General features: G+C 47.1%; 2 protein-coding genes, 1 long non-coding RNA gene and 1 pseudogene across 4 annotated transcripts; 2 read left to right on the forward strand and 2 right to left on the reverse strand.

Moving 5' to 3' along the window:
• Positions 1-6,229: 6,229 nt before the first annotated feature.
• GAN (gigaxonin) lies at positions 6,230-58,138 on the reverse strand. 2 transcript variants are annotated; one of them, XM_086688826.1, is made up of 11 exons: positions 57,869-58,138; positions 29,883-29,997; positions 27,155-27,505; positions 24,259-24,476; positions 23,919-24,040; positions 20,626-20,738; positions 19,554-19,703; positions 18,082-18,218; positions 17,265-17,393; positions 7,930-8,039; positions 6,230-7,840 (listed from the first exon to the last, which is right to left on the reverse strand). In XM_086688826.1, the coding sequence occupies exons 1-11, from the start codon at positions 58,033-58,035 to the stop codon at positions 7,659-7,661; spliced, it is 1,794 nt and encodes a 597-aa protein (XP_086544952.1). In that variant the 5' UTR covers positions 58,036-58,138; the 3' UTR covers positions 6,230-7,658. The 2 variants fall into 2 exon arrangements, with proteins under 2 accessions (XP_086544952.1, XP_086544953.1); XM_086688827.1 differs by lacking the exon at positions 29,883-29,997 and having other exon boundaries at positions 57,869-57,996.
• Positions 53,112-53,506, forward strand: LOC112857563 (small ribosomal subunit protein eS21 pseudogene; annotated as a pseudogene).
• Positions 58,139-58,165: 27 nt separating the features above from the next.
• On the forward strand, positions 58,166-73,483 carry LOC147573346 (uncharacterized). Its single transcript, XR_015244645.1, has 3 exons — positions 58,166-58,802; positions 71,862-71,978; positions 72,254-73,483. It is a non-coding gene; the product is annotated as an uncharacterized LOC147573346 (long non-coding RNA).
• A 5,027-nt stretch (positions 73,484-78,510) lies between these two features.
• On the reverse strand, positions 78,511-121,476 carry BCO1 (beta-carotene oxygenase 1). The gene is given in 12 exon segments (XM_086688828.1): positions 78,511-80,597; positions 82,796-82,907; positions 85,251-85,398; positions 86,552-86,579; positions 88,589-88,637; positions 96,792-97,049; positions 99,792-100,012; positions 102,351-102,498; positions 104,102-104,249; positions 105,807-105,936; positions 116,528-116,656; positions 121,131-121,476. Coding segments are annotated over 12 exon segments (1,797 nt in total). The 5' UTR covers positions 121,327-121,476; the 3' UTR covers positions 78,511-80,367.
• Positions 121,477-121,896: the final 420 nt, after the last annotated feature.

A 121,896-nucleotide genomic window follows, 5' to 3' on the forward strand; every position in this document is an offset into this window, starting at 1 on the left:
CTTAGAGGGCTTCATTACGCAAATTCGGAACGGAGGGTTATTTAAAACAACTCTAAGTGGTCTAAACACGCATTAGGGGATGCTTCAGCTCTACAGAACCATCCTGAATCTAGATATTAGAGCAGTGGAAGGAGAGCAGCGGCCTGGGTCCAGGAAGTAAATCATTTTATCGACACATACATCCATTTACTTGTAGGTCCCACGGTGGCAGACGTCCGAACGCGGAAGTGCCGAGGTCAGGACGCGCAGCGAGGGCACCGATGACTGGAGGCCGGGCCGGGTTCAGAGCAGCCCGAAGACGTCATCCTACGTCTCCAGGTAAGGAACTGGGCTTCAGGGTTAAAGGGCTCCCAGAGGTCACAAAACAGCCTTCGGTGCAAGCCCTCAAACCCACCTGTGCCTGGCTCCGGGGCCCGTGCACGCTCACAGCCACTAGGTTTGCTTGCGCAAGTCCATAAAGTGTTTACACAGGTTTTCCTCAAGATAATCGAAAGGAAAAGGCTGGGGCCCTGACGCGGGAAGTGTCGGTTCTCTTGGAAACCACTTAGGAAAATGTCTCACGCCTGCTGCCAGACCCGCTGGTGCTGACGTCCTGTCATCTGGGGAGAAACTCTGCCTTTCACCCTCAAAAGCACAAGCTTAAAAACCAGATCATGTCGGAGGATAATGGCAGTTCTGTCGCTAGCTTTTATCTGGTCTCTACGTTATTCCCGGGACGCTAGGTTTTTAGGAACGGGCAGAAGTCTTTTGGGCACCAGGGATGCTGGGTAATTCCTGTAAGAAACCGCTCTGGGAGGAGGAAGGTCTGACTGGAGGAATCGATGGGCCTCGGGGCGGCTCGCTCCTCTAACTTACCGACCAGGGAAGGTGACAGGCACTGGCGAGGACAGAGCCCACCGTGCGGAGAAGGCGCGTTCCACTGATGCTCAGAAAAAAATCCAATCGCCCGTGATTTTAAGCATCCTGCAATTCTAAGTTGTTTGGTCAACCTCAACCTTGTCCTTTGGAAACACTTTCAGATTTCATTTTAAAACTCTAGACTGTCAGAATGAAACGAGAAGAGGAATCTACTAATGAGCCTCTACTGTCATCAAAATTAAAAGATTCTTGGGAAACAAATTCATGGAAATACACTTACTAGCTCCTTAAACCAACCACAGTAGCACCTTAAGACAAAGAAAAACAGTAGCCCCAAGCATCTGAATTCCCACCGCTGGGTCAGATTACAGGTAGACACCTTCTCGGGTCTGATCCTAACAAGGATGGAGAGTAAGCCCTCTGTTTTACACAGCAGTGGTGTTTAAATATACTACTTTTCTACGTTATGAAAACACAGCCTTTTCAAGACTCTTTAAAGTTCAAGTTGAGTTTCAAGTAATCACTTTGCAGCAGCTCTAGGAGAATGACTGTTCCTCCTGATTAAAAGTGCCTATTTAAAAAAAAAATAGTAAAATGGAAAATAAGCCTTAGAGAATTGTATTCCTCAAGGCCGCCTGCTGCTGGCTTCCAGGCTTTTGTTAAAGGACAGAATGTGTTGTATTCTCCTAAATTGGCAGGGGGTCAAGCACAACACCACATAATGAGGTAGCGGAGAACAGAGTTTTTCCTATAAACACAAAGAACAAGGGAATAGGTGCATGTAATTCTCATCCAATTAAACAGGAAACATGATAAAGCGAGCTACGTATAGTCATATTCATACCAAGTTCACGGGTTTAACTGGAAAAAGTTTTACCCAAGGTTCTAAAGTATGCCTTATTTGTAATTGATAAGCAGGAACAATAAAAATAAAGTTTTAAAACCTATGAATTTTACTTAAATGCTAAAAAGAAAGGTCTAATAAATATAATTCGCTGACCAGAAAGATGAGCCTGTGTCTACTTGGGATCTGAATCATCCAAAGTGGCCACGTATTTATACGGGTCGTAGGAACGGGCGATCTTTCCCTGTGTGATCTTATGCAGCATGTATGGGCTACGCCTGTGTAATTGCTACACCCAACCAACGTGGGGCTTGAACTCACAACCCCAAGACCAAGGGTCACCCGTTCCACCAAGTGAGCCAGCCAGGCTGTTTAACTTATCAGATATCTGATGTGATGAGGAAGGGAAGAAGTCTAAAGACCCAGTCACTGACAGAACTTCGGGGACAGAACTGAACACGAGCAAACCTTCCTTGACCGCATGCATTTAGACCGAAGAGCACAGAATCTTAACTGAGCTCCTCAGATGTCACGTAAATGCACTGTAAAGGCGAGATGTATTTAAAATTAAAAATAGAATCACTTGAGAAACATGCAAAAGTTTTAAAAGTTTTACCAGTTGGCTTGCAAACAAATAATAGCAAACGTAAGAGTTCAACGCCACTGAGACTTTCCCACCAGCAGCCAGCAAAGCCTTGACCTGATTTCATGTCCTTCTCCAACGTGGGTCAGCAAGTCACAACTCACCTTTATACCATGCATCTCCATCATTTCTGAACCGGCTAGAAAGAGTACCTCAGGGGTTATTAGAGAGCTAGCAAAATACTTCCTTCTACCTTTGAAGACACACTCTCTTCTCCCTTACTGTACACGTGGTAAGAAAAGAAATATAAACGAAGTTTCTGCTCTTTAAGAATAAAAACTGCTTTTCTGTCCAACACACTTAGTACTTCCGTTCTTACAACTTTAGTCAATTCTTAAATTTCCTATGGCTAACTGACAAAGAAAACCAAAGATCTTTCAGCTTATGTCTGTATAACTTTAAAGGACATGTTTGAGGGCTTACGTTATACCACAAATGATTATTTTAGGACTGAAAATACTTGCACGCCTAGAAAATTAAGCGATCTTCTCAGAGGCTGAACGGTGAAATGATAATACAAAGACCTGGCTTCTGCTTTGGGTTTCTACTTGCATGTGAGGTGGGAAATGAAGCCATATCTCCTGGGCCTCAGAGACTGCTCTCTGTCCAGTGGGGCCACTGCACCCATCACGGAGAAGTGAGGATCACAGCAGTATGTTCTGGAAAACACCCAGAGGCACGTGTAAAAAGCAATCAATCCCAACACTAAATGTGATCAGTGGTATGAGGTGTGCTGAGTATAGTAGGGTCCTCCAAATCCTAAAGAACATATGGAAACCACAGAAGTGTGCGTCTGTACGTCAGGCACTTTGTGTTTTTTATCCGTACTAGTTTCTCACTCTAGAATATGAGGCCAGCACATGTGCATACAAAGCCTCTCATTTAAAATCCAACAAAATAAATCGCTCTTGGAGAGGGCTTCTCAATCCCACAAAGAACATCACTTTGATCACAAGGGTACTGTACTCACTGGCCAACCATTTCCTGACTACCTGCTGTGTGCCAGGCACTGGGGTTAGCAGACGGCCAAGACAGGGTCACTGCCCACGAGGAGTTTACGGTCTAGAGGGAGAGCAGCATGACAGCCCCCCAGAAATCCAAGCAGAATGCCTAGGGGGTCCTCCATAAGCATTTGCTGATTAAACCCAGGGCAGCTTTTCTGTCCAAATCCGTCTCCTCCCTTCCTGGCTCCCCCAAGGCTCTCACAGACGTGAGGGGCAGCCACGGAACGAGAGCAAGCTCACGCTTCCCTTCCACCAGGTGCTTTTGAAGGGGGTCCCAGCACCTTTTAAATCCACGCAGGGGTGCCTGGGTGGCTCAGCTGGCCGAGTGTCTGACCTCGGCTCGGGCCATTATCTCAGGGCTCGTGCGTTCAAGCCCCGCGTCGGGCTCTCTGTGGTCATTGCAGAGTCTGCTTCTGGTTCTCTGTCCCCTTCCCCTGCTCAAGCTCTCTCAAAAAACAAACAAACAAAAACAAAAAACAAAAACCAAAACCCAAACATTAAAGAATAAATAAATAAATCCATGCAAAGTGCCACCTCATTCTTGCCCCAGATATTCAAATGTCTCCATCTGACCACAGGAGGCATCCTCTAGAATCAGAAAGGCCAACAAGAAGGTAATGCTGTAGCATTTTTAGCACTCCTTGGGAAACTTTTTGGTCTGGTACACGGGAGGAGGAACGTACCAAATGGAACCCCAACGGACCAAGGCAGCTGACGAATTTCTCTAAAAACCTATCTTACTACCATGAGTAACTGAGGCGACACAGCAAAGACAGCCCTATCTCTACCAGGTCAATGTAAGGATGTGCTTCCTGCATAGTGCAGGGAACCCCCTCCCACCCACGAATTATAAAAATGGCACCCCAAAGCATCATGAAAGTGGTAGTACAATATAACAGGGCACTTTAGCACAGGGAATACACCATCCATCATCGCCCAAATATTCTTTTCTGGTTGCTGCGGTTTGAAAACAGCCTACTGTTACCTATCAACTCCTCAAAGCAATGAAATAAAGAACAAACGAAAGGAACAATGAGTTCAAAGATTTCCAAGGCCAAATCTTTATAGCCATATCGACTATACTAGTTGGTAAGCACTGTTTTAGTCCCACTGACGGAATGCGAACACCAGGTAAAACTTACTATACAGACTACGACTCTATGAATATTTACACCCAACGTGAGTTGAACATAGTAGTATAAACTGAAGGGCCACAGGCTCAAGGATTTATCGGAAGCACCAGGAGACAGTAATATATGTAGTTTGGAACTACAATTTCAAAAGTAAACATGTATAAACAGACTTACCGAGTCACATAACACACACACACACACACACACACTCTGTCCCTCACACTTTTCCCTCTCACAGGATAGAAGCACTAACACACACTCACACACACACACAAAATGAAAAACAAAAAACAAACCCCCAAAACAGCACTTCATTTTAAATTAAACACTTATATCTTTGAAAAATCTATATTTGGATGTGTTAAACAAACAAACAAACAAACAAGCCTACTTTAGACTGTAGCCTACGAGAGATCCTTTAAATATTCACTGACTCTAACCCCGAAACAAGTTTCCTTCTGTTGGCGGGATAATGAAAATAAATTGCACTTCCCCCAATGATATTTATTTAAAATTTTAACATCTATCCTCAACTGCCTATTCCAACCTATGCCTGGTAAAAGTGCCTTACGGAAAAAGAAGTATTAAAAATTTATCGAGAAAAAGATGTTTCAAGGCATAAGTGGAATGTTAAAACAAACCTGCATGAAATGACTTAAAATTTATTTCACAATACTGAAGTAACTGTCATTTACAAAAAAGTCACGATTAATTTTGGAGCCTAATAAAATTAAATATATTCCTACCCTTCAGCAGAATATTTTTATATTTATATATAGGAAAATAACAGTTTGGCACTTAGCAGTTCTTGTTGGTTATTGCATCCCGTATTATGTGGCAAATTTATTTTAAAAAACATTATCTAATTTCTGCAGCTACCGTGTCAATGAACTGAATAAAAAACTAAAAAAGAACTGTTTTTATAAAATGAATTGACTAAGTCATGCAGGCACTGATAATATTGCAATAATATTGCAATAACCCATTCACTCCTAAACGATGAATTGTCTCCTTGGAGAGGCCTGGTGTGCACTGGGAAGAATTATAAACTTCAGAAATTAAGAGAATGGCTTATTAAGAGAATTAAGAATTAAGAGAAAGCCTGCCTTGGCTTTCACAGGACATCAGTTACTGCTTTAATGTATGTCAGATGCAACTTCTGAAGGCCAAGGTTCTGTTCTGTTCAGGAGATTTTACCAAAGAAAATTCACTTCTTCAGCAATTTGTTTCCTCTAAAAAACGAGTATCTAGCTGTAAAAAAAGAAAGTCTGCTTTCTTTGCAGTGGCCGCGTAGCTTGCTTTGATGAGAAGATATCCCAGGTATCACTGGGACGGTGTGCGGACGACAGCTGACTGGTACACAATTCAGAGGAAAAAGGCCGGCTTTGCTTTACGTATCGAATTCGACTGTGTTACGTGAATGTGTGGCAAATCTGGCCCGGGGCCTCTGATACAGAAGATAGACACCTCACGCCTTCTTTCAGCAGTAACTTCTCCACACACAACATTCTTTAGAACCCCCCCACCCCACCCCGACAAGTCTTCCTTCAGCAACGTTTATAGCATCGTACTGACTCCTAACAGGTGTAAGAAAAAAAAAAAAAACTGCAGATAGGAGGTTACCCTTTTTTCTGTTCACGGTTGGGGAAACACAAGCGAGGTTTCCTATGCATGTTAACAGCGTATAAGCATTCCATCTAGGAAGTTTCTAGAAGAAACTCCTATTCTCAAATGTATAAGCAAAGGATACATTTACACATTTATTAATCATTAAGACAAAATACTGCTTCTTACAGCCATTTACTGAGGGCGGTGGAAACTGTAGAAAACAATTAAAATTGAAGAGCTCTGTATTAAATCGATTAGAAACCTGCTGTTACATAAAATTCAAATTATGACGTGATCAAGCACTTAGAAGTCCCTGATCTCACACTAAGGTGGCATAACTTGAATGGAAAACAAAGTATCTTACAAGGTAAGTGCTACTAATGACAGATTTTCTCCCCGCGGTGGTAAGTGCGGCCGCATGGGGAGACAAGGGAAGGTGGGACAGTGGAGAAGCAGAGAAGAGATGAATTCGCTCTACTATGAACAGAATGAAATTCAGTTGAGGTAGTTTTATTCTACCAGCCAAACTTTACTTATAACGTAATTTGTCTAAAACTCTTGCTAGTGAACGGCATCGAGAAAACTCTGCTACGAAGACTAGATTCTTAATGCAGGTTCGCGCGCTAAGACAGGTTTTCAATCCGAAACAGTAGTAAACGAGACTCTGTGTGCTTTCAGACAGATTAAAGTTTTTTTGATCCCTATATATTTTGTCTGGACAGCTTTTGTAGCCACAGCAGACCTTGGTCACTTGTCTGACTCGGGTCTTTCTCTGCTAATCTCCTCGTGTTTACAAAATGGTTCTGGTTAATTGAACAGGAAGAACGAACGGCACGGCACGAGACCCTTCACAGCTCCGAGAGAACTACCCCAGAAATTATGGCATGACGTTATCTAAGTCAACACAGAAGCTGGCAACTGCCTTTAAACTCGCACGAGGGCTGCAACCTGACTCATTAATTTATCGAGCCTTTAGATTACTAAGATAGAACGTCATGAGAGAGAAATTTTATCTTAGTTTCAATTCATGATAATATAGTTTAAAAAAGATTCTTAGGACACAGTACTAGTAGTAAGTGGAGACTACCTGGCCCAATCTAACATCTTAGGCACAAACCTGAATCTGTCGGGCAGGGTTAGGCATGATATTTCCTTCCAAGTGCAGCAGGAACGCAGTCTCGGTGTGTTTGGATATGTTGATTTGCATATAGGATTTCTGTTGTTTCCCAAAGCCAGGTACTGGAACACAGCAGTCGCTCGGAAAGGAGTCCCCTTCCGGGAGAATGCACCTTAGTACGCTAACTTCGATATTTTACATGACCCCGATTCCCACTTCCCTTTGCCTCTACCGGATAGTTACTCCGTTTGTCTGCAGACACATCTACCTGGAGGAACGGATTCCTCCAAGGGAGCTTTTTCGACAGTTACGGGTTCTCCCCGAGAGGAGCTGAAGCGCGGGCTTCTAAGCGTTACAGTAAAACCACCGGAGATACGCTGCCACCTCTGGTCCCCTCGCAGAAAGCCATGTTATGGTGCGCTGGGAGCTCTGCCTCCGCTCTGCCGCCTCTTCAGGGTGAATGAACACGGATACGGAATAGGCCTTGCTGGAGCTGCAGGCGGAAAAGCTTGCAATTTGCAATACGTAAGGCTGCACAGCCGGTGCGGCGGAGGTCGGACGGGAGGAGCGGTTTGGTATGGTGCCACGTCCCTGTGCTTCTTTTAAACTCACGCACGTAGTCGTAATTGGTACCTGAACCACGAGAAGCAGCACAGGTGATACAAGAACACGTCTTGGAATCGCCAGAAACCGCTCCAGCAAAATCGCCGTAACGTGCTTACCTGTATCGAGATCTCCGATAACGTAAATGCTGGCTCCTATGGGGACAGCTCCATACACAAAAGAAGAACTGGCGGGGATGCATAAATTCTGGTCGTTAAGGTAGATCCACCTGAAAACGAACAGACAGACAAAACGAAGGAAGTCAAGAGGATGAGGTCTAGGAAGACGACAAAGGTGGGTGACCCGTCCAGAGGACAAGGCCCCGCACCAGTTCAGCTCAACCTGCTTCCCCATTTCCTTCCTGTCACTATGGACGATACCTCATTTTGTCCGTTCTAGAACGGCACCCACTTTGAAACACAAAGCGCACGCACTTTTCAATCTGCTTCTTTTGCTCAGCAAAACGTTCCCGAGACTCAGTACCCCGTGGCTTATATCCATACTTTGTTTCTTACAATTTTAAGTGGTTTTCCATTGTATGGATGTACCAGAATTTGTTTATGCGTTCCCTCGCCCATGTTCCTCTGGGTGCTTTCCGGCGTTCGGCTCCTGTGAATAAAGCTGTTTTGGACACTGGAGTGTAAATCTTCTTTGTGGATGTTATGTCACAGAACTGGTTATACAGCTAAAGGTGTATTCCACCGGGTAAGGAAATGCCGCACCGTCTTCCAAAGTGTTGTGCCATTCTCCATCCCAATGAGCAACATCTGAGGCTTCCTATCGCCGGGGATTACTGCCAGCTCTCGGGAATGTTGGTCTTTCTGATTTCGGCCACGTTCGTGGCGTGGGCTTGCGGGCTTCCCGGAAAAGAAGGATGCTGGGTGTCTCTGTGTGTGCTCGCTGGCCATTTTATCAGTCTTCTTTTGTGAAATGTCTGCTCAAAGATTTGCTCATTCTTGAAACTGGGTTTTCTATTTTCTTCTTGAATCGTAAGATTCTTTGTGCTTTCGGGATACAAGTCCTTTGTTAGATACGCAGATCATGAATATTTTCCCCGGCTTGTAGATTATCTTTTCATGTTCTTAATGGAGACTTTTGAAGAAGAGTTTTTAATTTTGATGAATCACAATTTATTCTTTTCTTCCTTTCTTTTTCCTCTCTCTCTCTCCCTCCCTCTCTCTCTCTCCCTCTTTCTTTCTTTCTTAAAGGTCACGCTTTCTATGTCCTTCTAGGAAATCCCTGCCTATTCCAAGGCTACAGAGGTTTTCCTCTTATGCTTTCTTCTGGAGACTTCACAGTTTCAGCTGTTACACTCATGTCTTACGACACATTTCAAGTTGAATTTTCGGAACGGAATTAGGTAGATGTTCACTTTCCTTCCGTGCAGACCTCTAACTGCTCTAGTCCCATTTGCTGAAGAGACGTTTCTTTCCCCACTAAATTGTCTTGGCCCTTCTGTTGAACATCAATTTAATAGCCACTAAAAGGACCCAGGCCTCTAAAAAGATATGGCTGATTCCCCAGGCGAGACAGAAAACACAAGATGAGCCTGGAGTGCCTTGTGCGCCTGACAGGAAGTGCTTAAAGGACGGGGTGTGTCCGAAGGACACAGAGCTGACAGGAAGGCGTTCCCAGTGGCCAAAGCTGGAATGGTTGATAACAAAATAAAAAACGATAGCACCGCATTTATAACTCACAGAGTTGCGCGGTGTCCCAGCCAAAAATGCGTAACCAAACCTCAGCTTAATCGTGAGAAATCCTCAGACACACCCAAATTAAAAGACATCCTATAAAAACACGGACCAATTATCTTCAAGAATACCATGATCATCAAAGGCAGGGAAAGACCAAGGAACCATCGCAGATGAAAAAAGACTAAAGAAACACACCTGAGTATGTTGTCGGATCCCGCATGGGATCCCAGAGCAAAGGGAAAAGAGATTAGTGGATGAGCTGGTGAAATTCGAATGAAGACTGTATTTACTTAACAGTACTATACCGACATAAATATCCTGATTTTGATATCTGTACTATGGTTACGTAAGATGTTAACATGAGGAGAAGCTGGGTGCATGGCTTAATGCAGACTCTATTTTTGCAACTTTCCTATCAGTGTAAAACTATTCCAAAATAAAAGCGTTTTTTTTGTTTGTTGGTCGGTTTGAACACCACCACCACCAACCATAGATTCTGCTATATAATGGCGTTCACTTAAAGTAATTGGACCAAACAATTTCCCTTTAAGAGCTAAAGACATAGCTGCGGGTGTAGCAGACCTCATCAGACCCCGGGATTGTATCTAAGCCCTTAAGAACTACCACGCCCAGGCCTACACTCGTTATTGGAGCGCAGGGCGTATGGACGTTATTCCTGTATCTCCAACTCTGTGCTATCGAGTGTCCGGGGAGACGGCGGCTGAGACCCAGCGCATCTCCGTGTTAAATACAAATGTGAAACTGTTTCTCTAAGAACAGCACTTTCCTTTCAAAGAACTCTTCCCAGATTGTTACAAAGCAGCAGCTTCCGTATTTGGAATTCTAAGAAGCACGGACCTTCCGAGATCACATAACCACTGCAAAGCAAGGCTAATGTAAGGCTGCCAGAGTCTTAAGCCCTTCGTGCAACATTTGATTCATCTTACATCTGAATGGTGACTGGTACCCAGCAGTTTGCTGGGACTAGGAATGGTTTGGTCCCTGCTCCCAAAATGTCTCTAGGAAATAGGGAAACGGAAACATCCAAGAGCTCTCCCTGAAAAGTCAAAATGGGGACCTGAACAGGCCTTTGAAAGAAAGTGTCTGAAAACGTCAAACTACAGTAACTGGCTTATTCACATCTTATGTCTTTAGGGATAAACATCAATATTGAAGCCCTGACATTTCAATTCTTCCCAGGTTCTGAATCAAATGAAGCCAGTGAGTGTCCCCAGGCCTTGTTTCCAGCTGCACCCTACATCCAGGACCAAGGCCAGTGGGGAGGCACATGACCCCTCCAGGCGAATCCATGACGGGGCCATGTGTATCCGCACGAGGGTAACCGGCACTGCTGACTGAACATCTGTGACTAGATTATTTACTGAAAAGCACATCAGAACACAACAATATTTTGGCATAATTTTGTAGAGTTGAGAATCTCACATTATTCCTCCCTGGAATAATTAAACAAAGCTGAGGCAATCGGTCTATGTAGATGATCTACCAAATTTGGTCCAAAGCGGATCAATGACTCAGAGTTCCTGGGTTTCAGACAAATAATCCTAGGTGATCTATTTCATATGTTTCAGATGAAAGAAAACTGATACAAAAACTTAAGTGCATCATGTATTTACTTGCTGCTTGTAAAACGGATATAAAACAGGCACCTGGGTGGCTCAGTCGGTTACGTGTCCGACTTCAGCTCAGGTCATGATCTCACAGTTCGTGGGTTGGAGCCTTGCATCAGGCTCGGCGCTGGCAGCAGGGAGGCTGCTTTGGATCCTCTGTCTCCCTCTCTCTCTGCCCCTTTCCCCCCAAAAAGACACATTAAAAAAAACAAAACAGGAATAAAAGGCATACGGTTTTGCCTTTCTTTCTCTGCCATCTAGCACCTCGTCGACCTTGGACAATTTAGCTGTCATGTGTCAAATGCAGAGACCAAACACCCCCACTGACATCGAATGACCTGTGGGCATGAGCTCAAGTGGCCAGTGTAAAGTGCTTTGCACAGCGGCTAGCACCTAGCGGCCGTCCCAGAGTGATAGTCATTTTTGTAACGGACAGGGCAGTGGTATGCCTTTAGTTACAATGTTTTCAAACACGGTCTTATGACGACTTGAGGCTGCAAGGACAGTCCTCTGCTAACTTAGAATGAGCAATGTCCCCTGTGAAGGAGACTTCAGAATATAGCCTGGCTTGTGTCAGTGAGCTTTAGAGAGAGCAGGACAGGAGGGAAGGTCGGGGGAGGAGGGACAGTGAAGAGGGGAGAGGGACGGGCGATCAACTGGAGAGGAGAAAGACAGAGGGAGCTTTAGTGAGGTTCTGCTTCCAGGAGGGAGAAGGAAGCTCTTAACAAGCTGATCCCCCTGGGAGAAAGCAGGTGCCATAAACTCCAGGCAAGAGACCAAAGACCACTGCCCGACGGCTCTGGAGACTAAGCCAAAGTAGGCAGATTTGTGGAAAGAAGGTGAGAGTCGAGCACACAACCCCAGGGAGGGAGCCTGCCAGTGGTCTGGTAGTGTGGGCCAAAGGCAGACTTGAGTCCGTGAGCCTGGAACCGTGAGAACTTGAACCTGAGGTGGGCCTCCGGAACTGAAGACGGGCTCGAGCGGCTGTGTGCAGCAGGTGTTACAGCCTCCAAGGAATCCCACCAGGTGCGTGGCTGCTAAAACTGTCAGCGCAATGCTCTGACAGCACCAGAAAGGACCTCGGGGCCCCGACAACGTACCATTCACGATGTCCGGGACGCAGCCCAGAATTACTCAACCGACAAAGAGCCAGGGAAAGGAGGACCCATTCTCAAGGGAACAAACCATAAACAGACACCAACTCTGACGTGCCCGGGGTGTCGGGATGATCTATCAGGTGGGGACTTGAACATGGCCAGAGGAACTACGCTCCAGAGAGAAAGGGAAACATGCTTCCGAGAAGATAGGAGATTTCGGCAAAGAAAGGAAGAAATCTAAAATTCTACCTGAAGAATCTGGCAAGGGAAGAGCACAACCCAAAGTAAGTCAAAAGAAGGAAACAGTACATGAGAGCAAAACACAGTGGAGAAAATGAAGGGCCTTGAAAAGATGAACTCCGTGTTAGGCTTTGCCAATAGGGGGCGCCGGAGGGACCGCGAGGCCAGGTAGGGGAAAGGGCTTCTTTCCCGGGCTTGGTGTGCCTCTTTCCTTCCTCCCGCGGGCTGCAGGCAGGAGGCCCAGAGGTGCTTGCCCTCAGCAAGGTCCTCTGCCACCCAGCAGGCCGCTTCCTGCACACCAGCTCTGCCCCCAGCTCCCCGGCGCCCTGCACACGGTGGCCACGGCGCACCCTTGCAGGGTGGGGAGGCCTCTCTCTTCCCAACATGCTCCTTCTTAGGCTACTTCCCTCAGCCCTAAAGGTAGCAGTGGCTGCACTGCCCAAATTAGCTATTTCTGCACTCCTCAGAGCTCTCTTTCACCCATCGGCAGTTAACCACCTCTTACTAGTGAGTGATCATGTGAATTACGTCTTCCCTGTTCAGATGACTGGTGTGGTTTCTGCCCCTTGACTGGGCCACGGCTGAAACAGATCTGGTCAGGAGTGCGGTTCACCTCCCAGTGTCTTACAAAGGCTACTTCCTAACCATCAGATTCAAACAGCATAACGCCAAGGGGCAGACCGATAGGATGTCTTAATGGAACACCAAGATGATCAAAATTCCCCCGGACTAACAGAGGGCAGACAGCAGGGCTGACGTGGCTCTGAGGCCAGGCAGTGCAGGGGTACCACTGGCCCTGCCGGGCAAACTGCTTCTGGGAGTCCTTGCATATCGGTATGAAGAAAAAGCAGGAGCTAGGTCAACAGCAGCATACCAAGGCCGGGGACCGCGTTGCATAAGGACACAACATCCGCATAAAGATATTACATCTGGGACTAAGTCTGTGATCCGTGTAACCATCTGATTACGTTTATGAAAGCACACGGCTGTTGTCCAAAATCCACCTGCCTTTTCTACCTTTTAGGCGAATTAAGTGGGGACGTAGAGGTAGCCCCACTCTTGCATTTTCAAGTCTTTGATGGCGGAACCAATTTCTGTCAATTGCTCAATGGGGCAGAACTGCTTCCGGTCTTCCGTCGTGGTAGGGAAGGAAAGTTACAGAGAACTTCCCTTAGCCCTTCTTACCACAATGGCCCCCGACCCCGCGGGTCAGAGAACCAACACGGGACTCCACCGGCTGTCAAGTAAGTCTGCTCAACTACACGTTCAGGGATCAAAACGTGAAACCGACAGGCCTTGACTTCAACAGTCACTATGACTGGTCTATAGAAACCAAAGGGGGGCATCTGGGCTGAACGCACGTGGGGAGGCCGTCAAACACGGGATGCGTATAGAAGGGGGCTAGAGTGCAGGACACGGAAGGAAGGGGCTGGAAAAGGCTGAGCATTTCTCTTAACCTCAGAGAGCAGGGAGCCCCAGCAGGGGGGAACACACTACCATCTCTGTTCGGTAAGCAGTGGGGAAATACCACGAATTTCCAGCGGGAGAGTGCAACGACCAAAGTCCGATTCATCTTTCAAAAACACAAACAGGGAACAAGTACAGGAAACCTGGTTAGAAGGCTAATGATGCTGCACACAGGACGGCACGGACACAGTGGGGCGGAAGCAGAGAAATGAAGGCGGGTGATGTGGAAAATATGCCAGAGTCTAAAAAAAGGGGACAAGACTGGGCGACGGATGAGATGTGAAGCACAAGACAGAATCGAAGATGAGCTTTTTGGGGTGTGGGTAACTGGGAGGGTGGCAGGACTAGTGAGGGAGCCGTGACACCAGGCGCAGTAGTAGGGGATGCCTGTCATTCTGGATTCACAAAGTGGCTACTACGACATGGCATGAGTTAGGGCAATTTCTTTGCTCTCCTTCAAACAGTTTTGTTTTTAGTCAGAAACACAGAAAATACGATATGGCATTTTTCCAGGAAAGTTTTAACCTAAAAATAGGGAACAAAGACAGGAAAGACAAGAGATTACTTAAAAACAATAAATGTTCTCCAATCTAACGCAGATTGCTCATCTGGCAACAGTTTCCATGGTATGCAAATATAACATACTTGGAAACATCTGCTCTGTTGAGAAATAAACTACTGCTATATGTAACTTTCTTCCTGTAGAGATTTACGGGAAAGCCTGTGTTTTAAGGCCATACGGTGCGGTGGCTGGAAAGGTGACTGTGCGGCCAGAGTGCCTGAGTTCAAATTCCAGCCCCACCACTTGTGAGACCTGTGTGTCTTCGGGCACATTACGTAACCTCTCTGTGCTTCGGTGTAAAATTGGAAGAAAAGGAGCACCGATACTCAGAGGGTTGCTTTTTGAAGACCGAATGAGTTATGAACGAGTTAATCCACGGCACTTAGTGTTATGTATATATCTAGTGTCACCTAAACAAGTAAGAATCGTAGATGTCATACTGACAAGAGAAATTCAGCTTTCCCCATTCTATTATTTAAAAAAGAACACTGGCGGGCGCCTGGCTGGCTCGGTGGGTAGAGCATTGACTCTGGATCTCGGGGTCTTGAGTTCAAGCCCCACATGGGGCCTTGAGCTTACTTTAAAAACTAACAGGGGCGCCTGGGTGGCGTAGTCGGTTAAGCGTCCGACTTCAGCCAGGTCACGATCTCGCGGTCTGTGAGTTCGAGCCCCGCGTCAGGCTCTGGGCTGATGGCTTGGAGCCTGGAGCCTGTTTCTGATTCTGTGTCTCCCTCTCTCTCTGCCCCTTGCCCGTTCATGCTCTGTCTCTCTCTGTCCCAAAAATAAATAAACGTTGAAAAAAAAAAATTTAAAAAAAAAAACAAAAAAAAACAACTAACAATGCACAGGGGTGCCTGGGTGGCTCAGTCAGTTAAGTATCTGACTCTTGATTTCCCCTCAGGTCATGATCTTACAGTTTGTGAGTTTGAGCCCTGTGTTGGGTTCTATGGTGACAGAATCCCTACTTGGGATTCTCTCTCTCCCTCTCTCTGTGTCCCTCCTCTGCTTGTACATGCATGTTCTCTGTCTCTCTCTCAAAATAAGTAAATAAACATTAGAAAACAAAAAACTAACATTGGACAGCTTAGATAGAAGGAAACTAACAATCCCTGAATTTATTTGGAAGTGCTTTTAAGTAGCAAGGAAGGAGCCATACTCTTATGTCTAATACTTACGAACTGAAAGCAACTAATACACTTACATTCAAGCTTATTAACTACAAATATGAAACAGCCTGAAAGAAATATAAAGGTTCTAGTGATTTACAGCATATCAAGGACAGACTGAGAAACTGTGTAGCCAGATTTAAGTCCTATAAACCAACAGGGACAGGGAAGAGTGAGGCATCAGCAGCCTTAATTACTCCAGCAGACAAGCGGCATCCTATAGCTCACGCTGCCTAAATAGTAACTCGGTCATCACGAAAAAGGTGCGTGTCAGTATTTTACCAGAAATCAAACGCACTGACCAGTGCTTGTAAGTCAAGTTGAGCAGACGGTCTCAAGATTCAGTCGGGCAGGAATTAACACAGTACTTTATACCTTGGACAGTCAGCCCTCACAGTAATGTATCAAGAGAAATGTAGAAAGTCTTTGAAATTCTGCCCCCCACCCCCCACCTTAACCCCACAGCAGACATTCTCTCCATTGCTCTCAAACTTTGTCTAATAAATTTTCCTAACACTGTCTATTCCTATAATTGAAGGAGGGAAAAAGGCTACACAAATATCCTGAATATAAAATACGTTAAAAGTTAGGTGACATTTATTTCTATCTCTAAAGTCTTGGAAACTGCACCTTGTTTGCCCTAATCGAAAACGGTAAGAAATTAAACGTTGCATGATAGCACCCCCTTCTGGTAACACGGTTGAAATCCCGTAACAAGACGAATTTTCCCATGACCTCTAGGATTTGAAGGGAATAGTCCTGTTTAGTGGCTATCACAGTAAGATGTGTGAGAGGCGAGAAGGGGAGGGGGCGGGTGGGAGGGTGCCCACTCTACAAGACAGGTATGGCAACCTATCAGACGCTTGAAGACTGATACCACACTTCCATCCACAGAACCAACCTTCCATTGAGCAGCTGACACAGGTAAGGTGTGCTGCTGAAGCTAAGATCCAGAGCTGGTCAGCTGAATCTTGCCCCTAAGAACCTTAGGGTTAACGAATGCAATCCACGAGACATGAATTGAATGTCCCGGCATCACAGACTGAGGAACCTAAATCGGACCGAGAGGTGTGAGAAGGCTTTCTCCGGGCAGCAGACCATCAAGCACAGTCTCGGAAAAGGCCATATTAATTGGATAAATATTGGAAGGGAAATTTTAGGCAAAAGGAATAGTACAACAGCACAGAGCTGAGATCATCATAACGTGTTTGGGGCGAAAATGCTGCTCGGCAGGACTCAAGCAAAGCATCTGTGTGGAAGAGTAGCAGAGAGAATAGACAAAGGCCGTATCATGCTAGGTCATACATGCTAGGTTAATGAGTTTAAACTTTAAAAGGTATAGCTTTTTTTATAGCCAAAAATGATTTTAAGTAACCAAGGATCGAGGTCTGATACAGATTTCGGAAACACTTTTCAATGGTTTTAGGTTAGAAATACTTCTGAAGTCAGAGTAAATATCTAGTGGGCATTAGGCATATGTCCTAAATGGATGAGATAATTCAGTAAAGTAACTTGAAAACCAAACGAAACAAATCTAAGACATGACTTTGAAAGCGTAAAGGAAAAGTTGCAGAAGTTAGGTGAAACCGCTCATAATTACCTTTTAAACTCATCGTGGTAGAATTCAGACTTGCAAGTGACCATCTCACTGCCCTGGATGTCTTCACGACTTCTGACTCCCCCAAAAACATACAGTTCCATGGCAACTCCACAGGCCACAGCTCCAAATCTGAAAGACCACACAGAGCATATCAGCTATTGGATTTATAACCCATGGTTGTAAATGGATTGATTCCCTAACTCCTCTTATGTTTGTTGTAACCCCATGACATACAGGGTTTCATGAATATGTCGGTCTTCCTTTTTAGGAAATGGATTCTTCATTTACTTTTTTAAAAATCTATTTATTTATTTATTTATTTATTTATTTAATATGAAATTTATTGTCAAATTGGTTTCCATACAACACCCAGTGCTCATCCCAACAGGTGCCCTCCTCATTGCCCATCACCCACTTTCCCCTCTCCCCCAACCCCCATCTACCCTTAGTTTATTCTCAGGCCTTAAGAGTCTCTTATGGTTTGCCTCCTTCCCTCTCTGTAACTTCCCTCCCTTCCCCTCCCCCTTTATTTATTTTTGAGAGAGAGAGACAGAGACAGAGAGAGTGGGCGGGGGAGGGGAGAGGCAGAGAGAGACGGAGACAGGATCCAAAGCAGGCTCCGCACGGTCAACGCAGAGCCTGACGTGGGGCTGAAACTCATGAACCATAAGATCGTGACCTGAGCGGAAATCAGACGCTTAACTGACTGAGCCATCCAGGTGCCCCTCATTTACTTTTAGAGAAACCAAATGCCAAGACAAAGGTTCATTTGAAAGAAAGGGGGGGATCTACAAAGTCCACGTCCACGCTCTCCTACCTTCTCTCTTTTAGCGGACAAATAGCAGTCCACTGCTGGGTCCTTGGGTCGTAACATTCCACAGATTCGAAGAGTTTTCCATATGATCCTCCGCCCATGGCATAGATTTTCTTTTTCATAGCTGCATAGCAGCCAATCTGAAAGGAGAAAGCAACAGAGGGGAGGCAAGACTGATTATTCAAGTTAGACAAAGGCTACCTTTAGTCTAGAGGGTACCCAAGGGTATCTGTGAAAGGATCTGATTTTTAATTTTTTTTTTTAAAGACAAGCTGATTTTTTTTTTTTTTAACGTTTATTTATCTTTGAGACAGAGACAGAGCATGAACGGGGGAGGGTCAGAGAGAGGGAGACACAGAATCCGAAACAGGCTCCAGGCTCTGAGCTGTCAGCACAGAGCCCGACGCGGGGCTTGAACTCACGGACCGTGAGATCATGACCCGAGCCAAAGTCGGCCGCTTAACGAACTGAGCCACCCAGGCGCCCCAAGGATCTGATTTTTAATAGTCAAACTATGGTGTTTTCCAACCTGACAAACACAGGATTTTAAAAACGAGAAGAGGAGGAAGCACACATAGTGTTTGTTAAACTCCATCTAATACTATTACACTGAGATAGACAAATACCCTAAGTTTTTAAAGTTTATTTATTTATTTACTTATTGAGAGAGAGAGAGAGAGAGAGAGAGAGAGAGAGAGAGAGAGGGGAAGGGAGAGAGAGAGAGAGAGCACATAAGTAGAGGAGAGGTAGAGAGAGAAAGAATCCCAAGCAGGCTCCACACTGTCCATGCAGAGCCTGATGCGGGGCTTGATCTCACAAACCGTGTGACCATAACCTGAGCCGAAATCAAGAGCCGGACACTTAACAGACTGAGCCACCTGAACCACCCGGGCGCCCAAAGCCTAGTTGTTAAGGGGGCTTTCCAGGCTCTCCATTCTTGCACCACTCTTTGAAGATTCCAAGATTTAGATTCCATCTTGAATGGATGTCACTTAGTTCCCGCTCCAAAGTGAGCAGGCACCAATAGTGGGAACCCAGCACTTGAGCTGTAAATACCCACGGGACTGCCCGAAGGTCTGGCGTGATCAAGAGCCCCTCCGTCCCACACCAGGGAACGGGGGCCGTGTCTTCACTCTACTCAGTATGCAACGGCGGTTCTTGCCTGCAGACTGCGTCTCTTCGGGCCTGAACAATGATTGAGAAAACAGGTCTGGAAGACCTGCTCGCTTCCTAGGACAGCGCCCTCAGGACACACCTGGCAAGCATGGGTGTGGACACCGCAGGGCCCACCATCAGGGTGAGCACTCACACGCTATCCTGGCGGACGGCTGGTAACAGAGGCGAGCCACCGACAGCGACAGAAGTTCGCGACACTCATTCTTCTAATGCTGTTGATCCTACTAAAGGGCGTGTGTGGGAAACGAGCCAATGTTAACTTTAAAACCCAACGAGTAATCCCAAGATGTGGTTCTCACCTTTCTAACCATGGTCAGGTCAGGTTGCTTTGTCCAGGTTTTAGAATAAATGTCATAGCGCTCCATGGAGATCAGCTCTTTCTCACCGTCTTCTCCTCCTAAAATGTACAGCATTCCATCTATCTCCACAATTCCAAAATTATGCCGCGGCTGAAAAGACAGCAAAGGTCTCTGCATACGGAAGGCCAACTGCCAGACTGAAAGCAGGTAGCCACACGCTATTACAAATTACAGATACCATGATCTTCCAGAATTCCAGGCTCAAAGCCTTCTCTCTCAGATATCTGTGATTTCCCTGGCAGCTCACCCTTCTGCCACAACAGACAAAGAACCCCCATCCCGGAGCGATTCCGAATAAGGGAATCACCCATGTGATAAATTCACTGGCAGAATCATTATTTCTCACTCGTCATGGCTCACAACAATAGTACCTTCTGGGTCAATAAAATTATCTGTGTTTAGTTAAGTGTTTCCAGGTTGGTGTGAAAGCCAAGTAAGAGCCACAGCAACAGCGCTGCCTGAGGCTGGGAGAGGCATGGGGAGGCCAGGCTCACGCTAAGGCCATCTGGAATGACAGAGGCCTGAGGTAGCTCACACTCGTTTGCCAGCAAATACTTCCTTAGCGTCCCCGCTGTCCCCGCTGTGCCCGGCATCGTCGCAGCACTCAAGATAGAGCCCTCAGCACACAGACAAAATCCCCGGCCACCAAGGAGTTCGTGTGAACACTAAAAATGCCCAGCACGTGAGAAGGTGCTGTGCCTCACGAAGAGAAAGAAAACAGGAAGTGTGGTGGGAGCTGAAGGGCCGACGGAAGGCCTCCTGGAGAGTGCTGTGCGGACACTGTGGGAAACAAGGAGCGAGGTGCAAGGGCATCTGGGAAAGGTCCCAAAGCAAGAGCGTGCGTAGGCTGGAGAAAGGCACAGGGAGGAGCGGGAAGGTGGGCACTAGCATAGTGGGGGTGGGGGGCGTGTGGCAGGCTCCCTGCTTCTCCTCTTACATCTCTGCAAATGCAAAACAAAAGCGCTAAAGGGAAGAAAGACACCCTATCAAAGCAAATGAAAAAGCTTTTTACCTCATTCATTGGCGGCAATGCAGTCCACGTATTTGCATCTGGGTCGTATTTTTCTCCTGAGCTCAGGGTCTGCTTATTTTCATCTTGGCCCCCAAATACAAACAAGAATCCCTCTGCAAAAATCAAATGAGACACACAAGGAAGTTGAAACTTTGGTCTCCACCCCCCTCCTGCCGAATATAAATGCCCCAGCTGTAGAGACAGTATGTGGAGACAACTTCTCTAAGTACAACAGCAGTGGGTGTGAGGTCTTGATCACAATTCACTGGATGCTTCGTGAGGGAGCCTAATCACATCTGAGAGTCACTATGACTATTGTAGCTCCCTCAGCACCCGAGTGCGTTCCCACTGCCCTACAGCATACAATCAAGACTGACACCGCCCATGCAGACACTGGGCAGCTGCATCAATTCTATTTCCCCTCTGTGACTCTCAAACGGCTTCTCATCTACAGCCCACGTCAGCTCGTTCAAGACCCAGGAGCACTCAGATCCAGGGCACCGTGAGCACTTCGTATTCAAGACAGGATCTAAGAGTCACTGTTCAACTTCCTGTTTCAGGTAATGGTGGATCCGGTTATTTATACCAATTCTTGTGCAACACAGCTAACCTCCTAGACCAAACAGTTTTGAAATGAAATAATCTTCTGAAAAGAGAAGAAGCCAACAGGACAGTATGGCAAAGCTTGAGATAAAGTGGGAGCTGGAGAGGTTACCAACCATGGAAACCATTTTGCTCTGAGGGCATTTACCAATCTGGGAAATTTCCAACCTATCCTATAACGCTTTGAGGGCATGAAAAAGACAGAAATCAAAACCCCAGGCCCATAGAAAGTGTGGCTTCTGGCAGGGGAGCCTCTCCCAAGTTCAACCAGAACCAGAACCGAGATTTAAATCTCCTTGCTTGTCTGGAAAACCTCAGGGTTTGCATCTGGTTTCCAGTAATTCCAAATTTGTAGTGTTTACAGGCAACTGGAAGAAACAAACGTAAAACTTGTGTGGAAGAAAGTACCTTTATCTAATCTTTAGATTAGGATATTCTAAGATTCTAGAGCACCAAGTTATTTCTATGAACACTTTTTAATAAAATGATCAGCACCCACCCAAAGATACTAGGACATAGAAAGCAGACTATGAAGAAGAACCGGCAATAGAAGACAATAGGAAGCAGCTTTGCAGAGACTTCAAATTTCAAATACTGGACTAATCAGAAAGCCAACAAAATGACAAAGCTTACTATGTTTAAAAACTGAAAGACAAATTTTAATATAACTCTTGGGAAAAGGGGACTACAGAAGTGACATGGCAGATTTAAAAAAGATCTAAAGAGAATTTCTAGGAATAAAAAAGAAAAAAAAACTAGATTACAAAAAAAATCCAGTAGGTTGGTTTAATGGCAGATCTGTCAGTGTTAAAGAGAGAACTCATTAAATGGAGGGTACATCAAAAGAAATCACAAAGAGGGCAACACATGGAAAGACAAAAACATGGAAAACAAAACAAAATGACAGCAGGAGGCTGAGGACAGAGCAAAAAGGAGTAGCCATGTTTAATCAGACTTCCAAAACGCAGGAGGAGAGAGCACAATGGAAGAGAGGCGATATTTAAAGACATGAACATGAATAAGAATTTTCCACATTTGAGGAAAGGCCAAGCCACAGAGTTAAGATGCCCTAAATTCTATACCCAGCACAAGTATCCATTAGGAATGAAGTCAAAATAATGACATTTTTAGACATACAAATCCAAGTGTTTGCTACCCGTAGACCCACATTAAGGGAAATTCAAAAGGATGAACTTCAGGGAGAAGGAAAATAATCCTAGATGGAAGGTCTGAAGAAGAAGAAAGAAAAACAAAGAAAGTGGTGGATAGGCCAGTAAACAGACACTCCATAGATACATATATAAAACATAGATGAATAAAACATGTTTATATGTAAATATTTATTCATAAAGTCCTATTTTAATACTGCAAGACTGTGGAACATGAAAAACAGCAGAAATGCACTTAGGCTTTGATAACTTAAGAATATAGGCTATGGTTTCTATGATGACTTTCAAAGGAATATAGACAAAGACTATAACTTCTAACCTGGAAGAGAGGGAAAAAAGTAAACGACAAAAAAAAAAAAAAAGCCCATCAGTTAAAGCAAAAAAGAGGGGGTGCGGGCAGGAATAGGAACCACTCGGTCACCTCACAGCCACACTCACTACAGCTGGACACAACCCCATCCTCACTGTTCAATGTTTCTGAAGCACCAACCCCTCCAGGAAATCTTGGAAAATCCATGACACTGGAACCACAGTGGTGGGTGTGCGTGTGTGAAAATCACGAATATATGTACATACTATGGGAAGAAAATGTGAGGAAGCTAATTCTGAGAAGACAGAACAGGGAAGTCAGACCCACATCCTGTTGGCTACACTGCTGCCTCCCGCTGCTTATTCCTAACAATTAACTTCAATAATCTTGGAACCCACAAAATGATTCCACTTCTGTCCTCTGGTTTAGCTTTAGCCAGCTCTATAATCTGGTACAGCTTTCAAAATCTTGAAAGCAATGGTAGCGGGCAAGCAGAGACTATATAAGAAGAGGGGTTCCAGGAAGACGATTGACAGTAATTAGAATTTAGTGAAATGGCACCTGCGGGTGAACCCAAGCGGGCAGGTCCAAGTGCAGAGAAAAGCAGCCAACAGTCAGAAGGCAGCAAGTACAACCTTTCCCATCACCTCGAGGGAGGGCTTTGAATGGTGTGGAGCTGTTTTCAAACTTGCAAAGGTCAGTGAAAGATACTTTCTATTGTAATGTAATTTGAAGCCTTTGAAGGAAAGTAATATTTTCTGAAGTCTCACACGAAATGCCGGCTTTCACATAACAGCTTTACTTTTGATACAGTTACTATAATTCTGAATGGCATGAATTTCAAAAATGGGGCTGGCGTGGCTCAAAGGAATTCTGTATTCAGGGTGTGGCCACACAGGTAACTGACGGGAAGAGTCACTGAGTCCTGCTTTTCCATCAGTTACATCATCAGGTAAAATGCTCCTCTACTAAAATTCTCAAAAATAGCTCGGTATGAGAGATTCAGGAGCAATAAAGACTGACAGAAGACACTCTCCTCCTTACAGAGTCTCGAAGGCTAGAGCTAGACAGAAGATGTCACCATAGAGATAATACAATTATCTCTTAAAATTCAAATTAAATCTCTACAAGGTTTTGCGTCATTCTGTACAACCCTGAAATTACATATTACTTGATCTTGTGTTTAAGTAAAATTGACCACAGAATGGTACCTGCTGAGAGAACTCCGTGGTTAATTCTTGGCATGCTTAAAGGGGCCAGTTCAATCCAAAGCTGCCTATTAGGGTCATAAAGAGGGCACATACATCGCATCGCTGCTGTTGGTTTCCGGGAACTAAGGAAATAAATAATTGATTAGCAGTTAAAGTGCTTTATATAGTTCTGCTTACAATAACTATGACTAGTTTCATTGCTCTAGAGAACGCTTAAAACATTTTTAAAACTCTATTGCTATGATGCTTAGATACCAAAAACAACACTATGAATCCCTGCTCGCGTGGAAATAGCTCTCCCCTTACACGACTGTTGAAACGATTCACGTCCAATACTCACACTCTCTCTTCTCCACCCACAGTCACAATGCACTCGGAGTAACCCCGCGGCTTGAAGTTCGCCAGCATGGCCTCCCCCTGCTGCGGCTGACTCAGCGGTATGTTGCTGCACTCCTTGACGATTTCTCGCACCAACGGTTCGTTCAGCATCTGTTCCCGTAAGTAGCTGGAGTCTAACCCTGAAACCCAGAGCGCTGACATCACATCCTTCATGTGGACCTGCACGACAGGGTAGAAAGAATGGGGAGAAAAACAATGAAGGATGTAGGACACGGTGTTTAGAACATCCCTCTTCTGGCTCACGGAGACCTGAAATGATTAACAGCTCATCGGCGGGCAAGTCACAAGCGCGGGCGCCGCGTGAATATGCTTTACCGGCCCTTTTCCTTTCTACTTCCCACGGCCTTAAAAAATAATACAAGTTTAACTTGAAAAATAATCAGTTCAGATTTATATCTGATACGGCACCGAGAAGTTTCAAGTGGCTTTCTTTACACCCTGAAGGGTCACCTTACCAACGGGAAACCTTGGAGCTCGGCTGGAGTGGCCTTATTTCACACGGCTGGATGTGCTGGGAGTTCAATCACATTTACGGAAACGTTACACACAGTAATAGCTTGATTCGATATGGTGCAACAGGCAATGAAAATGGACCAACATTAATATTACAAGATTGGGACGCCTGGGTGGCTCAGTCAGTTGAGCGTCTGACTTCAGTTCAGGCATGATCTCGCGGTCCATGAGTTCGAGCCCCACATCGGGCTCTGTGCTGACAGCTCAGAGCCTGAAGCCTGTTCCAGATTCTGTGTCTCCCTCTCTCTCTGCTCCTCCCCCACTCATGCTCTGTCTCTCAAAAATAAATAAATAAATGGTAAAATAAAAAAATAAATAAAAAAGTATTACAAGAAAAATATAGAAAAGCAAAAGTTCAGAAGAATCCTGAGTACTCTGTATTTCTTCAATTATTATTGTTAAAAAATATCTAACATGTATAGTATGAATTATATACTTTTCACGATGGATCATTAAACTTGAGCTGACGGCAGCATTCTACACATGAGGCGAAACTCCTTAATGAAGAGTCTTTCTTGATTTGGCAACAGTCGTTTTAGAGTATACTCTTCTGTATCCTGAGTCATACATAACAGCCTTTAAGATATGAAGTCTGTAAGTCTTCGAACCAAAGGAGGAAGAAATGCCTCTTGTTTCCCTGGCAACCTCATCACTTGAAGAAGAAAGGAAGGGGCAGCTAGTGACGGTGGTCTCCATGAGCAGCAGCGAACTGAGAACACTCCTATCTCCTTTCCTCATCCACCTGCCTAATGTGAAAAAGAGAGCGCTAACTACCGCACTGAGACCATAACCATAAAGCAGCGTGTATTTCTGTATCATACCATGTAAGAGTTTCTATCTATAATATAGTAGTCCATCATTTCTAAACAGCCCTACAGAATTAAAAGGTTTTTTTTTTATTTATTTTGAGAGAGAGAGAAAGAGAGGGAGAGAACGTGAGTGGGGAAGGGCAGAGAGAGAATTCCAAGCAGGCTCCGCGCTGTCAGAGCAGAGCCTGATGTGGGGCTTGAACCCACAAACCGTGAGATCATGACCTGAGCCAAAATCAAGATTCAGATGCTCCACTGACTGAGCCACCCAGGTGCCCCAACAGCCCTACAGAATTTTCACTAGAACCTCAGTCAACAGTTACGGAGAACAATTAACAATGCAATGATACATTCTGAAAACTACTTTAAAACCTGACACAGTTCTTTTTTCGCATACAGTAATCGATGCTGGAGTCTATAAATATTGGACTCAAAGCTCTGTGATTTCCTCCGGCCCCCAGTGTAGAAACAGGGTGGATCTAAAGCCTGATATTCTCTGAGACCCTTCCTCTGCAGCTGTCGCTCCCAGACTCATCCCATCTAGAACTGCATCACCATGAAGACGGCAGAGAGCTCTCCTGCCTTCTGCTGAATGGTGTCCATCACCCAGGGAGAGCCCCCTCCCCTCACCCATCTGCCAGAGCCTGTGTGCCCCCTCTCGCTCCATGGCCTCTGTCAGAGTCCCGCTCGGGTTAGCCCAGTAATGGTGGACGGAAGGATGCTGAACAAAAGAGTGGGGACGCTGAATTTCTATAATCTCCAGCCTAAGCCTGAAATGCATTTTCCCATTAAAAACACTGTACAAGAGAGATCACGTTCCTTACAAGTACTAAAGGTTTCATTGCTATATTACGAGTTATGTGAGCTTTTGTAGTGTGGTCTGACAAAACAATGGCTCCAATGATCCTATGCAAAGATGTACCACAGACACCTTTTATTTTTTTAAAATTTTTTTTTTTTCAACGTTTATTTATTTTTGGGACAGAGAGAGACAGAGCATGAACGGGGGAGGGGCAGAGAGAGAGGGAGACACAGAATCGGAAACAGGCTCCAGGCTCTGAGCCATCAGCCCAGAGCCTGACGCGGGGCTCGAACTCACGGACCGCGAGATCGTGACCTGGCTGAAGTCGGACGCTTAACCGACTGCGTCACCCAGGCGCACCTATTTTTTTAAATGTTTTACTTATTTTTGAGAGAGAGAGAGAGCAAGAGTGAGCAGGGGAGGGGAAGACGGAGAGGAAGACAGAGGATCTGAAGTGGGCTCTACAATGAGAGTGGAGAGCCCGATGTGGGGCTCGAACTCACGAACCATTCGATCATGACCTGAACCAAAGTCCAACGCTTAACCGACTGAGCCACCCAGGAGCCCCCCACAGACATCTTTTAGATCACAACTTTGTAAGTTCGTCAGGCTGAAGGGGAAAGACAACACATCTATTCTGTGGATTAAATAAACAAATGAATGACACAGGTAAGTAAGAAGGCAAATTAGACCATGTTATACCCCACAGGTACCTTCCTTAGCTCTGTATCGTGTGCTATCCATCGGATCACTGCTTCAAACACGTATCTTTCATTGCCAACATTTAACTTCTCCAGAGAAATCACTTCTTTAAGCTTCTGTGGACTGAGTTCTAGGAACTCTTCTGTGCTGCTGACGTCTCGGAAATGAGTCTCCAGGTACTCCGTGGCCAGGTAATGGACGTGGTGCAGGCAGTAATGAAGTGCAAAGTCGCGGATACCGATGCAGTTCTCTGCGGCAATGCAGCCTTCTAAAAACTCACAGCACAGAGTTTTCAGATCCGTCAGCAGGAGCAGGTCCGCTGCCTGCACAACATCTTGGATTGTGTCTTCGCTCAGCCGGATCTGCAAGAGTACCATCAATATTTTACATTTGAATGTACAGATTGAAAACCCAAACCGCTAACCTATTAGGCTGAACCACACGAAAGCTCCACTTTTGTAGGTCAAAGATGATCGAATGAATATTGGCAACGTCACATGGTCCAGCCTAGGGCTTCTTCGTCAAGAGGAGTTCGAGGGCACCCGGTGAACCCTCACAAAACATGAGCAGCACGTGGCTGGCTGACTTTTCCCAGGGCTTCCCTTGCTTTACCGACATGAACCACCATGAACCCTCCTCAGGCGAACCGTCCACCCTGCTCACTTCCAGGCCTATGTGCTGGGAGTGTACAGGTCCGCATTCTGTGGTCAACTGAAGGAGGTTTCTTTAAATGCCAGCCCCGAAACTGTGGCACATCTTGCCTCCAGATGTATCACATTCCATCTTTTGCCAGATGGCACGTCAGACACGCCACTCTAGCCCCTTGGCGAGGGGAGGGCCACGCTGCCCGAGAACCTCATTCCCAATGCCAAACATCGCACTCGGTGCGACTTGTGCACTCTGGTCTCAAAGGTACTCTCTGGCAGAAATCCCTAAGGTAGTATTTCTTGTTTATCGTTATGAATTTCGCTTTTCCTTAATCTTCTGATTCTTCTTCCTCCACCCACTTGACAGTTTCTGCACGCAACATGGAGGCGACGTAAAGAAACAAGTCTCTACAAGACTGCCACCATCACAACAGTCCAGATTCTCCTCTCCCCAAGAATGGATGCTTCTCCCACCCTCGGAAGTGACAGGGAGGGATTCCAGGTTACAGGACCACAGGGAACATTTTACACATTCTGTACCACAGATGCAGAAAAAGAATGTACGACTGCCAATCACCTTAGAAAGCGAGCAACACAACTGTGGAAAGAAGTGTGTCGAGTAGGTCACAAGTAAGGAAACGTTTCCCTTTTACTTGAGGGATTCAATTCAGCCACAAAACAGCGGCTAGTGGTACACCAGTCAGATACAGGCATGTGAAAACACCAGTAAATTCCATCTCAATTAAGACTAGACTGTCAAATCAAGAGTTTGTTACAACTTATGCTGCAACTATGGTTTTAAACCATAATTAATTTAAATTGGGAACAAAAAACACAGAAGTCAATCTATAAATAAGGTTTCAAGATTCAAATCCAAGCCTGAAAAGGAATATGCTCTTATTGGCTTATAACTTATAATAGCTGCTGCTGAGCTGATTTTAAAAGTGAGATGAGAGGCTGGTCCTCAGCCTGGTTTTGTGATGCTCCCAATTTTGTGACGCTTTGGTATTTTAAGGACCATCCCAAAATTAATCTAAATTCATTTATTTTTAACAATCACCCACAAAACCTTACATGCCCACACCCCCCCCACACACACACACCTAGCGCTCAGAGAAAAGAGAAGAGTGTTCAGAGAAAAGAGAAGGGGAGGACATCATGAAATTAACCCAAAACCTTCAAAAGGAATGACAATCACCGAGGTTGACCAAATGAGTATATTCAGAGAAGGTAAGCAGTGCGTCCAGAATGCTTAGAAAACATGGAGGCGATGGCTCTTACAAATGAGAAAGGTAAAACAAGATGAGGAAGGAATAAGGGAGAGAGTAGGAGAGAAGCTCTCAAAAAGAGTCAAGATAAAATGCATTCTCACATAACTAAACGTAAGATATGCTACGTTCCTCCTGTCATAAGCCAGCCCTGGTGCACACCTGCGGTCATCCTTAGGAGCCCTCGTGCTACACTTCAAACCACGTAATCAGGGATTAGGGGCTCGACGATGGCGAAGAAAAAGAAAGAAGTCTAATCACTCACTTTCTTCGCTGGGCTTCATTAAATCCCCCAGAAATGTAAGTGGGCACAGAGGGCAAAGGGACACGGGCAAGAACGGGGTACAGCAGGGATATTGGTCCTACTGAGGCAACAGGAGCCAGGAATCATGAATACAATACAGGTGCCTGCCATTAGAGTAAATCTCGAACTCTTTATTTCTACCAAATAGACTCCCACCGCCCAACGAAGTTCCCATCTCCAGGCTATGGGTACAGAGTAAGATGGAAATTAAGATTTAAAAACAAACAAACAAACAAAGACAGCTGTGGAAGGAGCACCCAGTGTCTTCCTCTCTCACGATGGAAGGTGGAGGTCGGAATGGTGAATACAAAAACCGGTACGGGGTGAAGATTCTAACCGGTCTGCTCTTAAGAACAGAGCCCGGCAAGAACAGAGTTGGGTACTACGCCCGGCAGGAGAGGCGCGCCACACGGACAATGACAGATGAAGAGGGTGGGGCTGCTCCGTCACAGAATGATGAAGGAGACCCTGACCTTGAGAGGCTTCTCCTTAGTCTTCCTCCCTGTGTGTCTCATCATACCTGCCCACTGAAGATGTAATCCAGGATCTCTCTCATAACCATTACCGATATCCCTTCAAGTTCAATCTTATAGGTTGATCCATCATCTTTTGGAGGGTTATAGTTTAACTTTGTCCTAAGAAAGGGAAAAAAATGTAAAATTTCTATGAAAGAACAGACATAGCTGTAAATATTTATGCAGTAAAACTCTATAAAGTAGATTATTTATCAACATATGAACCCCAGCTGGGAAATGTAGCTTCTTAACTTTAGGTTAATATACAGATATTTTTATAACTTTCAACTACAAAACACTTGTTGCAGGGTTCAGAACGACTTCTTAAAAACCAAAACAGACAACCACAGAACTGAGATCCACCTGAGCAAGGATCTCTGTCTACTTCACCTCGGGAGACCCACCCCATTAGGCTTATTTTTTTCATGTATTTAATTACCTAATTATTTTCAATAATGTAACAAGGACCCCACGAGCCTACCACCCAAAACAAAAGCTGGGACCTTGACTTCCACCTGCTCCTGCCCACACATTCCTTCTCCCCATTCACCCCTCTGCAGTGACTATCCACCCTAAACCCTGGGTTCGATCTTCCTTTGCTTCGTTGTTATTCCTGTACCCACGGAACCGCTCTCCTGGGGGTTGCAGCCGCAGCACCCTCGCCACACAGGTGCTGAATATCTCCTCTTGTTTGTGGCCACGTGCGTTTCCTCTTCTGCAAAACACGCGCTACGTTCAAGTTTCTTGTTCATTTTTTTAAATTGGGCTCATTGTCTTTGTATTGAGGTGGGGGAGTTCTGTATTATATTCTTGATACTAATCCTTCGGCAGGCTTCGCACTTTTGTTAAAGGTGATGAAGAACGTGAAGAATTTTTTCACAGTGAATGCTTTTTAGGTCTTGTTTAAGAGCTGGGACCTTACTTGACATCTGAAAGATGTTTGTAACTTAGCAGTGAACCTAAATTTGACTTAAGATCCCAACCCCACCCCTGGAGGCTGAGAACTGGTCGTAAGGGGCAGCTGTGAAAGGAGGGTGAGTCATGAGCAGAAAACACACGCAGGGTGACGGTAGTGATAAGGAGTCGAGTTGCCAGGTCCTGCCTCCACGTACCTATGCGACTCCCCGTGAGGCCCTCCCCAGCGCCAGGGGAAGATAAGTGATTTACACCCTGAAGGGTGTAAGACTGAGGCTAGGTCTGGACAGAGGGGAATATCAGGCACGTTTGAGGGTGGGTATGTACTGCACCAGAAACAGAGAGAGCAAAGAGTTGTTTACATACTGAATGCTGCGACCATCAATCTTTTCCCCCTCAATTCTGCTCTTAAAATGTTGAAAACCAGACCTATATTCTCCAGATAAAAATACCTGGAGGATTTGATCAGCCCTGAAAGCAAAGGCCCAAAGATAAGGACATAGGTCTACCCCAAGAGCACATGACTTCAAAATTCTGAAGGAAAATTATTTCCAACCTACATTTTTATAACCAGCCAAATGTCAGGATAGGGCAGATATTTTCAGCTGTACGTGGTCTCAAAACAAATGATCTCCCATGCGGCCTTCTCAGTGTGCTGCTGGAAAACGTGCCCCAACAAACAAGTGAGTACATCAAGAAAAAGGAAGATTTCAGTCATGGAAAGACATGACCCAACTCTGGGAAGAAGTGCAGTGAATGCAGGGAATGGTGCAGAATGGTCTTAGGGCAACAGCTGTATACAAGCAGAAGGAAGCCAGTCCATCCTGGTGCCAGCAGGAAGCCTCGGGAAGCCTTGGGAGCCCCTGGAGACCCCGAGAAGATGAAAGTGATGGGCCAGATAATATATCTGGAGGTGCGAAGAAGATACGTAGACATCCTTGTTTCCTTCCTGTATTTCAGGTCTGCTGTTGCCCCTACAGTTCCTATTGAAATAAATTGTTTTACTCAAAAGGTATTTCAGGGGCACCTCGGAGGCTCAGTCGGTTAAGCGTCCGACTTTGGCTCAAGTCATGATCACAGTAAATGAGTTTGAGCCCCGCATCGGGCTTGTTGCTGTCAGCTTGGAGCCTGCTTCTGATCCTGTCTCCCTCTCTTTCTCAAAAAGAAAAAAGAAAAAAAACATTAAAAAATAAAAGATAAGAGGCGCCTGGGTGGCTCACTCGGTTGAGCGGCCAACTTCGGCTCAGGTCATGATCTTGCGGTCCGTGAGTTTGAGCCCCGCGTCAGGCCATGTGCTGACAGCAAGCTCACAGCCAGGGGCCTGCTTCAGATTCTGTGTTTCCCTCTCTCTCTAGCCCTCCCCCGTTTGCGCTCTGTCTCTCTCTCACAAGTAAATAAACATTAAAAAAAAAAAAAAAGTTAACTATACTTTAAGAAAAAAAAGGCCGGGGGCGGGGGGGGGGGGCGGGGGTGGTGGTGGTGGTGGTGGGTGCCTGGGTGGGTCAGTCAGTTGAGCGTCCCACTTTGGCTCAGGTCAAGATCTCGCGGTTCATGAGTTCAAGCTCCACATCAGGCACACTGCTGTCAGTGCGGAGCCCACATTGGATCCTCTGCTCCCCTGTTTCTCTTCCCCTTTCCTGCTCACGCTCTCTCTCTCTCTCTCTCTCTCTCTCTCTCTCTCTCTCTCAAAAAATAAACATAAAAAAAAAGTTGACTATAGTGTCATGTGTTTTCACAATGAAGGATCCCTTTTAACAAGCACAGTTTTCTCTCAGCAGGTGGAAGTGAGAAATGGCTAAGAAAGAGTCCTGTAGATAGGAGCACTATTTCAGACCTCTCTAAAAGCAGATCCTTTCAAAGCCCACGAAAAACAAACCACTGTACTATCGAAGTCTCTAAACATCTGAAGGCTAAATCACAAAGCTTTATAATGGTTTAAGTTCCGATCCCTACACCTGCCCCACGTCTCCCTACCCTGCTTCTGATCTCTCCTGGTACCGTCTGTGCACATTCAGTTCCTGCCCGTCTCGTAAAGATTGGTTTAAATGCCAGTTCTACAAAAAGTGCTTCTCGGTCACTCCATCCTCCACAGGCTGCACCTCTGCCCTCACCTCCATGCAGGTAAAAATAATTTCTCCTGCTATAAATTTCCCAAGCACTTTATCTTATGGGTTCATCAAGTTCTGTTTTTATTGCAATATGTAAGTACATACCCCATTTCCTATCTATTTAACTGGAAGTTCCTTGAGGCCAGAGTCCTCTTTATCACCATAACTCTACAATGTAGCCCAGCAGTTTGCAAAGAATAGACCTTCAACAATTATTTGTAAAATACATGTTTGAATTGATAGTGGTTTTTCAAGTGCTATCACAGGAGATCTCCTTCCTGCGTGATGTCAGGTACGGTGAAGCGGAACCAGAAGCAGCACGAGGAAGAACTTCTAATTATTTCACCCACCCGACACTGAAAGGACTGAAGCACGGGGCTCCTCAAACTTCAGCGTTCATAAGAGCCATCCAGGGGCCTTGATTCAGAAGGTCTGTGCGGGGCCTGAGTTTCTGCATTTGTAACAAGGTCTCAGGCAGAGCGGATGCTGCTGGTCTCCAGACCCCTCTGAGTGGCCAACTGATGCTTTTCAAATTCCCCATGGTGGGTTTGGTACATCCCAGATGAATATCTTGTGAAATATGTATATAATGAGGAGGGGCACCGGGGTGGCTCAATCGGTTAAGGGTCCAACTTCGGCTCAAGTCATGATCTCGCGGTTCATGAGTTTGAGCCCCGCATCGGGCTCTGTGCTGACAGCTCAGAGCCTACCTCAGATCCTGTCTCCCTCTGCCCTTTCCCTGTTTGTGCTCTCTCTCTCTCTTAAAAGTAAACATTAAATAAACAAACATGAAAAAGAAATATAATGGGGATATGATGTACCACATGGCGACTACAGTTCATTGTACAGCGTATTTGAAAGTTGCTAAGAGAGACCACCTTAAAATTCTCATCACAAGAAAAAAAAATTGAAATTATGTAAGGTGACAGCTGTTAACTAGACTTACTGTGGCTATCATTTTACAATGTATACAAGTATCAAATCATTATGTTGTACACCAGAAGCTAACATAATGTCACTTATACCTCAATGAAAAAATGAATTATTAAAAAAAATGAAATAAAAGACACATAATAAAATGCAGGCTCCAATGATCTTATCATCAGATTCAAAAGACATACAATTACTCTGTCAAATTGTGACAAGTTTCTAAATTCTTGACCTCCATGCGTGCACCTGCATTATGGCAGGTAACCGTTCACAGCCCATCACCGGTGTGCAGGTGATGTCCTAGTAGACTGGGTGGCCACCCATCCATCAAGAACACAGTGAAAGCTGCTCTTGAGTCCCTTCCAGTCCTAGCTGGTAAGAGTCACTCAAATCTATTTTGAAACAGTCTTGCTTCAGAGCCTACCATCATTCTGTTCTTCTCTCATTTCTTGGAGAGCTGCCATCCCTTTCCAACTTAGTAACCTCAAACGTGTCTCATTCTCCCTTTTTTAAAAAATTTATTTATTTATTTTGAGAGAGACAGAGACACTGTAGGTGGAGGAGGGGCAGAGAGAGAGAGAGAGGGAGAGAGAGAATCCCAAGCAGGCTTTGCTGTCAGCGTGGAGCCGGATGGGGGCTCAAACCCACGAAACTGTGAGATCACGACAGGAACCGAAACCAAGAGTCAGATGCTTAACTGACTGAGCCACCCAGGGGCCCCCTCCCCCTTTTTTGTCTTCATTTTTTTCTGACTCCCCAACTAAGTCTCTTAATCCTGTTAGTTTTTGTTCCATTCTGTCTGACATCTATTTCCTTCAGCAAATACCTTAATTTATACAAGACCCACCAATTAACTACCCTTCTCACTCTCCAGACCAACACATTTTCTCCATAGCTTTCCCTTTTTTATCTAGAATTTTCTTGTCTTGTACACACCACTTCTCTCTCTTCTGCCACAGACAACTGAGAAGTCAGTGAACTGAACTCAGTGTGTTAATGACTTAAAAAAAAAACAAAAAAAAAAAACTAACCCAATGCGTTAGTAACTGAGTTTTGCTCTGAAAGCCCATCAAAAAAAAAAAAAAAGGTGGCAAATCAACTGTTCTTTTCTCTGTCCTTCATCTGTGCTCTAGGAAGCTATGGGGTCAGATGTAAATTTACTGGAAGTCACAATACCCTTGGGTTTTATTGTGATGTGATGTCGATTTATAAACTCCCTCCTGGAAAATGCGGTAGCCTTAACATATCACTTTGGAGAATTTCATCACGCTCTGAAAAAAGTAGAAATAATTGAGAGTAGTACAAAATTGGGCCTCAGGTGTTCAGATATAAATATCCACGCTCGTCACATTCTTCCCCAGTTTTGTTTCTAGGGCAAGACATTTCCCCTCTCTGCCCCTGTTTTCTCATTTGTAAAAAGAAGAGGTTAGATAAGGTGATCTGGGAGCTCTCCAGCCCCCATACGTTTCTGGACAAAGCTGCTGAAACAGGCCATCAAGTTAGCGCAGAGACTCAGCTCTGGAGGCGTCCTGTGGAGTCCCACAAGCCAACCGGTGAGGTACGATTTATGACATGCCTTCTGTGGGTTGTGCCGTGCAAGTTTATTTTTCCTCTGGGTGAACATTTATTTTCCATCCTATTGAAGTTGAACAGGTGTGAAACAAAATCAATTTTTGTTTTTTTTTTGTTTTTTTCTTGGCAACACTGAAGAGTGATTTTGTAAGAAAAAAAGTTGTTGGCTACTAGCTAAGAAGCTGCTGTAGTAATTCTATTCTCACTGGCTGCCAAGTGCTGAGAAAGTTCAAGGTGTCTAAATGCCCAGGTAACCGGGCCTGGTCCTCCTTCTTCCAAGAACCACTTTAGACATCAGTGAATGGGCTCTGATGTAACAGGGACAGAGAATAAGTCTAAAAGCAAGAAAATGTACTCAAATAGAATGCAAGAGAATGTAATGTTTAAGTCAAGATTTACAGAAATTCTGGGGTGATTCACGGGCATTACTCACAGAGTTTTAAGTGATTCATGTCACCTCAAATTGGGCCGCTACAAGTATCAGGCTCTTTGAGGTACGTGCAGAGGGGCTTAGGCTCCCCACTTCCATGCCCGACTAAGAATTTACGTTCCTGGGGGGGAACCTGTTTTATATATGCTCCCCCCTCCTTTTTGATCTTCATGAGCTCCTAAAAACCACATCCAAAATGGATGTTTAGGGCAGTGAAACTCTTCCGTGTGAGGCAATAATGACGGATCGCCGTCATCGTACATCTGCCTGAACCCCCAAATGTACACCACCCAAAGTGACCACTAACACAAGCCATGGCTCTGGGTGACAGCGATAGGTCAGGGCAGACCCATCAACTGTAACAGACGTACCACTCTGGTGGGGGCACTGACCATGGGAGAGGTTGTGCACGCAGGGGGAAACAGGGGTACGTGGGACACATCTGTACCTTCCTTTCAATTCGGCCGTGAACCTTACTGCTCTAAAAAAAAATCAACTCTGTTTTAAAAATGTATTGTTTTAGTCCCCATTCAACTTAATGAAATACTAATTTGCAGGTCAGATTTCCATCAACAGATGGCATCCTCTCATGACAAGGCCTTTTATGGCCTGCTTTCCTACGGGTGGGAAAGCAGGAACCCGTCTTTCTCAGCGCCCTGCCACCCAAGAACACCGTCTCCATGAAAGAAAAGCATTTACGTGGGTACCTGAGACAGGAGCAAGGGTCCCGGGTGGGCGGCCCAACGAAGCCCCCAGGCCCCCCCCCCCCCCCCACGGTGGGAGAGGAAGCAGGTGCCCCGGGCCTCTAGGTGAGCGCCCTCCCACGGCACCGGCACTGGTGCAGGCTAACGAGCCAGTCACCAGTCACTCAGCGCTCTTCCCACAGGGCCTAAGTCAGGGAGCAGCGGGCAGGGGAAGCAGGGCCGGGCGCGATGCCACAGGACCTGGCCGGGAAGCGCCCCCAGCCTAACCCTGCACAGCTAGGGCACAGATCCCAAGTGGGAGGTGGGAAAGGGAGGAGAACAGGGCCGGGCCGCACTGCTCCCTTAGGATAGCGGGACAGCAGTGGGGCGCATGCCGTTGGAGGCTCTGAAGTGTTTCTTCCCCTTCACTCTTTCCATGAGTCTCCCTCCACTCCCTTCTCTTCGCCTCCAGCTCTTTTTACCTAGACGGATTACAGTGTTCACTTGCTTACCACCCAACACCTCCCTCCTCACACAGATCCTGCAATGACTCATAATTTGAATGGGGTTAAGAGGAGCTCCTGAACCTGGCTTCCCAGAATCTTCTGGCAAGCTCTTATAGAAAAACAGATCCCTGGGTCCCATCCCAGACCAACTGAGTCAGGTCCAAGACTGTACATTTAAAGGGTTCCTCAGCTGACTGTGACACATCCCCTGCTGCCTGGAATGTTCCCTCCGCCCCCCGACTCCCCAGCCACATGGTTTCGTACCTCACTCACTTCAGGTCTCTGCTCCAAAGAGTAGCCCAGGTACCACACTGCCGAAAATGACACCACTCCTCCCTTCCCTGCTTTATTTTTCTGCAGAGACTTTATCATCGTCTCATAAACCGCATCAGTGACTCTGTCTTGTTGACCGCTCTACCCCCTTTACCTCGTGAAGTGGCTGGTTCTGAACGGGCACCTGACAAGTACGTATGAGCTTAAAGTAACAGCAGCGCAGGGGCAGCCCGTGTAGACACAGCATTACTGACCGGCCGAACGGTTGTGAGCTTTTCCGCACAGCATCCCGCTGGCTCGGCCACACTGAGGGGAGCATCCTACAGACGTGTGCCGGAGTCGGCAATTCCAGAAGCCCGTGTTCCGCTACGGCAGAGCGACCCGAATGTCCACAGTGCCACCACCTGCCTGTGTGCTCCAGCCCGTGTATGCTGGACTCTGAGGTGGCCGTACGGGAGGTCTGTGGCCTGCGAATGGACCCAACTAACTGGACGCTCCCTCACCTCACTCTGCTCACCACCCCCGGTGCGCTGCACGGAAAAATGCAAAGATTGGGAAAGGTTTCCGGAAAACGAAGGGTTTGCTGTTCAGGCGTCACCCCACCAACCAGGCCTATGGTACGGAAGCCGGAACAGAACCACTTCACTACAGAAGACGCAGGAACGAGTCCGGAGAGGTCCTGGCCACAGTGCTCTCCATCCCTGACCACCTCCCTGCCCCTCCCTCCCTGCACACAAGGGGTCACAAACACGTCTTCTGTTTTCTGTCTGATAGCGCATCATCTGCTCTGCAGATGAAATACAGTGTTCCTATTTAGATCTGCTCTGAGGAACCAATTACATCAATATCTGGAAGAGATACGAGCACAGAAAGTGTATGCCTTTGAGTCATGGGATCTGAACAAAGGAAAAACGAATCTGAAGGAAGATAATGCTTTTGGAAACGAGAACACACAAAGCGGGAACCACCTTCGGCAGCAGGACGGTGTGTGCGCTTAGGTGCCAGGGTCGGGTGGGGCCATCACAGGGACTGTGCACAAGCACAGCTACGAGTGACATCACTTACACCTGCACAGGCACGACGACCCTTGGTGGGAGAGACACGAAGTGTGACCAACCCAGTAAAAACTGTAGTGCGAGGCCAGCGACTTTGCTATAAGGTATGGATTCAGAAATCAGACCTCAGCCCAGGGGGTGGGCCCCAATCTCGAGGAACTCACAAACCATTACCTCTAACCACGGGCTTCAGTCAGTAAAGTGAAACGTTACGGTTATTTATTTCTAGGAGTGTGAAGCCTCTAGCATTATACCCCCCAATAAATCTCTTTCCAGCCTGCCGGACGGCTGTTCTTCCCCAGGTTGACCCCGCCTTAGGATGTGGGGCTATTCTCTACACAGCTGCGTAAGCCAGGAAGTCAAGAGTCTAACTAATAAATAACAGAAGGAGTGACTAAGTTACAAGGCACAAGTGGACACGAAAGTGAGCGAGTGAAAGTTGGTGAGGCATGGGATACTTCCATGATCTCAAAGTATCGCCCCCTAACTGACTTATTAATTACACAGAAACAGTGGATTAAACCAGGGGACGCCATCTTTAACCACATGATGAAACCAACATTAGCAATGTTAGGACAAACCAACGTTAGGGGGCCCTCACTGGGTGCACGGAGAAGGACGCCACATCGCTCCTGTGGTACTCCTGTCACAAATGCAATGCCCTGAATCTAACTGTAAGAAATCAAACAAACCTAAGGGGAGGAACAGTCTACCAAATAACTGAAGAGCACCCACCCAAAGTGCCAAGGCCAAGAAAGCTGAGGGAAGACTGAGGAACTGTCACAGGAGTGATGCAGGAGGAGACCAAGGGGACGCTGTAATACTACATTGTAAATACCGTGGAGCAGGCGCCGTGCTAAGTACAAGGGAGGCAAAAAGTCAGCTCTCTGGGGAGAGAGGTCAGAAAAGGCTTCACGGAGGTGACACCTGCACTGGGCCTCAGCTGGGTGTTTTACACTGAGAAGGGGGGCCGTGAAACGCGATGACGTATGCATGTTCAACAAGGCCGGAGCAAGAAAAACACAGCATGGGTGGAGCAAGCCAGCTCCTGGAGGACCTGTACATACATACACACACACACACACACACACACACACACACACACACACACACACACACAGTGGACTTCACCTCGAGGGAAATGGAGCTGCACGTGAGTTGTCGGGTTTTTGTAAACCTTTTATTAATTTTTATTAAAAGCACTTTTAGATGTACGTTTTTAATGTTTGTTTATTTTGACGGTGGGGAGGGGCAGAGAGAGAGAGAATCCCAAGCAGGCTCCACGCTCAGTGAGGAGCCCGACGTGGGACTTGATTTCACGAGCCTGGGATCATGACCTGAGCCGAAACCAAGAGTTGGATGCTCAACCAACTGAGCCACCCAGGGGCCCCAAGTCTTTTTATTTTAAAATAAATAGTGACCGACTTCGGCTCAGGTCACGATCTCCCGGTTTGTGAGTTCGAGCCCCGCATTGGGCTCTGTGCTGACAGCTCAGAGACTGGAGCCTACTTCTGATTCTGTGTCTCCCTCTCTCTCGGTCCCTCCCCCACTCATGCTCTGTCTCTCTCTGTCTCAGAAATAAATAAACATTAAAAAAAATAAAAAAATAAAAAAAATAATTTTAGACTTACATAAAAGTTAATCATAGAGTTCCTGTATACCCTTCATCTAGCTTCTGTTAATATTAATAGTTTCAATAATCTTACTACAATTATCAACACTAAGAACTAAAGATTGGTACAATACTGTTACATAAACTATGGACTCTATTCGGATTTCACCAGTTTTCCCTGTAATGTCCTCTCTCTGGGTGCAATCTAGGGTTCCAAACGTCAGTTTATGATTGTGTCTCCAAACTGTACCAGTCCATCTTTCAAGGCCCTCTTTGGTGACTACTTGTCAATTATTTTGTACAATGTCCCTCGACTTGGGTTTAATTTCTTATGATTAGATTGAGGCTATGTGTTTTGCACAGGAACCCTACAGATGTGATGTGATGTCCTTCTGCACATCGTATAAGGATGTCGATCTGTATGATATTAACCTTGGCCACTCGCCCAAGATGGTGTCTACTGGGTTTCAAGTTAAAGTCTCTATTTATCCCTTTGTTATTATTCCAACTAATAGAGGGATAATTGAGAACATACGAATATCCTTTTCTCCTCAAACTCTTGCCCACTAATTTTAATATCTACTGGTGGATCTTGCCTGTAACAATTATTAGTATGGTGTTCAAATGATGATTTTCTATTTTTTTTTTTACATTTTTAATGTTTATTTATTTTTGAGAGAGAGAGAGAGAGAGAGGGAGAGAGAGAGAGAGAGAGAGAGAGAATGAGCGGGGGGGAGGGGCAGAGAGAGAGAGAGAGACAGAATCCAAAGCAGGCTCCAGGCTCTGAGCTGTCCGCACAGAGCGTGATGTGGGGCTCAAACCGTGAGATGATGACCTGAGCAGAAGTCAGACGCTTAACCGACTGAGCCACCCAAGTGCTCCATGATTTTCAATTCTCTTATTCTGCCCACATTTCTTAATGTAAATTCTTCTGTAAGAGCTATTTCCTCTCTCCATTTATTTGCTTATCCACTCATTCATTCACTCATGCCTACACACATGGATGTTTCTTCTATTCTGTGGCTTTTATTCCAGTGTTACTGATATTCATTTCCTTGCTCAAAATGCCACAGCTTTGGCCACTCAGAGTTCTTTCACGTTGGCTCTATGGTCTTTAGAGCACCTCCTTATTTTCTGGCACAAATACTCTAGGCTCACGGAGTATTTTTCCTGCTCCAGTACCTGAATCAACCACGTCTCAGAAGACATTGGTTTTAAGTGTTATGTAATTAATTACATTCTAGAAGCATCACTGTGGTAGCAGCAGTATGGAAGATTGATGGGGACCGAGCACAGAGGCAGACAGACCAGTTCTGTCACCATTCGGAATTAGTAACAGCTGGAACATGAGCAGCAGTGATGGTGAAGGCGAGGCAGGTTGCAGAGATCTGAGAGGTCAAAATGATGGGTCATGGCATCACTAGGTGCAGAGGGAGAGGGAGGTGCATCCCCAAGGACCCGCAGTTTCTCCCAGTGAAGGGAGGACCACCCACCTGGGGGAGGGGAGCTAGCCTGCCAGGGTTGGGGGGCAGGGTGGCCCTGCAGCAGGCCGTCAAGGCCTGGTGCTCAGGAGAGAGGCCAAGGAGCAGGCGACGTCTCTGGAGTAGATGATGTCATGAGAGGGCAGACGGGCGGACAGAAACCTGGGCCGCATCACCTTATCACGTATGGGGCAGACAGGGAGGGGAGCCAGCAAAGCCAACTGCAGGTGAAAAGGGACAAGAGGCATCACAGAAGCCTGGAGAGACCAGGTGTCAAGAGAATGGCCAGGAGTGATACATACAGCAGACAGGTCAAGTCAGATAAACACTTCCAGGTTTTCGCTAGATTTGGCAATTCTATTTTAGCAATTTTATTTGTTTTAATTTGTTTACGTTTATTTATTTTTGAGAGAGAGAGAGAAAAAATGAGTGGGGGAGGGACAAAGAGAAGGAGACACAGAATCTGAAGCAGGCTCCAGGCTCTGAGCTGTTAGGGCAGAGCCCAAGGTGGGGCTTGAACCCATGACCCGCGAGATCATGACCTGAGACGAAGTTGGACGCTTAACCAACTGAGCCACCCAGGTACCCCTTAGCAATTTTAAAAGAACAGTTTTATGGAGTGGTAAGATAGGAACAGAGGGAAGGAAAAAGAGGAGAGGAGACCACGGACAAGATAAAGAGAGACTCTTGTGTGAAGGACCAGGTGGTTGTAGCAGAGGATGCAGAGACGCATCCACAGGACATGTGCACGTCTCCTGTGTGTCAGTAGTGGCGGTGACGCGAGCACGTCTCTGTGCTGGGGCAAAGGAGCCAGAATAGAAGGGAAAAAATACGAACTGCAGAAGGAAGAGCTATGCAACACAACAATCTCCTGGAAGAAAGAGAAGACGGGACAGCGGGCCAGGGAGAATCAGCCTGGACTGTGCATCTCTGTTCAGTGTGAGGCTGGCTTGCAAATCATCATTACCTGATCTAAACAGCTTTAGAGATGATCATCAGAGTTAGGGTTTCCATGTCCAAAGTCTAAAAAATTTAATACTCTACGATCAATGGTCAACAAAAACTACAACCTACAGCCTGTTTCTGTACGCCCTTTGAGTTACAAGTGGTTTTTATATTTTTCAAAGGTTGTTAAAACAAAAACAAAGAAGAGTATGTGACAGGGGTGGACCAAAAAGCCTGAAATACCTCTTTTTTAAAAAAATTTTTACTTTATTTTTGAGAGAGCATGAGTAGGGAAGGGGCAGAGAGAGAGGGAGACAGAGGATCCGAAGTGGGCTCTGTGCTGACAGCAGGGTGTCCGATGCAGGACTCAAACTCACAAACCACGAGATCATAACCCGAGCCAAAGTCAGCCGCTCAGCTGACTGAGCCACCCAGGCGCCCCCTAAAAAGTTTCTGATTCTTTACAGAAAAACTTACCAACCCCTGCTCTAAATATTTTTTAAAAAATTGTTTTTTACTAAGTTTATCCATTTATTTTGAGAGAAACAGAGATAGTGTGAGTGGGGGAGGGGTAAAAAGGGAGAGGGAGAGGGAGGGAAAGAGGGAGAGGAAGGGAGAGAGAGAGAATCACAAGCAGGCTCTGCAGAGCCCAGTGTGGGGCTCGAACTCACGAAACCGCAAGACAATGACCTGAGCCAAAACTGAGAGTCGGATGCTTAACCAACTGAGCCACCCAGGCGCCCCTAAATATTTTTTTACAGGGGTAAGCACACAACAGTTGAAACTCCAGTCTAACAGATATGCAAAATAGCAGTAACTTTGAGAAAACTCTTGCGAAAGTGACAAGGCCATCGTGATGGACCTGAGGGGGAAAAAAACCCATCAGATACGCCAGGGCCTTTACGTGATAATCCAATCTTCCTGGGTGGTTTCTATCTTCAGAAACAGATATCCTGGGGTCACAGCCCCCAAAGTGGGTTTATATGCACCTACAAAAAGTACAAAGAAGAAAGAACACCAAAGCTTTTTTTTTTTTTTCTAATTTGTTTATAGAGTCACTATTCAGAAGAAAAAAGAACTGGGAATTAAAATGTCAAAGGGGAATGATGAAGCAAATTGCATCACGCAGCAGTATGATGTAGTAACAGCTGGCCATTTACAAGGATGATTACGGGCGTTATACTGAGCTGTGAGACAGGAGGGCTATAAAATGACTTCCAGGGAAAGATGAACTGTAAGTGATAGGCCCACTTGGCTTACGACTACAACAATTAACTACCCTGTTCACAACCAGAATTCAGGGTGACACAAGTAATTCTCATGTGATTTTCCATGATTTGTGTGTGTGTGTGTGTGTGTGTGTGTGTGTGTAAAAAAAAAAAAAGATTCTTAAAATTTAAATCTGGTTCTTGTAATTTTACAAGGAAAGCAGTCAATAAAAGTCACCTCTTAGAAGACAAGGTTTGAAAACGCACGTTAAAATTTTAAGACGAGTTCAAAGGCAGGATCATGATGCAGCAACTTGTGAAGCAAAAAATTCCTCTAGAATGAAACAAGTCGGAGCCCTCGTCCTGGTCACACCCTGACCTTTCGGAAACGCGCATAAAACAAAGACATTCATGCCACGACCTGTCAGACAGTTCCAGATTTTCTACCCGGGATGCATTTTCAGAGGCTATTTGAGAGAGGCGCCTTCTGTGCCCGTGAGGACCCCACGCACGTGGTCACGTCCAGCGCCAGCCCTGTCATTTGGGGGCGCTTCTCACAGCGCTGACTGAGAACTGGCTCCTCTGGGTCTCTTCTGCCGCGGGGTACAAACGGACCTTCCCTTCCAAGTGTCTACCCACCTTCCGTTCTCTTTCCCAACGCGCAGAGTTAGAAGGACGCTGTATGCCATTTCAAAGGCAGAGGAGCTAGAACTGAAAACGTTCAAAGGAAAAGTAAGAATTGATATGCATTGATTATTGTCTCTGTATTCATCCTTTTAAGGCAGTTCAAACCAAAGCATTAAGTGAAGGCTAGGAAATGGGTTTTTTTTTGTTTCTGTTTTTTGTTTTTTTTTTTGTTTTTTTTCTTTTTAAAAAAGGAGATGGTGGCGGTAGGGAAAAACAAAAACAAAAACACAGCCTCCAACACAGTCCCTTTAAGAAAGGCTGGGCTGCACTTCTCTCCAGCAGCTTCGAGCTGCCCTCTCGCTTCTGGCGCCTCTGTAATTTACAATTTACTGTTACAGACTTCTCGAAACAACTTAGAGCTGAAAGTGCCTTCCAAAATGTTGTCAAGGGAATGAATGCTTCTCGATTAATTCTTTGGTCCTGCCGTAACAAAAGCTCTCTCACTGGAGCTGCTCCTCTGGAAGAAAGAATCTGGTCCCTTCTTCTCCCAGGCTTCTTGGCACCAGAAATGGCCTGTTGGGTTGACTGTGCATCTCAAACAGGGCAAATTAAAGACTCTTTTGTAGTAACCTCTGCTGCAGGACAGTTTATTCTGCCCCTCTCCCCCATCTCCAGTACACAGTCAGCTATTCAGTAAAATGTTACGGCAAAAAGTGGAACCCTGTCCAGAAGCAGTGTGTCCAGCGTCCTGACCTCTCATCTTCCACGTCTTCGGCGGTACTTACAGACAGCAGTCAACTCAACTCTCCCGTGGACGAGGTTTCAGTAACGGACTTAGTGCCTCTGGCCCGAGAGACAAAGACGAGGGCTTTGAAAGTACCCAGCCCACCTGTCTGTTCTCTTTCTCCCCACGGAATGAAAGACAGACAACGCTGAAGGCACATGCAACACAGTAAGGGAGCCTGGAGGAGGGAGTGATTATTTGGCAGAGTCGGGAAAACGTTACAACGGAAGGGATACTGGAAACAGGCCCTGAAGGATGAATACAAATGTATGTGCCGGAGAAGAGGAGGTCGAGAAAGGCAGAGACGAGAAACGCGTGCAAGCCGAGACACACATACGCACGGATCTGTGAGGCACTTGTAGAATTTCCCAGACCCAGGACAGTGTAATTGAGATGTGTACTCAGCACCGTTATTCCACATTCAACACAAAAACAGAATGCCGCGTTCCCCACTTTGTTGAAGCAGCCAGGCTCAAAAAACCTACTATCTCCTCCGCCACCCTCGTCCTTGGTTCCCACATCCCGGGAGCGACGGGCTGCTTTCTTCCCGAATTCTGGACACCGGCCACTGCCCAGTGCCCAGGACGCTGCCGTGGTGGGCTACCCACATCAGCCGGCAACACCAGTCCCTTCCCGGTCCCGTGGACACACAACAACCAAGGCACCTTCTTAAAGGGGAGCGCATTCAGAGCACAGCTACTCGTACGGCTAAAATAGCTTCCGTCCTGTAACTAAGGACACAACGGTGTACAACTGAGCTGTAAACTTTGACAACAGGTTCTGCGCTTTACGGAATCCTTTAAAACTACCCCTCACTGAACGCTGGCAGTAAGTGATAAGCAGGGTTTACTGGTATCTCCTTGCCCTTTCCATTTTCTCACCGACAAGTCCTACTGCTACCACCTCTAACCCAGGCACGTCATCCCGACTCACCGACGAACCCCAGCCCAGGGCCTCCTTATTTCCCGTCCCCACAACTGCAGCACCCTCCTAAATAAGACTTCATCTTCTCCTTCTTAACGTCTCCTTCTTAATGCCCCTCAACGTCTGCCCACAACCCTTAAAATAAAACCTCGACTCTCACGTGGACTACACTGCGTGGGATGATTATGCGGGGTCCCTCTCCTGCACCCGACCCCGTCCCCAGTCAGCTCTTCAGGACATACTCGGTAACTCCGGGAAACGCTACAGGGGAAGTTTAATCGTACTGGAGCGCAGGGCGAGCGCCAACCCAGAACGACAGGGCCCTGCCCGCTCCCTGAATCTTGTTTCGAGCCATTCTACCCACCACTCACCGTCTTGGCACGATGGTGTCCTTTTGCTCCCCAGTCTCGGGTGCCAGCCTGTTCTTGTCCCTGGACCACAGCATTGCCGTTTCTGTGCCCCCCGCATTATCCCTGCCCTACTCCCCAGCCCAACCGTGCTCCCATCAGATCCTCCCCCTCCTCCTGCACCTTCAGACCCGCAGAGCAGGGGTCCTTCCATCCACACGGTAGCAGCGACCACATCCAGACTTCTTGTCTGCCTCCTCTGACGGGCTCCATGGGCCCTGGAGCCCTATGTGCCCAGGACACAGCTGTGCTGCACAAAAATGCTCAGGAGGTTTAGTGAATGAACAAGCATATTAGGGAAACTTGACCAAGAATCCAAGTTCTCTACTTAAAGATAGTTGTTAGGGTGCCTGGGTAGTTCAGCAGGTTGAGCATCCGACTTCGGCTCAGGTCATGATCTCATAGTTCGTGGGTTCGAGCCCCACGTCGGGCTCTGTGCTGACAGCTCGGAGCCTGGAGCCTGCTTCATATCTGTGTCTCCCTCTCTCTCCAACCCTCCCCGACTCACGCTCTGTCTCTCAAAAATAAACAGTAAAGAAAAAAAAAGATAAGTGTTTCTGTAAATAAGATTAATTGGGGTCTCTTAATTGCAGTAGTGAACGATCAGATGGGCCATTTTAAATATTCTTTTGGAAGGGCACCTCGGGTGGCTCAGTCAGTTAAGCGTCCAACTTCAGCTCAGGTCAAGATCTCACAGTTCGTGGGTTCAAGCCCCACGGCGGGCTCTGTGCCGACAGCTCAGAGCCTGGAGCCTGCTTCAGATTCGGTGTCTCCCTCTCTCTCTGCCCCTCCCCTGCTCACACTCTGTCTCTCTCTCTCTCTCAAATAAACACACACAAAAATAAAACCAGAAGTTCTTTGAAATAATAAATGAATCTACTTTTGGAGCAGACTTTCAGAATGATCTACTCTAAAAATAAAGACAGTCTATTCTGTCCCCGTTCCTGAAATTGCTACTACTGCACAACATTTGGATACGCAGCACTGAAAATTTAAGTGAACGTCAAAAATAAGTTGAAAAGTCTTTGGCTCTATGTTCATTTCCTTTACTAGCCCCAGAGAGGTAGCAAAAATCAGTTGAGTGACTTAGGTGTCCACATAAGGTGTCTCAGTTTTGACGCCATTGATGGGGGATGCACTCAAATAGCAGCCAGCATGCAAGAAAGAAAACAAAGCCCCGGGAGGTGCAGGACTCTGTCCACTAGTGAAACGTGAGCTCCCTTGTCTATCGCCTGGCCCCAGAGTCCCCCCAGCACCTAGCTGTCACTGAGTCTCTTCTTGTGTGTTTGGGGACAAATGGCTAAACCCATAATCAAGTCTCTGAACAGTTAACACTAATGATATAAGGCCCCTTTACTGCCAACTCTGGCTGGGATGAGCTAATAAACCGTACATTTCAATACTTTGAGACAAATGCTGACTTTTTGAAAATGGAATTTCTTTTCTTTTTTAGTCGCGTACAGTGGTCATTCAATGTGACATCAGTTTCAGGTGTACAACACAGCGATTCAACAGATTTGTACACAACGCTATGCTCACCACAGGCATGGCTCCCTTCTGTCCCCATACGTCGCGGTTACAATATCACTGCCTATATTCCTAGTGCTGTGCCTTTTATACCCGTGACTTCCTCGTTCCATAACTAAAGACCTGTATCCTCTTAACTCATTTTGCCCAACCTCCTATCCCCCTGCCCTTCCGGCCACCATCAGGATTTTTCTCTGTATTTATACGTATGCTATTTTGCTTTTTGGGTTTTATTTTTTCTTTTGTTTTCAGATTTCACTTAGGAGTGAAACCACATGGTATTTGCCTTTCTCAGTCTGACTTATTTCACTGGGCACAATACCTTCTAGGTCCATCCATGTTGTCTCAAATGGCAGGATCTCATCCTTTTTTTGGCTGCATAATGCTCTGTTGTGTATGCACACCACATCTTCCTTATCTAGTCATCTACTGATGGACACTTAGGCTGCTTCCATACCTTTGCTATTGTAAACAATGCCGCCATAGATGTAGGGGTGCATGTATCTTTCAAATTTGTGTTTTCGTTTTCTTTGGATAAACATTCGATAGTGTAATTATTGGATCACGTGGTCTTTGTATTTTTAATTGTTTTGAGGAACCTCCATACCGTCTTCCACAGTGACCTACCAGTTTACGTTCCCAGCGACAGTGTACAAGGGCTCCTTCTCCACATCCTTGCCAACACCTGTTCTTTCTTGTCTCTTTGGTTTGACCCCTTCTAACAGGTATGAGGTGATAGCTCACTGTGGTTTTGATTTGCATTTCCCTTATTAGTGATGTTGAGCATCTTTTCATGTGTCTGTTGGCCATATATATGTGTTCTTTGGAAAAAAGGGCAGTGTTAAATATTTTTAGTGTTTTATTTATTTATTTTGAGAGGGAGAGCGAGAGAGAGAGAAAACGAATCCCAAGCAGACTCTGCGATGTCAGCGCAAAGCCCAATGTGGGGCTTGATCCCACGAACCATGAGATCATGACCTGAGCCAAAATCAAGAGTCGGACACTCAACTGACTGAGCCACCCAGGTGCTCCAGGACAGAGTTCATTCTTGAACTGTAGTTTACTACGGGTCAGCACAATCGTACAAGCGTATGGGTTAAGGCAGTGATGACATTTCTAAATAATGTAACAACAGCTGTGACAGTGGTGCATATTTTCATAATTCACGTTCCTACCAACAGCAGAGACGACGGAAGAGAAAGGAAATAAAAAGCATCTACTTTGCTCCTGCTCCCTCCATCCCCCCACCTCCAACTTCAGGAGGTGATAAAAACTAGAATTTTATTCCCTCCCTGCCAACCACAGGTATTTACATTTACACGCAGGTAACAAAGCTGGTCGCTCTGTTCACACAAGGCAGTGCTACCAGTACGTAAAAGGGGCCAGGCAGGTAAACAAGCAAGCAAACAAACAAACAGCCAATTAACCAACCAACCACACCCAAAGTGTCCCATATCTGCGTGGGTGGGTCTAAACTGCACACACTAGCTGCGGTGTAGGAAGAAAACCGGGCGTTGGCGGGAAACTCTTCCTTTCACTAAGGAAATGGAAGACTGGACAGACACGGAGCCTGCTGGCCTCTAATTCCATCCCAAAGTAGAACTGGGCTATGGCAGGGGCGCCTGGGTGTCTCGGTCGGTTGAGCGTCCGACTTCGGCTCAGGTCATGATTTCACGGCTCGTGAGTTCGAGCCCCGCGTCGGGCTCTGTGCCGGCAGCTCAGAGCTGGAGCCTGCTTGGGATTCTGTGTCTCCCTCTCCCTCTGCTCCTCCCCCACTCACGTTCTGTCTCTTTCCCTCTCTCTCTCAAAAATAAATAAACATTAAAAAAAAAAAAAAAAAAGAAGAAGCGGGCGATGGCAAGGAGAGAAGGGAAACCCAGGATCTAAGGACTCTCTTGGCTCTGCACAGGGCCACTTTCCTCAAACTTCTGGCTACGCCCAGTGAATGTGCTCCACTGTGTCAGAAGAGGCTCACACTCACCTCACCTTCCTAAAAGGGAGGTTTCCTCCAAGTCAAGGACTGACAGGTACAATTTAAGTGACAAAAGTCTAAAGATATTTTGAGCTTAGTATTACTAAACAACTTACAATTATTCAGAGGCCCAGGCAATTGGTTACCGGTATGTTAATGTGCCTACAAAACCATGTCCCGTGACATTTCTATGGGCTAATATAAAAATCACAAACATAGGGGCGCCTGGGGGCTCAGTCGGTTAAGCAGCCGACTTCGGCTCAGGTCGTGATCTCGCGGTCCGTGAGTTCGAGCCCCGCGTCAGGCTCTATGCTGATAGCTCCGCGCCTGGAGCCTGCTTCTGTTTCTGTGTCTCCCTCTCTTTCTGCCCGCCCCCCGCCCCCCCCCCCCCGTCCGCGCTCTGTCTCTCTCTGCCTTTCAAAAATGAATGTTAAAAAAATTAAAAAAAAAAATCACAAGCATAAAATGGTCTTTCAAATTGTTCCTAAAAAAGATACAGAAATACTCAATAGTTGAAAGAATCACAAAATACCTGTGAGCAAAGTATACATTTAAGGTTCTATATCCATTAGCACATTAACTCTACAAAGGAAAACGAGGGGCATTTTTTTTTTTTTCCCACATCCCATTACTCAACAGTCTATTTTTTAAAACCGGCCCTTCCTTCTTCCATTTCTGATATACGCTACCTCTCAAAGCTTTATTGCTCGAAGGCTGTTTCATCCAACAACATTACACCCAGATCTTATTTTCCCTAAGTGTTCTACTTTTCTAGTATCTCTGAATGAGGGAAAAATATTATAATTTATTCTCACAGAGAAATGAAATCAGCAAACATGAGACCATCATTTTATAGCTAAGTCACTCTTTGGCAATAAACACCAAGAGAGGAGACTTCACTCTCTGCTCTTTTGAGCACGGGCATCAAGAGCTCTGGCTGAGCATTGGAGGCCATTTAGATGGACACATGACCTTGACCCTCCAAAGAGCTACAGATGCCACGTTCACCTGAGCCTTTGATGTCCTTCCTTCTTTGGACTCACTGCGTCTTAGGCAACAGAGAACTCACAGGAGGATCTCGAACTGTAACCACAGTCTGCCACTTGTCACACCCCACACCTCCACATCTCCACCCTTAACCTAGAATTCCCACTTACAAATTATTCATTTATATTACAGCTTCAGTACACAAAATGATAGACTTGTCTCCTGCCGAAGGCTCATGCGGCTCCCCCAGGGACTAACCTACAGTACGCATAAGCCAAATGACTCTTATTTGTCCTAATTATGTTTTCTTGATGGATTATAAATAGATTTTAAGCCTCACTTTGATATCATAAGACAAACTGATGAACAGTTTAAACAATGGATAGAGTGGCTTTGTAATCTGGACGCTTAGGCTGTATTATCGAAATCTACATCCTAAGAAACAGAGTTGATGGAAAAGCACTTTGCTTGACTCTCTTAACTATTTAACAGAAAGTACTGTAAGAACACTGAAGAAGACTAATACAAACTCTAAGAGGTAGAAGTCAAAGGGCAAAGGTAAAAGAATGAGGACTTATCCATCAGTGTTCATTAGAGCTACGTTTTATTTCTATCACATGTACTGTTACTCAAGATAACAATCCTCAGGAAAGTTCCACAATAAGCCTAAACATTCAACACTTCACTTTATGTCAGGCTCACTAGTCTAACAAGAATTGTATTGATTTGCTTCTTCATTCGAAACCTTCCAAAACCCTCTCCAGAATTAGAGCATTCGTGGCTACTAACAGTGGCGACCGCCATCTCGTATAAATAAATAAATACCTTTAAGCTGAAATAAGTCATCTGTGTTGAACTTAGAGCTCCAATTTCAAGGGCTTAGTTTCCTTAGAAGCCAGAGAAAAGGCTCCTTTGGTCTTCTGAAACAGAACATACTTTAATATCAGATCTGAAAAACCCACATAAGAAAAGGATTTAATCAAACACAGTTGCAAATACTAAACAGGAGGAGGAGGAAGGGGAAGAAGAAGGAGGGGAAGAGGGAGGAAGAGGAGGAGAAGAAATCATTTTGCAGCATGTGACTGTAAGCCCTCTGGGGCAGATTTCATCTTCTTTGGGATGCGGCTGTTTGGGACGCGTATAGCAGGTGGATGAAAACAAACAAGGTGCAGATCCATTAAAGATATTCAGGCCCAGCTCAGCTCCCATTGCCATGAAGGTGCAGCAAGGGGCAGGTGTCGTCACTGAGCTGAAGACTGCTCCAGAACCGGGAGCTTCTAGCTGAACCCTTAGGCACTAAGAAACTTAACAGACGACAGTCACCGAGGAGCAGCTGCAGACAGGTGACTACAAACTCAAAGCACAAGTGAAAGAAAAGGGAAAAGGGACGTGGGCACGAACAGCGTGCTCTGCACACAGTGGACAAAACGAACGGACGTTAGTGCCTCTCAAGTACAGGGTGGGTACCAGATGCCCAAAGACAGGATGGTGACAATCTCCATGCTGCCATGAAACTTGCACTTCCTACAGAGATCGTACTGGTCTCCTTAAGTAGTTCATCAGCATCATCTATGAGTCAAAGTTTGGATTTAAATGGAGAAACAGGCTCATCGATAATCAGGCCTTGGAACACGTCCAGAGGGAACGGCAGAAAATAAATGCTTGTTACAAAACAGCTCTACGGGGCTGGGTTTACACAGCAGAACACCCAACCAAATCCTGTATGACTGGGCAGAAGAAATGCTTTAATGTCAACACGCACAAAAAAACTTTAAATGATACAATAAAGCTCTAAGAACAGAAGCAGACCCCCTCCCCACAACATATACACACAAAGCCAAAAACAAAAATACAACAAACCAAAAAAAAAAGCTGTCCAAGATGACCTAGAATGGGGGCACCTGGGGGGCTAGGCCGGTAAGAGTCTGACTCTCGATTTCGGCTCAGGTCACCCATCATCTCAAGGTTCACGAGTTTGAGCCCTGCAAAGGGCTCTGTGCTGACAGTGCAGATCCTGCTTGAGATTCTCTCCTCTCCCTCTCTCTCTCTGCCCCTGCCCAGCTCACAGGCTCTCTCCTTTCTCTCTCTCAAAATAAACAAATAAACTTGGGAAAAAAAAAAAAAAAAAGATGATCTAGACTGGATTCTGGGCCCAGTGTCTCCACTGCACCCTCCCAAGACCAGCTTTCCCTGAAAACACAAGGGAGAAATACTGCTGTTCTCACTGTTGGCTGACTCATCGAGGGATCCACAAACCTTGAGACTCTTTCTTTCCTTTACTCTCCAGGATGAATGCTAAACAAAGTAAGGTTCCAACAGATCCCCAGGAAAAAAACCAAACCAAAACAAAATGAATTCTCAAAAGTGAATAGAGGCTTTTCTGCACCCACGCTCCCGGGGGTTCCTGGTGCTGGAAGCAGGCGCCCTGGACGTGCAGAACAAGGTGGGCGAGTTCGTGCACCTGTCCGTGCTGTGGAAGTGCTCTGCCAGCAACTGCATCATCGGGGCCAGGGACCACGCGTCCGTCCAGGTGAATGTGGCCCAGGTGGACAAGGTGACAGGCAAGCTCAACGGCCAGTTTAAAACCTACGCTATCTGTGGGGCCATTCACGGGATGGGGGAGTCAGATGACTCCATCCTCTGACTGGCCAAAGCCAATGGCATCGTTTCAAAGAACTTCTGACTCTAAAGGATCACGGATGTGGAATATTTTTCATTAATAAACAGCACCTCCCCTGCCAAAAAAGTGAACAGAGGACAGGAACCTGCATGTGTCCCTGCAGAACCACCCAGCAGTTCATCTTCAAATCCTTTTCACGTACATCACTCCCAAAGCACCACAGCTCACAAGGGAAAAGAGTCTGAACTTCATATCAGATCGATGGGACTGTGCCAGAGCCAGAAGAGCCTCAGACATGAAGCAAAGCAAACTTTGCAATATTCAAGAGAAAGGGAAATTTCCTATAAGCCTCAGGGAACCTTTCCCAGAAGGTCTCGGGGTTGCTGAGAAAGGAAAGATTCTGTGGGTCGTTATACCAACGAATTCAATGTTGCCATCCTTAAAGGTCGTCAGCTACATTTAGGTTTAGTTTTCCAACAAACCAAAGGGAAAATGTCATTCAGGGATCAGAATGAGGAAGAGCTGGGAAGAGGGCATTCTGGGAAAGCAGCATCCCACTTACTGAGCTTAACGATGGACCATGGAAAGTCCTGCCTGCCTTCCAGTAGCATCTGTATCCTAACACTGCATGATACACACATGCTCTACCCAACTTTTTTTCAGGTTAACATTAGGGTTCTATTGCTAAAGCTGAGTTTTATGTTTTTTTCCCTCTTATACTGAAAGTCCTTCTAGTGTATGATAGCTAAGATTATCAGAGGAAAAATAAATGCTAAGCCAAAGAAGGAGCACAGGAAAAGATTAAACCAGTAGGTTAGGTTAAAAGACTTTTCTATATTAAGTAGAAAGTATGCCAAATGAGCTGCTTTAATTCCTACTCTGACAAAATTGAACTGGTTCCCTCTGTTGGGAGTGCAGAAAATATATAACATTGTTTCCAAATCATACAACTTTATACTGCTTAAGACAGTTACTTAAACTAGGCTACCTAAGGATATTATATAAACAAAACTCAAATATTTATAGTTTCTCAGACTACTAAACTTTTCAACACCCAATCCACATGTTAATGACATCACAGACCTAAATGCTCAAGCTTCAACAAAAGGGAAAGTCAGAAACATCAAGTACCAGAACATGCAAACTTATTTTGTTTCAACGTGATTCTTTAAAGTTCCTTCCAAACATGGGGCGCCTGGCTGCCTCAGTTGGCTAAGCCACTGACTTTGGCTTAGGTCATGATCTTGCAGTTCATGAGTTCAAGTCCAGCTCTGGGCTGACAGCTCAGGGCCTGGAGCCTGCTTCAGATTCATATTCTCCCTCTCTCTCAAAAATAAATACACATTAAAAAAACACTTAGAGTTCCTTCCAAACAAAACAGATATATGATAGTGGCATCAGGGTGGCTCAGCTGGTTAAGCAGAGGACTCTTGATTTCAGCTCAGGTCATGATCTCACAGTTCATGAGGTCTAGCCCCACGTAGGGCTCTGTGTTGTCAGCATGGAGCCTACTCGGGATCCTCTCTCTCCTTTCTCTGCCCCTCACCTACTCATTCTCTCTCACTCTCCCTCAAAATACATACACTTTAAAAAAAAAAAACAGATATGTTATGAAAGCTGGATATCACTGATGTCAAAAATTATTAAATAGTTCATTTGTAAGTAGTAATACAGATAAATCAAATTACTTGTAAGTAGTTTTGAGATTGATCATTTTTTAAATGTTTTTTATTTATTTTTGAGAGAGAGAGAGTGCACAAGCAGGGAAGGGGCAGAGAGAGAAGGTGACAGAGGATCCGAAGCAGGCTCCACGTTGGCAGCAACGAGCCCGATGTGGGGCTTGAACTCACGAACCCTGAAATCATGACCTGAGCCAAAGTCGGAAGCTCAACTCACTGAGCCACCCAGGCGCCCTGAGACTGGTCATTTTAAAATACTCCCAAGAACACCACTTCAACAGCCAAGTAAACTTAAAAGAGTCACTGACAAAAACATACACTGACTGATTCAGGTTCATCTATAAAATGTCAAAAATATCTGTCCTATCCATTGAACAAGATGGTTAAAAATGAAAATCAGAATGAGATAGTGTGTAAAAGTACATTTAAATGATAACATATCGTGAATTGATAAGTAGTACAGGTTGCATAAAGAAGAGTTAAATACGAGTAATGTTGTAACTTGGTATCATAAATGGGTAGGAGACAAGGTGTCATTAACCAGGAGTCTAATCTGACTTCACCCACTAAGAACGAGCAACTTCATCATAATACAAACCACTAAGGCCCACTGAACCCCATTTCCTTATTTGGAAAGTAGCAGAATTCGAGCAGCGAAGATCTGAAGTCCCTTTCACTTGGCCACTTTGATTAGCAATATTTAACAAGGAAATTACTGCTTTTATTAATGAGTACCATTTCACATTACTAAATATTTGCCACCACGTGACAAGTCAATCCCCCACGTTTTCTAATGCAGCAGACACAGCAGCGATCTACCTTTGTGGATCCGCGTGCAGACCTGGAGGGTTCAAACACTATTACATACTCCTGCACAGGTCAAAGATTAAATGAGACGAAGACACATTTTATCCCTCATTTATCAGACTAGTGAGCTGAAGCCGAGATTAAGTCATCTGCCAACAGCTCCCAGCTATAAGAGTAGCCGGATTGGGAAAGCAGGCACAGGGCTCTTCCCAGTTACGGATAACTGGGCATCTGAAATGAAATATAACCGAGCCAGTCATGTAATGGCCCACCTGCTGGGGAAGAAAGGCAGGTAATCACTCATTCAACACATGTGCCGTTCTCTCTGGCTGCCAGGGACACAGAAACGGACAAAAGAAAACTCCCTGGCCTCATGGAGCTTACAGCGTGGTTGGGGAAGGCGGGCAAAGTGAGTATACTAACAGTGGTAAGTGGTGTGGAGAAAGCTCAGGCACTGAAAGGGATACACAGCATGTGTCTGGCAATTTGCAATTTTCTTAAAAGCCTGCTGGACGCCTCTTAGAGAACTACAACAATAATGCATCTAAAGTAACCGTCCTTAGCATTTCCCCAAACAGGGAATCCTTTGGGTACAGGGAACACTCTGACCTCCTGATTCCAGTTTGATACGGATTGCTCAAACCTCTCAGCTGCCGGCTAGGCGCTGACCATCCCACTGACCACCCAAATTCCATACTAACAAAGACTCCCCCCTACCCCCATCCCACCTTTACATCCACAAAGAGTGCAGGGAGATTTACAAAACACGGCCAGAAGTTAGGAGAGCGCTTGGACTGCTTCTGAATTAGCACAGGTTATCTCCTAATGCAAAGGTTAAAATGGAGTTTGGGGGCTGAGTTCTGCTGGGACAAAGCAGTAAGAACACCTTACACTTCATTTTGCTTTTTCTGACCTGTCAATTCTAGTGACATTCTCTACTATGAGTCTATATTTAACCAGCTTACTGGACAGTTTCTTCAGCTTGTAGCGTTTCCCCCCCTCCCTTTTATTAAAAGAGCAACCCAGTTTGCAAGAAAGTTGCCCTACGAAACGACAGTCCCCTGCAAGATCCGGTATACCTGGTTAAGCACTATCTTTATCAACCTTTAATTAATTAACCTGGTTATTGAGCTGGCATATCAGGTTAAGCTTTGTTTCACTCAAGTTTTAGGATGCCCTCTGAGTCTCTCAAAATCTCACGATCCTCCGTTGTGACCGCATCCTGAGAATTACAGTAAGAGCTCTAAAATTAGCTGCAGCTTATTTTAACGTGTGTCCATAACGCACAGCCCTCCTTTTTACATGCAGCGCCCACTGGGAGTGTAAGAAGGCACGTCTGACAAGAACTTCGGCCTTGGGGGGTCGATCGCTGATCCTAGGGACACGATCCCGCGGGGCTTCCCCTCCGCCCACAGCCGGCGAGGAAGTGTTGTTTGGCTTCTCCTCGGGAGAGACGCGCCCGGCTCGCTTCGCCGCGCCGGCCCGGCCCACTGCGCGATCCGGAGGCGAGCGGCGGGCAAACTTCAGCCGGGCTCCGCCGGCCGGGCCCCGGCGAGGCCCCGCCCTGCTCGCGGGTGCGGGTGCGGGTCCCGGGCCGGCCCAGGACGGCGTCCGGGGGCGTCGGCGGCCCGGAGGCCCGGGCGAGCGCCGGGCGGTGGGCAACGGAGCAGGGAGGGCGGGAGGGCAGCTGCCCGGCTCCGCGGGGGTCGCCAGGGAGCACTGCCCCGGCTCGAGGGCGGCCGAAGCTAAGGGACCGTCCCGGGGGGCCCGGCAGGGTGTCCGCCGGCAGGGACAGCGCGCCGGGCGGTGGCCGGCCTGGGGGTGGGGGGGACCTGGGCGGCTGGCGGGGACCAGGGGCTCCGGGGACACGCCCGGCCCGGCCCGCCCCCGGGCTCCGGGCAGCGCGGCCCCGCCCGGCCCGCCGCGGCCCGGTCCTCACCTGATGTACGGGCTGGCCGCCGCCAGGATGTTCTTCTGCACCGGGATCTCCTCCCCGTCGAGGACCAGGTGCGCGTCGCAGAAGCGGGACTCCTCGCGGAAAGAGCTGAGCGCTCGCAGCAGACGCGCGGCATGCTGAGGATCGGACACGGCGCTGCCCTCTGCCATCGCGGCGCCCGCTCGTCAGCCGTCCGGTCCAGCTGCCCCAGCCGCCCCGCGGGACCCCTCGAGCTGCCCGCGTCCGGCGCGCGCCCTGCCTGCACAGTCCGCGCGCGCGCGCGCCCGCCCGGCCCGGCTCTCAGCGCTCGGAGAAGAAGCGGGAGCCCCCGGAACGCGCCTGCGCCATCCGCGGCGCTAGGGGCTGGCGCCTTTAAGGAGCCGCGGCGTTGCGTCATTTCTCCGCGACGCCCCCGCGCCCTCGGTCCCTCCCTCTCGCCAGTAGTCGCCGGAGGCAGCCAATCAGAAGCCTCGTTCCTCCGCTGGCCCAGCTGGTAGCGGTCCCCGCGCAGCCAGGGGCTGTCGTTCGCCGGGAGCTGTAGCTGCTGCGGTGGAGGGTGTGCGGGCAGGCTGGGACTCTGTGGTTAAGCCCCGGGCCTCTAGCGCCGCGAGTCTGAATCCGAGCCTCGGCTTCCCACTCAGTGGCTGTGTGGCCATGGGTAAGGCGTCCATCCTCACTTTCTCCATCTGCAAAAGGAAGGTGATGGCTTCTCAGTGGTGTCGTGGACTCTTGTGAGCTCTCGCGTGTAAGCAAGGGAGCAGTAGGTGTAGCTTTTATTATTCCTGAAAGAAAGGGCGCTTCCCAGGTAAGAGCGCAGACCCCAGAAAGCAGACCCTCAAAAAGAGCATTTGGTTGCAGGCTAGGGAAGGAGATGAAGCAGACGAAGCTGGAGAAGCACGCAAGAAACCTTATATTTTGCAGGGCCTCCCTGTCGACGGTAAGGAGCATGGTCTTGATTCTGTAGGGGTTAGGAACTATGAAAGCGTTTGAAACGGGGTGTTTTATAAAGATGACCCAGCTGCTGCGTGGAGAATGAGGAGGGTGGTGCTAAAGCAGAAAGATGCTTAAATAATTGCAGTACTTGAAGGAAGGGTCTGGGGACCTAAATCGAAGGATCTTGGTGTATGTAAGTGGATATTAATGGATGCTTTTAAAGGAACAGGCAGAATTGTGAGGGAGAGGGAGTCCTGGACAACGTTCTGGGTTGAGTAACTGCGTGGATGTTGGTACCCATCAGACAGACAGGAGACGCTGAAGGGTTGGAGGGCATAGAGATCAGATGTCCACATAGGACTAGGTTCCCAACCCTGTGAAGATCAAGGATGTGACAGGAAGCAACTTTGAGTCAGCTCCGTCCCCAGGGCAAGCCCATATGGTCTGAGGTCCACCCCCCCCCCCCGGGGAGTTTAAGGGCACATGGGAATGTAGAATGTAGCCACCGTTTTGTACAAACACTATGTTGTTTGTACAACCTAATTGTACAAACATTAGGTCATTTGTACAACCCTCAATAAGCTTCTAAAGAATTAAGCAATTTTTCTGAAGGATTGTTAATTAGGACCAAGCACCTGAAGAATGAACAGCATTTCAAATAAGGCAGGATGGGGTTTTCACTGGATCCGTTCAGTCTTTTCTTTCAACCAGCTCAAAAGGTCCAATGCAGCCATGGGTCTTTACCCTGAACTAGCGAAGGCTTTGGAGTCGCTGGCAGAAGAGTAATTGGGGAAAAGGAAGTTATTAGTGGAAGGTCTAGACTTTTCCAGTTCCTTCTTCAAACTCAGCTTAGTATTTATGGGTGAAATAAAAATGTCTAGGGCTGGCTTCAAAACCAAATGAAGGGATGGAGGGAAGCGGGTGAGGGTACAGATGAATCGAGTGTCTATGAGTTACTAATTGTTAAAGCAGGTTGTGGATATGTGGAGTTTCGTTGTACTAGTCTCCGTATTTCTGTGTATGTTGTAAAATGTCACAATAAAAATAAAAAACAAGATAAGCAGCTCAGACTTCTCCATGATACCTGCCCCATATCCCTGGGAGTGGTCGACACTGCTTTCCCCCAGTTGTTGTTGTACTTTGAAACTGCTCTGGCAGGTAACTTACTATAAATGGGTTTCTTTATCCATGTCACCTGCCAGCTTATATGTTTCAGTGGCTCGATTTCCAGGTGCTAAGCACAGTGCTTGGCCCTAGCAGTACTCAGTGTCATTCACTGAGCACTACTAGGAGGGATGCATGGAGGGATTAACAAAATTGTGAATAACGAGCACTTAATAAATGTTTTCTGAATTTTATCTTTTCTGTTTTTAGTTTATTTGTCTTTGTCTTCATTCTCAACTGGGTTGCTGTTGGGATCAAAAATGATGTGTGTGACAGAGAGAGTTCTCTACAATATAGATATTTGATAAATACGTATTAATTGCTTGGAATGCTGGTTTACTCTCCCAACTATCAGAAGGTTCCAAAACAAAGAGTTCAAATAACAGAATCACCCTCAGGTAACCAGTTTCCCCAGAATGGGGGTGTTGTGTTAGTTGAAATAACTGGAAGTGAGTGGGGATTAGTCAGGTAGGCTCTTCCTGGTAGAGGTGAACATTCTCTGGCATTTTGACAGAAGGAAGGAAGGAAGGGGTGGAGGGGTAAAACACCTGGGCAGAGGGTTGTAGACAGACCCGCATCAACCAGGGAAAAGTTGCTGGCTTGAGACGGTCAGATCAGCAAAAGACCTCATAGATGCTTTCAAAAGCACCCCCGCTGTTTGCAATATTTACCACCATCCCACCCGCCTGAATAACTCATCTTTCAAAACCAAGCACAAACATGACCTTCAAGGAACCTCCAAACAGCCTCGCAGGGCAGAGTCCCCGTGCTGTGCCATGTTCCTGCTTTCTGGGCTGCGCTTTATCCCCTTACCACACTGTAATTAACCGGTTTCTTTGTTGGTCTGCGAGCTCCCCCAAGGTCGGAGCTGTGTTGAATTCACTCGTGTTCCAAGGGACTTGCACAGTGCCTGATACTTCATAGATGCCCCTCGAGCGCTTTTGCATAATTAGTTAGAGGTAGCAAGTTGGGTCAATGAGCACAGTAGGCAGGATGGAACACAGCAGGATGGCAGGGAGCTGAACACCCCGTCTAGAGCAAGAGGCTGCCCCTCAGCCCTAGCTGACTGCCCCATGGGATAAGGACCCCGTGGTGCCAAATGCAGGGGTTTTTCAAGAGATCTGAAATTCACATGTCAAATGTCCCAGTTTTTCAACATCAGCCACCACTTCCATTTGGGAGAAAAAGATAAAGCATGTGTCTACAGACACCTCCTGGCTTTCATTCATTTCCTGAAGTAATCAGAAAACCATCTTGGTTTACCAAGAGGGGAGTTAACAATCAAAAGAATGCTAGGTTTTCAATCAAGTGTTGAGTTCAGCTCAGGTGCCACGAGAAACCCCTGCCTTGTGTAGGAAAGCAAGAGCACCCACACGTGGGAGGAAGGCTTGTGGGGCACAGTCTGCAGGAGCCACTCCCGGTTAGACCTTGGACTGTTGTGTAGCCTTTCTTGTTATTGCTCAAACTGTGCCGCCCGTGATACTGTTTACGGCCATCAGAATGGTGTCTTTGGTGTGATTGTTTCCCTGCATTCCATAGATTTCCGACCTCAGCTGTTGTGAAACGAGTCATTTGAGATCCGGCATGGTCCCAGCCATGTCAGTCTCTGGGACTAAGTGGCCCCTCCTGCTTTAGTGGCTAAACAACCCCCAGAGAAAGAATTTTCTCCTCCCCCTCCTCCTGTCGGGAGACTAAAAAGGGTGTTCCCAAGATATCAGCAGAAGTCATTCATTCAACAAATATCTATTAAGTAACTGCCATGTGATACATTGCAGATACAATGATGGTGAAAACAGACATGGTTGCCTCAGTGGATCACTGCAGAGACTTTTTACTGTCTTTGTGATTGAAGCACATGTATCATTTCTACAATCAGAAAAAAACATTTTCTTTCCATTTGCAAAAAGCTGGGTGGGAGGAGGGGAACTCTAGGTTTATCTTGCTTTGAACAAAGAGCCCTTGAAGAAGAGAAGAATCACCTTGGAGTTTGAGGTTTTGGTTTTTAGTAAGTGTTGGAAAGAGGAGGGAGAGTCCAGTAAAAAAAAAAAAATAATAATGCAAAGAAAACAACAATAGTTAGGAGGCTCTTGAGAAAACACTGGTTCTCAGATTCAATTTATTGGAGAGGACACCGAAGCAAGATGAGCCAAGGACTCAGCCAAGGTCATACATGCGACCTAGTCGGAGAAGAACACAGGCCTCGAGCTCCTGCCTTCCAGCCCTGTAAGCTTTTCCATTACACCAAGTTAACTCTTCGTAAACATGAATTTGGTTGAGACAGTCCCTTCTGATTCATTTGAAGGCGGTCTTCACATATTTTATGGGTAAGTCTGTCATTTGTCCAAATCTATTTATAGCTCCTTTCTTTCGGAAAATCTAAGCTCTTCCAAATTGCTGAGTCAGAGAACATCTCAGTATTTATAACTCTAGAGAGTCGATTCCACGTATTTACACAATATTTAGAGAGGTGTCTCAGAAACCAGTGAACTAATTAAGTTGTAATGAAGACAGTGAGTGTTTCTGACCAAATCTGTGCTATACTCCTCAGCACCCAGTGCAGTGCCTGATACACAGTAGGGGCTCAGTAAATATTTGCTGAAGGAATAAATGTTAGTAACTAGGGAGAACTGAGATTTTTCTGTCCGTAAGGGATTACTTCGGTAGCTTTCGAAGATTCCCCCACCGAACACCAAGCGACAGCCTGCTAACATCTCCAAGTGAGTATCTAATAGGCATCCACAACTATGAATTTAACTCTTGGTTTTACCGCTTCAACCTGCTCATTCCCAAAATCAGTGGCAGCATCATTCGTTTAAGGACAGAGGGCAGAAACTTAGGGACATCCTTGACCTCTGTCTCTCACACCCTTCATCCAATTCCCCAGCAAACCCTGCAGCTCTTTGTGCAGACTGTGTCCTGAATGCAGCCTTAGCCTCACAACCCCTGCCAGTACTGCTCTGGGGGAGCCACTGATCAACTCCCCCTGGACTCCTGCGGCGGCCTCCCAGTGCTCCCCTTGCTTTTCTCTTGCCTCCTTATGAGTCCTTTCTCCCCATACGCTAATCAGATCAAGTTGCTTCCAAGTGCAAACTTTCCAATGGCTTCCCCGTGGCTTACGAAAGCCCTATGTGAGCTCTTCCTTCCTCTGTGACCTCATTTCCTATGACTTTCCTCTTCCTCAGTGTGCACTAACCAAACCAGCCTTTTTTTTTTTTCCTGAGTTTATTTTGAGAGAGCGTGAGAGTGAGTGAGCAGGGGAGGAGAAGAGAGAGAGAGAGGGAGAGAGAGAATCCCAAGCAGTCTCCATGCTGTCAGCACAGAGCCAAAGAGGGGCTGGATCCCACAAACTTCGAGATCATGACATGAGCTGAGATCAAGAGTCAGTCGCTTAACCAACTGAGCCACTCACGTGCCCCTCAAACCGGCCTTCTCGCTCTTGCCTGACCAAGCTTCACATACGCCCACCTCCGGGCCTTTGCACTGGCTGCTTTCTGAGCCTGGAAGTCTCCTCACATTCTCATAACTTGTTCTTTCATTCTACTTAGATCAGAGCTTAAATGTCAACTCCTCAGAAAGGCCTCCACCTAGCTGACTTCATTTTTCCTTGCTGCATAAAACTGTGTATGTTTATTTGCATATTGTGTATCTCCTCTGACTATAATACAAGCTTCATGAGGCCTGGTAGGAACTTCCTGTTTTATTTATCACTGTATCCTCAGCCTCTAAAACAATGCGTGTTAAATAATATATGTAATAAGTATATACTTCTTGAAAGAAAGAAACGGAAGGAAGGTGGGGGAGGAGGAGAGGAAAGCTGGATCTTTTCAACCCTTTCTGCCTCACCTGACATTGCCAAGGTGGAGGAAGGTGAATTATTAAGAGTGACTCAAAGGACATGAAAGGAAAGTTACAAATCTTGGGACGTCACAATATAACAGCTCTGGGCACAGGCCAGCCCAATAGCTACTTTCAAACCAAGTTCCATGCAACAACCTTTACTGTCCCCCTTCCAGGCACACCCTCTTGGCACACTGTGCCCTTTACATTTACTTTGGTCACTGTATGTTGTTGATCTACCCGAAAGCATACAAAAAGTACTCCGTCTCTGTTCTTCTCCTCAGATTCTGGTCACTACACTGCTGGGTGTACCACGAGCTGGTTTATCCTGCACACTTTGTATCTCATGATTAATTTGCTCCTCAGACCTGTTCAAATGTCTGAAGTCCTCTCAGTTCCTTAAATTCACTGGATTTCCTGACTGCCTGCCTGGAGTCTCTTTCTCTTGCCCTTGGAGACCCCAAGGAAGTGACTTCACCCTGTCAACTGGGGGCAACCAGAGTCACTTCACAGAGTGGTCGTGAGGAGTAAACATGAGAAGACTGCAGTGAGGCACTGACCACTGACCACGGGGCGTGGCACGTAGTAGGCGCTCAGTACATGCTGAGCCTCATGTCTCTTGTCGCTGTCGCCACCTGGTTTTCAGTGGCATCCTTGCCCACCGCAGGGATGATCAGCTTTGAGCCGACTTGCACATCAGAATCTAGGCTCTTCCCCTCTGCAGTCAGGGCCCCAGCCACCATGTCCACACGGGTCTGGGTTGATGGTTTCTCCCTGATGTCAGTGCTCACCTCGACGTGGCCCTGGTCTGTCTTCTGACTCCCTCGGACACTTCCTTTTCCTGCTCCGGCTCTTGAACCGACCCCCTCCCCCCCATTCCAGTCCTTTTATTTCATGCTGCATGTCTTTAGTTTTATTGTTTTAACATTTAAATTCACTCTTACGTTTTTCAAAATATGGCAGACCTCTTCTTCAGCACTTTTCTAACACTTTAATATATTTATTATGTTTCAACACCTCTTTATTGAGGTATAACATAAAGTGCACTGATCTTGAGGGTACGGCTCAGTGAAGTGTCGCGTATGAGTACTCCTGTGCAATCAACACCCGGATCAAGAGAAAGAACTTCTCCGGTGACCCAGACGCGTCTCCCCAAGGAAAGCACGGTCTCCTGTCTATCCCTATTGATTGGCTTTTCCCGTTCTTGAACCTCAGTGTCTGGCTTTTTTCACCCAATACAACATCTTTGAAATTCTTTCGTTTTGTTGCCTATAGCAAGGTGGGTTTTTGTTTTGTTTTGTTTATAACTGTGACTATACCACCATGTGAATATGCCACAATATATTTATCCATTTTCCCGTTGATGGCTGTTTGCATTGTTTCCAGTTTGGGGCTATTACCATAGAGCTGTTATGGACGTTCCTAAACAGGTCTCGGGGTGGGCTGTGGGCACTTGCCTCTCGTGTGGACATGCGCAGGCGTTGAATTGCTGAGTCATAGAGCCAGCTCATGTTCAGCTTCAGTAAATACTGGCAGACGGTTTTCCAAAGTGGTCGCACCAAATGATACTCGCACCAGGCGTGCGTGAGCGTTCCAGCTGTTCTACATCCTTCTGTAATTGGTGGTGTTGGTCGTTTAATTACACCCATTCCGGTGGGTGTGTAGTGGTATGTGTAGGTTACGTATGTATGTTAATATATGCATATATGTATGTGTGTATTTATTAAATGCATGTGTGTAAAAACACTATTTAAGTGCTTATTCAAGTAGTGCCTCATTTTTAAAAATTCACTTCTCAAAGTGATTTTTAGGAGTTCTTTATCATATATATGGAAATGCACATTTCTTCTTATCCGCAGCTTGGCTTTCACTCTCTAAATGTCATCTCTGATGAACAGATCTTAATTTTAATGAAGTGGAGTTTATTATTACCTCCTTTTATGGCTAGTGCTTTTCTTTCTTTTTTTTTTTTTTCCAACTTTTTTTATTTTTTTGGGACAGAGAGAGACCAAGCATGAACGGGGGAGGGGCAGAGAGAGAGGTAGACACAGAATCGGAAACAGGCTCCAGGCTCTGAGCCATCAGCCCAGAGCCTGACGCGGGGCTCGAACTCACGGACCGCGAGATCGTGACCTGAGCTGAAGTCGGACGCCTAACCGACTGCGCCACCCAGGCGCCCCATTTTCTTTCATGGTCTGTTGGACACTCTTTGCGACCACCGTGATACTTTCCTGTGCTTTCTTCTGGAAGCTTTTCTTGTTTTTTGTTTTTTTTTTTTAATTTTTTGATGTTTATTTCTTGAGAGAAAGAACATGAGTGGGGGAGGTGCAGAGAGAGGGGGAAACACAGAATCCAAAGCAGGCTCCAGGTTTTGAGCTGTCAGCACAGAGCCCAACACGGGGCTCAAACTCATGAACCACGAGATCAGGACCTGAGCTGAAGTCAGACGCTCAACCAGCTGAGCCACCTAGGTGCCCCTTCTGGAAACTTTTCTGTTTCCCTTTCACATTTAGGTCTGTGATCCACCTTGGCCATATGCATTTTCTTAAATCCAGCTCACAATTCAGTTCTTCAGAGACTCATTTATTCATTCATGCTTTTTTTAAAAAATAATTTTTTAGGGGCGCCTGGGTGGCGCAGTCGGTTAAGCGTCCGACTTCAGCCAGGTCACGATCTCGCGGTCTGTGAGTTCGAGCCCCGCGTCAGGCTCTGGGCTGATGGCTCGGAGCCTGGAGCCTGTTTCCGATTCTGTGTCTGCCTCTCTCTCTGCCCCTCCCCCGTTCATGCTCTGTCTCTCTCTGTCCCAAAAATAAATAAAAAACGTTGAAAAAAAAATTTTTTTAATAAAAAATAAAAAATAATTTTTTAAAGGTTATTTATTTATCTTGGGAGAGAGACAGCAGGGGAGGTTCAGAGTGACAGAAAGAGAGAAGATCCCAAGCAGGCTCCACGCTGCCAGCGCAGAGCCCGGTGTGGGGCTCGAACTTACAAACCATGAGATCATGATCTGAACTGAAACCAAGAGTCAGACGCTCAACCACATGAGCCTCCCAGGACCCCCATTCATGCTCTTGATCACTCAATCACTCATTCATTTAACAGATTCTTTTAGTACCCACATTTGCCGGGCACTTGCGGGAGAAGGAAAGCAGTCAGGGTCAACATTTAAGGAACTGAGTGGCCAGGAGAGGAGAGGGGAAACTCGCACACATATAATAGCTAGAAAGTTAGTCATTCAGTTGGAAAATGTGACTATTCAAATAGACCAGCCAGAGTCATGTCTCTCTGAGCCTAGCAGATAGGCACATTCCCTACCTGCCAGCGACCCTGTCTTCCTCATCCTTCATCGGCCCCTTATTTCCTCCAGGTAAAAGGCCAAGTCCCCATGCCTGGCATCTGAGGTGTCACGCTGTCTGCCCCTGCTTCCCCACCTTCATCTTCCAGACCCCCACCACCCTCATCCCAACCCCCCTGCACGCACCCACCTGGTTTCCTGGACAGAACAAGCTGTTCGTCCTGCCAGCTCTTTGCCTCTGCTTCTCCCTCCTGCCTGGGCGCCTTCTCACATGACTCTGGTGCCCGAAAAACTGCTCGCCGTTTTAGCATCACCTCTGTGAAGCCTCTCTGGGCTTCCCTTCTCTCTCGTTGTTGTGCCTTGAAATCTCCTTCTGGAGCCAGACCTCTGGGTTCAAACCCTGCTTCTGACCGCTTTCCAGCCCCGTGACCCTGGGCATGTTACTTAACCTGCCTACGCCTCACGTTCCCCACCGGGAACAATTGTGGTTCCTGCCTCATAGAGTTTTGTGCAGAAGAAATGGGATTATCCAGCTACAGTTGTTTAACACACTATCTGGCACATAGTAAGTGCTCAGTAAATGTTCACTTAAAACAGTCACACCCATCACAGTAATGCCCTTTATCTGTTAGCATACTAGTCTTTTCACTAGACCTAAGGTTTCTGGACATCAGAGATCACTTCCTTAATTTTGCCACAATTGCCCCTTCTACTTGTGCCCATTTGTGGAGGTCTTAGTACAGTTCCCTGTGCAGGGAGCTTTTTGTCTGTCACCCCAATGAACCTTTACAACAACCTACGAGGTAAGTATTAGGATCCCATGCTGCGGTTTAAAAAACCAAGGCTCAGAGAGGTAGAAACCCTGTCCCACATCCCCCAGCTGATTCACGGAAGAGCCAGGATTCTGACTCCCTGTGTGAGCCCTCATCACGCACCCCTGCCTCTCACTGCATGGCCGGTACTGACACAGTCAGTTCAGTGAACATCTGATGAATAGAATTCACTCTGATAAACCCAGAACCTACCCACGTCTGTCAGAAAGGGACGTGGGTTTACGTGTGCTGCCCGAGTTCTGAACGTGGCCCTCACAGGCCAAGAAATCAGAGGCTCAGACCCTTGTGGCGAAACAGATAGCATCTAGAGCAGGCGACTTGGCTCTCAGCCTTTCCCTCTTGGGAAACAGGCATATTTCATCATTGATAATTTGTACTTTGTGACTGCAAGTTGTGCTAACTTGACACAATGCTGCCTTTCCAGAGGAACAGGTTGTCACTTTTCATGAAATTTGTCCTATTTAATGACACTTTTTGTTTGGTGTCTAATTACCTCCCATCTCTTCTATTGCTCTGTTATAGTCCCAAGCTTTTAAAAATGTTGTGCCAAGAGTCTCAGAAAGATCCTTTTCAAGCAGATTCTGGAAGCTTGGCCTCTCCAGCTCAGTTGTAATTGTCTCGAGAGCAGGGAGCACGTCCTATCTGTCTCTATCTCCCATAGCACCTGGCTTGGTGCATGCCGGGCATTCAATAAGTATTTGCCAGATTCGTGATCTGTGTACTTATTTCACGCTGGATACTGGACAAGGTCTCGGGAGGCAGCAAGAAGGAATCAGGTTCAGCTCTTGTCCTCCTCCAGTCCCACGCAGGAGGTAAATCTCAAAAATAAACAGCAAACATCCGATGTGCAAAGTGGTGTTTGTGGTGCGGAATGTAGCAGAACTACCCTGGGGTATACCCCCTTCCCAGAGCATCACTTGTACGCAAAGATTGCTGGGAAATTCTTTGATATTAAAAAAAGCAGGGGCATAATACAAAGTACACTGTAACACATGTAAGCATGTTAAGGTAAAACATAGATTTCGAGGTGCTCTGTCCTCCCATCTTCCTTCCGGGGGGGTATCTCCCCTCCCCTCTCGCCTTCAGGAGTATTTTGTTAGGTGATCATGGTGAACATTGCCATTGCATCAATAAGTTTCCAATCAGGCTCTGCTCCATCACTTTCTAGACTTGGAGCAAGTAACCTGAGCTCTCTGAACCTCAGTTTTTTCACGATTTTCTAAAATGAGGCTTAGTGTTTTATATAAAGCTTTTGTTACATACACAGTAGCTTTTGTGAATGTTGTGAGGAAGTGAATACTTATTGGATGGATGGATGGATGGACAGATAAACAGAGTAGGGAGCAAGCCAGTCTGTTGCCACATAACAAAAAAAAAAGGCACATATTTTCTTTATCGTTAATACTATGCGATTCGACAGCATTCTGTACCCTTGAAGAACCTTCATATTCACACAAAATCAGAGAAAGTAGAGCAGTCCCAAGTCTACCAAGGAGAACTACTGAGGCCTCAAGAAACACCCAGAGTCTTACAAAAAATGAGACTGGTCAACTTGAGATCTGAACCAGTGCCTGGTTCAGCACCTTTAACATAGTAGCTTGGGGACCTGTTAAGGGTTAGGAGTGGGGGGAAGGGGTCATGCCTCTCATCCCTGATCTGTGTACAGCCTGTTCATTTGAGCTGTGTGTTGTGAGTCCCAGGATCGCAGAGCCCTCCCAGCTGGGGCAGTGCAGAAGTTCTCCACTCTCCCTCCTAAGAAGCTGATAGAAGCAATGGGCTCTACTCTCCTTAAGAACATACAGACACATTGGGGCGCCTGGGTGGCGCAGTCGGTTAAGCGTCCGACTTCAGCCAGGTCACGATCTCGCGGTCTGGGAGTTCGAGCCCCGCGTCAGGCTCTGGGCTGATGGCTCGGAGCCTGGAGCCTGTTTCCGATTCTGTGTCTGCCTCTCTCTCTGCCCCTCCCCCATTCATGCTCTGTCTCTCTCTGTCCCAAAAATAAATAAACGTTGAAAAAAAAAATTAAAAAAAAAAAAAAAAAAAAGAACATACAGACACACAGACGTTCACATGCAGTTTCAGGAAGCTCATGGGCACCCCGAAGCCCCTCCACCATGCCCCCCGCCCCCCAGTCAGTGCTCAAGACCTTTCTACAGCCAACCTCTTGAGGCCAGCCAACCGCAGAAGTCGCAAACTCATTACCTCCAGGCCAGCTAGTAGAAACAGTATAACTCAATACAACAAACCTTGGTGACTTCAGCCAGGGTCAACTTACCCTTCCATCTCTACACCATCTGAATTCTCAAAAGTTTATCTTCCAGTAAAATCCAAAGCCAAACCATTCACTTCCCTCCCAGACTTTCGCAAGTGTTGGCAGAGATAAGAATTGAGGTTATGTGTGTTTTAGAGATCAAAATTGCCAGTGCGTTAATGGAATGGGGTGGGGACCGTGAACAGGATAATACCTAGGTTGCCTGGAATCGATTGGCCTCACCACAGGCAATGCCTTCATTGTTATGAAAGCCATGATCAACCCTAAAAGATAAAGAACCAGACTCACAGCTGAGAGAAACTCGGTCAGGCCATCCAGGTCGTATGTTCACTCAACACTCAGGTACTGAACACCTGTGTGTGCCTAATACAGTTCTAGACCCCTAGGAGACGTGTGAGGCTACAACAGAAAAGTCCATGGGGCGCCTGGCTGGCTCAGTTGGTTAAGCATCTGACTCTCGATTTTGGCTCTGGTCATGATCTCAAGGTTCGTGAATTCGATCCCCACATTGGGCTCTGCTTGGGATTCTCTCTCTCTCTCCCTCGCTCTCTGCCCCTCCCCAGCTCACACTCATGCTCACACACACGCTCACACACACACTCTCTCTAAATAAATAAATAAACTTAACAAGAAAAACAAGGGCCGCCTGGGTGGCTCAGTTGGTTAAACATCCGACTTCAGCTCAGGTTGTGATCTCGCAGTTCGTGAGCTCAAGCCCCGCATTGGGCTCTTTGCTGACAGCTCAGAAACTGGAGCCTGCTTCAGATTCTGTGTCTCCCTCTCTCTCTGCCCCTACCCCACTTGTGCTCTGTCTTTCTCTCTCTCAAAAATAAGTAAACATTACAAAAATATAAACAAAAACCCAAAAAAGTCCTTGCCCTGAAGTAATCCTTGAGCTTACATTCCAGTGAGGAGGATGGACAAATACCAATAACCCTAGTAAACACATAAATTTTACAGTATGCTAGAAGGCCAAACGTGCTTCGGGGAAAACTACGTTAAACCATGTGATAAAGGGATGACGAGTGTGTGTGATGGAGGAGTTAACTGGCAGTTAACTTGGGGCCAGGAAAGCCACACTGAAGGTGAAATGTGAGTAGGACCTGAAGGCAAGGAGGCCAGATGTGCTGCTGTGGTCATTCCTGAAAGGACCCAGCCGAGGTGATGCCGATGGCACCACTGAGCGTCTGATGTTCACGTGGCCGGGATTTACTGAGTGCATTATGAGCCAGGTGCTTGGGGTGGGCTGGATAATGGTCCCCAAAGATATCCAGGTCCGAATGCCTGGAACCTGTGAATGTCACCTAGATGGCAAAGGGACTTGGCAGATGTCATGAAGTTAAGGATTTTACATAGCAAGGGTATCCTGAGTTATCTGCTGCAGTGTCATCATATGGGTCCTTATAAGAGGGAGGTCCTTATAACAGGGAGACTTTGACTACAGAAGGAGGAAAGCAGTGGGATGCTAAACCAGGGGGACAAAAGCGTGAGTCCCCGAGCCAGGGGATGAGGAAGCTGAAAGAGGCAAGGAAACAGACTCTCCCCTGCAGCTTCCAGAGGGGAGCTGTCCTTCTGCATGTTGATTTTATTCCTGTAAGACTCATTTTGGACTTCTGACCTCCAGAACTGTAGCAATAAGTCTGCGTTGTTTTACACCACCAGGTCTGTGGTGATATGTTCCAGCAGCCGTAGAAAACAGTGCTATTTCCGACAAGGATATGGTGATGAACCAAACCGACGAAAATGCCTGCCACGCGGACCACTGCCATTCTGTGCCAGGTGCTGTCCTGTGCCCGTGATGCGTAGTATCCCTTTAGTTGTCGCATAGATCCTAGGAGACGGCTGCTATTCGAACCCAAACCAAGTAACTCAGAGACCCTTTCTCTAAGCATCATAACCGTGTCCTGCCCGTGACCAATTAGGCTGTCAGTGTGCAGCAGCTATTGGGGGTGTGCCAGTGATCTGCTCATGTCATTTCTGATGCCACTGGCCAGCCGGGTGGATTGGATGACTCTGGGTGCCTGGGAGGCTGACCCCTTCTGTTCTCACCACAGCAGGAGAAGGTCTTGCCCAGAGAGAGGAGGAACATCCTTCGTTCAAGGGTTTATGAGTGGCATCCTCTGCCTGAATGGCCTGCATCAGCTCAGCTAATTCAGATAGTGGTGACCAAGGGGCAGGCACTTCTTCTGAGGACTTTAAGAACCTGGATTTATTTCATCCTCACGGTACCCTTATGAGGTACATACGTTCTGTTCTCCTCCTCATGTCACAGATGAGGAAACAGAGGCACAGAGAAGTTAAATAACTTATCAAAGGTCCCGAGACTTATCAGGAGCCAAGATTCAACCTCTCGACTGTTACATTAATACAACGGCTACAGTTTATTGAGCAGCTACTATGTGTCTGGCACTCTTCGTGTACGTGTCACAACAACCCTTCGAATGAGGGACAAGTACTATCTCTATTTTATGGATGGTGAAACAGAGAGGATCAAAAGCCAGGCAGTGAGCCTGGAGCCCCTGTGCTCATCCTTGTCCTAGCACTTGTATCTTCTTTGTCCCAGGCACTGTGCTAAGCCCCGAAGGTGGAGAAGTGAGTAAGATTCAGGCAATAAAAGTAGTGGTCAAGAAGTCGGACTTCGGAGTCTCCGGAACCATCTGGGTGATCTTAGGCAAGTCACTTAACTCTTCTGAGACTCAGTTTTCTCATCCATAAAATGGGAATGGTACCAGGATCTACCTCCGGGGCATTATGAGGACTATATGAGACCCAGCACACGCAGCGCTTAGGCTCAGTGCTTGGCACAGCATGAGTTGTCAGTACGTGTCAGCTGTTGTTATACAGTTGTTGCTGTAATAAGAAAGCTCAGTTCCTGCCCTTACCGGAGAAGACCCATGAGTGATGTAGCCATCACTGTTCCTCCCATGTTCATCCCGACGGTAATTTAACAAACTCTGAACTAGGCTAAGTCTCTAGCTTGCTCAACCCAATGGCAGACTGAAGACAAAATGAGGGAACTCCTGCTTCTCACTAGCTTCAAAGCCGCCCACCATCTCTTTTTCCTCCTGGGATGGGCTAGGACCTCTAGGAAGACCAGTCACCCTCCGCCCTCCTGGAACACAGTGGATGTACTTAAAGAAAGAAAATACTGGAAAATCCCACCAGAGCATATGACTGTGAATTGAACACACATATGCTAGACTTACCTGGAAGTTTGCCAAGACCCAGTGATGAAGACAGAGGGAGGATATTAAGCCTCCAACACAGAGGAGCCATGGGAACCACCACTGACTGAGCCCTTCCATCTTGGCTTCCCTGTTTTTGAACCAAGGCCTCGCTGGGGTCACCGGAGAGCTGCCCTACAGCTCCTTCTTGCTGGCTGAAGGAAACATCTTCTACAGAATGATGGAAGAAAAGGAGACACATTTTTATTTCCTGCCTGTAAGATTTAACAACCCTAAAAAGTGACTTTGATGCTGGCACAACCAGATATCCATACACATCACACTGTCTGCGAAAATTAACTCAAAATGGATCATAGACCTGAACGTAAGTGCTAAAGCCATCAAATTCATAAAAGCAAACAGTAACATATCTTTGGGACCATGGGTTAAGTAATGATTTCTTGGATATGACAGAAGAAACAGAAGAAAAATTACATAAAGTAGACTTCACCAAAATCTTAAAACTTTTGTACTTCAAATGGCACCATGAAGAAAATAAAGATCACCCACAAAATGGGAGAAAACATTGCAAATCACATACTTGATAAGGGATTTACATCTATAACATATAAAGAACCCTCACAACTCAACAATAAAAAGACAAATACCCCAGTCTAAAAACAGGAAAAGATTTGAGTAGGTAGTTCACCAAAGAAGATATACAGATGGCCAATAAGCACATGGAAGGCTGTCTAACATCATTAGTTATTAGGGAAATGCAAATCAAAATCACAAGACACCACATCATTGTATCCAGGAGGGCTAACATAAAAACATCAGACCATAACAAATTAGGAAGGATGTGGATATACTGAAATGCTCATATATTTCTGGTGGAAAGTAAAACGGGGCAGTCACTTTGAAAAGCAGCTTGGCAGTTTCTCTAAATGTCAAATATACAGTTATCATATGACACGGCAGTTTTGCTCCTAGGAATATACATAAGAGGAATGAAAACATAGGTCCACATAGAAACTGGTCCATGAATGTTCGTTCACAGCAGCATTATTCATGACAACCAAAGAGAGTAAACAACCCAGATGTCTATCACCTGATGCATGGATAGACAAAATGTGGTCTATTCATAGAAGGGAACATTATTCGGCCACAAAAGAAACGAAGTGTTGATTCATGCAATACAAACAAACGTGAAAACATTATGCTGAGTGAAAGAAGTCTGTCACAAAACCCTCATACACTGTGTGATGCAATTTATATGAAATGTCTGGAACAGGGAGATCCATGGAAATAGAAAGTAGACTTGTGGTTGCCTAGAATTTGGGGTAGGGGTGTGGAAGAAGGAGTGATAGCTAATGGGGACAGGGTTCCTTTCATGGGGCAGTGAAAATGTTCTAAAATTAGTGGTGATTGTTACACAGCACTGAATATACTAAAAACCATTGAGTTGTATATTTTCAATGAGTGAATTTTATGGTATATGGATTAGATCTCAAAAAAGTATTATTAAGAAGAATGACTCTCAGTCCCTGATTGTCCTTGAAGAGGCTACTGTAGATTTCTCCATTTCTTACCTCAGTACAGATGAATTGGGGATCTGGCTGAAAACTTGTCTTTTCTGCCCACTTTCTACTCCAAAGTTCAAGTTTTTTTCTAAATTCTCCAACTTCTCTTCTGATTCCAGGCCTAAGCACAGGGCTATTTCTTTATCTGGATTGCCCATTTCCCCTAGTTCCCTGCTGCCATCCTTCATATATCAGCCAAACCAGGGGTGGGTAGGGATTTCAAGGTAGCATTGGGTGTCCCCGGGGGTGTTCTATTTTCTTACCACCATTCCACTGAAGTGTGTTGGTATGTTCCCCGAGGACAGTTCCCTGAGGACAGTTGCCAACATAGGCTTGGTTATCACTGAATGAATAAATAAATAAACGAATGAGTGAAGTGAATACATACCGGAAAAAGAACAAGTGTCTATACAGAATGGGAAGATATGGAGAAGACAGAACAGGGAAAAGGAAGAAGGGAGGATTTGGATGAAAGGTATATTACCATGTACCCCTTTTTTTCCTATTTGTTGAGAAATGTGGATTTCCCTACAGCCACTTTGACCATGCGAACCTCTCACATTCTATAATGGCTTCTCATTTTCCTGTGAATCAAACCAAAACCTTAGGCCTGTCAAAGAACACCCAAAACCTTGTTTTTCTACTCTTTGGCTCAAGAAATACCAAGTTGGGAACCTAGCCAAAGAAAATATCATTAACAAGCATTTGAATCCAGAGCGGGGAGAGGGGTGAACTCTGGAAACATGTGCACAAAGTTACCGATCTGGCATGATTTCTAATAGTCAGAAATTGGAAACAACCTAAATGTCCAGTGGTAGGATAGCATACATCATGCCATGTCCCAAAGATGAAATAATGTGCTCCCACTAGAAGAATTTAGTAGTTTGGGGCGCCTGGCTGGCTCAGTAGGTTAAGCATCTGACACTAGATTTCAGCTCAGGCCATCATGGTTCTGAGCCACCAGGGGGGAGCCTGCTTGGGATTCTCTCTTTCCCTCTCTGTTCCTCCCCCGCTTGCAAGCACATGATCTCTCTCTCTCTCTCTCTCTCTCTCTCTCTCTCAAATAAATGAACTTAAAAAAACCAGAATTTAGTAGTCTGAGAAAATACTTGTATCATATGTTAAATGAAAGAAGCAGGTTATAAGCTGGTAGGTAGGTTATAAACTAACTGCTACTATATAATTTGTGTACAAAACTATTTTAACTTTTTTTAATGTTTATTTATTTTTGAGGGACAGAGAGAGCCAGAGTGCGAGCAGGGGAGGGGCAGAGAGAGACAGGGGGACACAGAATCAGAAGCAGGCTCCAGGCTCCGAGCTGTCAGCACAGAGCCTGATGTGGGGCTCGAACTCACGAACGGCGAGATCATGACCTGAGTCGAAGTTGGAAGCTTAACTGACTGGGCCACCCAGGCACCCCTGTACCAAAATATTTTATTTAATTAATTATTTTTTTTTAATGTTTATTTTTGAGACAGAGCATGAGTAGGGGAGGGGCAGAGAGAGAGAGGGAGACATAGAATCCGAAGCAGGCTCCAGGCTCTGAGCTGTCAGCACAGAGCCTGGCATGGGTGTCGAACTCACAAACCATGAGATCGTGACCTGAGCCGAAGTCAGATGCTTGATCGACTGAGCCACTCAGGCGCCCCATGCACAAAAATATTTTAAGTATTGAAAAACAAAACCACAGCAGAATGATTTCAGGGGTTTTCCTTTGACAGTGGGACTACGGGTGTCTTTCTCATTCCTTCTTCAATGTAACCAGGTGTTCCACGATGGACACATATTGACTTTTATAACCAGAGAAAAATATTCACCTAATTCTCTCACTCTTTCAACTGCTCTTTTTTGGGGAATTCACTCTCCGAGTGCTTTGTTCACCCATCTCCAACTCTTTTCCTGCGCACACCCTCCGCCTGCAAGGACAGCTGTCTGCCATGAGCTCCCTCCAAACACTCCGCTCCTGGAGGCGCCCGGCTCCGGGAAGCCTTGCCTGAGCACGAAGAGGAAAGAAGGCTGGCCCATCCCCACCTTGCCCAAACATGGTGCCTCCACGTCTCTCTCTGCTCGCCTTGTCCAAGAAAATCCTCAGCCTCTTTGCTGGTGCTTTTGCCCTCAACAGACTGTTTCCCGTTGTGCCCCAACAGCTGGTACAGCCGACTGTTTGCGCGTCTGCACCTGGCGGCTGAGCCAAACGCCTAGAAGGAAGTTGAGGTAGAGGCCACAGGCCTCATGAGCGTTGGACGATGAGGAAGGTGGTAATGACTCTTCTGCATGTCCTGATTTGCCAAGGGGAAGACTTCTCTTGGCCATTTAAAAACCACCCAAACAGTCTTTGAACAACTTAAGAAGTGATCAAAGGTGTTTGTGCTCAACCTGGACCAGCAACCCTTCCTAATGGCGTCAGCCCCACGCTGGGGAACTTTGGTTGGGAGGAAATGAGTGTGAACCAGTAACGCGGATGTAGCACGAAAGCGCGAAGATTTCTCAGGAGTTGATTCGTCCAAGTATACACCCAGCTTATTCCTGAATCGGAATCAAAGTAGAAAAACCTTTGAAGGAAAAAGTCAGCGGGTCTGCAAACATCTGAGGGCTTACCCAGTACCCGACAAATCTCAGGGCACTTGTGAAATGCTGTGGCTTTATCAAAGCAACAAACAAATCTGAGTGATTGATTGTTCCTGTAAAACTTCCTGGTCATGCGTTACACCCACACGAAGCATAACAAGGAAGGCTCAGAGGATAAGACGGACCGCCTTGTGGCGCCTTCAAGAAAGGCGCGTGCATCTTAGCTCCTGTGACATTTTGAGCTAATTACCCTGGCCTGTGTATGAAACACAATGGAGTTAAGGGTCAAGATAAATCGGGTATCCTGCCACTGACCTGTGATGTTTTTGAAACTGGGGGAAAAAAGATTTGGTGCGCCAGCCTTCCTCATCAGTCTGGTATCTCACCTGTCATCTTGAACAAGGTAAACAAACCACGGACATATTTTTCTTCCCCGCAGAACTGCACCCTTTTTCGTGAGTAGGTCTGGATACTGTTTGGCAATTGGCATTGAGCAGAGTGGGGGTGGGGAAGCGCTTTTTAATTCCACCCTCTTCTCAAATATCTGAAGTAGAATAATGAGTAGGTGAGTGTCACATCTGTCGACTCTTTTCCGTTTGTGCCATCTGAATGCAGACCTCAGTCGTACTGGTCTCAGGCCACCATGGCTGGCATTTCCTCCCAGCCCATCTCATGAAGGCTGGAGGTGCTGGGATCTCCAAAGGAAGCGTAGATGGTCTTCATTCTGCCATCTCCAGGGGTCACGTTTCTGTTGAATGGGATCCATGAGCTGAGGGTGAAATGGAAAGACTGGGGTGGTGGAGGGGATCTGAGGAACCAACAGGGAAAGAGAGAGAGGAGGGGGTCAGGGATGGCAGGGCAGGAACCTGTGTGTCGTCATTGGGGTCCATGTGAACTGTCTTCCTCGTCTTCCCAGGAGAACATTAGTAAAATATCCGTTTCTTGTTGGTACATTATCGACCAACAATCTGTGTGTTGAAGGAATTCACTCGTGCAATCACTCAACAAATATTTATTATTGAGAGCCTGTGAGGCACCAGGCAGTGTTCTAGGTGCCGAAGATACAGTAGTGAACAAAACACACCCAACATAGAGCAATGTGGATGAGTCTGCAAGCAATTCTGTGGAGAAGAGTCAATCCCCAACAGTTAATACTGGTGATTCCATTGATATAGCAGTTTTCAAATGATAAAATTTTAGAAATGGTGGTTGCCATGGGTTAGGGATGGGGGAAGGTCATGGTGGGAGACAGGTAGGTATAGTGATAAGAAAGCACCCCACAGAATCTTTGTGTTGATGTGCCATTTGGTATCTTGATCATGGTGGTGGAATAAGGAATCTACACGCATGATAAAATTGTGTAGAACTAAGCATGCACACCAACGAATACAAATAAAACTGGGGGGGATCTGAAAAAGATGTATGGACTGAATCAATGTCATATCCTGGTTGTGATAACTATACTATAATGTTACCATTGGAAAAAATGGGTAAAGTCCACGAGGGATCTCTTTTGTATTATTTCTTACACGCGTACATGAATCTTCAATTATTTAAATAAAAATGTCCAAAAAACACCCCCAAAACAAAACCCAACCCCCAGACCTGATGGACCCTGCATTTCAGTGGGAGCTAAGTATGGCTTCATGGTGTTTTTGCAGGGTAAAAGTCCAGACCATCCTTCAGAGCTCTGCCCGCTCTGGGGTATTCCATGCAATGTCACCAGAGATTCCTTCCTTCCTGTCTCAATACATGTCACTGAATCTCTACTGGTGACTGAGTGAAATCCAGATTTAGGAGAGGAGGCAGGTGCAGAATAAGGGTGGAATCCCAGCTTCTCTGACCCTATGACATGGGTCCTTGAGGATTATCTTGCCTGCCTTTGGGTCTCTATACCACAAACCCACTGGACTATAAAGGTGAGACTCAAATGTCCATGGGTTCCCAGTACTCACGTGGGACCCTTCTTGGCGTGTTCCAAGCTTCCATCATCCCTACTACCAACCTCCTTCCATCTCTGCCCAAACACCTGGTCTATCCCGGCAGCACATTAAGCTTGGGGAGCCTTCTCTCCCCTACAAACACTGGCAGGGCTCCCTGCCCTGGTTCTCAGCATTAGGCAAGAACTCCTCATGCCAGCCCTGGCCTGGGCCTTGGTCCTGGATTCTAGCCCCTTGGCCATGGCCAGTTGGGTCACCATCCAGCTCCTTAACCCTCTCCTGCAAAGGGGACTGCCACACCAATCTGCTGTCCCAATCTGTTGTACTGGGGCATCTGGCTGGCTACGAACTGCACTCTATTTTATTGCCTTAGAAGAACTTCAGAGAAAAGAAGCCACGTAAAAATTAAATAAGGTTGGAACAGACTTTAACACTTTCATTATTTTACATTATGCCATGCCTTGCATGGAATGACCACAAGGCAATATGCCTTCCTGGCCACAGATTTTACTAACAACGCATGGTTGAGAAATCTAGATCTCCCAGATGCACAGTCTAGTCTACTGGAAAGAGGGAGACGAGGGGCAGGAGGAAGGAGCAATGACAAATAGTTACCTGCCTCTTCTCTGGTACATCAGTGGTTGCTCATTCTAAGAAGGATGATTATGTGCCTTAATACAATTTCTGGGCATGGTTTTATAAGAAAGGAAAAGGGCTTTCTTGGAAATGCTTAAGCTAATCAATACATATTTGATCCACTTTCAAACAATGGTTTTAGGGCCAAAATAAGACGAAAGAAAAGACACTACTTCCATACCTTTGTCTCAAAGCCACCGCAGAAAGCATGAGGTCAAAAGGAAATGAAGGATCCCCCTTCACCCAGAGAGGAAGTGAGCCCACAGGCCCAACCCACTCAGGTCCATGGGGCCACATGGCAGTCTGGAATCCTGTCCGGCTGTTCCTGGGAAGGGGCCTGCTCCCTCGCGTCCCCGTCTGCGTCTGGGATGAATAACCCGTGGAGATCCAGGTGCACCTCTGCGTCAATGGACGCACGAGCCAGTTCTGTGAAACTTTTGGCATCCAGAACAAGCAGAAAAGGAAGCTTTTGGGGATCGGTAGAGACGATGGCTGATAAGATAATTCCTTTGGGGAAACAAAAAGAGACGTTTTGTAGAAGTGCAGACTTGAACTTCCTCCAGCTGGAGGGATAAATTTCTCAGCTGTATCTCCCCGTCCTCTTTGAAGGTAAGGACGTAATCAAAACAAAAGGAAGGCAAATTTGATGTTCTGTGTGAGCAGGAGGCAACTAGGAATGAGGAACCAGAATACCTGACTCCAGCCCTGCTGGGGGCCAGGTCCTTGACCTCTCCGACCCTTACTCTGCTCATCTGCAGAGTAAGGATGATTCTCGCTACCCTTGCAGGGCTGCTGGGACGATCTCTTGCATGGTGAATCGTGAAAGCATTTTGTAAAATATTGTGTGCACTGAAGAATGGCTATCGGACTACTGTTTAGAAAGCCTGATCATAGAGGATTAGTTGCGAGGCTGCATTGAAGCTAATACATGGCACCTAGCTAGACTCAGACTAGCTGCCCTCGATGGCATTTGAATGAGCCCAATGGACTTCATGCCCAAAGCAGCACACTAGTAGCCTCCGCCTTCCCCTCTGTAAAAAAATAAATGGAAATATTCTAAGTATTCACTCTCAAGGGAGGTAGGATTAAATGAAAGAACGCACATGAACTTACAACAAGTGTTCGTGAGTCCTCCCAAAGCCTTCTGGGCTTCAGGGTGGTTGACCATAGTCCAAGTTAGATTGGCGTGGATTAAAATCCTAACTCGGTAGGTACGGGGTGTGTGGCTGTAGGTAAATCACATCATTTTCTCAGCCTCTCCTTTGGTGGAACGAACACAACGCCACTCCCTGCTCACCAGAGAATGTAGGGGGAGCACTGGCCCAGCCAGTGGGAGGCCAGCCTCAGCAGGAGGTGCTACGAACAATCCCCCACCTCAGAGATGACAGCAACCTGGGGCCCCCTGCCTGGTGCGCCATGCCATGCATGATTAGTAGGAAGACACAGCCCAGGCAGAAAACCACTCCCCACCTCAGGGAAGCAGCTGGCAGGCCCAGTGGGGCAGCTCGCCCTCCCCTGCAGGTGTGGACAGCCCCACCCGTGGTCCTAGTTGACCCCGCCTTGGCATCCCCGGAAGTGTGTGCAGAGGATTCTGGGGCAAAGACTGAATCAAGGAGGGAAAAGACCATTTGGTCATGCGGAAATCTACAAAAGAGAGGTGGGCCACAAATGTGCGTTTACCGGTGCTCTGTAAAAAAGGTACACGCTTAGAGATGGTTAAGAATTGTGTCCCAGCCACTGCAATGAATTCTCAAGTGGAAAGGAAGTGGGCTTTGTGTAGTAAACAATTTAATGTCCCGTAAAGGGAGGTCTGATCTTTCCTCCCGGGAGGTGACCTCTAAGCCCCTGTAATGTCCTGCCTCCTAAGAATATCTTTTTTTTTTTTTAATTTTTTTTTCAACGTTAATTTATTTTTGGGACAGAGAGAGACAGAGCATGAACGGGGGAGGGGCAGAGAGAGAGGGAGACACAGAATCGGAAACAGGCTCCAGGTTCTGAGCCATCAGCCCAGAGCCTGACGCGGGGCTCGAACTCACGGACCGCGAGATCGTGACCTGGCTGAAGTCGGACGCTTAACCGACTGCGCCACCCAGGCGCCCCAGAATATCTTTATTTATCTGGGGCCACTCTGATGATCTATCCTAGCAAAGCAATTTGGACGTTATCTTGACCTCCAGAGGGGCTGAAGGCTAAGGATCAACCACACAGCCAACCACCCATGTGTACACGACCAGGCACCTAAAAAGCTCTGACCCCAAGGCTTGGGTGAGTTGCCTCGGTCAGTGATATTCCATAGATACTGTTGGAGCTGGGGTGGGCCATGACCTCCTGGGACAACCAGACACTCCATGAATGGAAATCTCCTGGATTCTGTCCCATGAGCCTCTTTTCTTTCAATCTGCATCCTTTCACTGTGACAAACCACAACCCTAACAGTTTTCAGTGTGTTCTGTGAATCCTTCTATCGAAACCCAGGGACTGGGGGACCCCTGAACTTGCAGTTGGTGTCAGCAGTGACGGTGTTTAGAGGGACTCCCTAACTCACAGCTTTGGACTCAGAAGGACCCTGGCTTCAAAGCCTGGCTCCAGTGGCAGTGTGATGTGGGGGATGCGGAGGGAGGGTCACTGCCTCCAAATGACGTCTCTGACTGAGGGGTGATCACAAGCAGAATGCAGCAAGCGGGCTCCCCTTCCTGGAGTCTTACCATCATCCTCGCCCTTGGCACCCGGCATGGGGACAAACAGGGGTACTGCTGGCCAGCAGTGCTCCTGTCCCCATTTTAAGGATGACTTTGTGAGAATGTCGTATTTCAGGATCTGTATACCCAAAGAGGAGAGACATGTGAGCAAATTATTAGAGGGCACGGTCTTCCCCTGAAAACACACAGCAACAATTCCCACAGAGAGGATTAAGCCCCTCGAGTGGAGGCTACAAATGACATCTACCTGGGGTCCGTATAACAGCAGACACGAAAGCAGCTAGCTTCCTCCTCCACCTGTAAGCAGAGATCCTCCTGCCAAACCATAGCTAACACTATGCACTGAATTCTTTTAAAAATAAAAATCCTGGGGCGCCTGGGTGGCGCAGTCGGTTAAGCGTCCGACTTCAGCCAGGTCACGATCTCGCGGTCCGTGAGTTCGAGCCCCGCATCAGGCTCTGGGCTGATGGCTTGGAGCCTGGAGCCTGTTTCCGATTCTGTGTCTCCCTCTCTCTCTGCCCCTCCCCCGTTCATGCTCTGTCTTTCTCTGTCCCAAAAATAAATAAAAAACGTTGAAAAAAAAATTAAAAAAAAAAAAATAAAAATCCTAGGGGCGCCTGGGTGGTGCAGTCGGTTAAGCGTCCGACTTCAGCCAGGTCACGATCTCGCGGTCCGTGGGTTCGAGCCCCGCGTCAGGCTCTGGGCTGATGGCTCAGAGCCTGGAGCCTGTTTCCGATTCTGTGTCTCCCTCTCTCTCTGCCCCTCCCCCGTTCATGCTCTGTCTCTCTCTGTCCCCAAAATAAATAAACGTTGAAAAAAAAAATTAAAAAAAAAAAAATCCTAAATTTATCTGGTGTTTGACACTACATTGCGACTTTTGTGTGTGTTAAATAAACTAGTGAACTCAATGCAAACATTTAAAGGATAATACTATCCTTTTGTTGTTTTAAAAGTGCAAGTCCCTAATCAACAATAGCCGAAGTATGGAAAGAGCCCAAATGTCCACATGTCCACTGATGGATGAATGGATAAAGAAGATGTGATATATATATATATATATACATACACACACACACACACACACATACACACATACATACAATGGAGTATTACTCAGCAATCAAAAAGAATGAAATCTTGCCATTTGCAACTATGTGGATGGAACTAGAGGGTATTATGCTAAGTGAAATTAGTCAGAGAAAGACAAATATCATATGACTTCTCTCATATGGGGACTTTAAGACACAGAACAGATGAACACAAGGGAAGGGAAGCAAAAATAATATAAAAACAGGGAGAGACAAAACATGAGAGACTCTTAAATATGGAGAACAAACAGAGGGTTCCTGGAGGGATTGTGACAGGGGGGATGGGCTAAATGGGTAAGGGGCATTAGGGAATCTACTCCTGAAATCATTGTTGCACTATATGCTAATCTGGATGTAAATTTTTAAAAAATAGTAAAAACTTTTACTTAAAAAATAAAATAAAATAAAATAAAATAAAATAAAATAAAATAAAATAAAATAAAATAAAATAAAATAAAATATGAAAAAAAAACCCAACACTGAAGTTTGAGGGGCGCCTGGGTGGCTTGGTCAGTTAAGCCTCCAACTTCAGCTCAGGTCATGATCTCGCAGTTTGTGAGTTTGAGCCCCGTGTTGGGCTCTGTGCTGACAGCTCAGAGCCTGGAGCCTGCTTCAGATTGTGTGTCTCCCTCTCTGTCTCCCCCTGCTCATTCCCTGTCTCTCTCTGTCTCTCAAAAACTGAATAAACGTTAAAAAAAAAAAAAAAAACGTGCAAGTCCCCGGACTTCTCTTAATCCGTAACAGACCTGTTTCCCCTCAGGGTGTGGGACAAGTGGGGAGTGGCTAGGGGTGTGTGTGTGTGAACCTTAATTGTTTGCTCTGTACATTTTTGCACTGTTTGCATTTTTAAAAAAAGGTATTCCATTTTATTATTAAAAAATGAAGATGTTAAAGACAAGTGACGCGTGTATAACACTGAGTATAGTCCCTGGGATACAGTAATTGTTCAACAAATCGTAGTTTAAAAAACAAAATAAATGCTCCGAGTTTCAGCCCTCTGCTCTAGAGGGTGAGTTCCTTGAAGGCAGAGGCTGGGATCCCCCTGTTCACTTCCTTATCCTCAGTGCCTGCACGGTGTAGCACATGGTTGGTGCTCAATAAACATCCTAAATAAAGAAATCAATGGATGAACCATAGCCGTGACCTCCTTCCTGAGCTTCAGCCCCTCAGGTATGGCTCCCTCCCTTGGCTGGCCTATCATTGCTTTCCCTGTATTTTGTCCCACTGACCTCACTCTCTGATCTGCCCTCTGTCCCCAAAAAGACCTCCCTTTTCTGATCAAGGTCACCCAGTCTGAGATCCTAGAGTTCAGCTTTGCAGGTGGACCCGATCATTGCCGGGAGCACCAGCCCAAATCACACGGGGATTGGTACCTTGGTTGGGATGGGACTCCAGGGAACTTCGGCCGCAAAGACATAGCGGTAGGGCTTCCCGTTGTGAGCATAATTGATCCGAGGCAGCTCTAAGCCTGGAGAGAAGGACACGGCTGATGAAGTCCCCATCACCGCGGGCTGGGAACATCTACCCTTCATGCCAGGCTGGGCATCCTTTCCACAAAAATGGCTCCCTAATTAGATCAAGGTTGGTAGCAGAGCAGGGGGAGGGAACCTCTGATAATTACTCTGGCTCTATTAGAAGGTTCCGGAGCAAGGTAAGACAGACCTAGTTTTTTAAGTGTATAAGCATCTTTAATTATCCAAGATAGAAATCAGAGAGAATTGCATGATTAAAATCAGAGGCCACTGCAATTTTTTTTAAAGCTCTTCAAAAAAAAAAAAAAAAATACTCATGTGTGCGTGCACATGTGTGGGGGTGTAGACCAAAAAAAAGAAAAACCCTGAAACCGTGGAAAGGAGTCTCAATGGGGAATAGTTAAACAAATCTGGTGAATTCACATAATAACATACATAAAACTAATGTTTACAAAGAATTTTAATAATACGGGAAAGTGTCCATATCATAAGATAAAGTGTAAAAGGCTGGTTATAGAATTATCTCCACTATGTTACAAAAGAAGAGAAAAGGTTCAGAAGCACTGCTGGGGTTAGAACTTCCTTGTAGTTTATGTTTTATAGTGTATACCTATGGGTTTCATGTTTCATGAAATTTTTGTTGTACCTATTACTTTTGTAATCAAAAAGACCTGAAAATTTTGTCGACGTACATGCATACATACATGTCTGGTGTGTCAGGTTGAATCTCTAAGTTTAATGTTTATTTATGAGAGGAAGAGACAGACAGACAGAGTGTAAGCAGGGGAGGGGCAGAGAGAAGGAGACACAGAATCCAAAGCAGGCTCCATGCTCTGAGCTGTCAGCATAGAGCCCGATGCAGGGCTCGAACCCACGAACCATGAGATCATGACCTGAGCTGAAGTCACTTAACCGACTGAGCCACCAGGAGCCCTTGAATCTCTAAGTTTAAGCGCTGGGATGAAAGTCCCCTTTGTATGAAGTATTCCAGGCAGCTGGAGCCAACTGCTGGTGAAAATATGTCTGGGAAAAGAGGAAGCAGGCGGGAAGCATCAGTTATCAGGCTCTCGTGCCCCTGCATGGCTGGGAGAGGTGGGAAGATGTCCAGTCCCACAGGCAAGTAGTCGGGAGAGTTCCAAGAGATGTCCTGGTGAATGTGAAGAGGGACCACCCACATACAGAAATCAGAAAAAGATGCCCACAGTTGGCCCCAGACTTCCCATGGTGCTCCTGGGCCTCAAACCTGGTCTAGAATCGCACCCCGCCCCCCCCCAATCTCCACCCTGTAAATGACTTGGTTATGTAAAATATGATTCATCCCTGCGAATTCCATGAGGCTAATGAAGCCATGCTCTTGAAGAATCTTCAGGATGTAGGGAAGTTCTCAGGCTATATCCATTAAACGGAAGAAGCCATTTCTAAATATCCTGGATGGTATGGTATGCATTTTGTAAAACTATAGATCCAGGGGGTAAGGGCTTTGGAGCCTGAGAGACCTGGGTTCAGATCCTGACTCTGCTGCCTATCTGTGGGCAGGTTACTGAATTATCCTCACCTTTGCCATCCTCAGCTCTAAAACAAGAATAACACGTGCCAACACCTGCCTCCCAGGATTGTTCTGGTAACTTCTACTTTGTGCTGGACTCTCACTAGCGGCCAGGTTCTCGGTGAAGCGCTTCACGGACGCGAACTCATGTAACGTCAAGGACAACAGGATGACTGTCGGGGTGAGATGAGGCGATGTCTGGGGAGCCCTAGAAGAGGGCTGGCATATGCCAAGGAACCCACACCCGACAGAAAGACAATGGGGATTTCCAAAGGGTTGCCATGGACGGAAGGATTACGAGGGAGCTGTCTATTGCCATGCTTCTCAGCATTGCCCAAGTTTGCCACAATAAGCGAGAATTCTCTTCTCAGATGCAAAAGACCCAGAACGTTTTAAGCCTCCGTCTGCCCGTGCCATGTGGCGGGTGAGCAGAGATGGGGGTTAATGCCTTAAGAATTGGGACCGGGGCGCCTGGGTGGCGCAGTCGGTTAAGCGTCCGACTTCAGCCAGGTCACGATCTCGCGCTCCGTGAGTTCGAGCCCCGCGTCAGGCTCTGGGCTGATGGCTCAGAGCCTGGAGCCTGTTTCCGATTCTGTGTCTCCCTCTCTCTCTGCCCCTCCCCCATTCATGCTCTGTCTGTCTCTGTCCCAAAAGTAAATAAACGTTGAAAAAAAAAAAAATTAAAAAAAAAAAAAAAAAAGAATTGGGACCAAGATCTATACATTCACTTCTAAAGATGACTCCCATCGGTGGGGGCCCCACAAAGAGCCTGTTCAAGCATCCACAAGATGCCGTTTACAGCAGGGGTTCTTATGGGCAAAGCTGGGGTCATCCTAACAAAGTCCCCAGGACGGTGTCCCTCCAGATGCCTGAACCCGGTAGGGGGCAGCTGACGTGGAGAGCAAGGCAGAACCGCGCCCTGCCACCCTCTAGCACCCTCGTTCCTTGCCCGTGTTGAGCACAGACCTCCCCCTCTAAGTCACGCTTTTGTCACGTGCTGGTGATACACTGAGCACAGGAACATGGTCCCTGCCTCATAGGCTCCTAGGGCAGCAGTTCTCAGTCAGGGTGATGGTGCCCCCAGGGACATTGGCGATGTCTGGACATGTTTTTGGTCGCGCCAATTCAGGGTGCAGGTGCTACAGGCATCTGGTGGGTCAAGGCCAGGGATGCTGCTCTACATCCTAGCGCCCAGGATGGCCCCCGTCACAGAGAATGACCCAGCCCCCATTGTCAGGGGTGCCCAGGTTGAGAAGACCTGCCCTTACGGGTACGACTTTTATGGGAGGGGTTTACACGCTGTGTCGAGCCCAGCCTCTCTGAGCCATTTTCTCCTCCATAAAATGGGGCTGATGGCCCCTGTCCCGCAGGGTATTTTCAAGGGGTAAAGTAGAAATGCAAACAAGCTGTCCCTCTTCAGTAAGTCAGCCTTTGACAAATTGGAGCATTTACAGAGGCCAGCTGTGAAATCATCCAATAAGCACCCCCACCCCCAGTGCCCTCCTGGGAGGCGTTTGAAGATACGCGAAAGAGAACTGTCCCCAGATGCTTTCTACCGGGGCACCCCAAGAGCCTTTCCGTTTGCCCCGTGTCCATGCACAGCTCTTCTGCATCAGAAGGAGGTACTGAGAGGCCTCGGGGGATTCCTGAGGTCCTGCTCCTTCCCTGAGCATCCGGAAGGGAGGCAATTTACTTGCCGTTGTGGATGCCGGTTTGACTACATTTGATCCCACTTCTGCATTCTGAAAGAACCAGTTTTCAAGAAAAAAATCGACCACTTGTTACCCAGAGCAAACAAGTGCTATACCGTGTATGTTTAACAAAGTGGTTTAGGGGAGCCTGCTTGGGATTTTCTCTCATCCTCTCTCCTTCTCTCTCTCAAAGTAAATAAATAAACTCATAGCATTTAAAAAAAAAGTGCTTTAGAGGATGTCATCTTTCAAAAAAATTTTTTTAATGTTTTTAATTATTTTTGAGAGCGTGAGAGAGCACGCAAGCTGGGGAGGGGCAGAGAGAGGGGGAGACACAGAATCCGAAGCAGGCTCCAGGCTCTGAGCTGTCAGCACAGAGCCCGATGCGGGGCTCAAACTTGTGAACCACGAGATCATGACCTGGGCTGAAGTTGCTCAACCAACTGAGCTAGCCAGGTGCCCCTAGAGGATGTCATCTTCTTCTGGCCTCATGTAAACCACAGGAAGCAGCTATTATATTATTGGTATTCTTTTTTTTTTTTAATGTATATTTTGAAAGAGAGAGAGAGGGAAGGAGGGAGAGCAAACACACATGCACAATGGGGAAGAGCAGAGAGAGAGGGAGAGAAAGAATCCCAAGCAGGATCCACAATGTCAGCACAGAGCCCAGCATGGGGCTCGATCTCATGGACCCATGGGATCGTGACCTGAGTTCACATCAACAGTTTGACGCTTAACCGACTGAGCTACCCAGGCGCCCCTGTATTATCAGTATTATTCTCATTCTCTGAGAGGGTGTAGCTGGTAGGTGGTGGGATGAGGGTCCCTAAACTCCTGGCTCTTTTCTACTACTCTGGGCTACATTATCTTTCACAGGTAAAACTAATGTGCTAGTAGGTTCTCACTTTTTTTTTTTTTTTTAATTTTTATTTTTTTAAATTTTTTTTTTCAACGTTTATTCATTTTTGGGACAGAGAGAGACAGAGCATGAACGGGGGAGGGGCAGAGAGAGAGGGAGACACAGAATCGGAAACAGGCTCCAGGCTCTGAGCCATCAGCCCAGAGCCCGACGCGGGGCTCGAACTCACGGACCGCGAGATCGTGACCTGGCTGAAGTCGGACGCGTAACCGACTGCGCCACCCAGGCGCCCCGGTTCTCACTTTTTAAATACTAGGTGATTCACCTGTACAAGGCTGCATCAGCCATTAAAAGGATGTTTATAAAGAGTTCATAATAACATGGGAAATGCTCATGAGAGAGTACTGACAACTGCAGCAGAGTAAATTGTATACGCAGCCTGAGCTCAATGAGGTCAAAAAAAAAATGACACTGAAAAGAGCCTGGGGGAAATACACCAAATACTAACAAGACAGCAGGCAGTGGAATTATGGGGACTTCCTTTTTCTACACTTCCCTGTATTTTCAGGACTTTCTCCTATGAAAACCACTGCTGAAATGAAAACAAACAGGCAATCATCATTACTTGGGAGTCAAAGATCGACCAAGCACATTCCTTGGTCTCAACTTACAATCAGACTTTGTTTAGGGTCTTACCCGTCGTGGTTGTAATCCAGGAGAGGGATTGAAAACAACTGATTATTTATTGAGCTTCTACTATTCCCTGTTTCCCTACGTAGGAGCCACGGGGCCTTGAGCAAGTTACTTAGTACCTGGGAAGCCGCTGCCTCATCTTTACAGTGAGGTACAGCAGATGTGTATATGTGTAAAGAGTGTATATAAAGAGTGTATATGTGCCTCTAAGTTATTGTGCAGGTTGAATAAAATAATCCCTGAAAACAGCTTACAGGAGGGTCTGGTTAACAGTCAGTGCTAAATAAAGGCTAGTTGCAAGCTGATAACACCACCATTGTTTTATTATTACCATTGTTGTTATTATATTACTCACTATACCACCGGGGGCGAGCGCAGGTCAGATGATGGAGGAGAAGCAAGACGGAGTCCCTGCCTTCACGGAGTCTACAGGGCGAGAGTTATTGTTATGGCTGACTTCTCCTCATTTAAACTTTTCTCTACTTCCCAAATTTTCCAAAATGGGATTTTATAATTAAATGAAACCTGTTTGAGTGATAGCAGCTTTTTGCCGGGAAGGGGATGCTAAGGTACTGCATCCTACAGCAGCCGGGCTGCAGGGGCCCTTTGAGATTTGCTTAGTTCAACCCCTCAACTTACAGAAGAGGAAGCAGGCCCGGAGAAGGAAGGTGATTTGTCCAAGGCCACAGAGGGAAGAAGAGTTTGGGCCCTTCACACTGCAAGTCTTTCGCTCCAAAGCAAGAGCACTGCAGGCAGTAGGGCAAAGCAGGTACAAAGGCCCTGAGGCCAGTCCCTTCCCATCCTGCAGGTCTCTGCTCAAAACATCCCCTCCCTTGACCACTCAATCCGCAATGTCGCCAAGGCACAGCTCCCAGGAAGGAACTGCTGGATGAACGGAGTGGATGCGTAACTCAGTAAGCTTTTCCTTCCACTGTCAAGGTGCAAAACATGTGCTTCACAGGGTGGCTGCAGGAATTCAAGGAGATGAAATGCGTGAAAAAGTCCCACCCTGCACCCGGCATCCCGGTGCTGTCTTGTAAACTGAAGTTCTGGAATGCCTCCTCCTGCATCGAGCCACAAATCGGCAGAGGCTCTGCCTGGTGCCTTGTCGTCACCCGACAGCAACAGGCCTGTTGTGCATGCCCTGGGCTTGTGTCTCGGGGAGTCGGTCTGCAGAGACTTATAATTCTGGCCTGAAACTGGTCAGACTGGTTGAGGGATAAACTGAATTTTTCCACATAGCAGTCACCAACGTGACTCAGCTGCTTTTTGTGGCCGGCGTGCTCAGCTTTGGGAAGAAACAGCTTTCCAGCCCAAATTCAACAAAACCCTACAGGTTTGTTTTGAAATCCCCCAACTCGAGGCAACTCTGTGCAAAGCAGCCATCTCGGTAATTCCCCGAAACACTGGCTTTGGGGGTCAGAAGCCCTGTGTGTGAAATCTGGCTCTCTGGCTTTCTGTGTGAACTTTAGCAGCCTCCCCCCACCTCCCCGGCCCCTCAGCCCCCAGGCCTCCCTGAGGCTGTTCCGTAGTTTGTAAAATATGGGGGCGATTCGTAACTTTTTGAATGGGTGGTGAGCACAAGTGAGGTTGCTTTGACCTGCAGCTGAAGACTAGTTACAATTAAACAATGGTGATGAAAACACTTGGGCCAGGGCCAGGCACATTGTAGTTAGTAACTTGGAGCCAGAGAGACACGCATGCAAATCCCAGCTCAAAATCCCACGGATATTTCTGCAATGTTGGGCAAGTTACTTTCTCTCTCATCCGTAGTCATGGGGATAGCAAGCAACTCAGAGGGGCGTCCCACTGATTAGATGAGAGGCTTGCAAAGCATTTAATAGTTCCACAAATTTTCAGGACCAAGAAGTAGAGCGGAGACCCACGTACCCTATGTCTAAATGCGTTGAGCAAACTGTTACATGAAATACCATTTTCTCCCCCTCCTCGATACACAGACCTTCATGACGCAGAAGTGCGCTGTCCGAGAGGGCAACCGCTAACCACATGTGGCTATTTACATGTTACTTAAACTTAAGAACAATTACACATCCTCTTCCTCAGCTGCACAAGGCACATTTCAATGGCACACGTGTCTCGTGGCTACTGCCTCAGATAGACAGAGAATGTGTCATAGCCGCAGTGGACTCTTGCACAGTGCTGGTCTGGAAGGATGTGTGAATTTGGAATTCTAGGACTCCTTGAGTTCGGAGCCAGAATAGGGTGGCAGACAAGGGCCAGCCTCTGGGCCCGGGTTCTTTGTCCCTGTCCCCCCTTTCTTCCCACTGCACAGAAGCCCCAGCCAGCACGACCGAAGCCAAGAGCCAAATTCTGGCCACCTTGTGGGTCTGAGACCTGTACACCAGGGGCACGGCCTGCCTTTAGGAAGACAGAGGCAGGTGCTGGAAGCAGTGTTGGGGCTTTTGGGGGACGGAATTCACGGATCCCAGGTAGCTGGTTCGTGGCTGGGGAAGGGGAAGGCACCTGGCTGGGTGGGCATGGCCCCTCGGCCCGAAGAACCCCCCACTCTGTGAAGGAGGGACACTGCCAGAGAAAGTCTGGCTTAGGGCCCCCCAAATGCCCAGGCCAGAGCAGGGGCCCCTCTTGCTGGGGTCTAAAAGCGAAAACGACATCTAACACAGGTCCCGGCAGATAATGAGCTCTCAATAAATGGCAGCTTTTGAGGTGGGGGAGGGGGGGTGTCTTTGTTTTCACATTTAGGATCAAGACAAAAACCCAAACTACTGAGCCAGGAGTGGAAGCCACCCCTCGTAGGTCCACAACGCCGCCTCCCACGGTGGCGGCTTATGCAAGGATAGCTGTCGGAAGGGAAGGCTAGTGCTCACGAACCCCCCCCCCCCGGAGGCAGCCCCCCGGAGCCCCGCCGGACGCGCAGGGCGGCCACAGAGCTGTCTGTACGCGCCCACGCCCCTCCCAGCCCGGCCCCGCCTGGGACAACCCCTGCACCGCCCTACAAAAACAGGCCACCGTGCCAAGGGGCCCCACCTTCCTCTGACCCCAGCTGGCCCAAACGCAAGAGAATCTGGGGCAGCCGGGACATCCCAGACTTCTAAGTATACTTCACTCTTGCCCATTCTCTGTGGAGAGCACTGGCCACTTGGGAAACGTTCCCAATGTTAAAGACAGACCCGCGTCCTTTCAGAGACCCACTCATTTCTCATCCGCACGTCATGCGTTCATTGAGTTAAAGTGGTTAAAAGCTTAACGAGGACCCTCCAAGGGCCAGGCCCTGTGACGTGCGTGGGATAATCAGCTGACCGGAGGACGGGCTCTGGCTCTCAGAGCTTCACGGGTCCGGTGACTGAACAAGCTCCCTTGCCGGGGACAAGGGTTCAGCAGGAGCTGCAAGTGCCATTGGCACGTACGAGGTCCTCTGAGGGGAGCGATGACCCTGACACCTGTAGGGCCAACAGGAATTTGCCAGACTGAGGTTGGTTCTCCCTGCTTGCAAATTGAAAGCCTCTGTGGGCTGAGACCACGCCCTCGTGCCCCCCCCCCCTTCCAGGTCCTCCACCTCCACCCAGAGGTTCTGCCTTCACTGGTCTACACTGGGGTCCGCCCAGGTGTGGTCTCAGAACCCCCAGGTGAGTCCAACCTGCAGCCAAGTCAGGAGCAGAGGCCTGATCCGAGTAGGACAGGGTTTCAGGCAGGGGGACAGCCATGAGCAATGGCCCCAGACTGAAGGGTGCCCGAGGCAGGTGGTATCTCCTTCGGTCTGTCCTAATAAGCCTTTGGGTAGAACGGAATTGGAGCTGCCAGACCGGGACATGTCTGCCATGGGCATGTGCTCAACTTTCCGATTTCAATACGCAGGCAGGGCAACTTGAAAGTGAAGCATGGAGCCTTTTTAAGGGACAATAAATAGCAATTAAAAAGCGTGGCCAGGGCTCACTCTTCTTTGCTGGTTTCAAAGCAGTAGATGGTTCACACGGTGGCTTTTCAAAATCTACATGCTGAACTTCTTAGCTTGGTTCCAAGGAAGCAAATCATTTTTCAAGCACGATAAAAGGCTATAAAATCCTCGGTGTGTGGGCAGTGGGAGGGAGTGTTTCCTGTCCAGGTTTCATCCCCAGGCTGAGGTCGGCGTGAGGCAGGGCCGGGCCTCGGGATGTGCACCTGTGTGCTCTGTGACACCACCTCCCACCACTGCTTCCCGGAACCAGGACACCAAGACTGGCCCTGCTTGGCCCTGCGGGGCTGCCCAGAGTGCAGACCGCAGAGGCCAGGAGCCCATGTGACGACTTCGTGGAATGGGGCCACTCACTCAACAGCCCTGAACCCGGTGAGGAGAAAGTTCACTCCTTTTTCTCTTCCCGATCTTTCCGACCGGGTCAAGGAGAGTCTGAGTCAGGTGCCATTAGCTCTTTAACACCTAGTACTCTTAGGACTTTCTTCTCAACAAAGAGGTGAAGTCCTGGCAAGCCGCGGTTATCCGACCAGAGAGTAAGACCTCTGCTTTATTGCCACTGCTTCCCCCGGCTTGTCTTCCGATTGCAGTGAGCGATGCTCTCTTTCCAGTGACTAGCAACGGGTTACCTCTCAAGAGGGAGATGGTTAAAACAAAACACGATTTTTTAAGGGTTAAATTGAGGTGATACAAATGAAAATCGGGACAGAGATAAACCAATGACGGCAGATGGGGAAATGCCGACAAGACAGGAAAGAACCCCGACTCCGGGACCAGAGAAACCTGGGTGCACACGCAGGCTCCACTGACTGATTGGAGCCCGGCAGTGAGGTGGGAGGAGGCTCCCTGGGCCTTCTGTCGGAGTGTCTTCCACTTCCCAGGCCTGCAGAGGGGGACCCGTCTGGGCTTTTTCCAGGTGTTAGGCCTGCTGGGCAGAGCAGGAGAGTTGCACCTTTACCAGCTACGAGTATGCACGGAGAGACAGGCAGGTGCCAATCATGCCTCTGCCACTTGGGGCATGTTCCTGAACCTCTCTGGGCCTCGGTTTCTCCACCTGTAAAATGAGGACATGAGGACCTCTCCCATAGGTTGTTTTGCTCATTAAGTGAGGCAAGGAAAATAAAACGCCTAGCAAAGTACCCGGCACATACAGTGCATTTAGTAATAGGAGCCACCAAAATCGAGGTGAATTGGATTTGCTTTCATTTAAATTAATTAAGTCGTGAAGTCAGTGAGTTCTGGAGCCAGAAGTCTCTGTGGCCTCTGGGAGCATCACCCTAATTGAAGATAATGTCTGGCCTCGTGGTCATTTTTAATGCAAGACGCGGACGATTCAATAGCAGGGCATTAGGTGAGTGAATAGTGACGAATCCTGGCCTGGGACCGTCACACGAATATTTAAAATGATGTTGCAGAAGAATATTTAATGTCACGGGGAGATGTTTAGACACACGTGTAAGTGAAAACAGTCGCACACAAAACAGTATGCACATAATCCTCCGTGAAAAGGAAGGAAGGGCTGATGCACGCTGCCAGAGAGACGCACCTCCGAAACACCGTGCGGAGGGAGGGCAGCCAGCCGCAGGGGACCACCTGGCACCTGGGTCCACGTACATGACGTGTCTCCAACAGGCAGATCCTCAGAGAGAGGAAGGGGATTAGTGGTTACCTAGAGCTGGGGGAGGGGCGTGGGTTAAGGGGTGCAAAGTTCCTTTCCAGGGTCATGAAAATGTTTTAAAATCCATCGTCGTGATGGTCACACAACTCTGTAAAGATACTAAAGGCAACTGAATTGTACACTTTAAATGAGTGAAACGGGTGGAGGCTATGCGAAATTCTATCTCCATAAGTCTATTGAGAATTCTGCGATCTCCTCTAAAATTAAGCAATATATAAAATATACGTATATATTTCTAAATTTTAGAGAAGTCATACTACACAGAATTTTTAACTGCTCTATCGAGAGACATATTCATGTGCATGTGTGTTAGATCTGCATATACACAGATACATCTACAGATGTACCAATATGGCTGTCTAGTGAGAGTGAGACTTTGGAGGAATACAAATATATCTACAGTAGGTCTGTGGGTTTGTTTCCTTTTTATCTAATCTATATTTTAAGTTTTTTTTTTTTTTTAACTTATTTTGAGGGCAGAGAGGGAAGGGGGGAGGGAGGGAGACAGCGAGCGCGCACAGGCACAAGTTGGGGAGGGGCAGAGAGAGAGGGAGAGAGAGAGAAACCCAACCAGGCTCCGGACACTTAACCAACTGAGCCACCCAGGTACCCCTCCCTAATCTATATTTTCTAAGGCTTCTGCTATAAATACGTATCATTCTTGGAGAAACAATGAAAAGATGTGTTTAAGAACAGCTCACTTTGGGGGCGCCTGGGTGGCGCAGTCGGTTAAGCGTCCGACTTCAGCCAGGTCACGATCTTGCGGTCCGTGAGTTCGAGCCCCGCGTCAGGCTCTGGGCTGATGGCTCAGAGCCTGGAGCCTGTTTCTGATTCTGTGTCTCCCTCTCTCTCTGCCCCTCCCCAGTTCATGCTCTGTCTCTCTCTGTCCCAAAAATAAATAAATGTTGAAAAAAAAAAATTAAAAAAAAAAAAAAAAAAGAACAGCTCACTTTGGATTTCAATGTCAATCAAGCCGACGCCAAAGTAACTGCCCACTTGGGCTCACGACGCCCCAGGAATGAAACGGGCGCCCGTCCCGCCCATTACCTTGTCCACATCGAGGGGCACGGCGAACCTCTGGAGGGTGGGAATGGAGGTGAGCCTGGAGTTCTCCTCCAAGTCCTGGTTCAGGTTGGCCAAATAGAAGAGCTGATAAAGGCTGCCGTCCTCGTAGGCGATGACGTCAAACACAAGGCAGCCGTCCTCTTCGTAGGCGTTGACGTGATGAAGCACCACCATGGGGTCCGTGTGAAACCTGGTCGGCACAGGCTTCCCAGTCCTTTGGTCGATGATGTGAATGTAAGTCTGAAAGAAGACGCGCATCCAGGGCTCAGCCTTCCCTCTGCTGGCCTGGCGCTGTGGCATTGGGTACAGGATGGGATGCGGCCTTGCCCTCCACTAGCTCGTGACCCTGAAACGTCCCTTGTCCCAGAGCTCCGGCCACGCAGAAGCCGAGGACACGGGAGCTGCCTGCCATTACACGTCTGTGATCACCTCCTTCAGATGGATCGGAGGGAAGCTTTGCCGCTGGAGCCTCTGCACCACCAGGAGGACTGCCTGGAGGAGTCCCCGAGGGTGCGCTGTCCCCTCCCCACCCCCTTCCCTTGACTGGGACTCCAGGTGGGTGGCAACGACCCAGCTCCCTGGCAACAAATGGCCAAGCTGGGGAGAACTGGCCAGTCCTCTAGCCCTCCCCGGGTTCCAGCCACAGCTGGATCCCCTAAAACCACACCAGCCCTTCGGCGGCCCCTCTCCCGACCTCCTGGTTTGCCAGCTTGTCGCAGCAACCTCCTTTATCCTGGGGGCTGCAGCAGGGAGAGACCGTTCTGGTGGAGGAGCCCCATGGGTATCTGCACACACCTCCGGCTGTCATGCGGTGGTATCGCTCTGGGTGGTAATTAGCCATATCTGCAGCCCCACTTGCCTAATCCAAAGTAGGTGTGGGGGTTCTTCCTTGTGGCAGCTTTGGCCCAGCCACCCTCCTTCCGAAAGGCAGGGCGGGACTGCTCCAGGCTGTTCCCTGGTCACCTCCTCCCAGCGTATCCACCTTTCTCTCCTTCCCCAGAATCTAGCTTTGAACATTAAGTGGGAGTGCAGAAGAGGAAGGCTTTGACAGCCTACGGGCGTTGGAACGGGCAGGTGACTACAGAGGTAATTATTTTAGCTCTTTTCTTCTCCATGACCCCAATTCCTGGGGTCAGGCACAGGAGCTTTTAAGAAAGCTCTCTTCTGAAAAAAATTTTTAATGTTTATTTGTTTTTGAGAGACAGAACGTGAGCAGGGGAGGGACAGAGAGAGAGGGAGACACAGAATCCAGAGCAGGCTCCAGGCTCTGAGCCGTCAGCACAGAGCCTGACGTGGGGCTCGAAGCCACGAACCACGAGATCATGACTTGAGCCGAAGTCGGATGCTTAACTGACTGAGCCCCCCAGGCACCTCAGAAAGCTCTCTTCTAAATGCATTCTAAAACCCTTCCCGGGGCTTTCTGCCCTGCCTCTGGGGGCTCGGTCTTCCCACTGTGGGATTCTCTGAGGGCCACGGGATCTCCAGGGGCTGAAGAGAAAACCCAACTACCGCTAGCTTCCCTGCTGGCCCCCTTGGCCCACTGTTCATTCCAAAAATAGAGAGAGAGGGTCTGTGACATAGGAGACACTTTTTCAGTAAAAAGAGAATAAAAGCAAGCCCCTGCCTTCATGGAGCTTCTATTCCAGTGGGGGGAAAGGCCAGCAGTCAATGGTCAAGTAACGTGCCAAGGACAATGAGCACCACTGAGAAAAATGAAGCCAGGTAGGGGACAGAGAAAGCCTGGAGTGGGGTCTGTTACAGATTGGTTCATCATGGAAGGCCTCAGGAATCTGGACTCTGAGGAAGGAAGCGATCTGGGGAAGGATATTCCAGGTGGAAGGGACAGGAAATGCAAAGGCCCTGAGGCAGGAATGTGTTAGGCTGGTTTGAGATACAGGAGGACCAAGAGGGAGGCTGGGTGAGCAGGAAGCCAGTGGTTGGGATGTAGACATGTGAGGATTTGCAGGCTGGTCAGTGAAGTCTTGGATCTTATTCTGAGGAAGGTGGGAAATCATTAGAAGGCTCTGAGCAGAGGAGGGACCTCACTCTCCTCGTGGAAAAGGACAGGTTTTAAAGAGGTGGCCAGCCGCAAACAGGATGCATAGTTGCATATGTACATAAAGACGTCCATAATGGGCAGAAAGGGGAGAGGGATGTCAGGGCATTGTAGTGGTTCCCTCTGGAGAGGGCACTGGCCGTGGTGGGGGGAGAAGGGACTTGATACGTTGCTTTCTATACTTGGGTATTGTTTGAATAGAGGACACTAAGAATTACTGGATATTTTTCACAAGTAAAAGTTGACTTATTTCAACAGGAAGTAAGTACACACACATATCCATGCATAGATATATTCATACGCATACAAATGTACACACATATGCAGACATCCATATATACAGGCCTGCATATACACAAGTGCAGACACACACGTGTGCTCACATCCATGCTTTGAGCACGCAGGTGTGCCTGAATGGAAGCTGTTTCTGTTTACCACTGGTGGAACGCTCTATCATTACGATGTCTAAATCATCTCTGGCTCTGCTTCCCTGACATTGTATAGTGGCTGCAGGATGCTGAAAGGGCCTTGTCCATGGACAGTGGAAGCTGCAAGGAGCCCGGACATGGGTCAGGACTGAGGAGTGGCCCTTGGCTGAGGGGGCCGCCTGGCTGATGACAGCCGGCTTGCCCAAGGCCACACACTCACCCAGGGACAGTCCACTCTACTGACTCAGTGAGTTGGGACTTGGCTCTCTTGCCCTAACTCAAGACCACTCTGCAGGACCATCCAGCTTCAGAACTCTCTGGAAGCGTGGCCGATGCTTCCGGGGAGACTGCCCGGTAGCTCACTTCCTCCCTCCCTTGGAAACCTCCTGCATGCTAACCTCCATCTCAGCCTGCTTCCCGGGATACCCCACTCTGGCCATCCTGATGTTGCGGGCTCGGCCGACCCAGTGGGGGCTGGGAGTCTTGTCCGGGCCTTACCTGGTCCTCCCTGTGGAAAGCCAGGCAGGAAGCCCAGTTCACTCCCCGGATGTACGCAGTTGACATCTTGAGGACGTCCAGCTTGAAAGGCTGCTCGAGGAAAACGATGTAGCTCTCGGTGACTCCGAAGCTGTGGTAATAGCTCAGGGAGAGGAGCGAGCGGGAGGTGATGGAACCGAACACGTCTGTGTGCTTCAACGGGTTCTTCCCCTTCGTGTCCTCTAGAGAAAGGTAAGCCTGAGGAGCAGTGCGGGGCCTAGCTGCCCCCAGACAACGCCACGATCACCTGCAGCTGAGCCTTTCAAACTGACCTGGTCACTAAGAAGAGCCTTTGGGTAAAAGCCGACAAGTAAACCGATGAAGGGGTTGGGGGCTGGTCGGGGGTTAGGGCTTCTCACCAAGGCCTACCCGCCTCTCCTGCTCTGTGAGACCCAGTGCTACAATCTGCAAACACTGAGCCACAGAGCTAGGCTTCTGGGCCAGGGCCCGCAGCGCAGCCTGGGGACTAAGCCCAGCCTCCAGCTGCTTCTAGCATCAAGGTTTCTTTGGAACACAGCCACACTCCCTTCTTTCACAGGGTCTGAGGCTGCTCTTGCTTTGGAACTGCAACGGCGTTGTTCAGTAGTTGTGACAGAGACCACAGGGCTGCACAGTGTCAGGTATTTACTCTTGGACCCTCTACAGAAAAAGCTTGTCAGCCCCTAGCCTGGAACAATGCCTCTCGTGCACACGGATTATCTGGGATTGTGATAAAGTGTGGAGTTTGACCCAGTAGATGGGGCTGGGGCCTGAGGGTCTGTATTTCTATTAAGCGCCTGAGGGATAGGGCAGCTTCCCAGGCTTCAACTTTGCTTTTTGCTGGGGACCATCATCTGATACATATTTCGTAGGGTTTCCATGAACTTCTTTCGGCACTGCCCATTCCCAAACACCTGGGAGACTAAGTACCCGTTGTGATGTGGGGCTGCTATATACCTTGTGATGATCCAAGCAGGCTGTAGGGTTCCCATTTTACAGACGGGAAACTGAGGTGCGATGGAATGGGCCCGTCATTATGGCCAAAGGCACAAGGTTAAGCCAAGAAGACCCGGCCCCCCGCTGAGCCTGGCTGCCTCCTCTGTTATTAGCGAGAACAACACTCCCAGAGTGAAGAGAGAGAACAGAATGCAATAATGGGGCAGCCCAGGCTCCAGCGAGCTCTTATTCTCCTGCAAGGGTGAGTCACCAAGGGCCAAAAGGTCTCCCCACCCAGGCCTGGGGCTCATTTATAATGAGTTACCTGCAAGCGTCCCCACCTTTCTTGTGGCCACCTGTGCACACCATAAACAGCTGGCTGGTGGGAGGGGTGCTGTGGGGTTGTGGGGTGGTTCTTTTCTTCACAAAACAAACGGAGCACAAAGCAGACCAAAATGAAAAGTACCCTGGCCTGGGAGGCAGGAGGCGGGCGCGAATCCCAGGGAAGCCGCCGGCGTGGAGCAGGCGATCAGAGAGGAGCTGCTGGCAAGATGTGGGGGCTCCTGTCAGCTGTGTGGTGGTGGGCATGTCACCTGATCCCCCTGGGCCTCATCGTCCTCCTTTGAAATAGAAGGTGTTAAACTCAAATGCCTAGACCTCCCCTAGGTCTGACGTTCTAGGATTCTGACTAGGCTCTATATTCCTCTATTGGCTTAATTCATGGGAGTTCCATTTAACAAGAATACACTCATTGTGCCCTCTGACCTTAGGGGCTCCCTAAGGTCTGGAGCCTGGTAATTAGCTCAGGAGGTGCTACAGGACTATGATGGAGGGCACCAGCAGGGGTCACACATGGAAGCCACTTGCCCTAAACTTGTAAGTTCTGCCCTGTCTCCTGAGTCCTGCACAGCCACCCTCGGGGGGCCTGGTTTCCTGGGTATGGTTCCCAGGAGGGTCCTGGACAAAGAAGGGCCAGGAGCCTCCTCCCTCGGGAACATGCAATCACAATGGGCCTGGGCTTTGCTCCACATTCCTGGCCTTAAATGGAGAAGGTTCAGAAGGCCCAGAGAATGGGGTGGGGGTCTGAAAGGCTGACAGTCTGAAGCAGGGCTGAGCCCCCACAACAACACTGGGAGCCTGGCTTCAGGGGCTGGGATGAGAGTGGGCAGCACAGCTTTGGCATACAAAGTTTTGTGAGAAAACTAAAAGATATCAATGGAAGGAAGGAAGGATGGATGGAAGGATGTTTGATGGGTACGTGGATGGACAGACGGACAGTTGGATGATGACTGATAGGTGGATGGATGGATGGATGGATGGATGGATGGATGGATAGGGAAATGGTGGGTGAATAATGGGTAAATTAATGAATCAATAAACTGGAGCCTAAAGAAAAACAGGTTAGAATAGTAAAGGAACTTACTTCTTCCAAAAGGAAGTCCAGCCACACCTCTTTTCTCCTTTAGGAAAAAAGACTCAAGGTCATCTGAATCACCCATGTAGGAAAGTGTCAGATTGAGTCTCAGGTCATCAACAAAAATCAGAACTCTTTGGAAGGAGCCACCCTTGACATCTGTGTTTCATCATATCCCCAGAATGACCTACCTGGTACTGTGGCAGGGATCTTAAAGATCACATATTTTGTCTTCCCCTTGTCCATGATGGACGTGCCCACATTAAGAACATTTCCAGCCGCATCATAATGAGGATGCGATGTTGCCAGATTTACCGCCACGTAATTGCGATAATCCACCTGCAAAATGACAAACACCTGGTTTTAAAAAGGAGGTGGGGAGGGTGAGATGATGAAAAGCTGGCCGCTTCTAGATTCGGAGTGATGATGGCTACGTTTGCATACCTCCTGGTCTGAAGGTAAGGCGACTTCACCTTTCAAGAGGATGTTTACTCTTGAAACCTGATATGACCTCAGGGGGAGCCTCCTACAGCAGGGAGGCTGCAGGGGAGCTGGTGAGCTGTATGCTCTTCCCTGCCCCCTGGGTGTCCTCAGCATGGAGGCAGATTGCCTGGCCGCAGAGTGATGACCTAGGCAGAGAGGCAGCCTTAGCGCTAATCTTAGCCGCTGCTCTGTGTCTTTCTGGTTACGTCATTTAAATTCTCCCCTTTTGCGTGCCACAGAGGCATAAATCTCCAGGCCTCTCTCCTAGGATTATTCTGGGAACAGAGAGTTATAAAAACACTTGGTCGAAGTGAAACTCAACTAACGAGCTCCATAATGACCCCCCACTCCCAACAGGGCACAGCCATAGAATAATGTGTGGCCGGGGAAACAAGTGTCCTCCTTTCCTCTCCAAGAATAGCACAACCTCCGGCCAGAAGTCAACCAATACTTCATGCTCTCTTAGTATTTCCTCTCTGAGGCTTTGTGGAGAGCATACAGTGGTTGGACCTATGCTGCCTGGCTTCAAAGGTGCTGGCCATAACTTCGCAGCTAAGAAAAGCACTCTACCAGATCGTTAAAATGTACTGAGGAGACAATGAGGCTTTGGCCAGCCAGCTGGAGAAGAAAGTGGGTCTATTGATTTTCGTGAAAATGTTGACTTGATTCTGCCCAGGAAAGGCATCTGCTTGGGGATTTATTTCCATCCCCTTGCTCTCTGCCTAAGGCCTCCCTCTTCAGGCCAACGCCAGGTAGGGCTGCTAGAGTCTGGGCACTCTGGTGCCATCATTCATTCCAACTCCCATTAAACTTCCCACTCAGTGCCAAGACAGTGGACAGTGTTATGGGCTGAATTGTGTCTTCCAAAAAGATCTATGTACCAAGGGTTAGGGCTTCAACATATTTGGAAACAGGGCCTTTGTAGATGTCATCAAGTTAAAATGAGGTCATTCTGGATGGAGGTAGGCCCTAATCCAATGATTTGTATCTCTAGAAGAGATTGGAGTGATGCATCTACAAGCCAAGGAGCACTGAGGATTCCTGGCAGCCACCAGCAGCTGGAAGAGGAATGCCAGAATCTTCCCCTAGAGCCTTCAGAGAGAGATAGAGAGACAGAGAGAGACAGAGAGAGACAGAGAGAGAGAGAGAGAATGGCTCCATGGACACCCGGATTTCAGACTTCCAGCCTCCAGAACTGTGAGAGGATAGATTTCTGTTGTTTTAATCCACCTAGTTCGTGGTACTTTGTTTTGGTAACCCTACGAATAAACAAGATGAAACCACAGAGTCCCAACCCTAAGGGAGCTTAGAATCTAGTGCTAAGTGTTGTGCTGGGGAAACTCAAGATCCAATGGCTTTAGAGGAGGGGATGCTCCTGTGAGTTCCTGCAGGTCACATGACCCCACTCAGGTCCCTTTCACAGACCAGGAACTGATGCTGGTTATACATTCACTGGTACCTTCTCCAGGGTTTCCAGAGTCTGTGGGTTGATTTTCCTGATGTAATTGGTCTCTGTGGTCGCATAGAAGTCTTATCCACACTTCATGATGTTTATCAGGCAGTTGTCTGTGAAATCAGGGATGGTATGGGACAAGTAGGAAAAAGCTCTGTGGAAGAAAGCAGATCAATAGCAAATCACTGGCTGTGTCTACCCAGCTGGAAAGTTCTGCATAAGATAGCTTTAGTTTCCCTACCACTTAAAATGCTCTACTTCAGGGTCTCAAAGACTTGAGGAGTCTGGAGGACTTGGGTATCAAGTTGCCCAAAGATACCACCACATTGAGTTAGCTAAGACATGAGTCATCTGGGGAAAAGATGGCCACCAACTGAACCCTCCTGGGCTCTCAAAAATCCATTGGTCTCCCACACCACAGATATCAAGAGCTGGTAGGTTGTTCTGAAGTGTTTTAAGAAGCTCTACAGAAATCGTATGTACCCATCCATAATGGCTCCCAAAGACTAGAAAAACAGCTAATTCTTGCTTTTGGCAGGAACGAGAACCCTCTGAATTTGTCCAGGAAATTAGTTTTCTTTTATTTTCTTTAAAGGAAAGCAAACAAACTGTGAGATTAAAAACTCATCATTAGTTTGATCAGAAGATCCGGGACCCATGTATTGGTTAGTGCTCCCCCTACTGGCAAGCAGTGAAGCAGCAAAGATGTCTCACAGATGCTGGTTTTGCATTCATTTCCTCCCCCTCCCCTGTTCCTGCCTGGTTCCTCCCCACACCTGCAAACCTGAGGTCAGTGCTTGCTGTGTGCCAGCCCCAGCACTGGATCCTGGAACTGGAAAGATGAGGTCAGTTCCGGAAAAGGAGAAGCAATCTTCTGTCTCTGGGCCAGCGTACTAACACATTTCCTAACTCTCCTAGATCTGAAGAGTATCAGGAAGGAGATACGGACAGCAGGTCTGATTCCCTGGCCAACAATTTAGTTGTCAAGTGTGTGACACATTCAGAGTCATCAGAGCTCAGATGATTTGAAATGTAGTCAACAACAACAACAAACTCTTCCGTATCTTTTTCTCCCATTTGCCCACTTCCCTCCTCAAAGACCCTACGAGTTTCTCTAGACACATATAAGTACAAATAAATCTACATTTCTTCCTGCTTTTTTTTGCACACTACATCACATATTATATGCTCTTTCTATACCTCATTCCGCCCCACGCTCACCACTCAACAATGTATCTTGGAAATTTTTCCATTGAGTACATAGAGAGCATCCTTATTCTTTTTTTTTACTTCTGCCTGGTATTTTCTTGTATATTTTCACTTTTATTTAACTACCCTTCTGTTGATGAACATTTGGGGTTATTTTCAGTTCCTCATCACAACAAATGACGCAACCGTGAATAATATTGCACGTTTGTCATTCCAGATGTGAGCAAGATTATCTCTAGATTGAAGAGAACACACGTTTGTGATTTTGAGAGAGAATTCCAAATTGCTCTCCTACCAGACATATGGAAAAAATACCTAATCATCTGTCAGATGCTCACTGCCCCCTTGCTCTCAGTGATCAAGAATGGCATAGTACACACGGTCAAAGCCCGGTCAGGTGGTTTTCATGCACCCTAAAGACGACTCTCAGGGAAGTGAACGCTGGTTGTTTTGACCACCAAGGATGTCAAAAAGCATGACCAGATTCAAAATGGACAGTTACTTAGAAAATATGTTTTTGCAGGGGTCTGGATGGGCCATCGTTCCAAACTCTGACACCACAATCCTGTTGGCCTTGGTGTTGGCATTGTAGGTATCACTTCTCAGGTATTTGCTCCTGTAATAGACTTCACCTGAAAAAAAAAAAAAAGATGCAGAATCATCCCAGGCTGACACTTTTACAGAGTTTTAAGGTCAATTTCAGCCATTCTGGCGTATTATGGGGGGGGGTACAGGGGAGGTGAGTTCAGTAAAGCAGTCCCTTTTAACGTGTGGATGTAAGAGCATTTGCAGCAAGCTCTCACTTGAGACTCACATTTTCTCACTTGAGACTCACAACTGTATGTCAGGGTAAGTATCCCGATGAGCTCCATTTTACATGGCAGGGAACAGGAACATTCCCTTGCCCGGCCAAATGTCACCTAACCAAGAGGTGCTGACCTGGCCCATTGACCATGTCTCCTACCATGCTGGTTTCCCTCCAGGGAGGTCCAGATTTGGAAGAATGGTTCAGAAGGCCTCATACTTGGGGTCTGGGTTTCCCCAGCGTCTGGTTCAGCCCTGGAAGCCTTTCGTTGGCCATTTTAGCCCCTGGAGTAATATTTGATGCCTATTACAACCAGAGGGTGACCTAGGGCCCAATTCTGTGTAGCAGGTCAGTACGTGTGTGGATGTCTAATTCATGCAGTTACTGGAGAAAATCTAAGTCACTACATAAAATCAGGGACTCTTGGGGACCCTTGGTGGCTCAGTTGGTTTAGTGTCTGACTTCAGCTCAGATCATGATCACATGGTTTGTGAGTTCGAGCCCCGAATCGGGCTCTGTGCTGACAGCTAGAAGCCTGGAACCTGCTTTGGATTCTGTGTCTCCCTCTCTCTCTGCCCCTAACCCACTCTCATTCTGTCTCTCTCTCAAAAATAAAAACATTAAAAAAAATTTTTTTTTTAAAGCAGGGACTCTTGACCAGTTCATCAAGACCAACCTGAAAATGTACTGGATGGTTCTAGACCTGTATTAGGTTCCTATGGCTATTGTAACAAATTACCACAAACTTCGTGGCTTACAGCAACACAAAGTTGCTATCTTACCATTTTGGAAGATACAGGCTGAAATGGGTCTTACCGGCTAAAAAGCAAGGGGTCAGCAGAGAATCCTTTTCTTGCTTTTCTAGCTTCTAGAAGCTGCCTGCATTGCTTGGCTTGTGGTCACATCACTCTACCCTCTGACCCTCCTCTTTCCCTTGTGATTACACCCAGCCTACCGGGATAAACTCCCCAACTCAAGGTCCTTAACTTAGTCACATCTGCAAAGACCCTTTTACTCTGCAGGCTGACCTGTAACATATTCACAGGTCCCTTCCGGGAGACAAAGGGGAGCAGGGGTGGGGGAGAAAAGAGGAGAGAGCTGAGGAGGCCCACCTGGGAGTGGATGGATCAGGAAAGTCTTCCTGGAGGAGGGAAGCACTCGAGAGAGTGCTTGGAAGATGAATAAAATTGTTTGCCCACAGTAGACTGGGGAGGTTCAAGTAGGAGAGGGAGTAAGGCATTTCCATTCACTCTTCCTGGAAAGTGTGAAAGCACAGGCCTGGTGGTGTAAAGGCCAGCCCACCTCCTGTAAGAGCTGAGTCAAGATGGGCTTGAGCACGAGGTAGGGGCTTGGGAGCAGCAGGAATGAGATGAGGTCAAGGGATGGCACCCTACTGGGCTACAGGAGGCCTCTGAACTTCATTTGCTGGACAACTTGAAACCTGTCGGTGTTTAAATTTTCATTTAATTTTGCTGTTAATTAGCAAGTGACATATTGATTTTTCCACCCTAAAGAACACATTCCTTGCTGTAGTCAAATGTAGGTTTCCAATGCTGGCACAATTATATATAATATGCAAAAAAGGAGGATGCAGGTCATACTGACATTTGATTCCCATAAAAAAAGTTGATCTGAGAAATGCCCATCACATATCCACTGCGAGTAATGGGCGTGGGAACACCTTCCCAAGAAATTCTGGTCCGGTGACTTTTTATATTCAAGAAAGGAAATCGTGCTAAGAGCTAACATTTATTGAGCATGGGTGTGCTAAGTGCTCTGTGGACATTAAAAAAAAAACTTTTATTTTTTTACGTTTATTTATTTATTTATTTATTTATTTTTTTTTTTCAACGTTTATTTATTTTTGGGACAGAGAGAGAGAGAGAGAGAGAGTATGAACGGGGGAGGGGCAGAGAGAGAGGGAGACACAGAATCAGAAACAGGCTCCAGGCTCTGAGCCATCAGCCCAGAGCCTGATGCGGGGCTCGAACTCACGGACCGCGAGATCGTGACCTGGTTGAAGTCGGACGCCTAACCGACTACGCCACCCAGGTGCCCCACGTTTATTTATTTTTGAGAGACAGGGAGAGACTGAGCACAAGTGGGGAAGGGGCAAAGAGAGAAGGAGACACAGAATCTGAAGCAGGTTCCAGGCTCTGAGCTGTCAGCACAGAGACCAATGTGGGGCTCGAACCCACAAACCACGAGATCATGACCTGAGCCAAAGTCGGACGCTCAACCAACTGAGCCACCCAGGCGCCCCAACTGTGTAGACACTTTATGTGTATTTTCTGGTTTAATTCTCAGAACAGTGGAAGCGTATAGAATACACCAACTAGAAACGCGTTCTTTAAGGGGGAAAAAAAAATCAACCTAATGGCATTAGCTAATTAACAGCGAAACAAAATTTAAACAACGCAGGGAGGTTTCAAATTTCTTAGCAAATGAAGTACAAAGAGCCAAGGCACTCGTGGCCCTGCAGACCCATTTCCAACTCCTAAAACCGAGGCACAGAGAGATTAAGTACGTTGCTTGAAGCCACACAGCTAGTGAGGGGGTAAGCTGGATTCAGATCCTGACACAGCCACCACCATCAGTTTGACCATTCTGTCCGATGGTTGTTATTAAAAATACACTCAGAGAAATGTGCTACCGTAACTGCATGGCTTGATGAAGCCTCACCAAATGAACCTACCCATATGAGCTACCTCCTAATTGACAGAACAAGAACCTCCTTGGAAGCCCCTCATATCTTGTCCAGTCACCAGCCTCCCCCCACCCAGAGAACCACTATCTCGCCCTCTGATGGCCTCGATTAGCTTCACCCTCAGGATTGTATTGTATCCAAAGGATGGGAGTGTCCACTTCAGTGGTAATGATTCCCACCTGTGCGCTTAGATGGAAATAACAATAATGGTGACAGTAGGCTTCATAAAATTGGAAGAGATCATGAAGGACCTTCTAGTTCTTTCTCCAGTCTTCAGGAGGTAAATGGTGTGTGCCCAGGGGCAGATAACCATCCATTCTGTCCTCAAACATCTTTTCAGAGGTGGCCACTGTGAATAAAGACCACTGAGATAGTTCAGGATGGAAAGTTCTGTTCTGGGGCAGCAGGAAGAAATAGAGAGGAATGGTTGGGAGCTGGGGCTTTCGGTTAATCCAGCTCTGGGTTCACGTGTTCATCTACTACCCAGGAAACACCTCTGTGGGCCAGGAAGCGGGGGGCGCGCAGGGCAGGCAAATCTCTACCCCTGAGGGGATTCAACTCTGCTTGGTCATCCACCATCCATGCACTTGACCTGTGTCAGAGGCAAGGCTCTGTCTTCTCTGCTCTGATGTGAGGATCTTGGTATGTTCCTTACAGAGCTGCTATAACACTTAAGGCCTGTAAAGCACGCAGCACATAGTAGGTGTTCAATAAAAGCTACACATGCTATTGAAATGCAGCAGGTAGAGTGGGCAGGGCTTTGGCTCCATGTTTAGTCCCAGTCCAAGCTGTGTGACCCTGGGTAAGTCTCTTTCTCTCATTGAACTTCAGTTTTCTCAACTGGAAATTCGGGATCACCCAACCCTTCCCCAGATGGGATTGGCTGTTTGAAATGAGATGGAATGATACAAGGAGATTGGCCCGTTGGCACACAGCATGCACTTGCCAAGTAATGACTGCTGAACTTCTGAATTATCCAAAAAAAATCCTGGAGGCAGGAAGACTCGGCTGGGGGTTGGTGAGGCCACATGTACATTGGTCTTTGGTCATGCGTTACACAGAATCTGCTACAGGGCCATCCTGGCCTCCCCCAGAGCCAGCCTGTCCTTCACTGGTCGCTCTCTCTGAGGTATGCCACCCACAGACACTAGCTAAGGTGCTTCACCTAAAATGCTGAGTTATGCTCACTTGAAATGTAAACATCCAATCCAGGCTGGCTGTCAGCAGGAGGCCCATTTCATATAAACAACCAGTCCCAGAGCACCGAGGGCTCAGGGGCCACAGGAAAACGGGTCTCTGGAGTTGCTCAAGGCTGACACTCAACTCTGAGGCTGAGATTAAAGGCCACTGCACATTCCCCAGCACCCTGACCCCTGGTGAGCCCCAATTAGCCACATTCTTTCTAAAGGGACACAAGTAAACAGCTGTGCTCCTGCCTGGAATCTTCTAGAACTGGGTCAAGTTTGATATTCTGTGGGGAGTAGGATCTTTTATATATACATATCTCCCCATTTTAAGCAAACTTCTAAAAGGCTAATTTAGGGCTATAATAATTCAAAAAAGTCCGCTTCAGAAAAGGTTAAGTTCTCAAGAGCTCTTTTTGTCCCCAAACCTTGGTGATGCTGGCTCTTGGAATTCACATGTTCGAATCCTCATGGGACAATGACCTTGCCTCTTATTAGAAAAGTATCAAATGTACTGCTGAGGGAGACTTGGGTTCATTCTCCTCTATGCCTGCTTTATAAAAATTTTTTAATTTTCAAACAATTTTAGACTTAACAAAAAAGAGCACTCCTTTGTCTGTCTGGTTTCTCCTGCACTCTGCCTCCTTTAGTTAAATCTTTGTTAGGTTTTCATTTTATTTTATTTTATTATTCTTTTTTTAATGTTTGTTAATTTTGAAGGAGAGAGAGCATGAGCAGGGGCGGGGCAGAGAGAGAGGGAGACACAGGATCCAAAGCACCTCCAGGTTCTGAGTTGTCAGCACAGAGCCCAACACAGGTCTCGAACTCATGAACCGTGAGATCATGACCTGAGCCGAAGTTGGATCCTCAACCAACTGAGCCACCCAGATGCCCCAAATCTTTGCTAGGTTTTCAAAACATTAACTTTCACTGGCCTCTGCTGAAGGCCACAAACCATTTTTCTGTCTTTTTGCTTTCTTACTCCAGTCTCTTCTTACTGGTCTGGCACTGATTCAGGTTCTCTGTGCTGGCTGTACACTAAATCACCTGGGGCTCTGAAACAATGGCAGAAGCTTGAGCACCACCTTGGTCTTGGGTGGGACAGGGCGGCTAGGATACAGGTCCACTGTGGTGGTCTGCTCGAAGTTTTTTTCGAGGTAGGGCTTCTTTTGATTGATGTGATCTATCATCTAGGAAACGCGTTAGAAACATTGATGCTCTGACCTTACTCTTTAGGATGATGACCCAGACCCACTCAGGCCTGGGTGGGGTCTCAGGATTTGCAGCTTTAATCCTAGGGGAAGCTGATGTGAGAAGCACACAAACCACCTTTTGAGAAATACTGGCTCTGTGTTATCTGCAAATCAGAGAACCCTTCTCACTCTGTGTATGCCCTCTTGAATCATGTATAGTAGTATGTAATATATTTGGTTTATGTTTCTACTCTTGGGGAGTGGAATGGGGAGCCATTGGGAGTTCTATAAGGAGGAGACATGAGGCCAGGCTGTGCCACACCAGGGTTGGCAACCTGGCAGCCTTGAGAGGACTGAGCTGGAGAGATGAACGGGGGGGGGGGGAGGTAGCTGGCAGGAGAGGGAAGGGGGACAGAACTGCATAAAGCTTAGGTCTTTGGATTCTGGATTATACCTGCCCTCTGCCACTTCTTAGCTGTGTGTATTTGAGTAAGTTACATGTCCTCTCTGGGCCTCAGACTCTTCTGTAAAATCGAGAGGTACCTTCCTTAGGAGCTGTAGGGAGGGCTGAGTTGTGGGTAGACATGAAGCACTTGGGCCAGTGGCCATCAAGCACTCCCTGTAGTGAGTGGTGAAGAGATGGGCTGGGAGATTGCTTCCTTCTTCCAAAACAAGCTTTACCTCGTTCATGCCATTTTGGCTCCATAAAGAGTTTTCTAATGTCCCTTAGGGCCAGGCCCCGTGTTGGGTGATGAAACACAATTTGAACAGAAACCCTGTGCTCTGGGCTTCCAACCACAGGCTGGAGAATGGTGAGCTGACCACTGCAAAGCAGATCAAGTCACGTACGCTTGACACAAGCCAGGTTCAAGAGCAGCATGGGGAAGGGTGAGTAATTGGGTGGACTCTCCGTACTTCACATTTTCCATAGTTCCAGATTATGGATACAACTATTGTATATACTTTTTTATTTTCTGTATATTATGATGTTTTGACATCTTAAAAAAAAAAAAAAAACCTTTCTGGTTGGGGGAAACTATCTTTCCCTGGACTAGCCAGTTCATAGAGGTAGCCAAGGGCTCAGCATATCTTTGAGATGACATGGGAAATGACCCAATCCAGAGCCAGACCTCCTCTGTCTGGCCCATGTACTCTGGAATGCAATATACCTCCACCTTAATCACCCCAGGGCCAGGTGCCAGGCAATCAGGGAGTGCCCCTATAGTCCAAAGCCCACCAACCCTATTCACATCAGCCATTCTATGCTATCTACTCTGCCCTGTCATGTCTTTCCCTCAGAAACTCCAGTACATAGCACAACAACAGACACTTAGATCAATGGGACAGAATAGAGAACCCAGAAACGGACCCACAAACGTGTGGCCAACTAATCTTTGACAAAGCAGGAAAGAACAGCCAATGGAATAAAGACAGTCTCTTCAGCAAGTGGTGCTGGGAAAACTGGACATCAACATGCAGAAAAATGAGCTTGGACCAGTTTCTTACACTATACACAAAAATAAACTCAAAATGGATGAAAGACCTAAATGTAAGACAGGAAGCCATCAAAATCCTTGAGGAGAAAGCAGGCAAAAACTTCTTTGACCTTGGCTGCAGTAACTTCTTATTCAACATGTCTTTGGAGGCAAGGGAAACAAAAGCAAAAATGAACTACTGGGACCTCATCAAAATAAAAACTTCTGTACCGAGAAGGAAACAATCAGCAAAACTAAAAGGCAGCCTGACAGAATGGGAGAAGATATTTGCAAATGACATATCAGATAAAGGATTAGTCTCCAAAATCTATAAAGAACTTATCAAACTCAACACCCAAAAAACAAATAAACCAGTGAAGAAATGGGCAAAAGACTCCAATAGACACTTCTCCAAAGAAGACATCCAGATGGCCAAATGACGTGTGAAAAAATGCTCCACATCACTCATCATCAGGGAAATACAAATCAAAACCACAATGAGATACCACCTTATACCTGTCAGAATGGCTAACAATAACAACTCAGGAAACAACAGATGTTGGCGAGGAGGCGGAGAAAGAGGATCTCTTTTGCATTGTTGGTGGGAATGCAAACTGGTGCAGCCACTCTGGAAAACAATATGGAGGCTCCTCAAAAAACTAAAAATATAGCTACCCTACAACCCAGCAAGTGCACTACTAGGTATTTATCCAAGGGGTACAGGTATGTTGTTTTGAAGGGGCACATGCACTCCGATGTTTATAGCAGAACTATTGACAATAGCCAAAGTATGGAAAGAGCCCAAATGTCCATCGACGGATGAATGGATAAAGAACATGTGGTATATATATACAATGGAGTATTACTCGGCAATCAAAAAGAATGAAATCTTGACATTTGCAACTACGTGGATGGAACTAGAGGGTATTATGCTAAGTGAAATTAGAGCAGAGAAAGACAAATATCCTATGACTTCACTCATAGGAGGACTTTAAGATGAACATAAGGACAAAACAGATGAACATAAGGGAAGGAAAGCAAAAATAATATAAAAACAGGGAGGGGGACAAAACATAAGACATTCTTAAATATAGAGGACAAACAAAGGGTTGCTGGGGGGATTATGGGAGGAGGGTTGGGCTAAATGGGTTTAAGGAATCTACTCCTAAAATCATTGTTGCACTATATGCTAACTTGGATGTAAATTAAAAAATAAATAAATAATTTTTTTAAAAAAAGAAACCCCAGTACAGGCCATGGCTTATGTGCTTCCCCTGCTCAGTCTTCTGCTTCTGGATCCCCCTGGTGCTGTCCCCTGTGGGCCTGTGTGACATGGTGCCTCCTAGGACCTGTGAGGATAACAGCCTTTGTCCTCCCAAGCCTCTCTGGGTGTCCTCTTGTGGTCACATCCGACTGACCATCTCATAAAAGAAAACAAAATAACCAGTTACCTCTGACAACAATTTTTGAGTTTGAAAATCTATGACAAACTTCTAGAGTGTCTAAGCAGCATGGGACAACTTTGGTCACTTGCCTGTGTAGCCCACTCAAGGGTCTGGGTGGATGGCAGCCATGCTTCTGCAAGACGGCCATAGCTTGGTCATCCCTGCTGGGTCCCTTGTCCCTGGAGTCCCTATGGAGGGATGTGGAAGCCACCACTCAGTAAGCTGTTAGGGGTCACTTAGACTACCTGCCATTTCTCAGGGAGTGATGTGGGGGTGGGGTAGGGACAGCAGGGATTGTTGCAAACTTTAACCCTAGAGAACACAAATCAAATCCCAGCCCTACCTCCGTAACCTCAAATAAGTCACTCAACCTTTCTGAAGTTCCCATTACCATGTCTGCAAAGAGGGGACAAGAACATCTCCCACATAGCGCTAACGGGCCACAAGGACCTGGCACTCCAGCCAAGCTGGGCCTCATGGGAAGGAAGCCACTGTACCTTTATCTTTCATGCACCTTTATTTCCCTAGGAATCACTGGTAACTGTCGTCTAGAAAGGGGGATTTTTAAGGCTTAGGGCTGTCAGGAAATATGGAACCATCCACTCTGTAGCTCAGTCTTGGCAAAATCTGTTCATTTTTGTAAACTCAGAGCTCATGGTTTTCACACATGGGGTCTCTATTTGTGAAATCTTGGAGCAAGCCACTGGCATAGAGTCTGCACTCAAAAAGAAAAGTAATTGCTGAATGGCTTAAAAGAACTAGTAATTAAGCAAAAATAATGGTAATGTTTACTGAGCATATGTTATGTGCCAGGAATTATACAATGTTTCTTACACATATTAATGCCTTTAACTTGCACAGCAACTGTATATATAAAAGATCCCACTGCCTGCAGAATATCTATGACATATGCTGACATCTCCATTTTATAGATGGTGGGGGGGAGATACAGAGAGGGTGAGTAACTTGGCCAAGGTCACACAGCTTGGGTCCATGTTAGCTAGGAAGAAGATGGGATTCAAACCCAGCGACAACGATGGTGGTTTTCAAACTATTCTCTACCTACCATGTGTCACACCCTTGCTAGACACCCCGGACTTCTTTTTTTTTTTTAATTTTTTTTAATTTTCTTAATGTTTGTTTATTTTTGAGAGAGATAGACAGCATGAACAAGGGAGGGGCAGCAAGAAGGGCAGACACAGAACCTGAAGCCGGCTCCAGACTCTGAGCTATCAGCACAGAGCCTGACTTGGGGCTCAAACTTATCAACCGGGAGATCCTGACCCAAGCCGAAGTCAGACGCTCAACCAACTGAGCCACCCAGGTGCCCCTAGACACCCAGGACTTCTCACGATCACGACAGCTCTCCAGAGGGAATCATCAAGCTCTTTATGCTGAGGAGGAAACTGAGGCCAAGTGAGGTGAAGTGACCAGTTTATCATGCTGGAATGCAGGGGTTCAAGAAAAATGTCAGCAAGCTGAAGAAGCACTTGGACGTGAACATGCCCAGCATGTGACTCTGAGCCTGTGAAAGCCTCATGCCACCCATCCCGGATGTCCGTAAGAACTCAGAGCATGCTGTTGGGACAGCACGGCCAACAGCAAATAGCCTACAATTCACCTCTCGAGCCAGGCACCTGCACTCAGAAATCTGCCTTGTCCAGCCATTTCTATTTGCCCCCAGGCAAGAACCACTGAGCTTGGTGTTGAGCGACTGGCCTTGCCTGGTGAGCAACAGACTGACCTCTGTTCTTTTCAGCTCTATGCTCTTCCAATTTTGACTTGAGGCATGTCTGATTCCAAAGCCAGTAATCTCCTGTTCTTGCCCACCTTCTTGAGAATGCATATTATTTTGCAGGTTGGAATCTTCGAAACAGAACCTTGGCCACAAACCTCCAGGGAGGTTTGTGCTCTGTGGTCGGCTGAATGATGGCCTCCCCAAGATGTCCATGTTCTAATCCCTGAAATCTATGAGTATGTTACCTTACAGGGCAATGTAAATGTGATTAAATTAAGGATTTTGAGAAGGGAGGTTATCTTGGATTATCTGGGTGGCCCAATGCCATCACAAAGGTCCTTATAAGAGGCAGACTCCAGGGTCAGAGAAGGAGATGTGATTATGGAAGCAGGGGGGTAGGGTCGGGGGAGAGTGAGGGAGAGAGCATGCACACAAGATGGCCTGCTGCTGGCTTTACAGATGGAGCTGGGGCCCCAAGCCGAGGAACGCAAGTGGCCTCTAGAAGCGGCAACAGGCAAGAAGACGACTCTCTCCCTGGAGTTTCCAGAAGGTACACAGCCCTGCCAATGCCCCGTTTTGACTTCTGACTTCCACCACTGTAAATCTGTGCTGTTTTCAGCTACTCCACTTGTGGTGGTCTTTCATCAGCAATAGCAAATCGACACGGTACTCTTACCGTCTCTAATCGTGAAACTGTGGAGCAAAGCCAGGCCATCAAACCAGTGGTTGTATCTGGTCTCCCCCACTGTGTGCATTCCGGGCCCATTGCAAAGCAGAGTGCCCTGCAGCCATGATGGAATCCTGCCTGTTAAGACAAAGAAAGTTTTGTTTCTTCGTCCCCACCAGAAAACTACGAGACATGGCCACGGAGAGGAACGGAGGCCATAGTCCCAGTGCCGCTCACCGCACCCATTCGTTCATAGAGTAGTTGTTTCCAGAATGGGTAGGACATGCCCAGATTGTGCTAGCACTGAGGATACAAAGATGAACAGATATCACCCCTGTCCTCAAGCTGCTCACTACTCACAGAGGAGATGGATGAACAGACGCCCAAACCACACTTGGATAAAGGTGACGTCACCAGCTCTACAAGAGTGCTGCATGGAACAGAACCTCACCCCAAGGTGGGGTGAGAGCTGGGAGGGTACCTCCTGAAGGAGCCACTGGCTGGGTCTTGACGGAAGGTAGGTATTTGTCTCACAAAGGCACAAGGAAAGAACATTCTAGAATTGTGCCGTCCGATATGGTAGCCACCAGCCTCGTGTGGCCACTGAGCATTGAAACCTGGCTAGTCCAAACTGAGATGTGCTGTAAGTATAAAACGCACATTGGATTTCAAAGGCTAAGCGTGAAAGGAAAACGTAAAATATCTCATCAGCAATTTTATTTTTTCATGTCTTTTCTTTTAAATAATGTTTAGTTTTTGTGGGCAGGGGAGAGAGAGAGTGTGTGAGCAGGGGAGGGGCAGAGAGAGAGGAGGACACAGAATTCAAAGAAGGCTCCAGGTTCTGAGCTGTCAGCCGAGAGCCTGACACGAGGCTCAAACTCACGGGCCGTCAGATTATGACCTGAGCCGAAGTTGGACGCTTAACCGACTGAGCCACCCAGGCGACCCTCATCAGCAGTTTAAAAAATACTGATTACATGTTGAACTTACAGTATTTTGGATCTGTTAAGATATACTATTAAAATAAACTTTACCTGGTTTTTACTTTATTGACTGTAGCTATTGGAAAACTTCAAAGTGCCCATGTGGCATGCATTTTATTTCTGTTGAACAGCTCTGCTCCAGAGCTAGGGTGCTGGAACGTGGTTGGTGCCCCACCCTCGTCCTCCTGGCACAGACCTCTCCCCGAAGGCTGCCATCTGCAACTACCTGCAGCTCTGTGCCGGAAGGCTTTGTTTTCACTGCGGGAGCTGCCCTGCCCACACGCTGGGCAAGCTGCAACACCTTGGAGTCGATGCCCCTGGAAGCGGCTGTCACCCGGTGATGGATGGGGAGTAGGGCGTCAAATGCCACCACTTCCTTGCCCTCAGTTGGGACAATGTGAGGCATGCTTTGCACTGCGTCCAGAGGGTTCAGCTCTGATGGCTCACGGGGGTTGGTGGCTTCACAATGCCACCTTTTCCGGTTTCCCTCCCGGTGTTTCTTGAGATCACGTCCCAGATAAACTACCTACATCTGAAGTCTTCTCTCTGGAGGAACCTGAACCAAGAGATTCCAGACCGGCTGAAAAACCAGCTGATGTGTCAGTATTTCGCAAGACTGGACTGTAATTTTCGAGTGAGGATGCCCCAAATATTCAGGCTGGAGAGTTAAGCGGGGGCCCCATGATAAAGGTCAACAAGACCATACCGAGGGCTTTGCTTTAATGCTCAGAAGAATGGGGACAGCTTGGCAGGTCAAAACAGGGTACGACAGGATCAGAGCTTTGTGCATTTTTTTTTGTTTTTACCGAAATAAAATTCACATAAAAGAAAATTTTAAGATTAAAAAAAATTAAAATTTTTTAAAATCTTAAGATTTTTTGTAATGTTTGTGTGTAAAAAATTTAAAAATTTTTAAAATCTTAAGATTTTTTAAAATCTTAAGATTTTTTAAAATCTTAAGATTTTTTTAAAATCTTAAATCTTAATGTTGTGTCATGTTTGTGTAATTGTAAGGTTTGCAAGAATGCAAGCGGGGGCAGAGCAGAGAGAGAGGAGAACACAGAATTCAAAGAAGGGTCCAGGTTCTGAGCTGTCAGCACAGAGCATGACGCGGGGCTCGAACTCACAAGCAGTGAGATCGTGACCTGAGCTGAAGTCAGACGCTTAACCAGCTGAGCCACCCAGGTGCCCCCCAAAATCCACCATCTTCAAGTATACAATCCAGGCGTTTCTAATATATTCACAATGTTGTACAACCATCACCATCTAGTTCCAGAACATTCTATCACCCCAAAACAAAGCTCTGTACTCCTGACAACCACTAATCTACTTCCTGTCTCTAAGGATCTGCGTCTTCTGGACAGTTCATAATGATGGAATACGCTCAGATTTGAGGTTTCAAAAGTTGTTCCTGACTGCGGTATGGAGGGTAGCAGCAGGAGGAGCCCAGGGGAGGCGGCAAGACGAGACAGAGAGAGGATGGAGGGAACCAACAGAGATTTGGAGGACCTGGAATGGAGAGGACTGGGAGTCTGAGTGAATATGGAGGAGGGGGGAGACACCCCAAAGGGCCACCGAGTCTCCTGCCTTGGACAACTAACAGAATAGCAGGGCTATTCACAGAGACCCAGACGCAGGAGGAGCAGGCAAGGCAGAGAGAGATGAATCTGAGCACACAGTTAAAGCCCTCGAGAGAAGGAAGACACTGAGCATCATGTGCCAGGCACTGGGTTGCCGGTGCCTTAGCTCACATAGCCCTGGCAGCAGTCCTCTGTTGGACATAAGAGGGAACTGAAGCAGGAAATTCTTAAGTAACTGGCCAAGGAGGGTTCAGAGCCAATAATGCGTAGCCCAAAGTGAAGCCTGGCTATGGCCTCTCTGGGCAGACGTGGCCACAGAGACACAATCTTTAGTTAGCGGTTGGCCAATGGACACTAGTCAACTGATTAGACTTGACCCAGGACTGAAAGCCTGGAATGGGGATCAGGAGCCCGTCCTCCCTCTGCTGGCTGCCTGGCTTTGGGCAAGTTGCAGCCCCTCCCTGGTCCCTCAGCTTCCCTCGAGGAGGGAGGCGTGATGTACAGCAGTTCTCACACTTGGAGGCAGCCAGAGAGCGTGTAGAAACACAGATTGCTGGGCTCCACCCGCAGAGGATCTGATTCAGTGGGTCTGGAGAAGGCCCAGGATTTCCTGATTCTAACCAGTGCCCAGGTGATGCTGAGGCTGCTGGTCTAGGGTAGAGGTGGGGAGAACAGCTGATCTAGATAGAGGGGTCCATTCAGATCTATAGCAACAATTCCGGTTTTCCAAAATTTCCAAGATTTCCATGTAGTCATAAACAGAAGGTGCACAGGTGATGTGTCCATGGCAAACCAGAGCATAAAAAGATAGGCTCTCATTTTTAAAACAGAAAATTAATAGGGGCGCCTGTGTGGCTCAGTTAAGCGTCTGACTCTTAGCTCAGGGCACGATCTCAAGATTGGGGAATTCAAGCCCTTCATCCGGCTCTGCGCTGACAACGTGGAGCCTGCTTTGGATTCTCTCTTTCCTCTCTCTGCCCCTACCCTGCTCGTGCTCTCTCTCAAAATGGATAAACTTAAAACAATTGTTTTAATAAAAAATTAATAGTAAATATACTTTTGTTTTTAGAAAAAAAAACTTGCAGGCCATTTTTGTACAATCTAGATCTTTTAAAACCTTAAAATCTTCCAATATTAAGAGTGCTTAAGAGATGGAAATACAGCTGGTTTCACTCTGTGCTCTCATGGGTACCTCAACTCTTTTATCTATGTGCATATACACCGAACACACACACACACACACACACACACACACACACACACATTGTAGGTGACTTTGGTAATCAGAGAAAAACATACACAGAAGCTGTTTTTTCAAGAGCCTTCCAAGGCCATCCCTTGGTTGAAAAGCCCCAATCTGACTTTCCTTACAGAGAAAAATGCTCACTTGTGGAAAACCTCCAGTCTGCGTATCTGAGGATGAAACCACTTGTGTGGCCTGAGACGGCCAGCTCGCGGTTCTCGGGCGGGGGCAGCACGGAAGAGGAGAGGGCCAGAGAAATAAGGGATGAAGAAATCGAGACACAAAGCCCACTAAAGGAATTTCCTCGTTGTGGGTGATGTGGGGGGGCTCCCACTCAGGTTCTGTTAGGCTTATGGCTCTACAGGAACTCAAAGGCCAAGATGACACCGTGGGCACCTGGGAGGGAATCCCGCCGTGTGCTCTGCATGTCCTCTAGTGTGCACGAGTCCAGGGTCACCTACGCCTCCATGCCACTTTGAAATTAACTTAGGAGGTGCACAGTTTCACGAACGTGTCGCCCACTTGTGACGCATCACATTTTGCAGACTAATTCTGCTGTACGTAGGCCCGTCACAGCATCCCCAGATGCTTCTCCTGTCAAGAGAGAGATCCGCTCTCTCTCCTTGGAAAGAGTTTCCGTGTATAAAAGCACACCTAGATGTTCACAGACGAGATGCCTGGGTTATGGATCATTCCCCTCTATTGTTTTCCAAAAATAATGCGCAATACACATTACTTTTATAAACAGAAAAAAGTGCACGTCTAAACAGGATCAGAAGAGCCAGTCATCTGTACAAAACACTCACCTGTCACTTGGGCCCTCACGGGTTCCAGCTGCTCCCTCTTATTTCTGCCAAATATGACGTCCATCGCATGGGGCGCTGGGCGGCGGCGATGTGGACGGTGAGCAGACACTCCGACGTGTTCCAGGCAACTGCTCGGCTCCTCCTTTTCTCTCCTTTCTGCTTTCCTGCAGCTTCCTTCGCTTACATCTCTTTTCATCCAGATGCCACAAGAGCCTGGTGTCTCTTCGCACTGTACTGGCCTTCCTTATCTTTGGTCAAAGGTCAAATTCCCCAGCCCGGAGTCCTGGTCAGCCTTTAACCGTCTTACTCTATCTCCAGCTCCCTCTCCAGTTCCGCTTCTGGGCTAAACAGGAAAAGCTAGTTTTTTTTGCTGGGTTTAGATCGGCGGGATAATTGAGTGGGTGCATTCGGCATCGGTATGCAGCCTGAAATACCCCAACCCAGGAGGTGAACACGATTTACGATCAGAACAGCAAGAGAAACTATCAAGATACAAGACACCTGGGATTAAGGGAGCTGAGCGCATGTCAATCATGTGAATTCCTGCTGCACGTGGTAGGAACGTCTTTGGCAGAGAGAGGATTTTTGCTTTGTTTTGAAGAAAGATCCTAAACCTCCCCTTCCTTAGAAAAAAAAAAAATCATATGCAAAGAGCAACTTAACTTATTATACTTCTTTTTTGGAACAATAAACATAAGGAACCAAAAACAATAAACATAAGGAACCAAAAATGCTACTCAAGAACAATGGGGAATGGTTAAAAAAA

Source organism: Puma concolor, chromosome E2 (genome assembly GCF_028749965.1).
Source record: "Puma concolor isolate L17-30 chromosome E2, mPumCon1.1.hap2, whole genome shotgun sequence".
Lineage (NCBI taxonomy): Eukaryota > Metazoa > Chordata > Mammalia > Carnivora > Felidae > Puma > Puma concolor.

Excerpts from the sequence above, each read along its gene's own strand:
- GAN (XM_086688826.1), bottom strand. The coding sequence starts at position 58,035 with ATGGCAGAGGGCAGCGCCGTGTCCGATCCTCAGCATGCCGCGCGTCTG. Across the intron at positions 19,704-20,625 it reads CATTGCCGCCAATGAATGAG|CCGCGGCATAATTTTGGAAT; the intron begins GTAAAAAGCTTT and ends CTGTCTTTTCAG. Across the intron at positions 8,040-17,264 it reads TACCACGATGAGTTTAAAAG|GTGGATCTACCTTAACGACC; the intron begins GTAATTATGAGC and ends GTTCGTTTTCAG.